The sequence below is a fragment of the Mesocricetus auratus genome, unplaced genomic scaffold (assembly GCF_017639785.1).
Source record: "Mesocricetus auratus isolate SY011 unplaced genomic scaffold, BCM_Maur_2.0 Super-Scaffold_6730, whole genome shotgun sequence".
Classification (NCBI taxonomy): domain Eukaryota; kingdom Metazoa; phylum Chordata; class Mammalia; order Rodentia; family Cricetidae; genus Mesocricetus; species Mesocricetus auratus.
Window position 1 is genome coordinate 35,440,717 of NW_024429184.1, and position 121,896 is coordinate 35,562,612.

Below are 121,896 nucleotides of genomic sequence, written 5' to 3' on the forward strand. Positions count from 1 at the left end.
ACATTATCTCTCTCTCTCTCACACACACACACACACACACACACACACACAACCCAAAATGTAATTTTTTAAAAGATGTACCCCACATCTGGGCAGGGTCCTTAGAAGGTGTAACATGATTCTACTGTCTTATCTCTTATGTCACTTCTATGAATGTCATGACCAGTTAACCTGGAACCCAGGGTAAAGATAGTGAGGCAGAGCTACAGGCAAACTGCACCAAAGGTGAAGCAGATGACGATGAACAGGGCTACAAAAGGCACCTGGACTGATGCAAGCCACCAGCATCTGGGGATCACACCACCTCACCTCCTCCCTTGCATCTGCTAAGGGAGTCTCCCCTAAGAACAACACTGCTGTGGCGCAGTCTGAATCCCTTTTGTCCCTGCCCTTGTTTGAGGCTCTGGGACTGATGTCATTAAGTTTTGAGACAGAAAGTTCCATTACAGGTTGAAGAGGATTCTAAAATGTTCACTCTGGAATCTGATGTTACATTTCAAATTATTTCATTTCAGCTCAGAGTGAAGGCAACCCTGAGGAGTTAGCTACATAATTGCTCTTTTAACAGTCCTGGACACCCTTTGCACATTTAATTATTCCATAATTACTCATACTTACTGCCCAGTGTAGAAATTGTATATGGATTACTAACTTTGTGATGAATATAGAAGAAAAGCAGCCATTGCTCTCTGTACCCAGATGGCCTCTTCCCTCTTGGAGTGAGGACAAACAGCTCTCTCTAGACACTGGGGATAGTTGAGGACAGGCCAAAGGCCAAAAGTACCACAAAGGTGAACTGAAGACCTCACAGAGGGAAAAGGCACAAAACTCTTCCCAGTTCTCAGTGACTGTTACTACAAGTCACAAGTGCCCCACGAGATGCTCAATCACTCACTTGGAAGAGTCTTGAGACCCAGGTTTTGAGTCAAGAGCACTCCAGCATGCTGTCCTGCTCCTGTCAGTCCCATTTCATGGCTTCCTGTCACATTCTAGAGGAAGCTTGAGCCTTAAATGTATTGACCATGTCATGACTACACCCGCAGTCAGAGCAGGCATCACATAACGTGGCCCTCAAGTCTCCATTCAGGCTTTTAGCTCCTTCTGAACCACAGCTCTGCAATTAATGGGAAAGGCAACCAAGAGTGATTAATAGGTAAGTCCACAATTAACACCCATGTATTATAGGCTTACCGATCATGAATCCTGCAACAGCCAGAGTTATGCCAGAAAGAGAAAAGCAAGACCTACTGATGGCTGTTGCTGCCATTCACAATGGTTGATTTTGTGTTCCTGGCTTCCCATAACTCTAAAGTTTTATTGTGTTTTACAGAATACTTTTGAGGGGAGGAGAATGTGTGTAGACCAGTAAGTCATAAGTAAAGGAGCCATCTGCTTACATGCAGTGTTAAATCACAGACATTGGCCATTCCAAAAGACACTATGAGCATCCCAATTGCCCATGAGGTACTACACTTATCTCTTTTGTGATCTTCTTATGAGTCAGAAACTATAAAATAAAGCCCTCGGCCCCTTATTTCTGTAGTGGCTCTGACTGAAGAACCACTGTGCTACACACAGGCTTGTCCCTCCTGAATTACCCAGTTATGGAGCCGAGAGAGAGAGGGTTTGTGAAGAAAAAACACAAAACTTGAGTGACAGCACAAAAACAACTTCGAGGTCATACAGGCAGAAACAACCAAGGGACAGTTAATCTTTCAGAGCATTCCTGGCTGTGACAGCATGTTTAATCTGTTCTCTGGGTTTTATACACTGGAATTGTCATAGCCATGTGGATGTCCAGGCAAAAGGTGGGATGTATTTTACTTTTTTTTTATTTTGTGATAAAATAGGAAGCCAACATTCTCAACATGCATATGCTCAAAGATGTACTGAATGAGATTAGGGTAAAAGTGCATGTTGGAGAAGACCAAGGAAGGTCTTGGGATGCTGTGCTGTGGGTTTGAGAGGCCTGCCTATGTGTGAGCAGCTGGTTTGTCTCTGTAACCGAAACCTGAACCTTGGATCCTCAGTTTTTAAAATGGGAGTTACCTGCCTCGCAGTACTGATCCTGGAATAAATATGACGGTCTCTATATACAACTTAAAGCAGGAGTTGCAAATAAATTCCAGGAATGAGTGAGTTGGGATTTTATTATTTTTGGTAAAATTCCATTATGCCTGCTATGGGGTTTCATGACCTTTGAACATGGCAATGAGAGCATGTTTAATTTATTCTCTGGATTTTATAGACTAAAGTAGGCATGATTCCCTTTAGTCCCAACAGCTAGAGACCTGGTTCTTGACTGTACTCCTAAGAAAAACAAGGCATGGGGCAGAATAAAATGCCCTGAATGGGAGTCTCTATGAATCTTCCCCAAGCACAAAGCCTGCTTCTTTCACAGCCTTCCCCTGGCACTTTCCCGAGCATCTTCTCCATGGAGCCCAGAAACCATGATTGAGATGGACATCATATGAAGCAAATCGGAAACTTTTTCTAAAAGGGAAGCAGACTGAACTTCCACCGTATAAATATTACTAGATGGCCTCAGGCTCAGATGCCATTCACAAACTCCTCTAGCTGTACGCTTGCAATTTATGACATTTAACAGAGCCCCTGGAGAGAGCTCCAGTCCTACCCGCACTCCAGAGCCAAATATTAGCCTCCTTGTGTTAATGAGGCCAGGGCAGGGAAGATGAAGGAGAAAGAGCACTGGAGATTCTTCTTGTTAACTCTCAAGCTTCGTCTCTCTCCTCCTCGTCTCCACCCTCCAAATGTGCCTCTTGCCCTCAAGTTCCAGATTCAAAAATAAAAACTAGAAGCTCTCAAAACAAGAATTCAGTGCGCCCCACCACCAAGCATCAGTGTCTGTCTCATCATCCCAAAATCCAGCGCTGCACACACACCCCAGCACCCAGGTAAGAAAGGGGGGGCAGAAAGGGAGGAGGCAGATACAATGCAGGTTGGGTGGGCACTCAGATCACCCAGTCTGCATCCATCAACCTTTCCCATGCCAGCCCCTGAGCAGGTGTGGCTCTCCTGGAAGCCATTCTTGGGTTGACATCAAGGGAGGACCTGGTTTTTAGTGCAAGACACTCCAGGCAAGGACCACTTGTGGACCGACTGCAGCTCATTAGACGGGGCTCTTTCCTCACACCCTTCTCTTGGACAGGACAGTTCATCTCGTCCCTATAGTAAAAAATGAGTGGGAAATTAACACAAGTATGTCACATGTAATATTTAAGACCAATTTATACCCAAAAATTATTCTTTGCTCATTTAAAATTCAATTTTGATTAGGCATCTACATTTTATCTGTCAGCCCAGTTAAGGCCTCAGGTTACAGCCTCCAAATGGGATCTTCAACTACTCCAGTGCTTTCCAAACTTCGTGCATCTCATGTTCAAGTGTGTGTACACAAGTGTGTGGGTATGTACACATACGTGTGTGCATTCATATAGAGGCCAGAGGTCAACACTGGGTTTCTTTCTTGAGGCAGAGTCTCTTCTCCCTAAACCTGGAGCACACCAATTCAGATAATCTAGCTGGCAATCAAGCCCCAGACTTCTTACCTCTAACTTCCCATACACACCCCTCTACTGGCTTTTATGTAAGTACTGGGGTCAAACTCAGTTCCACACGCTTATGCAGCGGGCACTTTACCAAACGAGCCATCTCTCCAGCCCCTCCACCACCACCACTCCTTTTTTGAGACAGGGTCCCAGGTAGCCTCTGCTGGCTTGGATTCTCTATGTAGCCAAGAGTGACCTTGAACTCCTGATCTTCCTGCCTCCACTCCCCAAGTTCTGGTATTACAGGGGTACACCACCACAACCAGCTCACTTCATTCTTTTCACAGCCTTTACTCTTATACATGCTAAGCAAATGCTCTACCAATGAGACACACTCCCAGCTCTCAAACATTTTCAACACAAAGAACTTGTGATGAAAGAATGCTCACCCTGATCCACAAAGTAACAAGTAGATCAAAACCAAGCTGTTCTGGCCAAGGCAGAGGTAAACCAAAAAAACCCTCCCATCCTTTTGAAAAGGATCTCTTCATTTGTCTTTGTATTACACATAGGAATTTTTTTTGCCTGCATGTACATATGTGCACCTTGTGCGTGCTCTGCGAAACACGCTGCACAGACCAGAAGACAGCACTGAATCTTCTGGGGCTGCAGTTACAGATAGTTATAACCCACCATGTTGGTGCTGGAACCCAAACCCAGGTCCCCTGCAAGAGCAGCAAGTGCTCTTAACCACTAAGCTGTCTCTCCATCACTCCACCTACCCACCTTCTGCTGAGCACATGGTTTGCTCAGAATTCTGAAGAGAAGCCAAGGAAGCCCCACACCACTTAACTCCACCTGTGCCTGTTTGGCCAGCCACTGGAATTCTTGACATGTATGCTATCAGCTGGTGCACCCCAAGTCATAATCCCAGTCCCCACACCCTTAAGACATAGGCTAAGCCCCTCCCTCTGTACTCATATCACAGAGATGTAGTGCCACAGACTGCACATCAAGATGGCACATAACAGTGGACATGAACTACTTAGTCAAGGACCTTAAAGTTGATTCTCTGAATACCAGTCTCCTGATATTGTCTCACTTAAAAAAGGTAATAGTCATGAGAGACTTTCTTAAATAAAAGAATCTAAACCTCTTTGCCTCACAAAAGAGTACAATATTTCACAATTCCATTTACACAAAATTCTACAAAGATGCAAACTAGTCCATGGCATCAAAACCCAGGTTAATGGCTGGAAAGGGATAGAGTAGACAGGAGAAGCCTCAGTCAGCTACAGGAGGCTAGGAAAGTGATGAATGGGCTCACAGTCTTCCTTGTGATGATCACATCATATATATATATATATATATATATATATATATATATGTGTGTGTGTGTGTGTGTGTGTGTGTATTTCATAAGTATGTAGGTCAAAGTAAAAATTGTTGTCTTCAGAATTACATTATATGCATGCTTTAAATGTACTTGTTTATTTTGTAGAAAAGGCATCACCTTGTAGTCCAGGAAGGACTCAAACTTGTGATCATTCTGCTTAAGTCTCAAACCATGGGCCTTTAGGTAGCAATACTCTCTGAAGGGTATACTTCTTTCTAAACTTGTATTTTTCTTTATATACTCATATATTATTTTTATTTGACTTTCCATAGCTCTATTGAGAAATAAAATTTACATAAATTTAAAAATAAATAAATAAATAATTGTTGTCTTTAAAATATGAGAGCTTGCTGAATATCATTTATATCCTAATAAATCTTTTGAGAAATAATCATCAGATATTAAAAAGTCATACACAAGCACAATTATCATTGTTTGTTAGGTTTATTTTTATTCAGGCAGAAAACAATGAAATTAGCTATAATCCTTGAGATTAAAGATTGTCTTTTTTTTCATTCCTTAGAGTAAAAAGAAATTGCCAAATTTGTTTAGTCCTAAATATGGTCAAGGCTCACACAGTGTTATTGTCTCAGACATACAAAGGATGTTTGAATCTTGTCTAGGCCAACTCTTATTTCAAAAGCACCCCTCACTCTTTTCCCATCTCTAAGTCCAAATCTTCCCCTATGTATCTCCCATTTTTACCTTTAGTTCTCTGCCTCCACTATCCTCAACTCATCTAAGCATCCTAGGTCTTGCCTGGACCACTGAAACACAGCCTCTTCTGGACTCCACGACTCTAAAGTCACTTGTTTCCAACCTATCATCCACAGAGAAGTGAAACTGGAGTTTTCTGTCCCTCCAGGACCCGCAACCCTTCAACCCCAAATAAACACATGGATGCTATATTAATTATAAAATTGTTAGCTGATGGCTAGGGCTTTTTACTGGCTAGCTGTCTCTTAATTACTAATCCATAACTACTAATCTATGTATTTCTACATGGCCTTATCCTACCAGAGAATATCTGGTGCATCCTGTCTTTCCAGTCTCTACATGGCATCCCTTCCTGATGGCCTCTCTCTCTTTCCTTTCTCTGGCCTTCTCCATGTCTGGCCGCCCTGCCTATGCTTCCTGCCTGGCTATTGGCCAAACAGCGTTTTATTCATCAACCAACAAGAGAAACATATATACAGAATGACAACCCCCATCAGGGAAGGGGGATTCATTTGATCTTACTTAGCTGGGGAGATGTTTCATTGGGTAAAGTGCACAAGTATGAGGACCTGAATTCCCAACCTCATTACCTACTTAAAATCTATGACAGTAGTACATAACTGTATCCCAGCTTTGGGGGAGGGAGGGTAAAAACAGGTAGGTCCCAGGAGCCTGATAGCCAGCCAATCTTTCTTAAACAGCAAGTTCCACACTTCCAGCTTCCACTCATAAGAACAAACTCAAGTGTATTTGCACATAAATATGAATGCACATAACAGAGAGGTTCCCATAGGGCTTAGAAAAATACTCCAAATCTCTTCCATGGTCTACAAGAAGCATGTGAACTGACCCCACCCATCTAGCTAGCTTTAGTCACTACCTGTAGGGAGACACTTACCTGCAGCTTTAGCCACACTCCAATGGGTATGGCTACATTACATGAAGGGAATAGAGAGAGGAACTCCCGACACTCTCTCGGATGATGGCCACGTTTTGGAAAGCTTCCCAGCTTCCCAGTTTCTCATGTAAGTTACTTCTATCTGAATAAATATTCTTGTTTCCCCATTGCATTTTTTCCTTTTCAGTCCCATTCTCCACCCACAGGACAAGTGAGGTAAGCATGGGCCTGTTTCAGGCCTGCCTTCTGGTGCCCTGAGAAGAACTACCAGATACCTGCACACTGAAAATCCCATCCTGAGAGGGTCCAACCTACCCAAAGACTGCCAAGGTCCTGGTATTAGGACTACCTCCATCCATCCAAGAGGAAAGCCACCAGAGTATTAGACCTTCTTGCACCTTCCAGAAGGCAACCATAGTTATGTACCCACCAGGAAAGGAAGAGAATCCTTCTGTACCCACTGGAAGGAGTGATGGGAAGGAGGCAATATAAAAACACATTCAACAACAGAAAAAACAATATGACACCACCAGAGACTAGACACACTACACCAGAAAGACCTGAACATCCCAAAGCAGATGAAGTAGAAGAGAATGACCTTAAAAACAACTTCACTAAAATGATATAGTCCCTCAAAGAGGATATGAGAAAATCCCTTAAAGAAATGGAAGAAAAAACAAACCAAAAAAATCCAACAAATGCAAGAAAGGGAGGAAAAGACAAAGAAAAAATGCAAGAAACAATTCAAGCAGTGCAAGGGTTGAAAGCTGAAATAGAGACAATAAAAAAACACAGTCTGAAGAAAGGCTGGAAATAGAAAACCTGGGCAAATGGTCAGGAACTACAGATGCAAGCATAACCAACAGAATACAAGAGATAGAAGAGAGAATCTCAGGTGTTGAAGATACACTAGGAGAAATAGATTCATCTACCAAAGAAAATCTTAAGTTCAACAAATTCCTACCACAAAATATCCAAGAAATATGGGACACCATGAAAAGGCCAAACCTAAGAATAATAGGTATAGAAGAAGGAGAAGAAAACCACCTCAAAGGGGCAGAAGACATATTCAACAAAATCATAGAAGAAAACTTTCCCAACCTTAAGAAAGACATGCCAATGAAGGTACAAGAAGCTTACAGAACACCAAATAAAGTGGACCACAAAAAAAATCCCCTCACCACATAATAATCAAGACCCCAAACATAGAGAATAAAGAAAGAATACTAAGAGCAGCTAAGGAAAAAAGTCAAGTAACATACAAAGGTAAACCTATCAGAATTACACCTGACATCTCCAGGGAAACTCTGAAAGCCAGAAGGTCCTGGATAGACTTTCTACCAACACTAAGAGACCACGGATGCCAGCCCAGACTACTATACCCAGAAAAGCTTTCAATCACTATATATGGAGAAAAGAAGATATTCCATAACAAAACCAGATTTCAACAATACATATCCACTACTCCAGTCCTACAGAAAGTTCTAGAAGGAAAACTCCAGTCCAAGGAAGTTAACTACAACCAGAAAAACATAGGCAATAGATAATCCCACTCCTGACACCAGCTGAAAAGGAAAAAACACAATGGGGAAACAAGAATATTTATTCAGATAGAGAGAAGTAACTTACATGAGAAACTGGGAAGCTGGGAATCTCTCCAAAATGTGGCCATCATCCAAGAGAGTGCCAGGAGTCCCTCTCTCCCTGTTTATTCCCTTCATGTAATGTAGCCACACCCATTGGAGCATGGCTAAAGCTGCAGGTACATCTCTCCCTACAACTACCACTCTGGTTTTCTATTTCAGCCAATCTGGATGTCTTCAAGGATCTCACCCTCCTCCTCATCTCTAGGCCTTGTGTTTCCCACAAGTCATCCCTCTATCTTGAATATCTACTGCCCTCCTCTCTAGCCAAGTATTTTGGAGTCTTAGTAGAAACATTGCCTTCTCTAAGTTTAGCTAGTTCAGGTAAGATCTAGCCTCCACATTTTAAATCCCTAGTGCATCCCATCTTCTCTTTTAGTAATCATATAATACCCATTTTCTTCCTTAAAAAGAGGGCTGGAGATATGGCTCAGTGGCTAAGAACACTAACTGATCTTCCAGAGGTCCTGAGTTCAATTCCCACCAACCACATGATGGCTCACAACCATCTATAATGAGATCTGGCACTTTCTTTTGTTGTGTAGGCATACATGCAGACAGAACACTATATACATAATAAATAAATAAATCCTTTAAAAATAAAAAGGCAAGAATGGCATATATAATTTACCTCTGTACATTAACCACCAGAGTCTTATATATAGTAAGTTTGTAAAAATTACTGCGGAATGAATTATTGCAGAACTTCCACTGTCATACACTGTTCTGTCATTGGCTCATGTAGAACCCTTCAACGTCCTTAAAATGTTAACATACTGCTCCAAATCGACATGGAATTTAGAAGTGATCCTTGACTACATGAAATAAGATTGCTGTGTATCAAGCTTTGAATGCTGTTTGTCATATCAGTTCCACACATGGGAAGTTATCTTTCAAACACATCCACCTCTGTGTATAAAAAACTGTATTGTTTGTTTACAATAATAAAATCCTAAAACACATCATATATCCATGCAAAAGAAAGTGGCTAAATAAAACATGATATAGCCCTGGGTTTGGTCCTATTGCAGTCTTAAAATAATAAGATAGATTTCTATATTACAGAAGATGGATGCCCAATATATTGTCAGTAATAAACCCAATGTTTAGAAAATTTTGCTTAAAAAGTTGGCTGTGTGGAGGGTGGGGCATAACTCAGAGAACAGACACTAAGTTGCTATATATGAGAAATATGAAAGTGTTCAAAGCTACTCAGGCGTATACTTTTGCCACCTGAAAAGTGAGCCAAAGAAAGAAAATTATGAAAACAGGATACTGACCTATTGACGCCAATAGAGATACTGTATCAGGGTGTGCTGTGAGCTTCTCCTCTTGTAACCCTTGTTTTTGCTAATGATCTTGCAGGTGTTGCTTTTACTGTCATTGTTATTTGGGTTTTTTTTTAGCTTGGTTTGGTTTGAGTTTGGATTTTATAGAAGATAGTGACCACCAACGATTGCTCACAACTGAGCTGAAGGAGCAGGGCTAGCATGAGCTCACTCCCCATCCTGCCACCATCTTCATCCTGCTGATGCTCCGTCAGCAAACCTACAGGGCAGCTGGTCTTCCAACACTACCTCTAGCACAGATGCATACTGGAATAAACTCTCTAAAAGGCATCCTTACAGGAAGTGTAATGAGCCTTCAAAATGTCTGTACTTTTCCACGACAAGCAGTGAATATGTTGAAGGATAGTCTTTTTGATGAATTGCATTTCTTGTCGTAAATGAATACAGTTCCTTTCTAACCTTAATCCTCATAGTCTTTGACACACCATCTCTATTTATAAGACAGATCCTAAAGAAAGTCTTACTTTCAGAACAAAGGTTTATAGAAAACAATGCTCAGATAAAATCAGAAAAAGTAGAATGCCCCAAGAGATAATGCTGATGAAATAAATTATGATGTGTCTGAAGAACCAATTTTTAAACAGTAATCTTAAAGGCAATTGCACATTTATGATTTTCAACTACTTAGGATTACATGAAAAGTTATGGTTTGTTTCTCTGATTCCACTTTAATTTATTTAGTATAGCTTAGGAATGATCCACTAAAACTAATTTGAATTTGGGAAGGAAACTGACACAGAGTTAGGTATGTATAAGAGAGCTACACTGACAGGTCATTCCTGTTATTTAGCAGAAATAATACCAGTACATACAATATACATCACTAAGCACATTTCCAGTCATATCAAATATCCCTCACATCCCAGCTCCCACAGTCCCCATGAATTGCTTACACAAAATCTTCGAACAAGTAGCCTCAGAACAATGCCCCTGAGGCAGACAAAAGACAGGGACACTTGCAGAATTATGTGAAGCTACCCTACAGGCAACTATGGCTTTTCCAGACCCATTACCAGAAATCAGGCTTGCTACAGTCCCACATAACTAACTGAAAATATTCCCTTTTTAAAATGAGTATTCAGTGTGTCCCCTGGGACTCACTCATAACCAAGGGGAAATATCTTCGTCTTGCTTCCTGCTTTCTGCATTTGTAACTGAAAAACAACTCTTCACTTCACTGGGCAGCTACCCCCAAGTGATCAGTTTCACCAAGTAACCACCCTTAATTCCATCTCTGATAATCAGATTCAAATATTTTATCAGTATGATGAAGACTTAGAAAGCATTGTTTATATGGTTCAATATAAAAATACCAAAAGCCATGCTACACTGAAAGGCAGTGTGTCATTTTGGGAAAGGTCCTATTTTGGAACAACAGGGACCAGAATTCAAATCCTGAATGACTCCATTTGGAAGTACTTGACCAGCACAGGCCCCCAGTTTCCTCTTAAAATAATACTGAAATACCACTTTGAAAGTAGCATGGTTTGATCCCTTGCTTGCATGGTGTACTGTGGTAACTTAATCGACAACTTATGAACGAATGGGTAAAAGGATTAGGAGAGAGTGTCCTTTAATGTTCATGTATGCTCCAACAACTTTACATATGGGAAGATCTTGGGTCTTGAGAAAATGCAAATTCTGACTCAGAAAAATGAAAAGGGGCTTGAGAGTTCCAACAAGCTACCAGAAGCTCCCCACACTGCTTGCAGGTCCACAGACCAAGCTCTCCATAGTGATGCTTTCCATCATGGTTTTCAAACTTCACTAGTTTGGAATAATTTAAGGAACTTAAAAAACTGTGATGCCAGGGTACCATCTGCTGGGAGTTTCATGCAGTCAATTTGGGGTGTGGAATTAAGACACCAAATTAAAGCTCCTTAGGTGACTCCACGATGTAGCATCTGAGTTTGAAAATCACCTTTCCATTAGTAAATAGAACTCGGTGTAAATTTTAAATTTGATGGAGATCAACAATTGTGACCATCATAGCATATGCATACTTCAGTGCTATTCCATAAGAAATAATATATACCATGCTATAATATAGAACACAGAAAACAACACCAGTCAGTAGACAGGTCTTGGGTAAACAATTACTTTTTAAAGCTAAAGAAACTAAATCAAAGTCTACACAGAATTTTGAGTTTCCTAAACATCATACATAACTACTTAAGTGAATGCACATGGGACATTTTTAAAAAGTATGCATTCGTCTGTCTATCTGTCTGCCTGCCTCTCTGTGTTCATATACTTAAGGGTGTCTCCTCAGGTGTGCCCTAATACATGGTATATATAAGAAGGAATTCATCTTACCTTGTTACCTGAAATAAATGCTTGGGGTTAACTCCACATTCTCATATCCTAGAGAGAGATGGAGCACAGGACACAATAGAAAAAATGTCAAGACAGCATTCTCAAATATAATCATTCAAATGTGAAGGGACATGCAGTTCAGATGCCACAACAAGGAGAGAGTGGCCAACACAGTCGATGTGAAGCTGGCCTGCAGATAGGTCAAAGACTGACTGAGAGAAAGATTTCATTTGGAAATCAAGTGAGTTGCTGCAGAGTTAAACAAGGAGGGCTGGAGATAATAGGACCGCCTTTCATCCATGGCATCTAAAGTCTGCCCAGAGGAACCATCCACATGCTCATTTAGAACACTCTGTCTAGACACTTAATGAAAAATGCCCACCATACCTGTGGGATTTGCTTGTCTTCAAATCGTCGCTGCATCCCAGGGACCTTGTCTAGAATGCTACCCTTATTGCCATCATCTTCCTCAAAATGTCCTAATTTCCCCTCCTTCCATGTTTCTCATTTGACCATTATACTCAATTTGGTGCTTCAGTTGCATTTGGACCAATGTATGATATATTCTGTATTTAAGGAAGAAAAAAATTTATTTCACCACATATTCATATCACCAGATGACTTTTTCTATTGCCATAAACCAAATAGTTTTATTAAGTTTCTTAACTTTTTCCACATTTTTCTTTCATTTTATTGTTTCAAGAATACCAATAGCTTCACAAGAAATAACTTTAAACAATGCTTATGCAAAGCACCAGCAGAATCATCTGTTGAGTTATCTGAAGACAGAGGACTGAGCAATCTCCTCTCTGGTGTTGTTATTCCCTTAAGTGAATTAGTAAGACAATTTTACCTCATTTTCCCACTCCTAAAGGTCTTGAAAATATAATATATTGTAAGAAAATGGTACAAAATTTCTTGAAAGACAATTTTAAAATTTATCAACACAAAAGTAGAGTGGGAATAATAAGAAATAAATGTACAGCTACTTGAATGTATAGTATGTATAGTAATTTTACTGAATGTACAGTAATTTGAGCATACTGGAATAATGGCATTGTGTTTGTATTAACCTGATCATACATCTTAATGAACAAAGTTAAAGGGATTCTATGGAATTATAATAATAGTCGAATTCATAGTAATGATCAAAGTGATAAATGAAAACTAAAATCATGGTTCTGCCACATGTGGGGAAACAAATCCCAGTAAATGTGGCAGGCAGATGGAAAGAATTGACATCTTGAAAGAAAAGGTATGCTGGGTCCTCTCAACAGAGCTTATGGGCAGACATTATTAGAATCACAGAAAGGAAACCCAGCTTGCTAGCATGATGCGATCTCTGAAGGTTAATGTCACAGAAGATAATAACCAGAATGTCATGGCTACTCATTCATTAACTCATGGATGAATAGAAGCATACATGGACAGACATATAGATTAATGCACGGAAATATGCGTGGATACATACATGAACATATGCATGGATGGATGCATGGACAGATACATGGATGAATGCAGGAGCAGGTGCATGCATGAATGCATGGACAGGTGTATGGTTGAATGCATGGAAAGATGCATGGATGAATGCATGGACAGGTATATGGTTGAATGCATGGAAAGATGAATGGATGGATGCATGAACAAAAGTATGGATGAATGCATGGAAAGATGCATGGATGAATGCATGGAAAGATGCATGGATGAATGCATAGGCAGATGCATGAATGAATGCATGGAAAGATTAATGGATGCATGCATGAGCAAGTGCATGAACGAATGCATGGAAAAATATATGGATGGATGCATGGAAAGATGCATGGATGAATGCATGGGCAAGTGCATGGATGAATGCATGGACAGATGGGTGAGTGAATACTCTGAATTGGATCGGAAATAAGAAATTGTGTTATCTACCAAGGCAGCAGATCAGAAGACATGGGAGAGTCTCAACCTCCACAGGCAGCAGAAGAGTGAAAGTTTTTTAGACGATCAACAAGTGAAAGTTTCACAGGGAGAAAACAAGCATAAGAGAGTCTAGTAAGAGCACAGCTCCCATGCTAGAAGAATCGAGCTAAATTTAAGATTCCTGAAAGAAAATTTTATGCATAGACAAATAATACAAAAATTAAACAGAAAATTGCTGCAAATGAGTTTTTCCCCTACAAGGTGAAATAGTAATGGGTCTATAGTTCCCGTTGTGTGACATTTCCTGAGGAGACAGGAAACATCTCTTCGGGCCAGATAGGACAACAACAGCACACCAAAGAAATTATTCAACCTAAGTTTGCCTTAGTGAACCACTGAGCTTATTAGGGCTATAGACAGGTTCATGAGTGACTTTAAGGCAGCTGCAACATACAAAACTCTACTCCAGCATGGGTAACATCTTGCAAAAACTATCTCCCTAAGGATCCTTGCACAATTTGGACCAGTTCAGCCAACTAAAAAAATCTCTCTTGCCATCAGTTGTTACTGCTCATACAGCCTTGGAGAAGGGACTGTGAAACTCAACTATCACCTGAGGCACAGTGGGAGATGTGCTAGGAATATCACCTAACTTCAGCTTTCAGAATTGGGACACGATGTAGGGTCAGGACTATAATCATGCCAAAGGCAATCTCCTACAAAACCTTAAAGTCCTTCAACCCCTCTTTTCTGGAGGTAGGAATAGACCAAGAACTGAAACTGGTGGTTTGTTCTGCAGAAAGGAAGATCACATGAGCGGCAAACCGGACAACCTGAGAAAGAAACAGGATCCTAATGATGCCACTTAAAAGGAAACTGAGCAAAAGCATCAGGTCCTACGGGCCATTACATCAGTCGTCTAAAACACAGGCACCCCACAGATACTTTATGATTGAGGAGCATGGATGCTGTGTAGTCCCACTTCATACTGGTCCTAGTAACCTAGTAACACAGGTGAGCTGGGCACCAGTCTTCCCTAACCTCTCTGTGTGTGATGAGGCCTATCCTAGGCCTCTATCAGAAAGAGAATTCCTAAGGAAACAGACAGGAATGTTAAGACCAATCAAGGATTGCATGGCAATTATCCAAGGATTTCCTTTTCCAAACCCCAAAGACAATTTTGCCCCAGAAATATGTAGGGTAAAATGCTGATGGTGGTTTATTTGTTTCTGGTTTGTTTTTTCTGAGGCGGAGTCTTGCTGTGTATACTAGGCTGGCCTCAAGATTGGGATCGATCCTTCTACCTCAGCCTCCTGAGTGCTGGGATTGCAGACAGATCACCCAGCAGCAAGGACTTACCATTAGGAAGGGAAATGACCCATTTGGGCACAGGAATACTGCCATCATGTGCATAGGGTACTTCCCTTCCTAGCTCAGATCCACACCTCTGACACCATTAGCCAGATCCCTAGCAGCTGAGCCTCTCCGCAGCAGGGCAATGAGGAGAGCTGAAGTCGTGAGTTGGTGCCCCCAAATGTGAGCAGTTCGCTCATATGGAAAGCAGCCCCTCTCCCGATCCATCAGCTGTCTGTCTGAAAAGCCTTCCCCACATCAGTATTCTGAAGGGTCCCTCTGACGCCTGGTGGCATCGAGGTTGAGCAGTTGTTTTGGTTTTAGTCCATTCTGTACTTTTAGCCCCCAGCATTGCCTGCAGCCACTTGCACTTGCTTAAGAGGATCATTTGCTACTGATGTTTGCTTCAAGCATCAGCGAGATGTAATGGTGCTGCCTTTGCTTAACAAATAAGCCCGCTCTCAAAGAAAGGAGGCCAGCTGCCTTGCAAGCCCAAGTTCCTACGGCAGATTGTAGGAGGAATCCTTGCTTTTCCAGAAGCAGAGTCTGTGTGACCTCAGCCCACAGCTTTGTGAGGCGTGCTGCAGGAGCATCTTTGCCCTTGAGGCAGAGCGTGGGACTAACAAAGGTGAAGATGTGCTTCCCCCAGAAGTCTGGCTCCTTGTAATTGAGGAAAACAAAAGACGAAATGCATATCAAGTTTGAATGTCATGACAGAAGACAAAGACCTCTCTTTGGAGACAAGTATATCACTTGTAACCTGTGTCATCCACACCACTGCAGTCTGTTGAAGCCCAGCCTCTCCTTCTCCTGCTTTTTTTATGCCACTTGAACAGGAAAGAAAGAACCTTAGTTCAGTTCCCAGAATCCATGTCAGGCAGCTTAAAATACCTACAACTCCAGCATGCACATACACACTCTAAAACTTTTTTTATTTTTAGGGGATAGAAAGGTGGCTCAATGATTCTACTAGGGGACCTAAATTTGGGTTCCAGAGTTCACACCAGACAGCTCACAAACACCTATAACTCTAGGTCCAGAGGGCCCAAGGCATTCTTCTGGTCTCTGGAGGCAATTGCATTCATGTTCACATAGCCCTAGACGAACACATAATTTTAATCTTTTTAAAAATGTTTACGAGGGGCTGAAAAAATGACTCTGTTTAAGAGATCTGGCTGCTCTTGCAACAGACCTGGATTTGATTCCCAGCACCCACAGGTTAGCTCACAACCATCTGTAACTCCAGCTTCAGAGATCTAAGGCCCCCTTGTTCATTGCATGCGATATGGTAGACTAAAATCCATGTAGGCAAAACACTCATACACATAATTTTTTTCATGTTTACATGGGTTAGAGCCTGGAAAACCATGACAAACAACTTTATTGCATTAGCCTGAATTTACACAGACCTTTTCTTTCTATTCTTTCTCCTCCTATCCCTATCACCATTTCTGGCTTGGAGAATAAGACAGAAGGGCAAAAGGGGACAGAGGAGGCTGGAGGCAGAGGCCGTCTAGGTAATGTTGGGTGCTGTTATAGTCAGCTGTACTGGCAACTCCTTCCAATGCCATTGTGGGAGAGATTAGAGACCTCTTGTGTTTGGGCCTTGTTCTTCCACTGGGCAGTGAGAATGAGGACGCCTACTTCCAGTTCAGCTGAGGGAAATACACGATCTATTGGTTACCCAAATCCAAGAATAAGGTGGACATAGAGTAACAGGAGCACTCCCCACTGTTTTATTCCCCTAGTGGTCAAGGCATCAGCAGAGTGCATGTCACTGCTGCTTTCTCTGTACCCAGCTACTGTTAAGTACCCCAAACCACTCTCCACCAAATAGGGCAGATGCAGAAGTTCACCAAACTCATCCAGCTGCCTTCAACTTTGTACCCTGTAGAACATGGGGAAGCAAAATTTTCCTAATGAAGGCTGAACAGAGGTATGCTTTGTCATCAGAGAAACTTCAATGGAAATGACACAGTAGTCATTTTTAAGCCTGGCACAGTGACAAAGCCCTGTATCCTGTCACTTAGAAAGCCAATGAAGGAGGATAACAAGTTCAAGGATATATAGTGAGACTCCATCTTAGACATCTTAAAGGCCTGGGACATAGCTCAGGTGTAGCATGCTTGCCTTACGTACATAAGTCCTGAAGTTCAATCCTCAGTACAGAAGTTCACAGTGTCTTGGAACCCCTCCTTTCTATTTCATAACACTTCTAATATTTGCAATTACCAGCTGGCTTCAAAAACCCATGTTGCAATTTTAAGGGCAGACTATCTCAATATTTCTTGACCCACCTGAAACTATGTAACTGCCCAAGAAAGTCCTGGACTCCATAAGATTTACAGACCAATTTTCTGAACCAGAGTGGTTTGCATAGGCTTTGGATAAGATCTGAAATCATGTTTCCTTATCTAAGCTAAACTACAATAGAGGAAGGAGATACTGTATTAGTTTTCCATAGCATGGTTCACGGCCAACATAGGACTGAAGAAAACAATTATCTGGCAAAGGAGTATTGTAAATTAACACTTTCTATAGAGCAGAGATGTCACACCACAGTTCATAGAGCTTGGAAACAGACATCTGGATTACTACTACGAAACAAAGACCACCAAGTGAGCTCGAAATGTATCATTCAAAGATCCCAATTGCCCTAGTCTCCGAATACTGGTGGAAATGTGGCAACAGGAAATAGCTGCTTTCTGAACAGTGGCTGGGGCTGGCGGTGGGGAGAGCCCAAAGGTCTGTAGACACTTTCTTCCTGTTACCGCCTGTCTACGCCTCTCACCAGGAAGGGGGTCCAGCAATCTTGGATGGAGACACAGAGCTCTGCTTAGCTACAGTAAAGGCCAGAGATCTGCAGCTCCTACACTGAGCCATTGGAGACCAAAGTCCTGTCCCAAGGAAGTGGACAAGTGGCTGTAATATCTATTGGCATAGCAAAGTGCTGCTGGGCTCACTCACTCGCTGTTTGTGGCTCCACCCTGAACTTCTCCACCACCCCCCAACTCTTCTAGTCTAGGGGGCTTCTGTTCCCTTCCCCCAGCTTCTCTTTATAACCCTGTCATTTCAGCTACACACCCTCTTGGTTCTCTTAGTTCATCTCTCTTGGTTTCTCTCACTTCTTGGCTCACTCTTGATCTCTTTGCCCTCTTGGCTCTCTCCTCTCTCTTCTCTAGCTGTTCCCCAACTCTCTCTCTCTCTCTCTCTCTTTCTCTCTCTCTCCTCAAGGCCCAGTTCAGTCTAGACATTTCCAGACATTTCTGGCAGTACTCTCTCTCTCTTATCTATAATAAAATCCTTCCCCTCAACCATACCTTGGAGAAGTAATGTGGGCGGTGTTGCGCAGGGAGGTCTAGGAGTGTATTCTAGGAATGGAAACAGCCACACAAAGCTCAGACTTCTAACTACATTTAGCTGGGGGAATGAAAGCCACAACATTTAAGGAAAGGGAGAATAAGCAACAGTCCTAAGCAAGGAATATTCTTTAGGGTGTTCAAGAACTTCTCATCTTTGTTGGCAATTTGGGGGTCCTCCAACATCATGTCAACCTTCAAACAAATGTTGGATGATAGAAATATCTGTTCATAATCTCAGACCAGTTTCAAAAATTAGAAAGTTCCCTACTTTCCTCTGAGACCATCTGAAGGGGTTTGCTAGTAACATGGAATCCTAACACACTAGGAGAATTTCAAGAAGCAGAACCAGGTTTACAGTGCCCATCATTATCACCTCTGAGTACCACGTACTATTCTCTTCCATAAAACACATCTCCTAACTCTCCTTTCTGCAAGATTACTCTAGAGAAGAGGTACCTACAACAGCTGGGACCCTGTTAAAAATGTAGATCTCCAGGCCTAGAATAGAATCTACATTTCATCAGAATCCTGTGTGCGCGGATCTCCTTGCACATAAATGTCTAAGTAATCAGTTCCAGACAACAGCTTCCCTATTCCTGAATCTCTCACCGTTTATTAACACCCTGAAAGCTTTTCTTAATGAGCTTGCCATAATTTCACTTCACAAGCTTTTCCTGTCAAAATCTATGTAGGGAGATCTTATTTTTTCTTTTATGTTTTATATTATATGGGCTTACCTAGGTTTATCCCATCTCCTTCATTGTTCTCATAATTCTGCTCTCACCACATTCATGGTCGGTGTACTCTGTAGCAGGTCCTCTGGCTAAGAAGTTAAGATGTGGAGTCTGTCCTGCTTTGATAGCTGCAATGCAGTGAGGCCAGTGTCTGTCTACCATTTGTCCCAACAGTGGGCTCACTGTCCCTTCTCCAGGCTCCAGGAGCACCAACAGCTGGGACAAGAGCTCTACCAGCCAAAAACAAAACAGAATGATGAGCTAAATGCAGCTACAATAGGAAAAATTATTAGGAAATGGCTAATTTCTCTTTCTCTACTTTAATTAGATGACCAGCGACCAGAGCAGTATGACTACTGTACACCTTGTCACTGATGTGTTCCAGCTTCCCCACAGAAACTTCTTTCCAATGCACTGGCATTTGTCATCTTTACCAAAACAGCAGAAAAGCGATCGCATATCCCCCAAATCCTTAGTTTGGATTTCTGTCTTAATCTAATTCACAAAAATGTTCATTTGGCACAGCAGCATGTGCTATAGGATAAAACGGCCACAAATTCTGCCATGCACCCAATGAATGCACTCTATCTCATTAGCTTTAAGAGAAGTGTTTTTTCACATTTTATATCCTGCAAAGTCATAGTTTAAGATGACTTATAGTTAGTTATTTTTTTCCTTTACCTCTCAGCATATATAAAGTATATTGTACCCTACAGCATACCATACCTTAGACTTGATGACAAGGTAAGTTCTAACACTAAGTTGTGGTAAGATAGACAATGAACCCATTTATATGATTAGCATATAATGGTACATTACTAAAAAAGGGTTAATGTAAGTGAGTGGACTAGGAACTGTGGTACATAAAGATAGACACTTAAAAACAGATGAGAGTACCATTGTAGGTAGGTGCCCACCCTAATAGCAATAGTCACCTACCCATAGAATAGACTGAACAACACTCACAAGCATTCCCAACACACGCAAACATACTTATCTCTGTCTTTTCATGTCTGAACTTCATATCCTACACCCTTTCCCGTCTATCAAAGCAGGGCTTTTTAACCCTGCTTCAAAAATCACCTGGAAGCCTTTACAAAATGCCAACGCCTAGAAATTCTAACACACACGCTTACCTTGTTGGGTAGGATGCTGACATTGGAATTTAAAAGCCCCCTGAATACTACTTATATTCACCCACATCAGAGAGCTATTGCATTACCTTAGAAGATATCCGGTACTAAATGCCTTTCTAGGAATACAATAGTGTGGTTAGGGATCTGGAGTCAGTGAGGCCTGCATTCAAGTCCCTGCTCCTCCTGCTGACAATCTAAGTGACAAACTGTTTGACATCCCACAGCCTCAATCTCTCCATTTGTATATTAGAAATAATACCTACTTTATAGGATTGTTTTGGGGGTAATGAAATGTCAGCAAATGAACTAAGCACACATATCCAATACGTAAGTTTTTGTGGGTATTATTTTCTGTCCCTTAAGGCATGTACCCAGTGATTTTCCTGTAGAAGTACCTAATAAATATTCATTGATTTGAATGCGGAGGCTATAGAGGGACCCTCCCACGAGACAGGAGGACATGGAGAAGGGAAATGAAAGGATGTCAGGGAAGGGCCAAACTCATAATTCATCCCGGGCCTGTCTGTGCCTTCCATGATGGAAACACAGGAGCGATGATATACATCCACTTGCAGGACAACTTCCAACCCTGTGATCAACAAGGAAAAGGCTCCTCCAAGATGTCTTCTTCATCCTCCTAGGTCAGTAAATTGTCAACTGATTGGCATCTAATAATTTGGTAACTGTGTGAAGGATCTTTAGGAACAAGGGGTGCTAAAACAATAAATGTATTTGACTCTGCCAAATGCAGTGTAAAAGCCTCCCTTTCCCTGGGAATAAACCCTGACCTCAGAAGCTGAGCATACAAAGCGGCATCATCTCCACCCATCTCTGGGCCTGGAGACCCACCAGCCCACACTTGCCATGCTCCGGTAATAAGCTGTGCTAACAGGAATGTGCGGGGGGGAATGAAAGCCAGGTCCCATTCCTCCCAGCAACAGCAAATTTTTATTTCTTGACTAAATAGAAGGTCTTGGAAAGCAAAGCCAAATGATTTTTTTAAGACATCAAAACAAGATTGGACATTTGCTGCCCTCTTGTGGGTGATTTGGGGTCCTATCCAGACTAGAGAGTCCAAACATGCTCCAAAGAATGTAGGAAACAGTGCTTCCTCGGTTCACCAGCATCCAAGTGGTGCCTAGTTCCGTCTAAATTAAAAGTATCCCCGAGGAAATTTGCCCTGTACCCTCAGCCTCAGGAAAATGAAAGGGAGGAGAAAACACAAAGTCTGGTTTGTCACAGTTTCTATCACTCTCCTAGGGCACGGACCTGGATTTAGGCTCCCAGCCTAGTGGAAGATAAGAATAAAGGGATTCCAGGCTGTACCGAGGGGTTATACCTTCTCTGGGGTGCTGCCATTATGAAATCCTGGATCAGATCAACTGTGAAACCAACATGGGCTCCAGGGAATAGCAAGCAGGGAGCAAGGCTAAGCCCGGGACAGATGCCGAGTCCCTTTCCACTGCAACCCAAGCCCTGTTCTCAAGAGTGCAGACAAGACTCCCGGCCCATGAACGGCTAAGAGAATTGGTTTTGTCTTTAGGAATGTTGAAAAATATCCTCCTGGACTTGGAATAAATCCAAAGTGCAAGCCACAGCCCCTCTGGAGAGAAGCCTGTGCTAATGAAAGATTTAAGATTCCTCCGTTGGCTCCTACATCATTTGCAACTTAACTAGCGACAGGCAAATAAAGCAGAACGGCTACTTTAAAATTATTACATTCTTAAAATGTAAATGAAATTTCAGAAATCTTGCAAGAAATGCAGCTGCACATGTGAGTAATCTGAGAGAAGAAGCTTCACAAAGTAGTGTCTTAGCACTATTGTCTTTGGTGGGTGTGTCACGACTGCTGGTCTGGTGACCCCTAAGGAACATCTGCTCTGATCCTACTAGTATATTCACAACAGAAAAGCTTGCTTTGGGAGCATGCTGCATCCCAAGACTATTTGATCCTAAATCTACTAAATGTAAAAAATGGCCGGTTCAATTTTTTCCTTACTCTGTTAACTACACTGGCATTGCATAGGAATAGCTTCATATTAATAATTCTTCAAATAGAGAAGTTGTGGAAGTCCTACCTGATAGTGTCTGTCCCTACCAGGACACAGATCTAGCCCCCATATGAGAGCATCACTGTCCAGTATGGAAGCCACTAGCTATGTTTACCGTTTTTCATTTATATTTCAAAATGCTCCCCTTGCAGTAGTTACATTTTTAAGTACTTGATGGGCAGGTATGGCTACTATATTAGACAACATATTTTGAAAGGGTATTGCCTACATATTAATGTTCCAGAAAAGTATCAAATTTCAAAATAAGCCTTCACCTGAATGTTTGTCACTTTCATACCATCACAAAGTTAAAAATGATAGACTGAACCTTGATAAGCCAAGGGTCATCTGTCTATGAGTAATACACGGTCTCTTATGAACAATTCCATAGATGTTTGCTTTATGCAAACTATTCAGTACTTTTCTGTGTGTTCTCCCCCAAACACAAGATTCATGAACTAGAAGCTTAGTCCCCAAGTAAGGTGGGTCCTAGTGAAAGGTGACCGGGTCATGGGGCATCACCCCCATGCTAGATTAGTGAGAGAATGAGTTTAAACTCAATGTGTTTACATCTGAACATACTTGGCTCGCCCTTTGGTACATGGCTGCTCCTCTCCCTGCCTTTTCTGCCATGTTGCTAGATAACTAGGAGCTCTTCCCTAGAGTTTCAGCATCAGTCTACTGATTTTTCCTCATAAACCCACCAACCACTAGAATAAAGAGATAAATATGCTTCCTTCTAAGTTACCTAGCGCTGGTTTTATTGAAAAATGTTTTTAGTTGTTAATATTGCTTTGTAAAAATGGAGAACTATTATTTGTAAAATAAAGGTGACCTTTGATTTCATAATCCTACCATAGCTGAAATAATGCTTCCAAAAATATAAGTCTCCTTTTCTTCTGCATTAGAGATCTAGAAGAAAGAAAATTTAACTGTGGAGCAGGAAAACTGAAGTCAAATCTTGACCCAAAAAAGGTTCACGGTCCTAGGCAAAATGATAATCTTTTGTTTTTTGAAAGTTAAATGGAAGATATTGGCAGTCATGTGTCCTTACAAAACAACATTCTTCCTATACATTTGTGAGATACAACAGAGTTCTTCCAAATGATTCTAGTGCTTTTAAGACAAAACCTAACCAGATGGGGTACACTCCATCCCACTCGGAAGCACACCACCCTGTCACAGGAACCACTATAGAATTAATTATCACAAAAATATTTTTTACTCACTGATCAGCATCCGCTGCTCACCTGTAGGAAGCGTTCGGTGCATATGAAGTATAGGAACAAGGGTAAAACTAGTTAGCTAGAAAGCACCCAGATTGCTGGGGAAATGATACAAAAACCAGGAATATCTAAAGGGGGTTTTCATTTTCTTGAGACTCAGCCTCATAGCGTCTGGCGCACCGGACGCAAACACCTGATGGTGCTACCTCCTGAGCTCCCCAAGTGATAGGATGACAGGCATGTGTCAAAGTGATTAGACTTTATAGAAATACCTGTAAGACCTAGATGGATGTTGTGATCAACACAATCAGACGAGAGAAGTTCACAGGATCTGGCTTCTTGGTAGGAGGAGACTTGGAGATTTCAGGTGGACCTGATCAGCGTGAACCAACAGGATGAATGGGCGTGACGAGAAGTTCATCAAACCCAGATGGGTGTAAACCAACACCGTGAACACACATGATGAGGGGTAACACGGGATCAAAACCCAGATCGGATAGATATTAGATATTTACAGTCTGCGTGGTCTAAATATTACTTGACGGAATGTGCCCTAATCTGCTGTCACTCTACAAGGATAGCAGTGGTTAAGGATCACCCAGATGAGGGCTCTAAGGTGATGAGAGACGATGTAAACCACAAGGCTTGAGGAACCAAGGTGATAGTGATGAGAGCAGGAAAACTATAAGAGAGCCTGACTGGTTTGTCACATATTAAAAGAAAAAACAAAAGAACAAAGCAAGGCAGGTGTGAAGGGCCATGCCTGAGAGCTCAATACTAGGGAAACAGAGGCAGGAGGATCTTCAACAGGGTCCAGATCAGCTTGGCCTACATAGTTAGTTTCAGAGCTATGTAGTTAAAACCTTGTCAAAAATGTTTTAAAAAGAAAAGGAAAGGAAAAAAGACTCACATGAAAGTCTTGATTGTAGCTCCACAGGATAGAAGCAGGGTCGATGAGAACAGCAGATCTCTTTGAAAATTCTCCAAATATAGTATATGTATATAGGAATACACACAAGCCAGAAGTGGACTATTTTCCTAGTACTCTTCTTTAACAGTCTGTGCTGGGATATTTGGATATCCCCTTGCATAGAGTAGATGGATGAGCAACAGAGATGTCACCCAGGCTCATTCCACACTAAGATGTGGTATGGTGGGTTCCTAGGGTTCTATCACTCATCATCAACATGGTTGCTTGGGCAAGTGCTCTAGCTTGTTTCTGTTGCTATGACAGACACCACGACCAAAAGCAGCCTGAGTTGGAGAAGCTCTATTTCATCTTATACTTTGCAGTCAATCCTAGAAGGAAGGCAACGCAGATAGTGGAGCAAGAGGCTAAACACGGGAACTGGAGAATGCTGCTACCAGCTTGTTCTCCATGACTTATTCAACCTGCTCAACTAGGCCAGGATCACCTACCCAAGGATGGACCACACACCCTCTCACATCAATCATCAATTAGGAAAATGGCATGCTAATGCAGAAGGGGAAAATCTCAAAGGCATCAACCCTACACAAATAAGTACAGGCAGCAGAGGAATTCTGTTCAAGAGTGTAAGAAATAGTCTTCCCCAATTTAGTGTCTAATATCAAATGGTCAGTCATGAAAACATACATAGAAGTAACATTATATAGACTAAGCATATTGGATTTATATATCTAGGAATATGTGTGTGTGTTTATGCAAACACACGTATATATGTGCTAAAAAATAAAGGAAAAAGAGGCCATGAATTTGAAAGAGAGCAAGAGGTAGGGTACATGGGAGGATTTGGAAGGAGGAAAGGGAAAGAGAAAATTATGTTAATCTCAAAAACATTTTAAAATTAGGAAAAACAAGCCTTTTAAATTTAAATATTTTGTGTGCATATATGTGTAATATATGTGTGTGTATTATATATTTTATATGTACATTATATATATACATATATATATACACACACATATATATATAAAGAAAAGAAACTGCTCTCCTGAATGCCCCAGGCCAGTCTGGTGGAGGCAATCCCTCAACTGAGGGTCTCTTCCCAGGTGACTCATTAATCAGCACAGCAGATTTTGTGTTGGGGTTTTCAGCCTCACCTCTAAAAAGAAAAGACTAGTGTAAGGGCTCCAAGTTCCCACACATTGCAGAATTCCATGCCTTACAATACAAAGGGACATCGGGCAAGGAGGAGTTATAGGCAGAGAGCAGGGAGGAGGACATAGAAAGAGAGAGGTCTGCACAGACTAAATGACCAGGGGAAGAGTAAGTTTCAAAAGAAAAGAAATGTACAAACAAGAGTCACCCAACAACAGGGAAATTAAAAGATAATGTTAGAAGTGGGGGAGTACACAGACACAGCAGTGGGGCTCAGCCTCTCCTGGGCCGGTCCTGGCCTACTTCATAGCACCATCCCAAGATCTTTAAGAAATCTCAAAGACACTAAAGCAAGTCATCAGGCTAGGACAGTAGTTTTAAGTTCTGATTCAATTTTATTAATAAAGGTTCTTTTTGGCCAAACAAAGATTACCCTGAGACTTGTTGCATTTTCCCCTTTATATCCATCACATATTAAAGATTTCCACCAGCACCTAAATTTCCCACTTATGCCAAGTCCCCCATTTGGTATGCGGAAGATTCAGCAGCACCACTCGTAATGAGTGAGCTACAACAGTATTGCAACGGCATTCAGCAAACAGCTCCTGGCTTTCAGGTGTCGTTACATGCAAGTTAAACTAAATGGATGAATTTCTAGCAGGAATAATGTAGTTCATGTTGACATTATTCACAGCTTTCCCAAGAAGACAAGCATTAATCAGACAACACTCGTGTAGATCTCTGTGTATAAATATTTGGGTGTCTGGCTAAACAGTGCCCTAACCTTTAAAAGGCATATAAACCTTATGCTTTAAATAGGATCATCAGCATAAAGGGCAATTTAGACAAATAAAAGGAAGAAGTTCTTTGCCTGGGAGTCTGGATGTATGTGGAACCCATCATTTCAAGAGTTTGAACAGCATAAAAATAAAAATAAGCACCACAATAACTTAAGATAAGTCACTAACTACAAGGTTCTCTGGGTGTTTCTTTCAAAATCACTCAAGCAGTGGGGGAGTGGTGGCTCAAGCTTTCTGGAAGTCTAAGAAAGGAGGGTCAGCTGAGAGAGAGATTTTGAGACAGGCTGGCAATATAGTGATACCGTATCACAGTCCTACCTCCCCGAAAATCAGTCATATGTCCTTCCCCTTATATTCTAACACACCCCCTTCCACAAAATAGTTGACAGTTCCCCCACTCATCCCCCCACACACACATCTAGCAAAGGAGTAGTTTGTTTTAATTCAGGAACTCAGTTACTTTTCTCTGAAAGTGTGTAATTCATGCAATGCAGAGTGGTACATCTACCACTGAAGTCGGATAGAAAGTGTGCAGACCTAGGTTAGGTGCCAACTGCAAACGGATGAACTATGTTTGTTTCAGATGCAAAGACAAGACTATTGCTTGGGAGAAGGATGGACTGGGTGGGCACAGAGACTGACAGAATGGAAATCCAGAGCTGAGACAGTAAGGCAACACGGAGGCTGATACAAATTTGAGTAGTCGGTTATCTGGATGGAGGACAAAGTTCATGTGAAGAAAGTTCCCACAGGATGTAAGAAGGATGACAACTAAAACTTTGGCATTAGATTCGATAAGAGGGCTATGGAGTTGAGCCTGCTGGTACATGGTGAGCAGCCAGCAAAGGAACCAACAGGAAAGGCTACGGATGTAGGTCAATGGGACACAAGTTGAGAGCAGCGCGGCAAACAGCACTGAAAGAGGGAATATTGGGACACATTGCCCTTCCCTCCTGGTGCACACTACTAAGTAATCTTCCTTTTCCTGTGGTACCAGGGCCTCATACGTGATGGCAAGCACACCGCCAGTCAACTTAGTTCCCAGCCTTTAACTTTTTTTTTTAATTCTTAGCTAGGGTCTTGCTAAGTTGCCCAAGCAAGCCCTGAACTGCAATCCTCCTGCCCCTGCTTCCAAGCAGTTGGGATCACACACCAGCACTACCAAGCCTAGCTGCACTTTTCAACTTCTCTTCTCAGAACTCCTCATTGCTTATGGTACAACCAAACTTATCTTACCCCCACACCTTCTAGTCTTACATCTATTTATAAGCTCACTTGCCAGTCACCTGCAGCAAGAGCTCCCAGTGCATGCAACCAGTCAGTTCACTAAACTCCACACACGAATAGTTCACTGTTGAAGCATTATTTGGATGTCACACACAATGCTAATCTCTGGAATGCATCAAACACGAAGCAAGAAAAAACAGAGTGCTACTTTTTGTTGTTGTTTTGAGAATCTCAAGCTCGCTAAGTAGCTGAGGTTGACTTTGGACTACTGGTTCTCCTGGCTCCACCTCCCAAGTGCTAGGATCACAGGCATGTTTCACCACTCCCAGCACAGAGTACTATTTCCTTCTTCCTTTTTCAGCATGTGCAAAGGTGTGTGTTGTACCTGTAGTTGTATAGGTATGTATCTGTATAGTTATGTATCTGTATAGGTATGTATCTGTGTTACACATGAGTGGCCACATGTATACATACACACTTGCATACAGAGGCCAGACAGCAATGTTGGGTGTCATGAATGTCAGGACTCTTCCTCAGTCACCGTCTACTTTATTTACTGAGGCAGGCTACCTTACTGAACCAGATTCAGCCGCCCTAGCTAGCAAACTTGCTAAAGAAATCATTCTTTGTATCCCACATCAGAGATAAACCTATGGCCACAGTAACCAGTTACTTAGACTAATGGGGGAACTTCCATTCTCTTACCTTGCAATGGTGAAGAGAGCCAAAGATGCTGTGAAGAGGGAGAGAGAAAAGGGACTCTCATAACAGAGGCCTCACTGCCTCCCACACTGAGCTTGGAAAGGACAGGCGCCAAAGTCCTGTCTGTGTAGACGAAACTGTCGGGCCCACCCAAAAGGCATTGGGTTGCCTTTCACATGCTCATTTTATAAGATGTAAAGTTGGTTGTGTGGCCTCACCTTTGGTTGAGAAGAGCAGACAGTAGGTACCAGTAGAGAGGTATCACTAAACCTCACTCTACTTCCTATAGGATGCAAGAGCCAAGAGCTAACAGGAATGAACTTACTTCTAAAACTGTTTTACACTACTTACTGTTAGTGTCTGTGTGGGTAAGTATGTTATGTGTGTCGGGGGGGGGGGGTGTTTACATATACCACTGATCCCAGAGCCCACATGTGGAGGTCAGCTCTTTCCTTCCACCTTGGGTTCTGAGTGGCTTGTACAGAAAATGCTTTTACCCACTGAGCAGCATTGCCAGCCCAGTAATGAACTTCTGAGACCTCAGAGAAATAAATCTATAACACTTTTATATGTGTAGCTTTATCAAGGTCATACAAAGAAAGCTCTGGGTGTGCCTGTGTTTTTGTTAATCTGAAATCAAGACACCTAACACTGAGAGACTTTATTGGACCGTGGAAGGGTTCAGCAGTAAAGACACACAGCGCCAGCCATGGCTGGGATTTGGAATTCATATCCATGCTATATGTGTTCAGGGAAGCAGGAGCTATTTGAATTGTGGGGCTATAATTCCATCAAGAGATGCTGAAGACGGCATAAACCACCTGAGCCTACAAAAATTGCTATCCTGTATTTCGGCCACCTGTGGTTTGTTTTATGAGTAATTTACTGACTCCCTTTGCACAGTATGTTGTGTCAAACTTCAAACTTTGGATATTTCTCTGCAATCTGATTTGTCTTTTACCGAAGAATCTGTCCACTTCTGTAGCAAATCTCCATTGAGCACTTACTATGTGTGTCATGCTGCGGGGAGAAGTGGATTGTGTGGTCCTGTTTGGACCTCCAGCTGCTGTGGGCTTTAAGTCCTTCATATTATCCAGCACAGAAATCAGACATCCCAGGGCCAGAGACGAAGCCCTGCCTAGAAAATAAGTACCTATTGACATCTGAAATGAAAGCAAATGTTTATTCAGGACAGAACTACAAATGTTTCAGGATGGGATTCTCAGGGCATTTCATCCTTGAGGAGCTAAATAGTTTCCCAGGACTCTACTTGGGAGAAAGAAGTCTAATGCACAGTGACTTGAGGATGCTCCTCTTAAGGAAGCCTATTGAAGAAAACATACATGAGGTTAAAATATAAGGTAGACACCAATCAGTCCATACCACTGACCTCCAAGCAACTAGAATGCTTTTGGGTAAAATCAGGTTCTATCCTACTGAAGACACTTCATATCTATTTTAAGATGCATTGTTACATCCTTCCTCCCTTCATTGCAAACATTATGTAGTGTCAGATGATGATTACAGAGAATCCTTGACAGTGTGAGTCACCCCGGCTGATGACAGAGCAGAATCTCACACTTAATATTTAGGATCAGTTCAACAGCTGCTGATTGGTAGAAGGAAGAGTGGGCTAAAGTTGTGGAAGATGCTTGGGTTTGTTTTATTCCTCCTTACCTTTGTGGATTCACGTTCCTTTCTCAGAGACCTTCCTGTCCACACTGTGAGGACCTTCACTGAGATGGCCAACCAGGGGCAGAATACAAAAATTAAACTTCCTTTTTTGTAAAGAAGAGACAGAACTAAGGGCAGAAGACAGCAAGGAGACCTTGAGATAAAGATATACAAGTTATGAGGACTTAAGGGATCCTGGCTTTTCCAGATTCCAGTTTCAGACTCTCCCAAATGCATGGAGACACCAGTTCTACACAGCAAGAGCAAGTAGTGGGTCCAAGGACAACCCCTCTACCCCCAAAGGTGCTGAGTCAACCAGAGATTTCTTCAACAAGGTCTCTGCCCAAAGTTCTACACACCTGAGATTTATGCCCACTTGCCTCATAGATAAGACCTCTGTGACTCACATCAATATCATTCCATTCACTCCAGAGTCTGATAGAACAATATTCCCTCAATCAAAGGGCAAGAGGAAATCTGGAGCTAGCTTGAGGAAATTGCAGAAGAAGGCAAATCAGAATGTGGCTACCTGCTAAGGAAAGTGTTCTACCAAAAGCTAATACAGCTCCCTGCTATGAAAAAGAATTCTTGGAAATAGAAGAAATTGAAGTCGAGGAATTTGGTGCAGTCTACAAGTGCATTATGAGTCTTAATAGATGGATGCATTTATTCAATGAAGTGTTCTACAAAAACCTTTCCCAGTTTTGATAATCAGAGTTTGGACTTGCACAAAGTTAATGTTCATGCAGTGATTAAACCATCACTCCCACATGGTATGTTACTATTCTTCCTCTGCAAAAGACTACCACGTGATTGTTCAAAATGAATAAACTAATGGTAGAATCTCACAAGCTGCTGCATTTTAAAATGCTAGTGCTGCAACTGGTAATCACTTCCAAGAGCCCAAACTCAAAGGCATCCTTTGACAGATTCCCTTAAGGCTTAAGTACATCCACACCTCCAGCATGGTACACCTGGGCATCAAACCCAGTAATGTCCTTATTTGCCATAAGATGCAAAGTGACTCTTCTGGAGACCCAGAAGTGTTAAAGAGAAGCTTTTTCCTTGAGAGAAGCCGTTCCGCCCGCCTGGTTCCAGAGCCGCTTTCCCGCCAGCCTGGTTCTAGAGCCGTATCAGTCCCAAATAAACACACAGGAGGCTATATTAATTATGAAGCTGTTGGCCTTGCTTGTTTCTTTCTAGCTAGCTCTGACTTAAGTAATTACCCCATAATTGTTAATCTAAGTATGTTTCTTACCGGAGAATAGTTCCAGGCTTCCTACCCCCATGGCGTTACATGTTGACTCTTTCTGTTTCTCCTTCCCAGAATCCTCCTGGACTCCTAGCCCCACCTATCTAGATTCCTATAGGCTCAACAGTACTTTATTGCCAAATAACAGGCAAATAACAGGACTTCCCCAACACAGAAGAGGTTAAAAATGAAGCTAGATAATTGGCTTCTCTCTGCTGGTGTGATGTATAAAATTGGTGACCTGGGTGTTGTGACATCAGTTAGCAAACCCAGAGTAGAAGAAAGGTACTTCCTTTGCTTTCCAGCTAATGAGATCTTGGGAAAGAATGGACAACACCTTCCCCAAGCTTGGGCTTAACAATGGCAACGACTTCAGGAGCAAAGTCATTACCCACCAGTGGTGACACGTGGCATCATATTCACAGAGTGACTTTCCCAATCTTGCTCAGAGGCTCACAGATGACTTTTAAAGTCTACTCAAAGGGATTGAGAAAAGTTCAGCAGGCCCAGTTCCCTCAAAGAGACATCCGTCACGGTGGCCCTGAAACCTCTGGAACCCATTCAGAGTCAAAAAGCACAAGACTTGTCCTCCTAGTAGGAAGACAGAGCAGGAATTCCTCAAGCTTTACTAGTAGGGTTTCTTCCTTAGAAGAACTCACTTCTCACTGGGCAGGCTTTTTATCGTACAGCCTTCAGAAATCTCTTACAGAAAGGAGAAATTAACCAGCTTGAATGTCCAAAGATTTTAAAAGCCATCGGGACTCAGCTGCTACAGGCAAAATCCAGAGCTTCTAGCAGCTGACTCATGGATGATAACTACTGGGCACTTCTCTTCCCTGTTGTCACATTTCTGGTGCCACCTACTGAGAACGTCCAGTGAATAATCAGAAAGCACGCCTCTTGAAGAAAAGGGAACACCCTTTTTCTTTCCCTACGGATTAAGAAGTTGTCATTACTGACTGTTCACTGTCGATCCAGGGAACTTCCCCTGTACAAAGAAAGGGATAAAACGTGGCTGTAAGTACCAGCTCACAAGAGAACATTGCCTGGACTTCGGTATTATTTCCCAAGTTATATCTTCTACAATTGCCAGCTCCACTGAGCAAGTAGTTTGCTTAATGTATATTATGGATATAAGCAATCTCTTATGTGATAGTGCATTAATAAATAAAAGGCTATATTATGTGAAATGATTATAAATAAGAATTTGGACAATCCTGAGATGCACATTAACTTGTGAAACAAAATCAGCAGTGCCGGAGGGCCCGAAGCACGTCTGGTGTGTCTGCTGTCCATGGGTCTACCCTCTGATGGCTGCTTCCATGGGTCTACCCTCTGGTGGCTGCTTCCATGGGTCTACCCTCTGATGGCTGCTTCCATGGGTCTACCCTCTGATGGCTGCTTCCATGGGTCTACCCTCTGGTGGCTGCTGTCCATGGGTCTACCCTCTGGTGATTGCTTCCATGGGTCTATCCTCTGGTGGCTGCTTCCATGGGTCTACCCTCTGATGGCTGCTTCCATGGGTCTACCCTCTGATGGCTGCTTCCATGGGTCTACCCTCTGGTGGCTGCTTCTGATTACTTTTCAGCTTTTGGACACTACCAGGTGCTGTTGATTTTAGCAGAAATTTTCTTTGTTTTTAATCAAACCTTTCCCTCTGTGTACATTTTAAAGGAACCAGAATGTGTATAAATAAAGTTTCTTATCTTGTCCAAAGACAAACAAAGAAGGGGGCATTCAGGTCATGTCAATCTATGAGCCATCCTTTTTCTGATATCTGGCTTTAAAAAGATGTTTTTCCAACCAAAGAAAGCTAAAGTTCCTTTCTTCTCTCCTAGACAGAGGGCACTTCTAGAATTGTTTTGACTTAGAAGAGCAAGTTAGCTGTCAGTGCTATGAAGGCAGATGAATAATGGAGGAAAAGAGACATCTGCAAGCATGTGCTTGCAGGCTTAAAGGACTCGCTCCATTGTGGGGCCCAGATCATCTTATTACCAGCATCTGTGTTTAATTGCATTTGAATGTTCATGCCTTACCTTCCGTCTGTTATTTCCAATCAGTGAAATTGACCTTTCCACTGAGCTTAGCTTTATGTATATCACTGAACCCGTCCTCTGTGGAAGGTGGGAAATTCTAACCTGAGTCCAGAAACTTGAAAACCGTGGGAGCTACTATGTAAATCCCACAGGCCACAAAAGATAGTTCCAGATGAAGTGGTAAGGCAGACAAGAGGTAGGATTAGCCGGGCGGTGGTGGCGTCCGCCTTTAATCCCAGCACTCGGGAGGCAGAGGCAGGCGGATGTCTGTGAGTTCGAGGCCGGGCTGGACCGATAGCCTCCAAAACAATACAGAGAAGCCCTGTCTCGTAAAAACCAAAAAAAGAAAAAAGAAAAAAAAGAGGTAGGATTGCCTCTTACCTCCCTCCACCTTTTGTCTTATTTGGGCCCTCTGTAGAATGAATGACACCCACCCTTGCCCACCCTCATAGATAAGGAAGCCTGCTTCTGCTGCGTCTGTGAATCCCTTTTCTCTGGAATATGTTGGGAACCACACTGACCCAAGGGAAATGTTAGTTCCAAGTCCTTGCCAAGGGTCAGAGTTAGCGAGGTCCAGTCCAGGGCTGGGACCTCAAAGGAATTAAGGTTTCCACTCCTGGGAAGCTGGTCTTCCCCCTAAAGAGGACTGCAGCTATCAGTCCCAAGGCTGCCGATTGCTTGGTCTGTGACACACTAGAGATACCTACCCTGTGTTCCCTGTGTGTGACATTGGGTGATTAGCTTCCCACTGACTTTGTCCATTGTATGATAGCTTTCTGCTGATTCTGTCCCTCTTTTCCCAGAAAACTGTATATAAAATGCTGTATAATACTTCTTATAAAACTTGTTAATACATTTGCTTGACATGCGCCATCAACTCATGCAAGTCCTCCTGGACCCAAGCTTTCGATCTTCTCCATTGCCTGTCCTCCCTCTCCACACCTTCCTGGTTGGCATCCTGACTCTTGGGGCTTTGGGTCAGGAATACATCAGGAAAGGAAAGAGAGTGTAGACGTCCTTAGCTTACCATGGTGTTGCAGAGTTACTGTGATAACTTTATCCTACAGTATATAAATTCCTATAATGCTAATCTCACCCAGAAACACCCTCAAGACACACTCAAAAGCAATGCTTCATCAAGGCACCTTGTGACCCTTTCAAGCTGACACATAAAATTAGCCATCGTAAAATGAAAGTAGCGGTTAATAAAATAAGCCATTATTAACCCACCGTTAAAGAAATGAATACTTACAATAATGGCTGTGATGGTGACAAGGACAAAACATATCTCCTAGCACTGTGGTGATGATTGAATGAGTTATATGTGTAGGCTGCTAAGAACACTGTATATGGTGCATAGTGATTTGTTAATGTTAGCTATAATTACTTGATTTGGTCAATTAACTCCACTTTCCAGTGCTGTAAAAACCATCAAAGCAGAAGGTAAAGTCAGTATTTACAGAGAAGGAGTCAGCTTCAGGAAAGGATGGGAGGAGTCTTGGGCTGGAAGATTTCAAAGATCAACATTTTCTGTAGAAGGGTCCAGGTGTGATTGATACCATCCTAAAGCCAATTAAACATCACACAAATGCAGTGATTGTTCTCTATCCTGCCTCTGGGCTTCAATTGTCTTGCCAGGGAGGTTTCGCTTTTCCACCTTGCAAAGTTTGAGAACTCTCAGGATATATAAGATAAATGAAAATTTTAATTAATTAAAAAATGCAAACAGAGAGAACTTTGAGAACTCAGCCTCCTATTGGATGGGTTCAGTGTGGGTAGCACAAAACTCTCTCTGCTCCTCCTTACCATTTCCCCCATCTGACATCAGTAATGTCAGGCCAGGATCCTCAGCATCACCTTCCTCTCTCTTCTCTCCCACTGCGGTCTCCCCCCTCCTCCACTCCCAGTAGTCCTGCCCTATTCCCTGCTCTTGCCTCACTAGACCATGGAAATGTGGTGCTACTCTTCCACATCATGACCTCTTCTCTGGTTCTTCCTTCACTAGGACTGCACTCATGTAAACCTCATTTAAATGCAGTGCCCCTCTTAGTGGCCCTCTTGCCTCTTTGTAGTCATGGAGACAGCTTCCAAATAGTCTGGTCCTACTTCCTCACATAGCCTATCAATGCTTAAGTCACCAGCAAATCTGAATTAGTTTACATCATCGAGTAAACGCATAAACTTTCCCGTCATCTTTCCTGAGTCCTCAAGTCCTGCGGGGGCTGAGAAGAAAACCAAGCATGACCCACTAGCACCGTGAGCCTCACAGGGCAGGGGGCTGAGACACCTGCTCCTTTCTCTAGACTGCCAAGGGTCTTGGTGTTAATTGGAATTCAGGACACATCTCGGAGTGAGAACTACAGAACACTTGCCCAAGCCAAACCAACCCCCACCCCGAGGTGGGAAAGCCTCGGTCTCAGACCTCAGGGTGCCTCCTCTACAGACAGCTCCCTGGAGTTTTAGCACCCACCAACCAAAAGCATCTACCGCATGCACACAGAGCAGTCTCAAGCTAACTCACTGAGGAAGGGACTGTCTCCCTTTCCTCTGTGTTTTCCAGAATTCCCTTTTGTCCACAGGAAGTCTCAAAGAGAAGGTTGCTGCAGAGAGGAAGCATCCCAGCTGGGAGACATTCATCCGGAGCTGCTAAAGCAGGCAGGTCCTCTTCTTCCATCGCTCCCCTTGTAGGAAAGGAAGACCGAATAGGCGAGGCAGCAAAGCAAAAACTTCATCTTCACCTTCTAACAGTACATACAACCCTAGTGAGTCCTAATGGCAAGCACAGCAATGCCACCCTAACAAGACAGGTGCAAAGTCTAAAGCATATGCACCCTCTACCCCATACAAGTTCTAGAAGGGTCCTGTGTGGTGACATGTTGTTTATGATCTAATAAAGCTTGCCTGGAGATCGTGCTGGTAGTGGCAGCACACACCATTCATCCCAGGACTCAGGAGACAGAGACGGATGGATCTCTGTGAGTTCAAGGTCACCCAGGGCTACAGGAGGTTGAATCTGTCTAAAAAAGAAGCAGAGCTCATGCCTTTAATCCCAGCACTAAAGAAGTATATAAGATGGAAGCAGGGTCTCATATTCAATTAGTCTCCAGTCATATTAAAGACCCAGATTTGGTAGGGTAAGAGCTCTCTGGTGGCTTGGCTGCTTTGCTTCTCTGATCTTCAGCTTGAACCCAATATCTGTCTCTTGGTTTTTATTATTTGTGCTATAGTATGGTTCCAACTTACATTTGGGTATATTTGTCACCAAATATATCTGATGAAGGTATATATCTTGTGGAGGTTGGGCATGGTGATGCATGCCTTTAATGCCAGAATTCAAAAGGCCGAGAAAAGGGAGCTCTGTGAGTTCGAGGCCAGCCTGGTCTACACAGCAAACCCCAGGAAATCCAAGTCTAGATAGTAATACCCTGTCTCAAAAAATATATATAAGGAAAATTAAAATAAGCATGGGTGAACAGTTAAGGATGGAGTTCTTAGGTCTGGTGTGGCAGTGGTACATGACTTTAGCCTCACACTAAGGAGGCAAAGGCAGGCAGATGTCTGAGTTCAAGGATAGTTACACAGAGAAACCTTGTCTTGAAAAAATAAACGAGAGAGGGTAGAGGGAGGAAGGGAGAGAGGGAGGGAGGGAGGGATCAGAGTTCTTAATTGTGTGCCTGGGGTGGGGGAGACTCTGGGGTGCTAGGCAAACTCTGTCACTGAGCTTCATCCCAACCCATGAGTTCTCAGGGGACAGAAATTCAAACCATTCTATCTAGAATGTAGGATCAGAGATTCCTGTCATTTTCTACTTAGTAGATATTCTGATTGTGGGGTAGATTTTGCATATTACTCTATTGTAATTTGTCCTAAATAATAAAAACTAATATTTTATAACTTAAGGATCAGATTGGAGTATTACATTTGAAAATTTCTGCATAGCTCCACAGAACCTGACATGCCTACAGGTTCAGCTACCCCACAGAGGTCACAGACTGTGGAACATGCAGTAACAAGATCTGTCCTTCCAAAACATCACCTGTGCATCTCTGACTCCATGCTAATATACACACTTTATCCATGTGCAAGTCCCACCGCCTTGGTCTGTAAATGCAAAGTATGGTTATTTTATTGAAGAAGTATAGAAACTAAGAGAGGCAATGTCATACAAGAAGTGGGTTCATTACAGGGTTTAGCCACAGCTAAATTAAGATGCTCTCCTAGCTATACCTCTGATTCCTTCTTGGCCAGGGTTATCACTCCTCAGTGTACTTGAAGGCCACATGGAGCATGGTGGAATTGCAGAAAAGGGAAGACTACATAATCCAGACATCAGTTCTTCTTCTTAAAGAAATACACTCATTTAAATCCAATCAGGAAGTCACATGCCTAACAAAGTCATTACCTTGTTCCAATTGTACAACTAAAATGTTCCCCTAATCTAAGAGGCAACCACTTAACAGCATATTTGATGCAAACTTTCACTATTTTCCCATAGGTATAAAGATTAAACATTCAGATTTTCAAGAAAAATTAATTGGAAATAAGACATCCACAGCAAGCTATTTCATATCCATTAGTTATCATTTACACATCAAATACATACAGCATAAGACCAAATATACAGAATTTCCACGTTTATATAGTGTAATCAACATAGTGCACAATTTAAATCTATCTTACAATCAAGTGTACAAGTGGAAATATGGCTTTATAAACTACTAACAGCAACTGTGCTAAAGTAACTCATGGCTCCAGAAATAAACACTGTATGATGCCTCCTTATTGGGGCCTTCAATCAATGAGATGCTATTTACCGTGTTTTCAAAATGGGTGACACAGGTAAATGTCTTCCATAAGCCCCAAGCAGCTGAAAGGTAGGTTGAAATCATGCCCGTAGAGACCCTTGCTATCTCAGCTTTCTTAGGGTGAGCCCGGACATCTTCCATACATTTGGATACACAGTGAAATAAGATGGTAATTACCAGGTATTAGTAAAGCTTACATTTCAGAAAGGTACCCAAATTTTCTGGCATTTTTAATGAATAATTGGGGTTCATCTCCCTTGATTTCTTTGTTTTTACCTTAGTATTAGTAACTGTCAGGACACTCTAGACCAAGTATTCCCAAAAACAGAATAAAAATGAGCTCTTGTAGGAATGAGATCCAGCTACATGAGATCCTACCTCAGAGGAAAACAAGTGGCATATAACTGTTGATTTTTCTTGTCACCTACTTTACACAAAAATTAGCAAATAACTTGACCCAAATCATGCATCCATATCTGTGCACTTACCACATGGGTTACAGACACATTCTCTAATCAGTTACAGCCTTCAAATTGCTAGTTAAGTAAGCATCTCCATTCCTTAAACTCTACTGAATATTCACTTTCTAATGTCTAGGCCTGAGATGCTTCAAAATGAACATTATAGATAAGCAGGGCCATGTACACATGTAGCAGTGTCTATACATACACATCTGCATTGATCATAAGTAAATACACACAGACAAGCACAGAAAGTTCTACAGATAAATACAATGGTTTGGACAGATGCCTAAATATAAATGACCTGTGCTCTCCAGACATTAAAAAAAACTTCTCAAATAAAATATAATTGCTTTGTATATTTTCTGTAAGTGCCATAACTTTTGATGCTAGAATGAAGTTGCAAAGTCAAAGGAGTAAACACACTAGGCCAGGACTTGTAAGTTGCTCTGTAAATTGCCGACCCAGCCCCCATGAGATCCAGATGAATAGCACTATGTGTCCAGAGACCGTGTCTATGGTCAGAAATTAAGATTAAACATTACTTCTGTGCTCCCACGCTGGCCACTTGTATATCCTTAGGCAATCAATCACTGCATTTGCTTTTCACTTGGAAGCCTGTATTTTTATTATTTTTATACCATTCCATCACCTATAAAGCTTTCCATGGCCAGCACATCTCCAGCACAGCCATACCACACCCGTGTCTGAGTCATGGTATTCGTTGCCATTTCTTTCTCTCCTGTCTCAGTGAAAGGCTAGAATCCCAGGAAAAGGACTTGATACCTCACATTCCCAACCACCATCATGAAGAAACCATCACCTGAATTAAAACTTGAGTTGTCACTTAATACAGTGCAGGTAAGTGGGCTTTTAAAAAACCTGTTTACAATCAACATGATGGGATTTAAGGGGGTTTATTACTGAGGCAAAACCTCTTTGACGGGAGTTACAGAAACATGTCACTCCTGTAGGCACAGAGATCTGCCAAGAAGTTAAAGGTTGTCTTCCATCGTATTACTGCAAAAAATATATAATTAAGAGTTAAAATATAGTCACTGGACTTGGTTAATAAACAAAAGTGATCCCTCAGAAGAAGTAGGATTGAAGAAAATATGGAAGACCCTTCCGTTCTGAACAATTATTATAAAGAAGAGACTCCTCAGACTAAAAAGCCTTCCTCTCTTTTAGCCCTGAAACAAACTGTCTTCTTTGTTACCTGTTTGGCCAGCCCTAGTAAACATGGCAATTTACAACTAAATCAATTTTTTTAAGATGAGAGGATAGTTCAGGTGCTAAATAAAGAAAAAGATTAAGATATTACTGACAGATGCAGTACCTGGAGCCACAGAATAAAAGCAAATAAAGGAAAACAAATGCTTGCTGATGGAGGGTGGGAGATTAATTACCCTCATTTGGCAATACTACTCCGCATTCAATGAACTGGCCATGATAAGTGTGTGTGTGTGTTACTCATCAGTCAGTAGGTAAGCTTAAAATAGCTAAAATGGTAATGAGGGACCATAGAGTTTTTAAACGCTTGGTGGCATTGCTGGAATTAACTGTGCACAGAATTCCAAAGCACTGGAACAGTACTTGGCCTCACTAGTGCAAAGACCCCTTCTTGTGCCCACAAACTAGATGTCTTAGAGAAATGATTCTCCTGAAGCCAGAGCTTCGTGGATGTCATGGTCTAGCAAGATGACTTTTGGAAATTCAGATCTGGAGAAGTTCTCTGCTTCTGCAAAAGCCAGAATGGCTGAAGTCACACTGCCTACTGGCTGTAAAACAGCTGAGCCCCTTAAGCCACTTTTCACCGCCTCCCATAACTGTACTCAAGGTATTGACTGGTTCCAGCAATCACTGATGCAGGATTTCAGAAAATTCTTCAAAGACCAGAAACCTAAGCTCCACATAAAGAATTGAAATAAAGAAAGCGTGTGTTTGTTACCTACCCATGGCATTAGTAAGAATTCTACAGGCACTCCAGTCCTCCCCACCCACCAAGGAGATCCTTGTGAACTCTGCAGATTCATGGAACTCACCAGAAGCACTGAGTAAAGAATGTCACAGCTGCACACCATTGGTCTCTGGGTCTGCTAGCGATGAACTAGCAGAGCTCAGCTTTCAAACTGGGAAAATTTGCCACTGAATATGCTTATACTTTCCTACTATATTCAATACATCAGTCCTAGGTCTTCTCAACAATACTGCACACCCAGAAAGGAACCCAGGTCAGTCAGGAGCAATAAAGATAACTTTGTTCTGCTTTTTGTTTTGTTATTTTAAAGGAAGAATAAACTGGGCTGTTCCCTACCTGGATCATGCATCACCATTTTATTGAAAATAGAATCAGCAACTGACTCACGAAAATAATGAACACAGGGAAATTTGTTGCATAGATCTTATTCCATAAGAAAAAAAATCCAGCCACTTCTTTCCAACCTTCAGCCCCAAGCCCACTGCTTACCGACTCAAGTGGTGGGTTTCAGGACAGAAACAATACTCACTTGGTCCTGAAGTCACTTTGCTACATCAACTTTTGAAGTGGTTAAAAATAAGTAACAATAACAACAACAACAAAAAACTATATTGCTTTCAAAATTGCAAATCCAGAGCTGGAGAGATGGCTCAGTCATACACAGTGATTGCTGCTCATTCATGAAGGCCAGAATTCTAATCCAGCACCCACTTCTGGCTAACACCTGTTTCTGCAGCTGGTCAGGATCCAATTCCCCATACTGACTTGTGTACCTCAAAAGTGTGAGCATCCCCCAAATACAAGTACACATACATAAAAATTAAAATCCTAAATCTGAATAAAGGTATTTTCTCAATGTGAGACAGCTGTTCTGTCTTCCCTCTCTGTCACTCGGCACGTATTCGGTGTGGTTAACAAAAGACACCATTTTTGCTTGCACATCTCATACCAAGTCTCTCCTCCCCAGATGTGTAAAAGACAAGAACAACACTAACAGTGATGTTTAGAGACTCTTTAGAACAAGACCTCCTCATCTGGGGTCTGTGGACCCCCTGAGGAAACAAAGAGCAATTCCACTTTCCAAATCTTTGAATTTACATGTTAAATTTTAGATATTTGCATATATGCACTTTTCTGGGAATAGAGCCTAGGACTCTCATTAGATTATCAATGGAGGGAGGCACTGACACACACAATAAAAACCCATTACTTTTTGCATGTAGCCCACTTTCTGAGCATGCTTTTCCCATCTGGCCTTCAGGGAAGAAAACGCTAAGTGTTTTTGTTTTTGGAGGAAAGGGGGATGATAATAGGTTGGGACTTCTTCATGCGGAACTGATGAAGTTGGGCCTTAAGAGATGGTGATCAGGGCCAGAGGGTAGGGCATTTCAGCAGAGGGGATGGCATGACCAGAAACACAAAGCTGGAATGCAGGATGCATGGATAGGTGGTGATAAATGGATCTGCTGCACTCAGGGTATATGGAAGAGCCATGGGAGACAAGAGAAGGAAGTGAGAATATCGGGCCTTAAGGAGGAAGCCTCAGCCTGAGGCAACCTATACCCCTACAGACCTCACATTTTTTCCAAAGTTTGCTCTAGCGGTAATGTATGAAATAGATCTGGGAAGAGTCTGGGTGTGTAAAGGTCATCACAGAAATCGAAGCAAAACGGGACACACTGAAGTCGGTGTCATGTCTGCCTTGTTAGCTACTCTACACCTAGTGTGTGTCCCAGGGTCCGACACAGGGTAGATGCTCAGGACATATTCAGTGAGTGACTAAGTGAGCACAAGTTATTTCCAAGATAAAAGTCAGAAAGGGGAGTACTTTATTTGAAAATCCAGCTTGTTGCTGGATTCACAGAACCTAGCAGCGCTACACATAGGATAGACACTGAGGGAAAGCCTCTTGAATTGGCCTGAAGCAGCCTGGCTGGATGGAAGGTGACAGAGAATCCAGCACTCACAGTGAGGTCAGGTGTGCTGGTACTAAAACACGGAGCAGTTACTCAGAACATGGCTTTGTAAGGAAACCAAAGCGAGATGGTGTGATGGCAAGAGCTCTCCAGGGCAAGGTGAAAGACTCCCGTGGTGGGTCTTTCTCCTCAAAATACACGGTGTGTGACGGAGACATTAATGACCCCTGTGGCTCTCCCTCAAGGGGCTCTCTAGAGCTGTGTCCTAGAGTTCCTTCAGTTTTCTGTGCTTGCAAACAAATCCAGTACTTCCTTCCCTCAACTCTTACTTCTGAACAGCATCTGTAACACTCTGTGCAATAGTTACATAAATCCAAAATATTCTCAATCTGTGATCAACAGTGCGGTAGCCATGGCCTTGGTAGTGTCACTGGTCACAACTGATTATAGGATAGCAAAGTGGTAAAATCTGACAGCATAGCCGATTTCTGCATAAATGTATATTATCCCGCTCACCACTCCTGATTACGGAGCGGGAAGCAGCCACATAAGAAGCTTCGTTTCTATGATAAAAGGTTAAAAGTAACACGTGGTCCTTGGATTTTCTGCCCAGTCAAAAGCATCTGTTTACATAAAAGATTGTGTGCTTTCTCACATTACTTTCTAGAAAAAAAACAAAAAACAAACAAACAAACAACAAAAACAAAACTAGAGCAAACAAGTAAAGCATCCCCTGTTTTCTTATTGTTGCCCTTACAAGTAGCACCGGTTCACTAAACTGGCCAGGGTTGCACATCTGGGAAGCACATTAAAGAGTAAAGCCCTTCTGTTAAGAACTTTCATGGCCATGATTTTTATCTTGGGTACTTTTCTTCAATAATCCACATGGAGGAGGGAAACAGAGGTGTACTCTCAGGTTCTACTCAAAATTGTATCTTCAAAGTACCCAATTGTGACTCCAATTGGTAATGCCCACTCATTACGCCCCTCTGGGGGTGCCTGTATGAAAGGAATTACCCTACAGCTTAACAACACTGCCTACACTTCCAAGTAAAGCATTAGAAAGCAGACATCAATCCACATACTCATACTCAAAGCATCCTTACAGGAGAAAACATCGAACAGGAAGATTAAGTTGGTTATATGCAAAATGGCAAGTGTTTCTTTCCAGCTGAGAGAGGGGAGCGGGCAAGGGAACTTGTGCTGAGTCTGATCCACAGTCCTCCTATCATCCATGCTCCATTCAATAGTTTCCCTAGTCCCCTGGAACTGCCACCAGGTGCTCAAAACACCAGGAGACGAACAGGACACCACATGACACCAACACACAAGCATGCTTAATCGTGCACACCTTCGACACCCTATTACTACTCATCAATCAGTTCCTCCATAGGAATGGCTTTAATACAAAACATTCATGGCTAAGTTTTCTATAGGTAAAACTGTGTAACATAAGAGTTCAACAGGCTTCCCATTTCCATATGCCCTACAGCTGCTTAAGCGGTAGACACCTTCAAAATGCTCCCTCTTTGCCTCTTTGGAAATGAACAACTCTTTAAAGATTTTTGTGGAAAAGGTATGTTAAAAATGGGTTACTTTTCAAGGAAAATACATTAATTTCTCAGAAACTTCTGTCTTTGAGGAGCCTCATCAACCCTATAAGGAGTAACCTTTACCCAGTTGGTCAGAAGCAAAGCCATTGGTTTGCAGTTAAGACTTACACCCCAAATCCACAGCCACCGCACAGAACCCTTGCCCCATCTTTGCCTGAAAAATGAGCTAAGCTATCCAAAGCTGTCTTCAGAGACAAATACTAATACAGGGACATCCCACCTGTTTGGGGACTTTGGGGGAAGGGAAAGAGAAGGGTGACGGGAAGGGATGAGAGATCGCGAACCCCTAGGATGTGTTGTCAGTGCTGTGCTGCTCTCACGCAACAACAGTGGGACACCTGACAGGATGCATTAAGGAAACTGCGGAGAACTCAGACACAAGGAACACCTCCATGCTTCTCTTTCCAATGCATCTTTGTCTTCAAAAAGTCATGACAGTTGACAAGCTTCTGCCTACAAAAGTCAAATACTTTTCATCACCTCTGTTAACCTGCCATGGTCCTAAGCTTTATCTTCTCCAAATCAATAGACATAGGCAAGTTAGCACTCGGGAGGCAGTCAAGCCACATGCCAAGGCACTCGGCAATGAAAGAAACGCTGTTCTGTAAACGATCAGAGCTGAGGACCACCCATAGCTGATGGTGATTTGCGAGGCTACTTCCAAAGTTCTTCCAGCAAAGTCACAAAAAGGAACAACATCGTCCTAATAGGTTTTGTATGTGTTTCATCTGCACAGCCTTTGCAAGTGACTGTGCAAGGAAGTCCTTGGCCCTCAAATCTTAACATTTATGAAGCCCAATGAAGAATAAAATTGGTTCGTGTTGCACCACTTCCAGGAGGTTTAAAGCGCCATGCTAATGCTGCCACATGAATCCCCACAACACCCCTGTGAGGTAGGTAGGTGGAGAGTATTGTCATATCCCCACTTTACAGGTGGGGTAAATGAGGCACACAATAGTTAAAGGACCGGCCCCAAATCACACAGCTAGTCACTGGCAGGGTTTAGAATGAAACTCCTGTTGCATAGCACCCCCACTCAGCGCCACACACCTAACGGCTGTCCACTGAATATCGGTGGACTTCATTTGACATCTGTCTCAACAAACAAGTACACACACACACACACACACACACACACACACACAGTACAACAGCAACCAAAGGACGTTATCTCCTACATTGTTTTTTCTGATGGTATCTCTCATTACTTGAAACCCTGGCAGATGAAAGATGTTCAAGAATCCACTTGACAACCAAGTCCTCATTTGAAAAGGCTCGATATAAACTCTCAAGTGACAATCCATTCGTGTACCTGCTCTCCCAGACAATATCGGTTTTCTAATGAAAACAAAAATGGATTTCAGGTACCATGCTGATATTTGTTTTGTCTGTTTTAAACGGAGCCATCTGAATGGTTCTGTGTTTTGTTTGTACAAAAAAAAAAGAAGGAAGAAATAAGGCGGCTTATAGTCCTGTTAGCATGTTAAAACTGGGCCAAGCTTGGAGATCTCCTCCCAGCTCAGGTGGATTTCTACCTGGGAAGTCAGACTGACCCCAGGGAGTGGCAACTCCAAAGGAAGAGGGTCAGTGGTGGGACATCACTTGCACTGTTCATGGTCTGTGTAGTCATCCATGTCCACGTCAGAATCAAAGAGAGAGTGTCCCGTGAAATCTGTGTCTGGCGTCCTGGAAAAACTGTTCTCCGCCCCTTCGTCTTCGAAGGTCTCTGTCCTTGAGTAGAAGCTAAAATCCAGCATGGGCGTGTGAGTCTTGCTGCCCTCGCTGCTCTCCTCGGACTCGTAGATGGTATTGTCGTCATCGTGGTGCCACTCAGGCCAGAATTTCCTCCTGATCCTCTCACAGTACATGGCGAGGTTGATCAGCTCCCCTGCAGTGTGGCAGAGAAGCAAGCATTAGTTCTCAAAGGCTGTGGCCTCACAGTGATGTGGTGTGAATGCCCCTGCCCCCCGGAATCCAAACTCCCAAGGAGATGCCGAGGGGTGGGGCACCAGGAGGTGATGAGCATGAGATGAGACCTCATGACCGGGATTAAAACCTCCAAAACAAGGCTCAGATAGCTACCCCTTCCATGATGTGAGGGCCTGGGGAGGACACACTGCACCTGTGAACTGGGAAGCAGGCCCTCCTCAGACACCAAGTCTTCCACACCATGATTGGACCTACCAATTTCAAGCATTGTGAGGGGGGACATGGCTTTCACTTACAAACCACCTAGTTTGTGATAGGAGACAGGAAGTAGTCACTGGATCTCCCAGGAGATGTGGAAGAATGAAGTGGGGTCGAGGATTAACACTGTTGTTTCCACAGAGATACTGTCAAAATATTTGGATTTTCATGTACACAGTAAACATTTTTAAAGTAAGGAAAGTTAAATTCAGCGAGCAGGCTAAGTGGAAAAAGACAGGTATGACCCGAAGCAGAAGAGCAGTTTTCCTAAACTGGCAGCTACACTCTGACCATCTGGCTTTAGTGAAACCTTTTATCACTTCATACCTGAATAGCAAAAGAACTAATGTGTCTATTCATTCATATTTAAGTAAATTTATAAACACCAACCCAGGCACAAAACCTTTGACCTCCAAGTTGTCCTGCTTGTAAGACACATCAGGGCAATGGTGGCCCAGACCTTATAGGAGTAGCCAACTAATGTCTGATTTGACATAAGGTGAACTCCACAAGATGGAATCCCTACCTGACATTCCTTGGGTGACCAAGAACCAGAGACTAGACAGCCCAGAGACCTGGGATAAAATCAAACACTATTGGCTTTTTTTTTTTGTAAAAAAAAAAAAAAGGATCACTAAAATGACTCCTAGTGGTATTCTGCAATACTCATGGATCATAGATCAGTCTCTTACTCATCGGTCACCACAGAAGCTTCCTCTGTCAGCAGATGGGAGCACATGCAGAGACCCACAGCCAGACAACACATGGGGAGTCTAAAGGGAATGTCCCCCACCAAATCCCTCCCCTCGGAGCTCAGGGAACCCTCTAAAAAGGAGGTGAAAGGAACGTAAGAGCCAGAGGGAGTAGAGGACACCAGGAGTAATCAACTAAGCAAGGCTCATATAAACCCACAGAAACTGAAGCAGCAAACACAGGGCCTCCAGGGCATCTGCACTAGGTCTTGTGTGAATATATTACAGCTTGTAGCTTGGCACTTTTATGGACTCCCAAGTGTGAGAATGAGTGGGTCTCTGATTCTTGCCCCTTCTCTTGGGACTCTTATCCTTCTGTTGGGTTGCCTTGTCCAGCCTTGATATGATGGTTTTTGTTTTATCTTACTATACTTTATTTATTCATGTTTGGTTGTTATCTCTTAGAAGCCTGTTCTTTGCTAATGAGAGACAAAAAGGGAATGGTTCCAGAGGTGGGACAGTGGGAAGGGACCAACTGGAAGGAGTAGAGGGGGGAACTATAATCAGGATATAGTATATGAGAAAATAAGCTATTTTCAATAAGAGGGGAAAATGAAAATAAAAATTTAAAAGATTAAAAGCTATGCCTTGTATTTTCCATGAAGCTGATTTCTAAGAATTATTTTTACACAAAACTCAAGCCCAGGAGGATCAAACGCCTCAACATAAATCCAGATACACTGAACCTGATAGAAAAGAAAGTGGGAAATAATCTCAAATGCATTGATACAGGAAACAACTTCCTGAACAGAACACCAATAGCACAGGAACTAAGACAATTAATAAATGGGATCTCATGAAACTGAAAAGTTTCTATAAGGCAAAGGACACAGTCAACAAGACAAAACATTAGCTTTAGCTTACAGGATGGGAAAAGATCTTCACCAATCCCACATCTGACAGAGGGTTGATTTCTAAATATACAAAGAATTCAAGAAACTAGATATCAACAAACCAAATAATCCAATATTAAAATTGGGTGCAGATCTAAACAGAGAATTCTCAAAAACAGAGTCTCAAATGGCCTTAAGGAGATGTTCAACATCCTTAGCCATCAGAGAAAAGCAAACCAAAATGACTCTGAGATCCCATCTTACACCTGTCAAAATGGCTTAGATCAAAAACATGACAGCTCATGCTGGAGAAAATATGAAGCAATGGGAATAATCCTCCATTGCTGGTGGTAGGGCAAACTTGTACAGCCATTTTGGAAGTCAGTGTAGTGGTTCCTTAGAAAACTGGGAATCAACCTACCACAAGGCCAGCAATACTGCTCTTGGGCATACCACAAGGACACTTGCTCAGCTATGTTCATAGCAGCTTCATTTGTAATAGCCAGAACCTGGAAACAACCTAGGTGTTCCCAAACTGAGGAATGGATAAAGAAAATGTGGCACATTTACACAATGGAGTACTACTCAGTTGTTAAAAGCAAAGACACCAGGAAATTTGATAGCAAAAGGATCCAACTAGAAAAAAAATCATTCTGAGTGAGGTAAGCCAGACCGATAAAAACAAACATGGTATATACTCACTCATAAGTGGATATTAACTGTAAAACAGAGGATAACTATGCTACACTCCAAAGACCCAGAGAGACCCAATGGAGAGTTCCTGGGGCCACATCCAGATCTCCCTGGGAAGGGGAAATAGAAGAGATTTTGTGAGTGGACTGAAGGCGGGTGGAGGGTGGAAACATGAGCGATCATGTTGGGGGGCATAGCGAATGAGAGTGCTAGAAGGGACCGCTGGGGGGAGGCATTTTGCAGTCAGGCTGAAGCTCAGTGCAGGGGAATCTCTCAGGAATCTATAGGGAGGACCCCAGTGTAGACTCCTAGCAATTGAGCATAAGTAGCCTGAACTGGCCATCTCCTGTGACCTAATTGGCGCCTGGTCCAATTGTCATCAGAGAGGCATCATCCAGTCACTGATGGAGGCAGATGTAGAGATCCACAGCTAAACATTAGGTGAAGCTCAGGTATCCTGCAGAGGAGGAGGGGAAGGGAGTGTGTGAGCCAGAGGGGCAAGGACACTACAGGAAGGCCCCCACAATCAACTTACCTGGGCTCATAGGAGCTGACAGAGACAGAACCAACAACCAGAGAAACTATATGAGACTGACCTAGGCACTCTGCATAGATGGTATAGTTGTGTAGCTTGGTCCTCTTATGGACTCCTAACAGTGGGAACGGAAGTTGTCTCTGACTTCTCTGACTCTTTGGGGTCCTACTACTCATACTGGGTCTCCTTGTCCAGCCTTAATACATGGGGAGGTACTTAATCCGACTGCAACTTGATATGCTGTATTTTATTGATAGTCACAGGAGACCTGCCCTTTTCTTGATAGAGACAGGAGAGGAGGGGGTTGGGGCCTGGGAGAAGGGATGGGGGAGAGGGACTGGGAGGGGAGGTTGGGGGTGGGGGGACTGTGGCAAGGATGCAAAATAAATAGATGAAAAAAAAAGAATTCTCCTTACAGATAAGTGTGCCTACAAACACATCTAATAAAAGTTGTGTTTTTACTCTTTTAAACATTTTAAGTTAAACAGCTGTACATCCATTATAAATAGTATCTGACTAGCATTTCCCAATTCCAAAAGAAAAATGAAATTGTATGAGTTTTGCCTTTGATCCACCAGATGGCAGTGTTGCTTATAAAGAGTAATTTGAACAACTCTTTTACTCTAAGACTGTCTTTCTAGCTATATAAACATTTCACTTATTATATGTGTAACCCACGATTAGTAAAAAAAAAAAAACTAGGAAACACTAATAAGAAAAAAAATAAAAGACTGTCCAGTAACTCCACTCTCAGTAACATTTTTAACATTCTTATAGACATGTGCTTTTAAGTGTTTATACAAACTTGCATTTACTACATAGTCTGTCCTCTGTGCCGCTTCTACTCAACAACACACCATGAGGATCTGAGTTTCACAGTATAGCACCATGGTTATTTCACAGCATGTTATTGTCATCATCATCATCATTATTATTTATTTCTTCCAGCCTCTTGTCAAAGCCATTTCACTTGTTTCTATACTTATGGCTGTTGGTTAGAGTCTAACCACCCTGGTTTATTTTTCTTTTAGAGGAAATAACATAATCTGGAAGATCACAAGTCTGTGGACACATATATAAACACATAAAAAAAACAGCACTGATCAATCCCAGACAATCACTATGAATATTTCAATAGTGATATTGATAAAGGGGAAATTCATACATTTTAACCTGTTCTCTTATGATTTAACTTGTAACCATTATGTATTACTATCTAATTTGAAAATCTAACTGAGCACTTGACAGCATGTGAAAAGCCCTATGATTCATGCCTAGTATCACACACACACACACACACACACACACACACACACACACATAAAACATAGAAAATGTCTTAATGAAAGTTGATGGGATTGCTCAGCAGGTAGAAATGCTTGCTACCAACCCTGAAAACCTGAGTTTAATCCCCCAAAACCCACATAATAGAAAGAGAATTAGCTCCTACAAGTTGTCCTCTGGCCTCTACACATGTTCATGTACGCATAGACACTACACCCACAAATAAAATATAAAAAGAATAAAGAACAGAAAATATTACATTCAGCACATGACTTTATAACATTAATATATGCCAACACATATTAATGTCAATAAGCAGGATGGGCAGTATGGAGATCGGTAACAAGCCTCATGGTAGAATGCAGATTAATAGAAGCAGATTCATTTAAGTTATAAGAGCTAGTTGGGGTGAGCCTAAGCTAAAGGACAAGCTTCCATCATGAATAATAAGTCTCTGTGTCATTATTTGTGGGTCCCAACAAGAAAGCTTACTACATAGATCTGCAGTGTTTATTGACCGGCCAGCCCTGCCAGTCAATGAGGTTCAGTGAGATGCCTGTCTCAAAAAGCAATAGAGTGGAAGATGAGAGGGGAAGATACTAATGTCACCTTCCAGCCTCCAACGCATGCATAGGCAACACACACACACACACACACACACACACACACACACACAATTTTAAAAACTGAAAAAATACTAGCAAAACTATATTTAGCAACCCATAAATACTAACCACATAAATTACAATACAGCAAAATGATAGTATATTATATAACTAGTAAAAATACATTCTTGAAGACTATTTACTGACAAGGGAAGAGTAAAACGCATTGCTTATTTTAAAACTTCAGGTTATAGTTCCAGCTTTTTAAAGGACATGCACACTTGATAAAAAATGAGAATACATCACTGACTCAGGTCTGACAAGTGGGTAACCTGCATAAGACTGAACTAGACTCCTTAATATAGGTGACAAAGGTGCAGCTGGGACACTATATGAGGCCACTGGCAGTGGGTCCAAGATCTAACTCTAATGTGCAAACTGACTTAGTGGAGTTCATTCTATATGGAGAGATATCTTGCTCAGCCTAGACACAGGGGTGTGGGGGTGGAGAGGTGCCTTGGTCCTGCCTCAACTAGATGATGGGACAGACTTAGCAGACTTCCTATGGGAGCCCTTAGCATATACATGGAGCTGATGGAAGGAGGGGGGAGTGGAGGATTTGGGAGGTAAGGAGGGAGGGGGAACTGGGATTAGAATGTAAAAAAGTTAACAAAAAATGAAAATACACAGCACAGTATCAGCAGTTCTATTCGATTGATGAAATCACAAATATGTGTGTCTGCTTGTTTGTCCATTGGCTCAGGCTGGGTCCATTAGCTCAGGCTGGGTCCATTAGCTCAGGCTGGGTTGGAACTCTATGTAAACAAGGCTGGCCTTGAGCCAACCACCCTCTTGTTTTTACCCCTCCCCCCATGTGCTGGGATTACAGGTGTGGACCACCATGCCTAGTTTACATTTCTCATTTTTTTTAATTTTCTATCTTCTGTATTTTTTTTTCAGTTAAATGTGCAGTGTTTGATAGTTATTTGTAGCGCTGTAGTGCGTGGTTTTATTTTTATTACACTTACCTATTCGGAGCGGCACGAGTAAGGTCAGAGGGCAACCTGCAAGGATTGATTGTCTCCCACTGCGTGGGTTCTGGAGATGGAACGCTGATTATCAGGCTGTGTAGCCGGCCCCTTCAGCTGCTGTGCCACCTCACTGACCCGCCACAAACATATTTTAAGTACTGGTGACTAGTCAGTCTATCTTCCTATTCATCTAAATTAAGGAGAATTCCTCACCGTGTCAAGCAGTTCCAGCAGCAGCTCGTGTGGCTCTGTCAACAGCAGGGACCCAAAGAGCCAACATTCATTCACTTTAACTTACACATGACAGGGTCAAGGGTGTCCCGGTTGTTGCAACGCTATAACAGAAAGCTTCCCTACCCAAGCCACTCACACTCCTGGGTTTGGAGCAGTTCTAAACTATCCTGGCTCTTTGTTGCTGCTTTCTCGTCCGTTTCTACCAGAAAGCAAAAGCAGCGAAAGGAGTGAATACAAAATTAGCTACATATTAGGGACACAGAACCGTGGATGTCACTGACCCGCACTGTGTCCATCTCCCCACGCCGCACCCCACCCACCCATCCCAGCAACCATGGATGTCACTGACCCGCACTGCCGCACCCCACCCACCCATTCCAGCAATTCTTACAACATGGAGGAGGTCAATACTTGCCTTTGATTAGCCGTTCAGGTCTTGTTCCTGGCAAAGTCCACATCGCCTGTGCCAAGTGTCCAAAGACAGTGGCATCGAGAGTGGAAAGCTTGGGCCCCATGATGTACTTCTTGTCACCTGAAGCAAATGGAATGGAAAGGTCACTATACTGGCCCCCACTGTCTAATATGATCACAAAGGCATTAAACACGTTCTCCTTATGCTATTGTTTAACTATGCACCAAAAATCTTTATAGGGTCAAAACACATGCATGTGCTTTTCATAGAAAGACAGACAGACAGACGAATAAATGAATGTTCTATGACACAACAACTCCCAAAGTAGCAAACAGGGAAGTGAGCTCACGTACACAAGTGGATAAGGATTCTCCCAGAAAAAGGAATAATTCAGCAACAACTGAATTCCAGACAGCCTCCATGTCTCAACTCTGGTAATAAAAAGATTCGATGCTTACCAATACCTGGAAGTTTGCTAGACCCATCTCAAAAGTAATTTATACCAAGCACCCAAGACCCAGTGTTTATGAGACTAAATCAATACATTTGCCTAGAAACAAACACAAGCCTAGGCTAAGGAGTTTGAAGCAAGATTGTTCATGATACTCCCACAGACAGGGTAACTGTTTTACACAGAATGCCAGCATCCCTGGGAAACCTCAACTACAGAGAAGACACAAAGTCAAAGGTTCATCCCCAGCAGCAGGTCCTAGCAAGGATATTTTACACACCTGCTCTCCAGTTTCTGCTTGACCAACACTGATGTTCAGTTCAGGCCTTAACACATGGACTATCACACTTGACTCAAAAATACTGCCCAAGTTGTGTTTTGGGCTGTTGTCAAGGACTGGGCAGCATAAATAGAAACTTCTTTTTGCAGCAGACTGAGAGCAACTGAAAGCCACAACTAGTCAAAATGTACCCAGCTCCAGTTGATATGATACATCTACACTATAACCACTATAACTACAGCTCAGGGAACATCACATAAGAAGGGACAAGAATATTTTAAGAGACAAAATACCAAGACTTCTCCAAAGCCACAGAGAAGCCCTATCTCAAAAAAAAACAAAACAAACAAACAAAATACACACACACACACACACACACACACACACAAGACTTCTGCTTCTAGACAGACATGAAATCTCCACAATACGGTTGGCTATACACTCACTATCTGAGCAATGATTACTATATCAACATGGATGGGGATGTCACAGGACCCCACCCCTAGATGAAGAGCTATAGGCAAATAACGGCTATTGAGAAAAGGAGAGCTAGTCTTTCCCAGGGCAGAGTCCCCTACTAGGTTATCCAACACCAAGTGGTCATCCCTAAAACCATGCATACATAACCAAAACTAAATGGACTCAGCAGGTTTCATGTATTTATTCGAAAATATTTATCACAATAATAATGAAAGGAAAAGAGGTCATGCGTATGAAAGGGAATGGCCTATGAACACATGAGAAAGGTCGGTAATTATCATTCACACATGTGAAAAATTTTTAATTCATGCAATGGAGAAGGAAAAAATGCCCCAATGGGGCTGGAGAGATGGCTCAGAGGTCAAGAGCACTGGCTGCTCTTCCAGAGGTCCTGAGTTCAATTCCCAGCAATCGCATGGTGGTTCACAATCATCTGTAATGATCTGGTGCCCTCTTCTGGCATATAGCCATACATGCAGGCAGAACACTATACATAAAAAATAAATATTTTTTTAAAGCTACCCCAAGTTGTCTTCTGGGATGTTGTGGGTACTGCATCATAAGGAGGCAATGGTAGAATTGTATTCATCCAGGTAACATCCTGGAATCTAGTTATCTGTCCTGATCATTACCTAACTTCTCAAAGGTTCCCTGTCTGCAATAGGAGATGACATTAGGAGAACTTGTTCCCAGGGCCTGGGATATATCTTACTCAATACAGTGTTTGCTTTGCAAGGATAGCAACTTAAGTTCAATCCCTACAACCCACATTTTAAAAATATGCGTTCATAACCTCCTTTCTGAGGAGGCAGAACCTGGCTCACTGGTCAGCAAGCTGAGACTATTATCAGGTGAGTGAGAGATCCTGTCTCAAAATAAAGGTGGACGGCACCTGAGGAATGACACCTGAGGTTGTTCCCTGACCTCTACATGCCAAGCACAAGTGAGCCTGTTCCTCAAGACTACTGTGGGGATGTAAAACTGTAAAACACTCTGCATCAGTTTTGAGTAACCTGGTGAACACTTGGTCTTGTGAGGACAGACTCTCCCTTTCTGAGTCCGTGCCCCATAACCACATGAATGTAATCTTATGAGGTCATTCTTTTTCACAAACACTTTCAATGGCTTATTAAAGCATCTAGCAAATAAAGTCCAAACTCAACCTGGAAGACGAGGACCGTGGTCCTCTGTTCCCAGCATAACCTGTTCTTCAGTGAGAACCCTCTCTTCCTTTACTCTTCGACCCCACTGTTCTCCTCCCCAGCACGCGCTGTCTCCATTGCTAACTTCACGGGCTACGTTCCACAACCTATATGGGTCCCCACTTCTATTTGTCAATCCCATTTATCTTTGAGGTTCATCATCAGCTTCCTTTGAAAGATTGCTCTCTTACTCTGCCCAGTGATAACGGGAGTTTTCAATTCACACAGCTGAGGCTCACTCACTTCTGTCCATGTAACCACACAGGACACAAAGCATTTAATGTCTATTAATGCCATATTCCTCAACTATAAAGTGGGAATATTTTCAAGTTATTGAGAAGACTGTGGTGACAAGCTAGGCATAAAGTAAATATATATATATATATATATTTCCCTGCTTCCTCTTCTCAGGCCTCATACATAGTATTTCTTCTCTGCTGCGTATGCCCAGGTTATCTTTTCTCAGTGGATTTTATCCTTCCAGTAGGTAGAAGCTCTCTAAAAGCCGGATCACTTCTTATTTTTACCTAACAAACTCTTGCAGTATGCTTTTGTTTTCCTGGTATGATCATATCCTAGAAGCATCCTGAGGAAGTTAGACCTTTGATATCAATTCATAGGCCAGGTAAGAGGGGAAACTTCTACAGGAGGCAACACAAGGAAACAAACCAGTAAAGACAAATGAAACTGGGAGATATTATTTTTTAAATTATGTCTACTGGCAGCCATGGGGGCGCGACTCTTCAAACCCCATATGCTGGAGGCACAGACAGGAAGATTTTTTTGTGAGTCTGGGGTATACACAGTAAGTTTCAGGCCAGCCAAGGATACATAATGAGACCCTATCTCAAGAGAGAGGGAGGGAGAAAGTTGGGGGGAGCTAGGGAGGCAGGGGGACAGGGGGTAGGGGGTCAGGGGGCAGGGAGGCAGGGAGGGAGAGAATGTCTACTATGCATTCCATAGGAACCAAGAAATACCCTGTGCTAGGACAATATCTGAACCTAGCCAAATTATCTTTTCTGATGAAGACAGTAGAGTTTTCCTTGTTAGAACACTAGATGTTTCTCACTGTCCACCAATCTCCACCATTCCCATCTTACCTCAGAATCTAAGCAAATTACTCAAATAACAGGAACTTTAAAAAAAAAACTCCGTGGTGTGTGTGTGTGCGTGTGTGTGTGTGTGTGCGCGCGCGCGCGCGCACGCACACGCTCGCGCATGCTTGATCTACAGCAACAATCTCAGATGCCAGTCCTCACCGTCTACCTTACCACGGCATACACCAGGCTATCTGACCTGTCTTTGCCTACCAGCTCACTGTATGAGCTCTGACACTACAAACACATACTAACATACTATAATGTCTGGTTTCATGTGAGTTCTGGGGGTCAGAACTCAGATTCTCGCTCTAGTGTGACAAGTGCTTACCCAATGAGCTATCTCCCCAGCCCCGTTATTTTTCTGATGGCAGATCTTGCTTTCTCCATGCCCTCGATCACTGCTCTATTGACATGGGAAATGTTGGTGGCTAAAAGACCCTTCTCAGCGCAATCATGCCATTCTGCTCGGGCAGGAGAAATCAGCGGATGACCCAGGAATCACTATTGGATTACATCAGGGCTTCAACCAGTCACAGCCCAACCCAAGCAAGCCCACATGGATGCCTGAAATGTATTAACAACAGAGCCACATATAACCTCCAGAGAAAGTAAAACTAAAATAAAAGGAGAAAGAAGAAGGAGGAAAGAAGATGAATAAGAAGAAACATAACAATGGATTCCTGGATTTTGCTCCCCCCCCAAAAAAAGAAAGAAGTATTCTAGAAGAACTAAAAAGATGGTTCATCAGTCAAGTGCTTTGGAATCCTTTTAAAAGGCTGAGCATGGTGACACATGTTTGTAATCCTAGAACCGGGGATGTAGAGGCAGGTGGACCTTAAGATTTGTGGGAAAGCTAGCTTATTTAGTAAGCTGTAGGCCACTAAGAGATCTGCATTAAGAAAGAAAAACAATGGTGGGCAGTATCTGAGGAATGACACCTGAAGTTGTCCTCTGGCTCTTCATGCACACACACACAACACACACACACACACACACACACACACAAGCACTCTAGGGGAAATGCTAGAGTGTATATTATGAAGTCTCTGAAAAAAATTAAAGACTTTGAGGACAAGATGTGAAAATGCATATAGATAAAACATTTAGAAAATCTAAACACAGAGCATGATAATACATGTGATATCTATATAATCATTTTAACCCATACACAAACTTGTGTACATGATAGTTAGCCAAAACTATTTGGTCTCAGAAAATTACAAGTGTAAAGAAACCAAATTAACAATAGAACCAGACTAAGATGCTGGCACCACAGCCTTTTGGGTTCTGGCCCAGTATTCTTTGTCTCCACAATACTATGCAGACATCATCATCTCAGAGACAAAGACCCCACAAACAACAAGGCCAGCAGATCCAAGAGAGGAAAAGCACACAGAACACACAAAGAAAATCAGGGCAGAAATCTGAGAGATTCTTAAGTTGTTCGTAAAATAAGTATAGACTGAATTTAGCAGCTGTGGGAAGCATTGAGAGGTAGACACAAAACTGCATGTGTGTGCTCACAATCATGGGACAGTTGCAAATTTAAATGATACAAAAATAACTTCTACCATTAAAAATCCCCCAGAGTTCCCGTTAAGCTTCTGTTTTGAGGGGCTGGAGAGATGCCTTGGTGGTTAAGAGAACACATTGCCCTTACAGAGGACCCAAGTTCAGTTCCCAGCACCTGCCATCAGGCAGCTCACACCCACCTGTAACTCCAGCTCCAGGGAACCCAACACCTGTAGCTTCTGTGGGCACCTGTACTTGTCTGCACATGCCCGTACACAGATATTACACATGCACACATCTAATTAAAATGAATCCTTTTAAAAAGAATTCAAGCTTATATTTTAAAATATGTTGAGACATGGACAAGCTGCAAAAATAATTAAGTTTCTTTATGCCTTCTGACTGATTTCTATTAATATCAATGCCTTACATAATCATTGTATGCTTATGAAAATCAAGAACCAGGAAATTAACCATGAATGCACTATAATTAAGACCACTGCAAGCTTATTTCTAATTTTATTGGTTTTGGGGTTAACATCCCTTTTTGTTCCAGTTTCCAATTCAGGATCCCACATTGCATTTAGCTGTCCTACACGAGTGTCCTTCAGTCTTTCCTTGTCTCTTACAGCCTTGACACTCTTAAATGACACTGGTCAGAACTGGGTGTGGTGGAATACACCTACAATCCTAACACTCAGGAAGCTGAAGCAGGCTGACCTCAGCCCTGAGATCATGCTCAAGAAAAAATGGGTCAGTTATTTTATCAAGTATCTATCAACTTGAATTTATCTGAGGCTTTCTTATGATTAGACAAGGTTCCCACATTTTTTGGCAAGAGTACCACAGAACTACTCATGTATTCTTAATGAGAAAAAATTATGCAATGTTATGATTTGGCCTTGGAGTGCCTGTTCGAATAGACAATATCCTGGGTGTGTCTGTAAAGGTACTCTGAATTAAATTAGCAATTGAGCTGGAGGACTGAATACAGCAAAGTGCCCTGCCTTGAGTGAGTAGCCCTCTCCCTGTCAGCTGAGCTAACAGAACAAGATGTTGACCATCTTCCCAGTAGGAGATCTCCTTCCTGACTGCCTTCAGACTTGCGGTTGCTTGCCTTTGGACTCACTCTGAAACTTTGGCTCTTCCAGGGTCTTAATTGCTGTCTCCAGATCTAAGCTTCAGCAACAGCTCTTCCTGGTTCTTAGGCATTTAGCATCACACTAGAACATACCATGATCTTCTTGTTAACTCTGCTGATTTGGGGACTTCTCAGCATCCATAACTGTGTGAGCCAGTTCTGTATGACAAATTTACTTACATCCTAATAGCTGTGTTTCTCTGGAGAGTGTTAACTAACCCCCTCCTAAGGATGTGTATCAAAGGGTACAGGATTATGTCTTATCACTGGCCATGGTAGCTCTGACCATGTGGAAAAAGTGAGTTGTGACAGGCTTCCTCATAAAATTACTGTATTTCCATTTGTAATTAATAATCTCTGGAAAGATTCATTGAAAGAAATAACTGGATTTTCCTTCTTATTCAGCACTTGCTACTGAGTTTCTATTTCTCTCATTCTTTCTGCACAAATTAATTAGAATCTTACAATCCCTCCATCCCATTTATTAATGCATTCAATTATGTATGTATGAAAATATATACTCATGGATAGTTTACTTGTTCTATGGGTTATAACCCAGTAGTTTCATTTACTTGTGTTTGTTTAGAGACAGGATCTCATGCAGCCCAGGCTGGCCTGGAACTCTCTATATAGCCAAGGATGATCTTCAATTTCTGATCCTCCTGCCCTACCTTCTCAATGCTGGGATACAGGTATGTGTTGGGTATCAAACCCGGGAACTCAGGCATGTTAAATAAGCACTCTACCCATTGATTTAAATCCCCAGAAAGGAAAGGAAAATTTAGTCAGTTACAGGCAAAGGACAAACTAAAGTATACAGCTCACCCAGGGACTACCAAGTGGTCCCAGATCCCATGGCGGAGGGATTTAGCAAAACAAAATGTTTTCTGAGAAGAGCAATGGAAGGGTAGGCATGGATGATGATACACCTTGAGCTTCCATGTGTCAAGTGAACCACATGACCACACTAAAGGGGGACAGAAGCTGCTGGGGGTATCTGAACACCTTCAACTCTCTCTAACTCCAGGTTGGGAATATGGACTCTGTCCATGGAAAGGACAAAAAACGAAAAGAAAAGGAAAGGGAAGGGAAGGGAAGGGAAGGGAAGGGAAGGGAAGGGAAGGGAAGGGAAGGAAAGGAAAGGAAAGGAAAGGAAAGGAAAGGAAAGGAAAGGAAAGGAAAGGAAAGGAAAGGAAAGGAAAGGAAAACTGGAAACACAAAAGTTTCAGGCAGTGAGACACTCAGGGCACATCAGACTCCCTGAAGGGCATGTCAAACAAGGCCAGCACACAAGCTCAGGGAATGCTTCTTCAGTGTCGCAAAGCCCTTTGGACTATGAGGTGAATACACACCCCAACAATTTCAGATGACTCTGGTGTTCAGGGTGATCCGACAGACCTCCATAATGGGTCTTAAAGGGTCTCCCGGAAGCAGAAACCAGGAGGAAATGCAAGTGCAATGACCAACCAGCCATGTGACTCTGGAGAGGCCCTGCAGGAGTGGAAAGACTGGCCCAGCTGAGGAGTCAGGAAATGACAGCTATTTCTAGAATGTGATATTATCTGCCCAGTATTGTGGGAACTAATCTAGCCAATAGCCTTTCAAGGGCGGGGTCTTGGATGATACATGCAGATTGGGAGGCAAGCTCTCTTTTGGTTGGTGGTTGGATGGGATTGTAGCATCTGATAAATCCAGGGGCAGAAGACCACAGTGGCTCTTTATCTTCATTGTGAATGTCCCCAAATAAATACTTGTTATTCTTTTATTCTTGGACTTCCTTAAGCCCCACTCAGTCCAGGATGACTTAGGCAGCTCCTCTCTATATGGAAGACCATATTGTAGATATAAATGCCACAGGGGCACCCAAGCATGACCAAAAACTAAACAGCAAATGCTGAACAATGAGTAATACAAATATTATGGGCCCTGATAATATTTTCCATTTGTACTCCAAACTTGAGCTCATAGCCCACTATATCTCTGAGTCCACCTCTCTCCTAAATCACAGAGAAGAATTGTAAAGCTATCAGAGAATCACCCAGCAGAGCTGACAGCATCATTCAAAACACAAATCAAGATGGGTGTGGTGATGTAAACTTATAATTCCACCATTTTGAAGTTGGAGGTAAAAGGATCAGGATCACAAAGGCCAGCTTCAGCTAAATGTCCCAGGACACGTCTCAAAACAATCACAAAAACCCACAAATAAATTCAACAGATGGCTATGTGGGGAACAAGAGAGTACGTGTTAAGTTTTCAGATGAGCAAGTCTCAAGAGGCATTAAATCACTAGAGAACCTCCTGTTGTTGCTTGTCACATGCTCAAATCTGAGAGGCACTGAGATAAGAAATTTGAGAAGCACTGAGATACACAGAGTGGGGCAGGGATGTTCAACTGAGAACACTTATCACAGGATAGGAACACAGCTCAGTGGGACACAGCTCAGCCTGCAGGAGGCCCTGGAGAGTCTCATCCCCTCCAGCACAACAATAAGAACCCCGATGATGAAGGTCTCTCTCCTGGAGCTTCTGTTCAGCAGGTACAGAGTGTGGCCTATTTGTTCTGATTGTTAACAAATTTATTAATTTGTTTGTTTGTTTGTTTGTTTGCTTTACATTCCCCTCCTCTCCTTCTAGCTCCTCCTCCCACCCCCTCTGTTCCCACCCTCAACCCACTCCTCCTCCATTTCTGTTTAGGAAAGGGCAGGTCTCCCATGAGTATCAACAAAACATGCCCTATCAAGTTGCAATAACATTAAGCACCTCCCCATGCATGAAGGCAGGGCAAGGCAACCCACTAAGAGGAGTAGGGTCCCAAAAGCCAGTAAGAGTAAAGAGTCAGAGACAGCCCCTGCTCCCACTATTAGGAGTCCACAAGAGGACCAAGTTACACAACTGTAACACATATGCAGAGTGCCTAGGTCAGTCCCATGGATGCTCCCTGGTTGTCAGTTCAGCTCTGTGAGCCCCTATGAGCCCAGGTGAGTTGATTGTGGGGCTCCCCGTGGTGTTCTTGACCCCTCCAGCTCCTACAATCCTTTCTCCCTCTCTTCTTCAGGATTTCCTGAGCTCACCTAAAGTTTGCCTGTGGGTCTGCACCTATTTCCATCCGTTGCTAGATGAAGCCTCTCTGATAACAATAGGGCTAGACACAAATCTATTAAGCATAGCAGAATATCATTAGGCACCATTATATTGATATTTTTCTCCTCCAGTTATGTTTGGTTTTATCCTGGGTCTCTGGGTCATCCAACCTCTGGATCCTGGAAATGTTAGGGGTATGCTTACTCTCCAGGCATGGTTTTTAGGCTAGATGAGTCATTGGTTAGCCACTCCCTCAATCTCCAGGCCACCCTACCCCAGTACATCCCATTGGCAAGACAGACTGTAGGTCGAAGGTTATGTGACTGGGTTGGTTTCCCACTCCCTCCATTTGAAGCCTTGCCTGGTCACAGTAGATGACCAGTTCGTGCTATGTATCCACTATTTCTAGGAGTCTTAGCTGGGGTCATTCCTGTAGACTCCTGGGAGATTCCTTTGTGCCAGTTTTTATCTGACCCTGAAATGTTCCTCATTTCCAGTAGTCTCTTTCCTATTCTCCCTGTCTACCCTCCCCAAACGGATTGCTCATGTTCCAATTCCCACCCCACCCACAGTTCACTCACACAATCTCTTCTATTTCCCTTCCCAGGGAGATCCCAGTGTCCCCCATTGAACCTTCCCTGTTACCTAGTCTCTCTGGGTCTGTAGACTGCAGCATGGTTATCCTTTATTTAACAGCTAATATCTACTTCTGAGTGAGTACACAGGATGTTTTTCTTTCTCTGTCTGGGCTACCTTGCTTAGGATGACTTTTTCTCACAATTGTTTAGCTCCTGGTACTTATATGTACCTACTGTTTGTAACAAGATTCCAAATTAATGAGGATAACTGTAGTTCTATGGACTGTATTTTGAAAACTGTTAGTCCAGCTAAGTGGTGGTGGCGCAAGCCTATGATCCCAGCACGTGGGAAGCAGAGGCAGGTGCATCTCTGTTAGTTCGAGGTCAGCCTGGTCTACAAAGCTACATAGAGAAAACCTATCTTGAAAAACAAAAGAAAAAAACACTAGTATGTAGAGAGATACCTAACTAGGTACCTGTGGCACTGACCATACCCAGTACTCATGTGTGTACTGGGTGTGTGGAATATAGGCCTGAGGAGAGGCAGGCACAGTCTCTCTCGGGATTCCAGTCAGATCTGGGAGGACAGCTGAGAGTGGAAGCTTGGATGGCTGATCCTGGGTTATCAGTTTTTCATGTAAGTGATTTCTCCCCAATAAATTTAGCCTACCTCATCCCTATCCCATATAGGGTAATCTTCTTCAAATACTAGTCCAATTACTCATTAAGTAAATTACATGGGCCATCTTGCAGTCTTATGTGTATGTCCCATCTGTTGAAATAGTTTTTAAGCCATTTGAGATTTAGGAAACCTCTTTTCCTTTTCTATTTGGTAACCATCCCAATAGAATCCATCAATTACGGTGATCCTCATTTATGTTTTATCTCTTTCCTTTCCGAGAATGGGGAGCTAGCATAGAGATTAAAACGTATAATGCAAAAGCACTTTAATAGGAGGTGCCACCCTAAAGAGGAATTATTTTAGACTCATCACTAATAATCAGTGCAAGGAATTGTTTCCCAAAAGAACCAGTTTGGTATACGTCCCAGTACAAAAATCCCTTTCCTAACTTCTCTACCAGATATGTCCAGACTCCACTAGAGACTTCTACTTTCACAGTGGGTACAGAAGAGTATTCCACAGCTGGTTATTAAATGCATCTCCTTATAACTCCCATTCTTTCCTCTGGGACCGCACAAAGAGTGTACCATGCATGGGGATGCAAGGCATCCCAGCATCCATTCCTATCCCCCACTACCATACTCCTAAGGGAGAACTGATCCCCTCTGATGGGGGAAGTCTTCTGTACATATGTTTCTCTTATTGGTTGATAAATAAAACACTATTGGCCAACAGGGAAGCAAAATAGGTGGGACTAGGAGACAAGGAAGATTCTGGGAAGTGTAGTAAGAGAGAGGTTGCCATGTGATCCCAGGAGGAGAGGATGCATGAGTCTGGCGTTCTAGGTAAGATAAGACCATGTAGAAATACATATACTAGTAGTTGTGGGCTAATACTTAAGACGTAGCTGGCCTATAAGAATCCTAGTCACTGGTCAACAGATTATAATTAATATAGTGTCTCATGTGTTATTTGGGGATCTGAGGCAGCTGTGGAACCAGGCAGGAAGACCGCAACACACCTCTACCCTCCTAGGCTCATTTCAGCACCACTGAACAGCAGCTCCTCAGCCTTCAAGTCTACATCTAGCATCTGGAACAGAGACCTAACTCACTACTAACCAAACTTGTTTCTCTGTTCTCACATTGCTTCAATATCATTGCTTCCGGGTCTGAAGATTCATCTGGCAGCAATGGTGAGATTTGAAAGTTATGAGGGGGCTGAAAAGATGACTTTCAGGGTAAAAACAATTGCTGCCAAGTCTGGCAACCTGATTTAATTCCAGTCACCTACATGGAGAAAAAAAGAGAACTAACCCCTACAAGTTGTCCCATATTTGTTCTCTCCTCTCTCTCTCTCTCTCTCTCTCTCTCTCTCTCTCTCTCTCTCTCTCTCTCTCTCTCTCTCTCTCTCTCCCTGTCTGTCTGATCCTTTCTCTCTATCTCTCTCTCTCACACACACACACACAATGAATGTAAGAGAAAATTAAGTCATATGAGTCAAATACCCCTCCCCAGTTCTGAATTCCAAAATACACGCCTGCAGCTAAAGAATATAAAACATGCAACTGAACTCATCAAGACAGGCTCCCTCATTTCTGCCTTGGCTGACTTGTTTGGGGCATCAAATGAGCCCACTTTTCTGTCTCTTCATTCAGACTGTCTCCTTACATGAGCCATTTGACAACCTCCAAATTTAGCTTAATGAGATAACCTATTACACAGAACTCAATGTCAGGCTGAAGTTTTGTTTCCAAACCTTCTACAAGGAGCATGCTTTTCTATTAAGAAAAAGGAATAGCAGTAGACCCTGGTAAATGGTTTTGTATCTGATCATCAGGGCCAGAAGAGCTCGGCTCACAAGCAGACTCCATACTTCTGGATGTTTCTTCAATTATGGGCCTCATGTGTCACCTTAGATGGAACCCAAGATAATTAATAACTTGTAACATCTGTGTATTCAGCAAACTGGTAAATATCTTTAACGATGAGCATCCTCAGACCTGTGTAGAGTGGTAAACTATATTCAAGTCCAATCTCTCAGTGCAGGTCCCTGAGGAGGAAGTTCAGTTGCTTTGTGCATAGGGTGGGAGTTCACATGTGCAGGTAGGTACGTGTGTGCATGTGCATGTTGACACCAAAGGCTAATCACAGGCATTGCTCCTTAGGAACCATCCTCCACTTTGGGGTCTATCATAGGGAATCAGGCTTCACTGATTAGAACAGCTTGGCTGACAACTCAACTTGAGGGGTCTCCCCGTTTCTATTTTCCCAGTGCTAGAATATAAGCATGTTCCTCTTCACCAAGCTTTTTGCATGAGTTTTGGGGTCAAACTCCAGTCCCCGTGCTTGCACGAGAAGCACTTAAGCAAGTTGAACTGTCTCCGCAGGTTCCTGCCTTGCCTTTAAACAAACACAGAAGTACTATGCCTTCTCAATTCTCTGGGCACCGTGCCAAAATGAGGCTTCTTGGCTAGTGCAGTACTGAACCTCTAACTCCTCCTTGATGGGTGACTTCATTATTGCCTATCCAGTGCTCTGTGTGTGACTTCATTATTGCGTAACCGATGCTCTTCTGCTTGTGTCTGGACCATTAAAAAGTTAAGAATGGTCAAAGCTCTTCCCCAGTGCACACTCCCTTCTCAAAGAACAGAATCCACACACAGAACCCTCCACATGTCATGCTCCGCAGTCCTGGAATTAGTGCCAGTTTCTTCACAGCCAAGATAAGAATGCTCCTGTTGGGCTCAGAATGGTGGCAATAATAGTCTCTCAGAGACTGAACAATAAGATGTTGCTTCTAAGAGATGCAAAGTCTTTTATCTAAACAACTTGAAATCTCTGACATCTGTGCCTGCTATCAACTGATTGAATAAATATTCTTAGGACTGATGACAAACTGACTTTACTCTCCACAGCTTAGCAGCCAAATAAAGGAGCCTACTATAATTAATGAGGCTATACTGGAGCATTAACAGCAAACTGCTAGAAAATTACCCCCAAATTTAGCAGGTTCCAGCAATAAACATTTTGTTGTTGTTAATGTTTTTTGAAACAAGTATCTGGAAACTTGCTGTGTAGACCAGATTGGCTTAAAACCTACAAATATCACTTGCATCAGGCTTTTACCTGACTCTATAAAGCCCCCCCTTTACACTCACCTCTCTCAACTCTCTCCCCCTCCACCCAGCCCCCAGTTTGTTTCCATACTCTTCTGCCCCCCCCCAAATCCATGGTAATTCACAACAACCAGGGATCCGGCATGGGACCAGTCTAGGCCCTCTGCATATGTGATAGTTGTGCAGTTTGGTCTATTTGTGGGACTCAAGGCAACGGGAGCAGGGGCTGTCCCCAATGCTTTGGCTGGCACTTGGGAACCCATTTCTCATGCTGGATTGTCCTACCCAGCCTGAATACAGGGGAGGTGCTTGGTCTTACAGCAGTTTGATATGCCATGCTTTGCAGATGCCCATGGGAGGCCTGCCCCTTTCTGTGAGACACACAGAGGAGTGGTGGAGTAAGAGGGAATGGAGTGAACAAGGGGGTGGAGTGGGAGGAGGACAGGGAGGGGAGTCTGTAGTTGGGGAGTAAAATAAATAAACTAATCAAATTGTAAAAAATAAGAAAAATGGAAAAAAACCTACAAATATCTACCTGCCTCTGCCTCCTGAGTACTGTGATTAAAGGTGTGTGCCACCATGCACAGCCCTATTTTTAATTACATTTGTGTTTGTGTGTGTGTGTGTGTGTGTGTGTGTGTGTATGAGAAAGAGAGAGAGAGTACTTGTGCCACTGAGTATCTATAGATAGCAATGGAGCAGTTGCAGAAGCTGCCTCTCTCCTTCCATCATGCTGATGCTGGTGACAGAACTTAGGGTCACCATGCTTAGTGGCAAGTGTCCTTACTCAATGAGCTAGAGTCTATGGCCCAGAACCTAGGAAACCTTATCTAGGTGCCACTGGCTCAGGGTCTCTCACAGTCTACAAATAGGATGCTGGCCGGGTGTGACAGTTTTGATCTTACATGTTCTCCAAGGGTCCATGTGTTAAAGGGTCACCACTAGAGGGGTTAAAGGACCCACCCCTAGAGGGGTTAAAGGGCCTGCCCTACCTTAGATGGTTCTACTGTGAGATAGCAAAACTCATAAGAGGCAGGCCTTTAGTGTGAGAACTTTAAAGTCAGGAAAGGCATGCCCTTGAAAGAAATATTAGATCTCTCTCTCCTTCTCTCTCTCTCTCTCTCTCTCTCTCTCTCTCTCTCTCTCTCTCTCTCTCTCTCTCTCTCTCTCTCTCTCTCTCTCTTCTCTCTCTCTTTCTCTCTGTCTCTCTCCCTCCCTCCCTTCTTCCCTGTTCTCTCTTTCTTCCCACCATGAAATAAGCAGTTTTCCTTTGACATGTTTATATATCATTGCCATCCAACAACACTGTCAAAGGGGTAAAAGCAATGAGTCTACCTGACCATGAATAGTATCTGTAAGCCAAAATAAAACGTTTCTATGTGTAAGCTGATTGTCTTCATTATTTATTATAGTATCAGAAAGCTGACCGATAGCCAGGGTTGCAGTTATCTAGAGAACTAACTTGGGGAATATCTACTAAACAAATTGTTTATGCAGCTGCTTATCTTGTTCCTTCACTGACTCTTGGGTAAGGACAATCTCCTTGGGTGCATGTTCCTTTATATAGCAAAGCCGGCTTGTCAGAGCAAGTGATGAAGAAAGTAACAGTGGGCAGGACAGGAGGCCTAGGACAGAACCACCATCTTATGTAATCAAAGCTGAGGGTGGTCACCCCATTGCTTCTTTCATAATTCAGGTTGTAGGCGCAAACAGGTAAGTCTTACCTATGCTCCCCCAGGAAGAATTCACAGGGCATCTATCCCAAGATCACTAGTGCCTTCTAGAGGGGCCTATGTCAGTAGGGAAACACCTTTATTCCCCTGAGCCCCATTCAAAAGGTTTAAAAGTAAATATGTCTGTCATTCATTTTAAAAAGTTTTCAACACACATACATGAACACATAAACACACACACAAGCACACACATGAACACACACATACATGAACATATAGACACCAATGACACAAGTGTGTCCAAATGTGAAAGGGATAGATATAAAGGTGTTTATTGTGGTGGTGTTCTATTTTTCTGTGTTTAAAATGTTTCATAATAAAAACAAACCACTTCTGTTGGGGGAAGTCCTGTGCATTTGTCAATAAAGTACTGTTGAGCCTATAGGAAACCTAGACAGGAGGGACTAGGAGTCCAGGAGAACTCTGGGAAGGGGAGCGAGACTTCCTGTGCGCTGTCTTTTATGCCTTCCCCCGTAACGCCCCTAGCCATGCCCAAAAGTGGGCTTGGCTAGTGACGTAGTTCCGCCTACGTACGTATACGTCTTTACGTCCAGCTGTATACGTCTTTAGTCCTGCCTAAAGTGGGTGTGGTTAGCGGTGTGGTAAACCGCCCTTTTATTACCTCATCTGTATGCGCCTCTAGTAAGTCACATGTTTAATGGCGGCATAGACTTAGTAAATCACATGTTTAATGGCGGCATCAGACTTCCTCCTACACACTTCACTAGGGGTTTGGGGAATGTATCAACTACAACTGACCTTAAATGATACCGTTCGGCAGATATTCTCTGATGTCAAAGCAGACTGTGGAAGTTTGAATAAGAATGGCCCTCATATACTCATAGATTTAAATGCTTGGTCATCAGAGAGTGGCACTATTAAGAGGTATGGCCTTGTTGGAGGAAGTGTGTCCCTGGGGGCAGGCTTTGAGGTTTCAAGTGCTCAAGCCAGACAAGTGTCTTTTTCCCTCCCTGCTGCCTGCTGACTCAGACGTAGAACTCTCAGCTGCTTCTCCATCACCATGTCTGCCTGCCACCATGCTCCCTGCCATATATGTGAAAAGGACTAAACCTCTGAACTGCAGGCCAGTTAATTAGTATTTTCCTATATTAGAGTTGCTGTGGTCATGGTATCTCTTCACAGCAGTAGGAACCCTAACTGAGACAGAAGTTTGTGCCAGGGACAGGGATACCATATTTCTATGATAGGCCTAACCATGCCTTTGTTTGCAGGAATGTAGACTTTGGGACTTTTGATTAGGAAATAGTATGAGCATGGAAAGCAATGATGCTGAGGGTTATTTCAACTGTGGGGGCCTGGCTCACAAGGTTTCAGAGGAGAAGAGTATTAGTACATGATCTAGAGACAATTCTTGTGATATTTTATTGAAGAATGTGGCTGCTTTCTGCCCTTGTCCAAAACAAACCTGAGGCTAAATTGAGGAGTTATGATCAACAGCTTTGGAGGAGACTTCAAGACAGCCCAGTATTGACTGTGTTGGTTAGTTACTAGTGGTCATGCTTCTGTAATTAGAAGGATTCAATCTGTAATTAGAAGGAGCAAGCTGAGCAAGGAAAAATACAAAGTGTCCAGTTGGAGGAGAAAAGAAGCATCAAGAAGTTTAATGGAGTCAAGTCCAGTGCTCAATGAGATTTAAAAAAAAAATTAAAGAAAAACCTGAGGCTAAATGAAATAAAGGGAGTCGTGACCTCATTTCAAGACCCCACACAGCTAATCTTCTAACTTGTAAAAAGGAATTAAAGACAAGTTTAAGGCCTGGTATGGTCATACAAGCCTGTGGTAACATATTTTTTATATTTTGTTAAAGCTTACCTGAGGATTCAGAAAGCAAAGTCAGCCACAGCTATAGAGCTCAGGTAGTGGTGGCACACACCTTTAATTCCAGGACTCAGGAGACAAAGAGATATGGATCTCTCTGATTTCCAAGCCACCCAGGCTTATACAAGATTGAATCAGTCTAAAAGAGGAACAGAACTCACACCTTTAATCCCAGGACTCATGAGAGGTATTTAAGACAGGAACACTGTCTCAGAGTTGGCATTCATTCTCCAGTTGCATTGAGGATAAGAAAACATTGAAGTCTTGAGGGTCTCTAGCCATGTTGAAGATAACATAGCAGTCTGAGGGAATCTGAGGAGCAGTGAAGTTTGGATCAGTTTAAGGATCACCCCGTTTGGTCTGAGCTGAGGTAGAGGTAAGAGCTAGAGGCTGACTGCTTTGCTTTTCTGATCTACGGCTTGAAGCTTAAACCCCCAAAATCTGTCTCTTGGTCTTTTATTTATCATGCTACACAAGCCTTTAATCCCAGCATTCCAGAGGCAGAGGCAGGCAGGCAGGCAGGCAGATCTCCAAGTTCGAGATCAACCAGGTCTACAGAGTGAGTTCCAGGACAGTCAACATTAGGTAATGAAGGAAACCATCAAAAATAAAAAGCTGGTGAAGATGTAATTGAATGAAGGGGTCATGTTGCAGTTGCAGTCCCAGCAAGCAGCAGAACTTGGACCCTCTAGCCACATAGTTCTGTCTTTAGAGTCAAGGATACAAGAAAGGGTAAAATGCATCTCCCTCCATGACTAAGGAAAGCCACTGAGACCAGGCATGTGTCAGGAGTGTCCCTGCATGAAGGTCCTGAGAAGTTACTGAATAAAGCTGTGAAGGTGAAGCTTGGATTGCCTTGGAGACTCCAAGATATTGGAGATGACAGAGTCATGGGATCCCTGCCAAGGATAACTGCTAACAGGAAGTAGAACCAGCCAAAGAGAAAAAAGTGTGTTTCAGTCAACAAAGCTGAAAGGAATTGGAGATCTGAAGAGAGCTTTGACATCAGACATGGGAATGCCAAGTTTAGACTTTGTCCTGTTAGTTTTTGGCCTTGCTTTGGTTCAGTATTTCCTCACTGTGCTCCCTTTCCTCCATTTTGGAGTGGTAATGAATGTCCTGTGCCATTGTATGTTGGAAGTATGTGATCTGCTTTTCGCTTTGATCTTACAGGGGATTACAGCTAAGAGATTTCAAAGAGAATATGGGGATTTTAGAAGTTGGATGCATTTCTTCATTATGATAAGGCTACAAGCCTATGGAGGCCAGAAGGGGCATGTGGTGGTTTGAATAGGCATGGTCCTTATAGACTCATAGATTTGAATATTTGATTACCAGGGAGTGGCACTTTTAGGAGGTGTGGCCTTGATAGAGTAGGTGTGGCCTTGTTGGAGGACTTGTGTCACTAGGGGTAGGCTTTCACATTTCAAATGCTCAAACCAGGCAAAGTGTTTCTTTCACTTCCTTTTGCCTGCTGACCCAGATGTAGAATTCTTGGCTCCTATTCCAGAACCAATAGAACGCGGACTAAGACACAAACAGTGCTTTCACATGCTCTCACAACATTTTTTAATGGACAGAGAGACTAAGCATAGCACTGTAATCCCAGCACTCACAAGCCTGAAGGGAGGCACTCTCAACTACATGGGAAAAGTCTGTCTCAAAACAAGCAGACACACACAATGCTAACAGGCAAATAAAGTCAACCATTGAGGGGCTTGTTTAGTACCAAAATGCCCTGACAGTCCCATCAGAATAGTTCTCTGGTAGCTTTGTTTAAAGAATAAATTCAGGTAAGACAGAAACCACCATAGACAATGAGATCTGACTCAGTTCCAAACTCCGTCTCACAGTCAGTGCCCAGCATAAAGAAACTCAGAGAATACAATTGTTCTTACATGAGTGGAAACTAGTTTACAAGACTTTTTCCTTAAATCTCATATATTAAAAATCATTCCTTTCAATATATAATGTCACATAACTATAAGATCTACATCTTAGGAGCTGAGTGAGGACCTTCATAGGTATTCAATCCAACCTGATGGGGGAAGTCCTTCTGTGTATATGTTGCTCTTATGTTGATGAATAAAACACTGTGACCAATATAGGCAGGGAGATAGGTGGGACTAGGAGATGAGGAGAATTCTGGGAAGTATAGGCAGAGAGCAGACACCGGGACTCACCAGACTCTTTTCCGGTAAGATAGACCACGTGGAAATATTTAGATTAATAGAAATGGGTTAATAATTAAAACAGAGCTAGTCAAATAAGAAGCCCTAGTCGTCGGCCAGCAGTTCATAATTAATATGGTGCCCATGTGTTCATTTGGGGCTCAAGCAGCTGTGGGCTAGGCCACAACACCAACCATTGGTTTATTTGGTCCTACCCCATACTATCAGGGCTTACTATCCCCACTGTTGCTTAGCACATCCTACTATTTAGTAGGCCTTTTAGTGGGTACTAGGATCACAGAAAAGCTGGTCAGCAAGTTTTTTCCCAACATGATGATGTGCACAGTCAAGGCTGGGAGAAAGGGGAGGAGAGGGGCACAAGAGAGATGGAATACCCCTTAGTATCAGCAGGTATGGATGGTGGTGCTTCCACAGTGGGCTGATATATAAAATGAAACTGCTCAGAGGAGAAACAACCTAAGTAGTTCCATGAGGTTGGAAGAAAAGAAAATGACTAAGGAGAAATAAGTATCAAACAGGGCAGGGGAGACAGCTCATGCGGCAAACTTGAGCAAGAAAGGGTTCTACAGTGTGGTAGATGCCTCTGGGTACAAATGGGAAAGAGGATACAATGAGAGCATGGTTAGAGTTGCAAAGAAAGGAGCTTAAATTTTAACAAAGAATAGCAAAGGTCTTTGGCTCTGGTTTTAAAATTTAGACGAACAGCTCTAGACTGAAAAGATAAAGATAAAGTTTGGGACAGCAGCCATGAAGCTAGAGAAAAGCCAGGCAAGCCACCAGGTGCTTCTATGGTAGCTTGAGGGCAGATGGCATGCAGGAGACTACAGAATTTGGGGAGCACTCTGGAAGTGGAGTCTAGCAGTCTTCCCGGTGAGCAACCAGCTACCAAGCAACTGTACTGCCAGGGTCTTTCCCCTCTACAAGCCAGACATAATTATACCACTTCTGCTAATAATTAGAATAATGTCTACTGTCTGGTGCTTTGGTGAGGATTAACGAAAACAGTCTCTAATTAATTCTCACCAAACCTACATAAAACATTGTCATTACATCACTACTATGGCATATATCTAACTTGAATATCAAGTATTTTTGTACGTATTGCAGTATATATAATACATTCACAATACACAAATTATTTTGAACTGTGCTTCCATGAAGAAACTTCATAGTTCCACTGAACTATGAAGGCCTGTATTATACCCCATATTTCTGCTTGCCTATGTACATTGCGTGTGCTGCGTGAACGACAGCTCTTATCAGTGTTATCTTTATGCTATACAAGGCACAATTCTGGGGACTTAAGATACAGAGATAAATAGAGTAAACAAATTCTCGTGGAATTTCCATCACAGGGAGTAACTATAAATAGTCACCAAATTAAAAATAGTAGCTAGTGACAAGTAGCTTACCTTACAGAGAAGTAAGGTAAGGTGCTATGATGAGGGGTGACTGTCAACTGTATTTAACAAATGGTCAGGTATGGCCTCTCTAGGGAGATGATACTTACACAGAAATATTAAGAAGGGTCTAGACACGCAAAATTTTAAAGGAAGGTCATTGAAGGCTGTATAACCGCTAAGACTTAGGCTTGAAGGTTAAGCTGGGTATGGTTTTGAAACATGGAGACAGATGCTGTCGGGATACAGCAAGGAAGAACTGGATTTTAAAAAATGAGATTGTAAAGAAGGCAGGAGTAGATAGAAAAGGGCTTGAAGCCGGGGCAGACAATAGAGAGAAAGTGATCTCTGGTCATCTTAAGCAGATGATTGGGTGAGGCTCCCATTCACCATGGGAGGTCACCGAGGGCGCTGGTTTGGTAGGAAAGTGATGAGTCCTGACTGAAGATCTACTCCATTGGAGGAGGCTACAGACATCTAAGTGAAGGGCTAGAAAACACCTGAGAGTCAAGAGAGAGAACACTGTGGAAGGTAAATGTGTGGGAGCATGCAGTGAGAGATAAGCAGGGGTGGGGGCGGGGACAAAATCCAAATCTATCAATATGTAATGAAGCTGTAAAGAAAAGACAGAGAGCATGCATGAGTAAGATAAAGCTGAAAACGTGCTCAGCAATGGGTGCTGGCTTCTCCAAAACTCGCCGAGTTCAAACCCAAGCCTTGCTGTTTACCCAGCTCATGGAGAGCACCACTGTGAGAAGCTAATATTCCTGAGGGGCATTTGGCACAGTGCTGGTATGCAGGAGAGTGCCCAGGGGCTTAGTGGCCATTAAACCTAAAAACCCGGGATCAACCAAAACAGTCAGAGACCTGGGGGCGGCAGAGCTGAAATGAAGCCTCCAGAAAACTACAGAATAATGGAAGCTACAGGCATTGTTTCTATGTCTTTATATTAGTGTCTTGTCTTTTTAGTACAAATTAAGTAATTTAAATAAATGTAGATGAAACTGGGTTGAACAAGAACCAAAAATGTTCACAAATGTATTAGGACAAAATGGGTAATCACCTATCTAAAAATCAGTTCCTCCTCAAATTTTATCCAAATCAATCAACCCCCAAAAATACAGGCAGGGAGTGCCAACTTGGAGGAGCAAACTGTGGTGGCCTAAACAACAATCACTCCCATAGGCACAATTGGTGGCAATGTTTGGGAAGGGTGAGGAGACATGGACTTGGAGGAGGCGTGTCACTGAGCAGGCTTAGAGGTTCCCAAAGACAAGGTGTGTCACTGGGCCAGGCTTAGAGGTTCCCAAAGACAAGGTGTGTCACTGGGCCAGGCTTAGAGGTTTCCAAAGACAAGGTGTGTCACTGGGCCAGGCTTAGAGGTTCTCAAAGACAAGGTGTGTCACTAGGCAGGCTTAGAGGATCCCAAAGACAAGTACCGCTGCTGGTGTGCCTCCTGCCTCCTTCTTCTGTTTTAATATGTGAGCTCTCTCAGCTGCTCCTACACCACGCGTTTGTTCCACCCTTACGGACTCCAACCCTCATACAAACTGTATGCCCAATTCAATGTTTTCTTTTATGAGTTACCTTAGTTGCAGTGTTTCATCGCAGAAAAGCAACTAAGACAGGCACTAAGTGTTTCATTCTATGTTCAAAACTAAAATATAAACACCTAAAGTATGTACACCAATAACATTTTTGGGTATTGGTTTTTTATGTGTTTTTTTTTTTTCAGAGCACTATGTAGCCCTGGTTGGCCTGGAGCTCCCTGTGCAGATCAGACTGGCCTCAAATTCACAGAGATCTATCTGGCTCTGCCTCCAGCAGTAGGGTTAAAGGTGTGTGCTATCATGCCTGTCCCAATAAAGGTTTTTAAAGCTGATTGTTTACAAGGTCCTACAAGTGGACTCATTTAGGAATTGAACCCTGAAATGTAAACACCAAGTTAAGCCTGCTCTCTAAGAAAGAAACTAGAATACTCCAGAATAAAATAAAGTCTATCATAATTATATCAAGTAATCTGTATTACTAATACATTGCAAAGATTTCTAGGGACTCAGTATTTATTCATATTTAGTTTTATTCTTCTAAAACCAAATATTGGTGTGCATACTATCAACTTATTTTTCACACCAACATATTTTTACTAACTGAAATACAAACAAGAAAAGTGGACAAGAGGGGAACGGTTGAAGAAGTCTGTTATCTCAGTATTCAAGAGGCTGAGGCAGATTGGTGGCTATGGGTTCAAGGACATCCTGGAAGCATTATGGGTTCAAGGACACCCTGGAAGCATTATGGGTTCAAGGACATCCTGGAAGCATTATGGGTTCAAGGACATCCTAGAAGCATTATGGGTTCAAGGACATCCTGGAAACATTATGGGTTCAAGGACACCCTGGAAGCATTATGGGTTCAAGGACATCCTGGAAGCATTATGGGTTCAAGGACACCCTGGAAGCATTATGGGTTCAAGGACACCCTGGAAGCATTATGGGTTCAAGGACACCCTGGAAGCATTATGGGTTCAAGGACATCCTGGAAGCATTATGGGTTCAAGGACATCCTAGAAGCATTATGGGTTCAAGGACATCCTGGAAACATTATGGGTTCAAGGACACCCTGGAAGCATTATGGGTTCAAGGACATCCTGGAAGCATTATGGGTTCAAGGACACCCTGGAAGCATTATGGGTTCAAGGACACCCTGGAAGCATTATGGGTTCAAGGACATCCTGGAAACATTATGGGTTCAAGGACACCCTGGAAGCATTATGGGTTCAAGGACACCCTGGAAGCATTATGGGTTCAAGGACACCCTGGAAGCATTATGGGTTCAAGGACATCCTGGAAGCATTATGGGTTCAAGGACATCCTAGAAGCATTATGGGTTCAAGGACATCCTGGAAGCATTATGGGTTCAAGGACACCCTGGAAGCATTATGGGTTCAAGGACATCCTGGAAGCATTATGGGTTCAAGGACACCCTGGAAGCATTATGGGTTCAAGGACACCCTGGAAGCATTATGGGTTCAAGGACATCCTGGAAACATTATGGGTTCAAGGACACCCTGGAAGCATTATGGGTTCAAGGACATCCTGGAAGCATTATGGGTTCAAGGACATCCTGGAAGCATTACAAGTTCAAGGTGAGCCTACGCTAGAAAGCAAGACCCGTCTGAAAAACAGCAAAAGGAAAAGGAAGAGGAAAAGAGAAGGAGGCAGGGGAGGAGAATATAAACCCAACGAGGTTCCAACTGTGTGGCTCCCTCTCGCACAAATGCGACCTGATCTCACAACCCAGGACTGTATCAGGGTCACTAATCCTCGGCTATCTACACTCCCCTCCCCCGCCCCAAGTCTGGAATGAGAAGTTAGGGCTTTGTGATGTAGCAGCCTCTCCACTATAGGGCAGCAGCTCAATTTAGAGTCAGTGATCAATATGTAAAAGCTTTTCTGAGCAAATCCCTTCAGCACAGATTTCCAGTGCAGTCCTTTGACAAGTTAAGCTCTCACTAGAGTTCAATTAGCAAGGAGAAACTAGGGCCTACAGGTCTAACCAACGCTTTTCTTATCTTATGTGGGATTTTAACAACCCGCCAGGACAAACACAGAGGTACCTAAAGCAGATGGCACTGCCGATAGCTAAATGGCCCACACCCATTTCTCAGCCCCCTTGAACCTTACATGCTGCCTCAGCTGAACAAGATGTAGTGAAGATTGAGAAGTAATTACTCATAACCATCTGACTGAAAGAGACAGGTAAAGGAAGAAACACTAAAGGGAACGTTCTGGAATCTCAAAGCAATGTTTCATAAAGCAGGTTACAAATGCTCTCCAAACCAGGGGGCCCATGGAGAACAGCACCTCGCAGCTGGGAAGATGTGTGTGTAGCCAGAATGCTGTAAAACTAGAATATCTGCAAAGTGCTTCTAAAAATACTGTCTAAAATTTACCCATACTGAAAAGGTCCGCAGTTAGGGGCCGGAGAAATGGCTCAGCCGGTTAAGGCACTTGTCTCCACATCTGATGACTCCAGTTCTGTCTCTGAGATCCACATGGTAGAAGGAAAGAGCCGAGTATCACAAGTTGTCCTCTGACCTTCACATACGGATGTCATTGAGCTCACTCTCTCTCACACACACACACACCCCAAATAAATAAATTAGTATTAAAACTCCCAGAGGTGAGCCTACTCATTATTTTTCTAAATGGGCACAGTATCAAAGAACCTCTAAATTCATAGGTCACTACCCGTATACTAGTGCGTCTCTCAGACCTCATGGGAAAAGTCCCTTCATGCAGTGGAGGTGGTTATTGCAGAAACACACAACTGGCCATGGAGTGCTCAGCCACAGATGAGAAACCTGTATCACACACCCTCCCCAAAGTTCAGAGACCATCATGGAAGAGGCGTGGAAAGACCCATAAGAGCCAGACCGGGTTCAGGAAGGGTTGGAGCAAAACAGTGCCTTCTGGACAGCAAAGAAAGAACCCCCACACTCAGGAGCTCACAGCAGCTGTAGGCTCCCACAACATTCTAGCATGGACGGGAAAGGAATTCATGAGCCTCCATCCATAACTGAGGAGCTAGGGGCAGTTCACCTCCTGGGGAGGAGTTTGTTTTCTCTAAGGGTGTGGCTCCTGGTAAGTCATCCATGCTAAGGTGGTCCCACGCTGAGAGAAGCACATGTACAACATGATTTGGAATCAATAGGTTATTAATGTTTTAAGGGCAAAGAATTATTACAAATATTTGTTCATTTTTAAATCTACAGTTAATGTTAACAGTTTTTTTTAATATGGAAGCAAAGAAAAAACCAGGCGAATAGATCCAATCAAAGGTCACTTGCTCAACAGCACTGAAGTAAGCCTGATTTGTTCTAATCTGATCCCCTCCCTAATAAAAGACTCTCTTACTCTCTATTATAGTGGGCACAAAGCACAGATTCTCATGTCCCCTTGCATTTGTCCCCCTCCCGGGCTTCCAAGTCCCCACTCCAAACCTCTATCAGATTTCAGACCTGTTTATATCCGCAAGTCAGCAAACAAACAGAGCACACAGATTGACCAATGGGGTGTAGAGTTCACACAGATGATAGAAAGCAAAGCTTTTGACTTACAAGTTACCTCTTCATGGGCACTGCTGGGAATGCCGACTTACCCAGCAGTGCCTCCCGGGTCAGGCTACAGGCCACTGTTGTAGACAGACCCCCACAGTGTGGAGAGCTCTCAAAGCCTGTTTTATGACGCATGGCTTTGAGGTTCCAGAATATTCTTTTAATCTCTATTATTTTCTTCTTTTCTGTGTGGATCTTCTCCTTCTGGCTAGATTGATGGGGACAAATATTTCTACATCTTTATTCTCCCTGCTGGCCTGAGTTCACAGCATACACTGGTTGTTAAAGTGTGTATAGATACAAACTATTGCTGTCATCCTGCCTCACTGCCCAGCGGTAAAGCTTTCTGCGTCATGTTCAGCAGGAACAATGTGTTCCAAGCAGTGGCCAGCCAAGGCCTCAAGGCCTAATGTGAAGGTAGCAAAGGCCATTCTTTCTATGAAGTACTATTTGTTTGACATGCAGAATCGGGGGCTGAAGAGGTGGCTGAGCAGTTAGGAAAACTTCCTGCTCTTGCAAAGATCCAGAGTTTGGTTGCCAGCACCGATACATTCTGCTGTTCCAGGGGACTGGACACCCTCTACTGGCCTCTACAGGCACCCACATTCACAGTTGCATATGAGTTCATGCGGGGTTACACACACACATAAAATAAAAATTAAATATTTTTTAAAAATAGAATAGGAAAAACAAGTACAATATACACTATGTCTAAAAGTGTACCCATGGGTCCAGCAGTGCAAGCCGTAAATTTGGCCACTAAGGAAGCAAGGGCAGGAGCAACACAGGTTCAAAAACCATGTGAGGCTCATTAAAAAAAAATCACACTGTACCTCATAAGTTTGCACAATCAGTATATACAGATCAAAACTTTTATTTAAAAGATGAAATTTTTCAATTGTCCAAATTAAAATCCCTTGAGGAAATAAGAAAGCCAAAAGAAGGAAATTTGGGTGCCGGGAGACGGCTCGGAGAGTGCAGCACTTGTCACAGGAACCTGACAACCTGCACTGCACCCTTGGAGAATCGGCTGGAGGCCCCGTGTCCAGCTAGCCTGAAGTTGACTGCAAGGTAGTGGCAGAAACATGGGTGACCTGCCTCAGCCAGGAGGAAGATGAGAACCACCTCCCAAAAGCTGTCCCCTAACTTTCATGGAAAACAACTTCTTCCTCAAAGGATGAACATAGAACCATGGAGCCCTCAGAACCAGAAAGATCACCTAGGGACATCCCAGCACCTGTGGCAAGATCCTTCCTCGGCTGCCAAGATGCTTTCAAACCACCACTTTCCTCACTGAGCCGGCTCATCTCTAAGTCGTTAGTGCTCCCTCAACGCTGGGGGCATACTGATACTGGAATCAACCGAAGTCTTCCAGGACTCCTCTTTTATATGGGTCTCCCCACTCTGAATACGTGCAAGGTAATTCCTGACACAACTACAAAATTGAACGTTTGTCCCTACTAGGTTTAGTCTTGTTACGGTTGAAACTTTTGATTCTTAACGTTTCCATCCAATATCATTGGAAAACTAATTTCTCCAAAGTTGTGAGCAAGTCATTGAGAAAAGTACTGAAAAGACAGGCTTTGCCCCTAGAGAGCTGTCTTTGGATGGTGTCACGCTATCAGGTGACTAACATTGTGAAGATACAGTTGCTCAATCTGCCATGATCTAAAGCAGATGCTTTCTGTGGAGGAGGAGGTCGCCCACCAGAACATCACAGCATCTAGCAGTACGAAGCAATCTATTAATTTACTTTTTATTGTATGTGCATTGGTGTTTTGCCATGGGTGTCTGGTCCCCTGGAATTGGAGTTACAGACAGTTGCAAGCTGTCATGTGGGTGCTGGAAATTGATCTTGGAGTTACAGACAGTTGCTAGCTGACATGTGGGTGCTAGGAATTGAACCCAGGTCCTCTGGAAGAGCACTCAGTGCTCTTAACCACTAAGCCATCTCTGCAGTCCCATGAAGAAATCTAGAAATACTGTTCTGTTTCCCATAGATATACAACTTTGATTTGCTTAACAAAAAGCTGAACAGCCAATATCTACGTGGGATTTGGGGACAAAGGGGATGCTGGGAAGAAAAAGGCAGAGTCACCAGCCAGACATGGAGGAAGCAGGGAAGCAACATGGGCAGAGTGAAGGAAATGAAGCCACAAGGCAGAAAGTGAATCCATAGAAACAGGTTAATGTAAGTTATAAGACCTAGTTTAAAAAAACAAGCCTAAGCTATAGGCCAAGCTTTCATAATTGATAATAAGTTTCCATGTGTTTATTTGGGAGCTGTCTAGTAGACAGAAAAATCTGCCTACATTGCTCTCCTCCAACACTGGCTCTGTGAACAACTGTGTTTTCCTTTACATTCATGTCTGTATGTTGGTTATTCCTTATCACCCTGTATCACTACCACTCCCCTCCACAAATAACTCGCTTTCCCAGTTCTGTCTCTAAACTCAGCCCTAATCCATGACTGACTGCCCAACTCTTCCACCTTGTTTGCAGTCCTAACACCCTCTTACCTTTCCTGAACAGTAACAACCCTCTTACACACACACACACACACACACACACACACACACAGTCCACCACCACACTAAACACATACAGGGTATGCACCATTCCTACTTTATTTTTATCGTATTTTTTATTATTTTCTCTCTTCTTGTGAATACGTGTGGGTACATGTGTCAACATACTTGTATAGAGGTCAGGGAATATTTCAAGAGTTGGCTTTCTCCTTCCACCATGGGGATCCTGCAGCTCATAGTCATCTCCTCAGGCTTGGGAACAGCTGCCTTTTTCTGCTGAGCCATCCCCTCAGTCCCCACATCTCTACTTTACGTCTCTCATGATCTGCTTTGCTCTCAGACAAGGAGCACAAAGGTTACCTGTGTGACATAACACCTGCATATTCCCAGCCCCGCCTACCTCTGCCCACTAACACCCTCCGCTCGTGTAAAGCTTCTAGCACACTGCCACCTTTTCAGTCTTTGCATGCTCACAGCTGTATTTGACTTCTAGATCTTTCTACACGATGTCACGACATTCCTTTCTCTTTTTTCTTTTTTTAACATAAATTTTTATTTAAATTTAAAACAACCTTATTTTACATACCAATCCCAGTTCCCTCTCCCTCCCATCCTCCCATGTCCCCCACCATCCCCCCATCCCACACCCCATCCACTCCTCAGGGAGGGTGAGGCCTCTCATGGGGGATCATCAAAGTCTGTCACATCATTTGGGGGAGGGTCTGAGAGAGTGTCACACCATAAGGAATGGGCTCCCAAAGTCCGTGCACTAGGGATAAATACTGGTTCCACTGCCTGAGGCCCCATAGACTGCCCAAACCACCCAACTGACACCCACATTCAGGGGGCCTGGTTCGATCCTATGCTGGTTCTTCAACTGTCAGATTGGGGTCCATGAGCTCCCACTTGCTCAGGTCAGCTGTTTCTGCGGGTTTCCCCAGCATGGTCTTGACCCCTTCGTTCATCCCTCCTCCCTCTCTAAAACTGGAATCCAGGAGTATGGCTCAGAGCTTAGCTGTGGGTGTCTGCTTCTGTTTCCAACAGCTAGTGGATGAAGACTCTGGGATGGCATGATGCTCCTTTCTTATTCCTTGCTATTCAATTCACCATCATGGCCCTGCCCTCCTTCCATACACACATGTTTGCCTAACTCTCGCTTATGTTTCAGCATTCAGCTTAAATGTCACCCCTCCCCCAAGAAGTCTCCAGGAATGACCATACCCTGCCCACAGTCACTTCACTAAACACTGCCCTCTTTGCATCCTGTTCTTCATTGAGGCACCCCTCACAAATGTGTTAACACTTACCAACAATACTTATTTCTCATGGAAGCCCTGGTAACTCAGAGCTCTGCCAGACTTGTTCATCACAGACTCTCAAGCCCTTCACAAAGATCTCAGCATCCTGGTCACTGCGTGTCTCTTTGATAAAAGAAACAGCTCTGAGTTCTGTTTACAAGCACATGCTCCTACTGTGCTTCTAGCCATGGACATGTGTCTTCTAGGGGCATTAGAGGCTGTTACTGTTTTTGTCCCCATCCTTTAAATGTATCCATAATTTAAGCTATCTGTGATGGCACATGCCAGTAATCCCAACACTCAGCACTATGAGGCTAGGATGTGAGAGGTCCAAGGCCAGACTCTGCATCATAGTGAGTTTGAGAACAAACTATGCTACATGAGACCCTAACTAGAAAAAAAAGCCGACTCACAAATTTAATATTTTGCCTAGAATTAATTCTTAGATCCAGAAATCCTGAGATTATTCTTGGCTGCCTGCTAACTGTGTGCAGACAGTCACTATTAACCACCACCTATGCAGTGCTGGTCCCAATATCTGACACTGAATTTCATTATTCTCCCCATATGTGATTCCACCTTACAAACTAGCTCCATTTTTCAATTACTTATCTATGGTTAAATGAAATCATGGGATTTCCCCACACAGGACCTATAGATGTCCAATTAACAGAAAAGAAGCACTAGAATAGAATAGTCTAAACTGCTTCATCATGATCAGAGACGCACACTGTGGTCAGATGGAAACCAAATCCAATTCCCAGCCACCTATTACTCAATCATGAGCCATAGAAGCCAGTAGAAATTCTAGAGAAGAAACGAAGGCCTATTTCAACCCGCCTCCTTTGCCTCTTACACACACACACACATACACACACACACACACACACACACACACACACACACACGGTGACCACCTCCACATTTCATAGTAATACCTAGCTGTGATCAACACCATGAAATCTATTTTCAAAAGCATCAAAATGCAGTCTTGCAACTGGGAAGGTCTGAGAACCACAAGGTAAGGTGGTGGTTAGCCCACAAGAGCTAGGGTTTTACTATTTCTCATCATACATGCTTTTCTATGTTGTTCTTTAGAATATTTAATATTTAATCTTCTATATATGATTTAATCCAGAACTAAGTGACCAGCCAAGTGTCTGTTTACTTGAAATACAGAATTAAACGATTCCTTTTATCCACAACACCACCTAACCATTTGTAAAACTGTGCCACATTGTAACTACATATGCTTAAGAAGGTGGCAGGAAACTGCCTCCAGCAGAACTCACTACTTTAAATCATTTACCCTTCATTAAATAATCAGGATCACAGATGCTTACTAAAATAGCCAATATATGTAGTTCTTACAAATGTGCCAACCTGGTGTCAACAAGGACTGAAGACCAAAGAAACCCTGAGCTATTTTCGTATTCAAAAGAAATACTTCACACTAGAAACTGCACAATAAATTTTTTATTAAGCAAGCGAGGCTTTCTGGAAATCAGCTTTTCTCACTTCCATTTATAAGTCACATTTATCATTTGGCTCTCATCTGAGCAGGCTCTTAAAAGCATGCCCTCAAAGAAAGGATACAGCCTCAGTTTTCAGACATATCCATATTTGTTTTCGTCGTTTTGTTTGCAGCCCTGGGGGTGGAGCCCAGGGTGTTACACTGGACAAGGGCTCTGCAACAGAGCTGCATTTCCAGACAACCAGAAACCATTCCATAGTCCACTTCTAGGAGTGGGCAAATAGAACATTCTTAAACATGACTTTGGAGACCACTTCTTAATTTGGTAGTTCAAGCTCTGTCTGCTTCAGAAATTTTTCTAAAGATGCCAGCCTGACATAATAAAAACTCACTTTAACACAATTCATGGGGAAATGTGGGGTTGTAGGTGTATAGTAGGGAGCCAGTGAAGTCCTGAGGGAATGTGTGTTATCAATGTGGGCACGGCTAAGACTTCCCTCCTGGTTTGTGTGTGGATATTGACAGTGTGTGTAGAAAATGTCTACTGTAGTCTTGTCCCCTCACCCCATATCTACAGCCTGAGGCTGCTTCCTCACAGAGACTGGTCCTACCATGATTTCCTGACTCTGTGTCTTGACTCCGCTGTATGCCATAACTCTGACTCCGTATTCAACTCTATATAATAAACACACTGAGCTTGTGGGCGCTGCAGCTACTGCACCAGAGAGGCTACACAACCCAACCTCAGCTTTCCTGTATGTGTCTGACCTTTCTTTATTCCCTCGTCACCTCAGTCAAAGTTCTGGAACACAAGCCATGAAAGAACTTAACCATTTGAAAATAATGTCTTAAGCCTGACACTCCAGATTTGACCCCCAGCTCATTTCTACCTGAATGTGTGGCTTTTGGAAAGTTACTCAATCACTGCAGTAGGCTTCAATTTCCTCATCTATCAAGTGGGTTGTGCTATATGGCTTTGTCCTGGGTTCTGTGGTCTTTTCTTACTTTAATTGCATACCTAATGCCCACAGCTAGGGATCTCAAATCTGATTCTCATGCTCTCTCATTTTCTGTTTGTTTTTCGAATGTATCTGTAGACTTGGAACTAGCAGAACAAAAGTGTAAGACAAGCAGTAGGCAAATCAAAATCTGTGTGGTAAGTTTTCCCTGAATCAAGTGTGGTACCAGACACGTAGTCATATTGTACAGAAAATGTAATGATGGATGTGCACATATACAGGATCCAGAATTATGTATAAAAGAATTTAAAAGTATTAAAATGGCAACTTAGGTTAGCAACAGGTTTTACAAAACTATTTTGAATTTTTTCCTTCTCTGTCCTTTTCTGAACCTTTCCAAATTTATATAATTGATAAATTTAAAAGTCAGAACAAAGATTTCTGTTTCAAACACATTTTTCCTAGAAAACAATGTTTCTAATGAAGTTAAGAGCAAACTCTGCAATGACATAAAAGGATTACTGCAACTCAAGCACTACAACACTTGCCAGAAGTGGATCTGTTGCTACGGGTGGCAGGAAGTGGAAGCTGCATTGTGGACTTGCTAGACAGAGAGATTCATACATGTCCTGGGCTAGACAGAGCAGGACCAAGAGAATCCATCACGGTACACAGAACAGCACTCCACTGATGGGAGATGCTATTCTGTAAATCTGTCTCTCTTATTGGTTGTTGAATAAAGCACTGCTGGCCAATAGGGAAGCAAGATAGGTGGGATTAGGAGTCGAGGAGGATTCTGGGAAAGAGAATCAGGGAGAGTCACAATGTAGGATGCAGGAGAAGCAACATGTGGACCCTTCCTCCGGTAAGCGAAGGCCATATGGAAATACTCAGATTAGCAACTGTGGGTTAAATATTAAGTCAGAGATAGCCAGTAAGAAATAAAGCAAATGGCCAACAGCTTATAATTGATATAGCATCCTGTGTGTTATTTGGGGGCTCAAACAGCTCAGCAGGGCCCAGGCGGATGGCAGGGAAAACTACACGTTACACTAGACTTAAAATTTACAAATATTAAGTTAGGTGGTAGCGGCACGCACACCTTTAATCCCAGCACTCGGGAGGCAGAGACAGGTGGATCTCTGTAAGTTCGAGGCCAGTCTGGTCTACAGACTGAGTTCTAGGACAGGCTCCAAAGCTGCAGAGAAACCCTCTCGGAAAAACAAAAAAAAAAAAGATAATAAATAAATAAATAACAAGTTGTCCAAAGTTTTCTTGTCCTACCAGGTCCCTCCACCCTTCTCAGCTCCAAATAAGCACATGGACGCTATATTAATTATAAAACTGTTGGCTGATTGTTTAGGCTTCTAACTAGCTAGCTTTGTCTTAATTATTAACCCATTTCTATTAATCTAAGTATTTCCACGTGGCCTTATCTTACCAGAGAAGGGTACGGACCTGTTACTCCTTTGCTGGCTACATGGCATCTGTTTCTGGCAGAATCTCTCTGTCTACCTCTCCCAGAATTCTCATCTCTTAGTCTGGTAGCCCCGCCTATCCTTCCTGCCTGGCCAGTAGCCAAACAGTGTTTTATTCATTAACCAATAAGAGAAACATATACAGAAGGACATCCCCCATCAAGAAGTCAATGCTTTCAACTGTTGAGAGGCTTTTACTGGCACAATCTTTGCCATAATAACTCTGGGACCCAACTCCTTACTTGCTGAGGCTTCCAATAGCATAAACTAAAGAGGAAGAGGAGTGATTCAGAAACATACACAGCCACTGTTAAAGAAGAAGTACACAACCTGAGGTCAATAGCTCATAGACCACAATTCCCAGAACAAGGTACCAAATGGAGTTCAAGGGAGGACTCTTGGCCCAGCAAGTATCTGGAATGTGGAACAAAAAAAAGTGGTCAATGTAGATGATTCTGCCAAAGAGGGTATGCCCATAGAGACCCCACGTCTAAGGCACCAGATAGGTTTCAACAAAACAAATGTCATCCCCCACTTCCTCATGGAGGCAAGGAATCTAGCATGCCCTAAGATGAGGATGGTGACAGACATGGAAATGACTGTGCCTCCATGGGAGGGCTGGTGAACAAAATCAACTTCTGAAAATAAAACCAGAAGTCCCATTGAGGACTTGGTCCCTTTAGTTGCTCCATATTAGAGGACACTGGTTCACATCTAGGCCCTTACTTTGAACAGTCTGGATGTGAACTGTCATAGCCAAGAATCACGCTCACCCAGTGCAGAACCACAGCAGCCCAGGGCTATCTGTGACCAGCTGGTTAATGGAATAAGTCCATCCTCACTAGCCCATGGGCATTTAAGATACTATGTCTCTCTAAAGAGCTCCCCAGACACAATTTAGCCTACAGTGTGCAATAAATGCAAAATCTGGGATAAAACACACTAGAAAAAAGTAAACTATGGATGCATGCCAAAATGAAAGGTTTAGGATGATCACATACACACACACACACACACACACACACACACACACACACACACACTACAAACAGGTCAGAAGCTGGGCTGTAACCAAGTCTGTCTAACTATACTGGCAGATGTGCTCACAATTTGTAAATTGTGAGCCTAAGCAATTTATAAATAGAAGAGGTTCCTGGCTCAGAAATACCCTATCCTCACAGCACACTGGGAAATGCCAGCCTCCCCTGCAGCCAGGTCCTGATGCTGAAGTGTGCTCCACGTGTTCTGTAACTACACTAAAACCTAGTACCAGATGTTGCTCCTGGAAACTGAGGGACTTGGTTAAATGGTGAAAATGTAACCCTACATGATGGGGGAATGTCCTCCTGTATATATGTATCTCTTATTGGTTGATGAATAAAACACTGTGGTCAATAGAGGCAGGGCGATAGGCAGGACTAGCAGATGAGGAGAATTCTGGGAAAGGTAGGCAGAGAGGGTCCACCAGAAGAGTTACCGTGTAGGCCTCCAAAGGCGTAACAGGTCTGTATCCTTCTCTGGTAAGATAAGGCCACATGGAAGTACTTAGATTAATAGAAATGGGTAGTAATTTAGACAAAGCTAGCCAATAAGAAGCCCTAATCATCGGCCAATAGTTTTATAATTAATATAGTGTCTCTGTGTGTTTACTTAGAGCCCAAGGGCAGCAGGACCAGCCAGGACAGAAAACCAACAGCAACACCCTACATGTGGGAGCAAAACCCCCAACCAACCAAGTTAGGTTTGCAAACCAGCAGCACTCTACTCGTCATGCAACAGTAAGAACAGAAAATATAGAAGGTGTGATACATTACCCAAAAGCCCTGCTAAGGACCGCATGTCCTTCTCCATCAGCATGTAAATCTCTTCCTCCGAGAAGCGGCCAATGCCGTGGCCGTGCATCTCCCGCTTCACAATTCCTTTTGTTACGTGGCATATGACCCACCTGAGCAGGTTACTGAAGGGACCACCACTAAGAGACAGCATCTTCCGGGTCTCATTGACATTGTCCACCCACTGGCAATAAGCTAACGTCCTGGAATTGTGTGGAAACAAGTTACTACTGTGCATCAGAGACGGGGAGCATCGTTCAGAACTGAAAAATAATTGGGGTGTTTAGCCTGAGCAGCGGGTGTTACCGCAATGACTCTGGTGGGTGTCTAGACTTACAAGCTTTGAGAGAATGATGGAATCCCGTGTTCCTGTTTAACCAAGTCTTCCCAGTCACCCGCCCTCAGTCTCCTCTGCTCTTTCTCTTATTCTGTCTTACAGAAACAAACTGTAGCTTTTCAGCTGAGCTGGCAATCGCTCTGGGGTGCACAGCAGTGGCTGTAGCAAATGGGGAGAGAGCATCTTCTGGAAATTAAGGATGGCTCCACGGGCAGGTGCCGTGCTAAGTCCCGTGTTTCTGTTTTGCATGGTGCATGTATTTCACATTTCATGATGAAAAGGATTAGGTTATTTTTTAAGACACTTTTTTGTCTTTTGGACAAAGGTTAGGGGGAGGGTACATCTGTCTTATGTCTATACGTCATAAATTATATGCTGTGAATATGTAAGTTATTTGCTCTCCAGAAAGCCAACTCTCTCCCTCAGGCTATTTCCAAGGATTTTAAGTATTCACCCAAGGAACTGTGGAATCACTTTTCCCACCAGGAAGCACTTGTGGCAAACACACCCTTCAGTGTTCCCACAGGGCACATGCAGACAGTCAAGCATCCTATTGGCTGCAATGCCTATACTTTTCCTTACTTGCTTTTAGAAACATGTACAATCTCAAAAGTGTTTTTTATAACTAACCAAGTTAGTAAATATAAAATAAAGGATTCCCTCTGAGAAGAATATAGCTGTGAGAGTATACACATGAAATATTTTAATTTTTCTTCATGCTGAAAAAACGTATTGATCATCATCTCTATCCCTGATGTGGATTGATATGTAGCAATGGTACTTAAAAGTCAGAAATGTAAAAACAATTAGGAAAAACCCAAAGGATGATAGTAAACTGTAGTTACAAACAAACGGTATTTTTTATATTAGGAAGAAAATGAGACCTGGGGTGCATTTTGTAGTATACAGTTTACCAGCATATGTGGCCCTGGCATCCATCTCTAGAACTACCAAAAAAACGCCCTGAAATTTTTAGCATTTTTATGAAGCTATGCTCTATTGGTCCTCTCCACTAAAAAATGAAAATACACAAGAAACAGATTTACCTAAAGTTTTTAATCATTTCTGAATTTCTCTTTTTAAAAGTCCTCATTATAATGCATTTTCCATACTACAACCATATTGAACTCTTCCCTGTTATCTTTTTAAAAGACTAGCTACAATTCTTGTAGAAAGCTCTGTGTGTGTATGTGTGTGTGTGTGTTCATAAATCTCTCAAAATAAAGGACTTCAAAGTGAAGAAATGAATTTTGCTGAAAACAGGAAAAAGAACTTCACAGCAGTACTTGTGCACAGACGGTGCAGGCGATGGGTCTTTTGATGTAAAATATCTCACACTGATTCCACTGAATTCTACATAAGTGTGAATGTGCTGTCTTTTTTAGACCTGCAATAATTAGTCCATCAGAATAATGATCACTGAGATTCTAGCTGTACATCATCTAAATTCACAACAACTGTGTTACACGACCTTTGATACTCTGAAAAGTCAATGACTTTAGGGAAAAAAAAGTCATCCTACACTGAGACTACAACAGGTCACAACAGAACAGAGGGGCACCTAAAGCATAAAAATGAGAGATGTCCAACTCTACGCTAAAAAGTCCACATAGCAAGAGAGAAGATGTGTATCAGCCAGACACACAAGTCAGGCATAACTGGAGGGGGGAAGGGGAGCAGCTCAAGCTGTACCTGCCTGACGACACTGGCCTTCTAGACCTACAAGTAGTCCAGGAGTGTAGTGGCGGGCTCCAGGATGTACGTGAGAGAGCTTGTAGGACCCGAGCACTATGGAGCGGATCACTGCAGGCCTGGAGCCAGGCTGAATCATTCCAGAAGAAATCGTCAGGCACTGGGAAATTTCAACCAGACAAACATAGTCAGGCTTGTGGCAATGCTGGCAGAAAGGCTGGCTAGGAGACAGGCTGAGTGAGACAGACAAGAAATGATGTGTTGACTAGACCATGACAGAGAGGTGTCACGCAGTGCATGGAGAAATACTGAGGTAGAAGAGTCCAGGAACCAGTGGATATGAGGGGGGAAAGTGGGTGTTTCTCCCTGGCTAATCATTTGAGCAGGTTTCACTAATCAGGGCTAGATCGCACACGGCAGAATGGATATAGGGGATGAGAGGTAGGTTAACCAGTTGCGTTTGAAGGTTCCAAGGAGCCAGGCAACTGAAGATATTCAGAAAGTAGAAGGAACTCACGAAATGAGTTTAGACTTTCCATGGAGAACTGGTGGGCAGGGACATGTCTGCAAGTTTTAAAGCTGCGAGGGGAAATGAAATCATCTAAGGAAAGTTCTAGAATGAGAGCACAATGTCAGGGAAACCACAGTTCGAAGACAGAAGATAAGAAAGTAAGGCTGGAAGAAGATATGAAGAGGAGAGACATCTCATTTTCCATGATGGAGGGAACGCGTGTCTTATAAAGGAAAGACGGGAACAGAGAGGTTAAGATTCCTGGCTCGTGATAACTTCTCGTTCCTCTCCATAGCAGGAAATACCCATGTGGGCATGTGCAGAAAGTGAGGACATGAAGTGAGTACAGAGCAGCAGGAGGTAGGAGAGGCGGCTGTCTGCACCACACAGTTTGGCGACGATACCCAAGAGTATGAGGCATCGCACGAGCAGCTTGAATGAAGGGCGCAGAAGAAGAAACACCGCGCTTATTCAGAACTCTTCGGCTAAAAGCAGCCTTGCAAACTTGTCTTTCTCCTGCTTCCTGCTCTATGCGTGCGTGCGTGTGTGTGTGTGTGTGTGTGTGTGCGTGTGTGCATGAGTGTTTATGTATGCATGTGTGTCTGTGTGTGTTTATGCATGTGAGTGTGTATGTATTCATATGTGGATACATGTGTGTTCAAGTGAGTGTGGATGTGTGTGTGCAAGTGTGTGGATGTGTGCATGCAAGTATGTGTGTGCAAATTTGTATGTGTGTATGTGTGTGCGCAAGTATGTGTGGATGTGTGTGCTAGTGTGTGTATTTGTGTGTGTGCATGTGAGTCTGTGTGTGAGTGTGTGTGTGTATGCATGTGTGTGCAAGTATGTATGTGGATGTGTGTGTGCACAAGTATTGCATGTGCCTGTCCATAGTGTATGTTCACTATGTACACACGCGAACATCTTATGAGGACACATGAGCATGACAGAGTGTGGAGGCTAGAGGTTCCTCAGGCTCCGTCCAGAGTGTTTTTCAGTCAGGGTCTCTACTGACCTAGAACTTACCAAGGGTAGCTAGACTAGCTGGCCAGTAAACCCCAGAGCCATGCCTGCCCCTGCATTCCCAGCACTGAGATTACAAGTGTGTACCACCACCACACCTGGCTTTTTGGGGGGTAAGGGGTGGGGGCAGTAAACTCCATGTGTGTATATGTCCCAAAGGCCAGAAGAGGGTGTCAGATGTCAGATCCCCTGGAGCTGGAGTTACAGGTGGTTGTTAGTTGCTTGTGATGCGTGCTAGGAACAGAACTCAGGTCCTCTGGAAGAACAGCAAGCTGTCTTAGCCACTAAACCATCTCTCCAAACTCATCATTTTTAAAAACATAGGTTATGTAAATCAGACTCAGGTCCTCACACCTTGTAAGCACTGTGGTGACTAAATATCTCCCCAGCCCCTCTCTGCATTCGATTTCTTTGCTTTTCTACTTCTCCAATATTACAGACCAATGTCAAATAAGGACCACCCAGGTTCTTTTGGGATCAACTCCAGCAAAGTGTCAAAAGAAAAAGTAATGCATGGATCACATACTCTCATCTCAGCTAGGGAGGCAGGGGACATCTGTCCTGAGACCCATGAGTCCCACATGGAGGAACTTCAGGAAATGCAAACTACATTTCCAAAATTGAACTCATCATTGCTTGTCTCGCCTCACCCTTGCAAGCATCCCGGGAGTCACTCTTCCGGAGTTCCAAGACATTTTCTTCATGGCTCCCACCCAGGTGCATCCAACCTATGCTCACAGACCAACACATTTGTAGATTACATCATTTTGCAATGTCAGAAACCCCTGGGCCCTCACCATGGCTGGTCCTTCCCATCTCTCAGTTTGGCCTCCTGTAAACCCTTCATATTAGCTGTACAGAAGTACATGAACCTCCTGTCCCCACTACAGAATGAACGTTCATGTTCCCCAATTTCTTAATTAAAACCATTTTATGGTGGTATTAGGAAGCAGGACCTTTGGTGTACTTAAGTCATGAGCAGAGCCCTCGAGTGAGATTACTGCCCTTATAAACATGACCCTGTAGTTTCTGTCATGTGACCTTACACTAAGATGATAGTCATCTGTGGGTCACAAAGCAGATCCTCGCTAAACACTAAAACCTTGGCCTCAGGCTTACTGGTCTCCGTGACTAGTGAGATATAAGCTTCTAAACTACCCAGATTGCTTTTCAGTGACAGGAGCCGGGATGGACTGCGACACCCCCCCAATACCTGTTTCTTGGCTCCAAGTATTTACAGACACTGCCACCTCTACCTGAACATTTCAATCACCCTTAGCTCCTTCACCTGCCACTCCAGTTGTCCTTGGCTCTGTCGTGCTACCGCTTCCTCTGGGACCCTTGCCTCCATCTCACCAGTAGGTGCCTACTGCCTGCCCTCGGTTCCTCAAACTCTCCCCCAGCCAGGACAATCATAAGGGTCTTAAGAAAGACTTTCTCCATAAAGACTCTCTCCAGCCTGAGAGCCATCTGTACACCAGCTGCCATTCACTTCGTTTGCTAAAGAATGAATTGCTGACTGAAGGAAAAACAACTTTACACTCAACCAATGCTATGTGATGTTTCTAAGGGATGACATGTACTCAGAAAAACGGAGAGAAGGATCCATGGAGGAGGATGAAGTGGCCGCCACTGGTGTCTTCAGGAGTTCATGGCACCTTTATCTTCACCGGGAAGAAGCCCAGTGCACAAAGTGTCATGAATTATTAACTGGAATCAGCAGGAGGGGCTAGTTGGGAAAGTAGACGAGCATAAGCAATTAACGTAATTTATCATGTGAAAATCTATTTCAGAAAGTTAAGATACTCATTTCCCTAATTATAACTAATGTGTGTAATCTTGCCTACAAAAATGGGGTCAAAGATTTAAAGATTTAAAACTTGCTCAAATGTTTCTAAAGGAAACCAAGAAAATAGGGGAAAAGCCAAGCATCATTGCTCATGCCCATAATCCCAGCAACCAGGAAGCTGAGGCAGAAGGATTGTGAGTTTACATAACTCACTAGACTATATAACAGATCTTGTGTCAAGGAGACCAAAAAGTCAGGGTGGAGGGAAGGAATAGGGGCAAAAACGGGTGATCCCTGGTTGGTTTTGTTTTGTTTTGATTTTTAGTACTGAATCAAACCCAATATCTTACGCCTGCTATATCCCCACCATAACCTAACATGAAGTCAAGCCCAAGGCATAAATGAACACCATCATACAGAAAGATACAAAGTGTTGAGTCTGAGAGAATGGCCTTCCAAGTCATAAGAATCCCTTTCATGGAGATACAGCTTTTAATTCCAGCACTCAGAAGGCAGAGGTGGGTGGATCTCTATGAGTTCCCAGCTGGCCAAGATAACACAGTGAGACCCTATCTCAAAAGAAACATCTCTCTCCATGGGTTTATAGAATTACTGTCTTTTATTTATATTCTACTTTAAAGGGGTAGGAACTTATGATGTATTTCTCCACCACCATCAAAATTCACCAACCTCCCAAACAGGAGCTCTGCATACATCTAACATTAGATAAGGAAGGGAAAACATGGGAGGAATCTGTGCCATTGCAATCACATTCGGGCTTTCACACACCTTCCTGTAAACCATCTCATGAAAGTTCCCCATCTCCCTGGGATACTAAAATTACATCAAAAGCCAAACTCAGGCTGGAAATGGCCTTCAGTACTGGAGTGCTTGTCCAGCATGCACATGGCCCTGGTTTCAATACCAGTGCCCAAAAAATGAAACTTAAAATTTACAAATTATGGGGAATCTAGAAGCACATTTGTATCATTGAGAATGTTGAGTGTGTTGCACTTATGATATAGGGTTAAAAGATACTTAAAGGTCTTCACTGATGGCCACAAGAGGGCAGCATGCATCACTGAAGAAGCATGGGTATTACAAAAATCAATTTCATTCTTGTAATTTGATTCCCTGACTCAGAAAACCTTTCCAAGCATTGGATCTAACTTAAGCACTCAGTATAAAACAAAGGAGAAAGGAAAAAAAACAGCCTTTTTCATCTTCAATAATAGCTTTTATAATGCAAGTGGGATGTAATTATATAGATTTCAAGTGCAAGAAAAACAACTTTACAGCTGACTGTGCGTATCTGAATAGACCCAAAACAGAGTTGCGAAATTATGTCGTGTTACATAATAATACCAACTTTCCATCACCTCTACCTTGTAGAAAATTGTGTCCAAGCATTTTTAAAGTTTCAGGCCAAAATAAAATTAAAAATTTTTAAAAACCTCAGATCATCAAATACCTAAGCCAAGCACTGAGGGTTTACTGACTCTCTCCTCCCGCCATTGTAAGCACAGTCATAACCTAGGAGCTCAATGCTTATTAACATGTAAGAGAAGCTCACAGAAAACTACGTACACTGAGGTCAGGTCCTATACTGAGGCCAGTTTCCATTCTGCTCTCTGGGATGGGAAGAGCAGGACAGGAGAAGAGTCCAAGGTAAGAGTCAGAGTCGGTCCAGGGAGTCATTGCTTTAGAATTCTTGTTAAGAGTGGAGATATGAAGCTCCCTAGCAGATGGGTGGGGGTGGGGGAGCGGGGAGATGTCTCTGCAGGAGGGGAGAGGGGAAGAGAAAAAACAGGACAAAGATTTGTTTTCCTTTTGCTACTAGAATGAATATATATTGTAGATCAAAGTGCCCCCAGATTTTCCTAATGGAAAGTGAGTTAGAGAGACAATACTAGCCCTTAAGGAGACGATGTACCTCCCAAGTAAAGTAAGCTCTTGGAAGCAACCGGCTTCCTCCTGTCTCCTCTCATTCACATCCACAGCCTGCCCTACCTCCCATGTTATCAGAGGGATACTGAAGAGAAGGACAGAAACGCACTGTCTGAGAGCTTCTCCCAGGGAATAAAGTAGCAATAAAAAGAGTAGAACTCTGTCAAATAGCAGAATGGTCAGTGGCCCAGGACAGGTTCTTCATTTCCCTCTGCCACTGCAGAGCTGAGTCTGAAACCTAGCAAACAAATGAGATGGGATCCTTTCCATGAGCCTTTCCCAGAAGCCAAGGGAGCCAGACAGTCATGCATCATAATGCTGTGACAAAGCAGAGACCTGGCATCTCCAGCAGCGTGGTATGGAAAGCACCCGGGTCCCTGCAAACACTCAATGTGCTCTATTCCACACTGATGTGTCTATACTCTCCCACACGGCACTTCCTTGGTCAGCCCCTTCATTTTTATAGTGAGGTAGGGAGAGGATGTGGAATACTGGTCAACCCCAGAATAAGCAGTTAAAAAAATCAAACATAGGAAGAGAAAAAAATAGAGGGCCACTTAAAAATCTCGGAGATGGGAACATCCAGTTTTCCGTTTATAAATAGGGCAAATGGATGAAACAGTGAGCCAATGAGGAAGAAGCCCACACTCAGTCCTACAAGTAGATGGCCCCCGTGGGAGGAAGTGGTTAGAAAAAGCTCCCGGGCCAGCATCTAACCAAGAAATAGCAATGCTAATAAAGAGGGATTAATGATGTCTAATTAAATATTGGAGACAAAGTAAAGTCTGAAAATATTTGGAAGAGACTCCCTGTCATCTCTAGTATAGAGAAGGGAGTAGAAACACCAGAAAATAGATGTAAGAGGGAAAAGCCCACAAGACAAATAGGTTTGCAGTAAGACTAGCCAAATATGACTAACACGCATGGTGCTGAAGCAGCTTTGGGCCTAGCAAAGCAAAACAGAGCAACTGGTCAACCCAGCTGTGTGATGCTTCAAACTTACATGATACGTCAAATTTGGGGACTATGAACTATGAATGCAGCAATCAGGGCAGACTGCTATCTGAGGAAGGGTGACAGAATCTCACAAATGTGTAAGTGATTACACTGAGGAATCCAATCTCTACTTAGCCTTCCACGCCTTCCTCCAGTGTCTTCTGCACGTCCTCCCTTCCTTCCTTCCTTCCTTCCTTCCTTCCTTCCTTCCTTCCTTCCTTCCTTTATTTCTTGCTTTTTCCTCCTCTCCTTCCCTTTTCCCTTTAGACAGTTTCTCTGTGTAGCCCTGGCTGTTCTAGGACTTACACTGTAGACCAGGCTGGTCTCAAACTCAGAGATCCACCTGCCTCTGCCTTCTGAGTGCTGGGATTAAAGGCCTGCACCACCACTGTCATTCAGAAGTTTATACTAATGAGCCCCACAAATTGAAATATCCCCATCACCTAAAATCCAGCAAATTGCAGCATGTGAGCTATGAAGTTTTTTGTTTTGTGTGTGTGTGTGTGTGTGTGTGTGTGTGTGTGTGTGTGTGTGTGTGTGTTTGGGAAAACATCAAAGGAAGATTGTGCTATTATAAATGAAATCCAAGTTTCAGTTTGCAAGACAGTTTTGCTGTAATGCAGTCTGCTTATAAATTTCCAGGCTCTTTGGCAGAGTTGACTGTGAAAGATGGACTCTTGAGAAGGCCTGTGGGGTCCTCTGGTCTAGAGTACTTGGAGACAACAGAACTTTGACCCTAAGTCAAAGTTGTTTCCAATAAAATCTTTGAGAAAGGTTGAATAAAATTTAACAAAAAAGCTTGAGGAGGCGTGTGTCAGAACACTCAAGAGAATTTGGACTGACTAAGAGAGCACAAGAACACACAGCAAGGACTCACCAGTAGAAGTGGTCTTCCACCATCTTGGTCACGGCTCTTGAGACAGCTCTTTCATGAGGGCCAAGGTTTTTGTTTAAGTTCACTCCAAGTTTCTCTTCCAGAAAGTCAATTATGAATTCTGTGCCAGACACTTTCTCATTATTATATTCAATCCAAGGCATTTTCCCTTGAGCAGAGAGCTTTCCACCAAAATAGTTCTAAATAGTATTTTTTAAAAAGAAAAAAAGCAATGTGTATATAAATTTCACTGATTAGCAGAAATGGACATTTCAATACATGAGCACTTGTGTCCATACTGTTTACTCAAATGAACTCAGCATATTAACTCTTTAAGGCCATTACTCTAGAAGGGGAGAAGACGAGCCTTTTACTGAATATCGAAGTGTTGATGTATTCCCATAAGTTCTATCATGAACTCAAATTCTATCTGGACTAGGGGAGATAAGGGACACTGAAGCAAGGAGTGGGAGAGGGAAGGGGAGGGTTCAAAATGGGCAAACCTAGATATAATATATAAACTATCCACAAATAGCAAAAGAGTGAAAATAAACCACAAAGAAACTTGTACCAATTCAGTATCCAAAGAACTCACTTGAAATCCAATGTGTTGCATCTGAATGATGCTTATTGTCACTACACTGCAAGCAAGTAGTCCCCTAAATTATAATCCCAAGGTTAAAAAAGAAGAGCATACAATAGACTCAACTGTAGTGTCTTCTAAGGGAAATTCAGCAGGTTCCTGGTTTTGATTTGTAGACCTAGGGGTGGTACCCGGAATCTGTTCAGACAAGTTCTATTTTGATCTATAAGCATATTAGAATCATACAGTATCTCAAAATATCGTGATCCAGGAAGGAGGTGGACAAATCAAGTCACATGATTTATAGTTAAGATTACAGTAACATGTGTTCTCCAATGTATATACAGTCCTAGACCACATGAAAGGAGGGGATTCTGGAAAATTTCATGTCTTCAATCACATTTCTCAATAAGTATCGTCACTTAAACCTCGAAGTTGATTGTTAGAACTGTATCCACCATCTTGCAGACTACACAACCTAAACTAATCTGATTGTCACAAACTCTTCCTCATACTTTGTACAAATAGATAGTGCAAACACTATTAGATAATGGCAAATGTTAGCCCCTCTGAGAAAACTGGTGGGGATGTTAAATGACCAACCACTTCAATCGTTCTGACAGTGTCTTAAGATAAACACACACCTCTCTTCTTTAAAAGGAAAAAGTACTTATTTTATTTTATAAATGTTTGCCTGGTGCCAATAGATCCCTGGAATTGGAATTACAGACAGTTGTGAGCCTTCATGTGGGTGCTGGGAACTAAACCAGGATCCTCTGGAAGGGAGGTATTCTCTTAACTAAAAAACCACCTCTCCAGCCCCTACAACTTTCTTCTAATCAGGCCATTTCATCCCTAAGAGGAGTGAGAGTCAGAAAGCATGTAGCCATGCAAAGACATGTACACAAAAGTCAGAGCTGGAGAGACGCTCTGTGGTTAAGAAAATGCAGTGTTCTTCCAGAGGACCTGAGTTTGGTACTCACTGACTATAGCAGGTGGCTCACAGCCACCTGTAACTCAATGCACATATACATAAATAAAAATAAAATAAATATTTTAAAATTCATACACTTTTTTAAATTATCAAAATGGGGAAAATGTTATGCAGAGGTAAATTAACAAACAAGTCTACAAATATACAATGGATTATCACTCCAGGAAAAAGAAAAGAGGAGAATCAGCCATTAATATACAAATAATGTGGATAAACTGGAAAGTGATTGTGTGAGTAGAATTAGCCAGACTTAAAAAGACTATACAGGGCTGGGAGGACAGCTCAGGCAGTAAAGTAGCTCCTTTGCAAGCAGGAGGACCTGCGTTTAAACCACAAAATCCACATGAAAAGCCACAAGTGGAACAGGCATCTGTGAGCACGGGGGAGGCAGAGACAAGCAGGACACCGGGACTTGCTTGCGATGGTTTTAATGGAGCTCACGTGTTTGAATGTTTGGTCCTCAGTGGAACTCTTTGAGAAAGACGAGGAGGTGTGGCCTTGCTGGAGGGCGTGTGCCATTGGGGGTGGTCTTGAGGTTTCAAAAGCCTGCTAGGTCCTGTCTTTCTCTGTCTCTCTCTCTCTCTGTCTCTGTCTCTGTCTCTCTCTGTCTCTCTCTCTCTCTCCTCTCTCTCTTTGTGTCTCTCTCTCCTTGCTGCCTGAGGATCAGGATGTAACGTTCACAGCTACTGCTCCAACACCATGTCTGCCTGCTTCCTACCATGATGATCATGAACGAAACTTCTAACACCATATCCAATTAAACACTTTCTTTTGTAAGAGTTGCCATGGTCATGGTGTCTCTTCACAGCAGTAGAACAGTAACGAAGACTGTTCTTGAAGGTCAATAAGAAACGATATCTTGAAAATTAAGATAGCAATAGAGGAAAAAAACAACATCAGTCTATGACTTCTACATGCCACACACATGCTGGGCATGGAGGTGCACACCTTTAACTCTAGCCCTAGAGAGGCAGAAGGGTGGACCAATTTCTGTGAGTATGAGGCCAGCCTGCTCTACAATAGCAAGTTCCAGCCCAAAGAAGTACACTGTAAATTTTTTTTAACTCTAGAAAATAAAAACTAATTTCTGGTGACATAAGGACTATCCATGGTTGTTAAGGACAATGAAGGATGGTAGAAAGCGAATTTCAAAGAGGCACATGAAATTTTTAGAAGAAAATGGGTCTTTCACTGTGTTTTGTTTTGAGAAAGTCTTTTGCCACCCAGGCTAGCCTGGGATTTACCACATAGTTAAGACTGGCCTCCAACTCCTGATCTTTCTGCTTCTAGTCCTAAGTGCTAGGATTACAGGTGTGTACCACCACCCGGCGGACACTTTCACTTTTGATTGCGACAATGCTAGCATAAGTACTCACATGGTTAAAAGAGAAATTAGTTATCAAAATTTACACTTGAACATGTGCAATATTTTGACTATCTAAAGTTGTGAATTTTTTTAAGGGAAGACAATATTAGATAAAATTTGGAATATACCAATCCTGAATATCTTTAAATGTATCTCTAGAGGCCAGGAAAATCTTCCTACAAAAAGCCATGTAGTATATACTTAAGGCCATAAAGTCTCTACTAATAGCTCAATGCTGCAGCAGAGGCAGAAGAGCCAGCATGGGTCACCACAAGTGAACGAATTTGGCTGCTTCAAAAAAAAAAGTCAGGACATTGAAATCTAAACTTCATGAGTGACAAATATTATTTTTTACTCCCCACCAACTACTTAAAAAATTATAAATGATTCTTCCTTTTCAGGTCTGATAATGACAACCCTGCTGCAAAGGCTAGCAGCTACCCACCTTCTCTGCTAGAGAAACCAAATTAAAACTGAGGCAGCATTCAGACCCAACCCTAGGCAAGAAGACACCTTTTTACAAAGGTGTATTATAGCACAAAACTCCAGAAGAGTTTTCTAGAATAGTCAACTCTCCCTAGCAATCCCAAAACTTTGAAAATTTTCAGAAAAAAAATACTGGGTTTTTGTTATTTGTGCAGGGGTGAACATTGGAATTAGACCCAAATATTGAAGAATACCAGAGTAAAACAGAGTCTTCTAGACACCATTGGACCACCTCACTCACTAATGCACTCCAGACATGGTTGTCTGCGCAGGACCTATACAAAACAAGCCAGTCAATAACATCGTGGTTAGAGAAGAGGACATGAGGAGCCACAGGGAATGGCTGCTAAGAGAGGAAGAGTATTTTCTTTAAGCATGTGGTCCCTGGGAAATTGACCATGTTCCAAAGGGTGACCCCACACCCATGAGTGAATGAGGCCCAACAAATTGGATTCAGTGTGTTGTTTTTTTAAAGACATAAAGATTGAAGGGGATGGAAAGGTAGATCTGGGAGAAGTGAGCGGGGAAGAGCTAAAGGTGAATATGATTCAACTACATTGTAAGCATGTGTGAGAAAGTCTTAAAGAAGTAATAAAAACTATTATATTAAAATCAAAATCCAAACACAATTCTTCACAGACCTTGAAAGAACAATACACAACTTTGTATGGAAAAACAAAAAAACCAGGATAGCCAAACCAACCCTGTACAATAAAGCTACTTCTGAAGGCATCACTATCCCTGACTTCAAGTTCTAGTATAGAGCTATAGTCCTGAAAACAGCTTGGTATTGGCACAAAAATAGACAGGTAGACCAATGGAATCAAACTGAAATCCCTGATATTAACCCACACACCTACAAACACCTGATTTTTGACAAAGAAACTAAAGTTATACAATGGAAAAAAGAAAGCATCTTCAACAAATGGTGCTGGCATAGCTGGATACGGACATCTAGAAGATTGCAGATAAATCCATATCTATTGCCATGCACAAAACTTAAGTCCAAATGAATCAAAGACCTCAGCATAAATCCAGCCACACTGAACCTCTTAGAAGAGAAAGTCAGAGATACCCTGGAACAAATCGGTACAGGAGAATGCTTTCTGAACATAACACAAGTAGCAGATTCATTGAGATCAACAATTAATAAATGGTACCTCCAGAAACTGAAAAGCTTCTGTAAGGCAAAGGACACAGTCAACAAGACAAAATGGCAGCTCACAAAATGGGAAAAGATATTCACCAACCCCACATCTGACAGAGGGCTGATTTCCAATATATACAATGAACTCAAGAAGAAGCTAGCCACCAAAATACCAAACAATCCAATTAAAAAGTGTGGTGCAGAATTAAATAAAGAATTCTTAATAGAGGAATCTAAACTGTCTGAAAGACACTTAAGAAAGTGCTCAACATCCTTGGTCATTAGGGAGATGAAACTCAAAACAACTCTGAGATATCATCTTACACCAGCCAGAATGGCTAAAATCAAAAACACCAATGGCAGTCTATGCTGGAGTGGATGTGGAGAAAGAGGAACACTCCTCCATTGCTTGTGAGAATGCAAACTTGTACGACCACTTTGGAAATCAGTATGGCAGTTCCTCAGGAAAATGGGAATCAGTCTACCACAAGATCCAGCAATTCCTCTCTTGGGCATATACCCAAAGAATGCACATTCATACAACAAGGACATCTGTTCAACTATGTTCATAGGAGGATTATTTGTAGTAGCCAGAACCTGAAAGCAATCTAGATGCCCCTCAACTGAAGAATGGATAGAGAAAATGTGGTACATTTACACAATGGAGTACTACTCAGGGGAAAAAAAATGGAATCTTGAAATTCGCAGGTAAATGGATGGCACTAGAAGAAACCATCCTGAGTGAGATAACCCAGTCACAAAAAGACAAACATGGTATGTACTCACTCATATATGAATTTTAGACATAGAGCAAAGGAATACCAGCCTACAATCCACACCACCAGAGAAGCTAGGAAACAAAGAGGGCCCCAAGAGAAGAGCACATGGTCCCCCGAAGAAGGGGAGGGAGACAAGAACCCCAGAGCAAATTGGGAGCAGGGCGGGGAGGAGGGAGGTATGAATGGGAGAGGGGGAGAAGTGGAGGGGGAGGAGAACAGGAGAGATCAGAAGGACTGAGACAGGGGAGGAATAGAGGAGAGCAGGAAAGGAGATGCCTTGATAGAGGGAACCAGTATAGGTTTGGAGAGAGGTTTGGCACAGCGGAAATATTAGGGGATCCACAAGGATGACCTCAACTAAGAATCTAGGCAGTGGTGGAGAGGCTGCCTTTGATGCCCTTCCCCTATAATGAGATTGATGATTACCTTGGTTACCATTCCTAGAGCCTTCATCCAGTAGCTGATCAAAGCAGAAACAGACACATACAGCTAAACACTGAGCCATACTCCGGGAATCCAGTTGTGGAGAGGGAGGAGGGATGAGCAAAGGGGCCAAGATGGTGCTGGAGAAACTCACAGAAACAGTTGGCCTGACCTAGTGAGAGCACAGAGACCCTAGTTCAGTCCAAAGCTGAGGAACCAGCATTGGACTGAACCAAGCCCTCTGAATGTGGGTGTCAGCCAGGAGGCCTGGGCAGTCTATGGGACCTTTAACAGTGGAGCCGGTGTTTATCCCTAGAGTACAAATGAACTTTGGGAGCCCATTCCCTATGGAGGGATACTATTGCAGCCCAGATACAGGAAAGAGGGCCTGGGCCCTACCCCAAATAATGTGATGAAATTTGATAGTCCTCCATGGAGGTCCTTCCTATCCCTGGGGAGCGGGTGGGGGATGGGTTGGCAGGGTTGATGGGGAGCATAGGAGGATGGGAGGGCAAGGGAATGGGAGATGGATATGTAAATAAGAGTGCTTCTAACATAAATTTTTTAAATGTTAAAATGTAAAAAAATTATGTATATGATCTAACTACATTGTAAGCATGTGTGAAATTCTCAAAGAGTTAATAACAATTATTGCATTAAAAAGTCATCATGTTGTAACTGGAGACATGGCTCAGGGGTTAAAATACAGACTGCTCTTCCAGAAGACTTGTGTTCAAGTCCCAGAACTCATATGACATTCCACAACCATCTGTAACTCCAGTCCCAGGGGATCTAATGCCCTTTTCTGACCTCTATAAGCACCAGGCACACACATACATGGTCCACAGACATAAATACAGACAAAACACCCATACGCTAAATAAATAGGTAAGTATGTATTTTTAAATCATTCAAATTGCTTTTGCCTAAAACACACCAAGATTTATATGTACCTTTCCCAGAATCCAGTGGGGCATGCTGCCTTAATGGCTAACAACAGAAAATGTCAGCTCTCTAAGGCAAGAATCTGTCCAGGCATTGCCTTCTTGCAAATTGTGTATGGTATACACTAGAGTATGCCCTGCTTCTGAGGTCTCAGTAAGATCACAGGATTATGGTGACAGGGCAGGCATCCTCTTGTGCCCACAAGCTTCAACTGAGTTTAGGTTTCTGGACGTCTCAAATTGGCAGGTGATCTCACCTTCTCAGAAGTTTCAAAAGCAGAGTGTGAAGTAGCTAAGCGCCACTCACTAATATCTTGGGTAAATGGGTCTCTGTTCATAGAGTCTTGATACTCCATCTCATTGTTTATTATCAAATGACAATACCCAGTTTACATTTAATTTAATTATCAACTAATTTCAGGTCTAGCCTGAAAAAGAGAGATAACTAAATCCAGATTGTCTACGCATAATTTAGAAAATGGAACCTCCTCTAGTAGCATACTCTATGCCAAGAACCTTTGGCCATATACTACTATACAGTAAACAACTTGTACAATCATACATGGCCACTGCCTAGACATTACCCTTAATGCTAACTAAAAGAAATGTCACACATCTGTTGCAGAATATTAGTTTACACTGTGAAGGTAGTCTTTGCCACGGCATCTTATGATTGGTTTAATAAAGAGCTAAATGGCCAATAGCTAGACAAGAAGAGGTTAGGTAGGACTTCCAAGGACAGAGAATACTCTGGGAAAAAGAAAGGCAGAGTCACCAGCCAGGCCCAGAGGAAGCAGAAGATACAAGATGGAAACGAGGTAACGTCACATGGCAGAACATAGGTTAATATAAGAGCTACTTGAGACAAGTCTAAGCTAAAGACTGAGCTTTCATAATTAATATAAGTTTCTGTGTCATTATTTGGGAGTTGGCCAGTGGGACAGAAAAAGACTCGTTACACACATCTCTGAAAGTCACACCTGACATCCATGTAACTTGTATTCTAGAGCTACAACTCACCACAAACAAAGCCTCTGCTTCTGATTTCTCTTGTTACACTGGTATCATCCTAGCATATCCCTTCTAGATTTATTGCTTCGGATGTAATCTAGCTTCAACAACACCATCAGAAGGAACTCTTTACAATGCAAATGAGGGCAAATATGCTTCCTCAAAGTCATCAAGTGGTAATTAGTTGTGGTAGCATATGCTTGTATCCCTGCACTCAGGAGGCTGAGGCAAGAGGACCACTTTAAATCTAGGGTCAGCATGGACAACATAGTTGAGTCCAACGCTAGTCTCGGCTACATAATAAGACCTTGTCTCAAGAACTAAAACAATTTAAAGTGCTTACCATGCAATCAAGATCAGAATTCACATCCAGAGCCCATGTAAATGCTGGGTGGACATTGTAGCTCACCTGTAATACCAGCCTTGGAGATGGAGACAGGATCCCAAAATCAAGCTGGTGAGTGAGCCTAGCCAAATCAGCAAGTTCTGGGTTTGATTGAGAGACCCTGCCACTGAATAAGGTGGAAGAGCATTGAAGGAAGATTCTCATTTTCAACCTTGGGCCTCCAAATACACACCCTTGCACTGACACACACACATCCCAACACACGTACACATGCACAGGCACAGCACACCTGCACACACGAAAACAAAACAAAATTTAAAAGCTGAGGCTGTAACTCAGTGGTAGATCACTTGCCTCACATGCATAGGCCCTTGGCTGACCCCAGCACCCTCCTCTCTAGAAGCAAATTCCAATGGCAATCTTCACTCACACCATTCAGCAGCTGCCATCTGCCAGCATCACTGGTTATCTTTCTGGCTCCTGTTTCAACTTCCACACCCAACCTGATCACTCTGCACAGTCACCAGTTTTTATAAGAATCCCCTGCCCCATCCTCTGTGACAGCCTGGCAGTTCATTAATAAGGTTGCTATTCACTACATAAGGAAGTAAATACTCACCACACTCCAGAACTACCACCAGACACCTCCCACTGGCTACATTCAAAATAATTTGACTACCTTTCCAAAACTATAACACATTGAGAAAAGTCCATGTCTCTAATGTATATTGTAGTTTTGTAGAAAACTGTCTTTATTTGGAAAATATGTATATTAAAGCATTTTAAGTGAAGTATCATGATTTCTGCACAGTACTTTCAAATGATGTATGAAAAACATGTTTCTAAAAGAATGTAAAAAAGAGAGCTAATGCAAAGGAGGCCAAATAATAGCCATAAGTGAACCCGTGGGAAAGGACAGGCGTGCTCATTATACTATTCATTTAAGTTGTCCATAGATGAGAGAAAATCGAGCCAAAGCGATGGAAAGACAGGACGAGCAAATAAGTAGAACACCAGAAGTGAAGTCTGAGGACCATGGAGAGGACTTTGGCCCTTGCACGGTACAAACTCCTGGGCAGGGAAGCATAGGAGATCTAAATACACAACACGTAACCTCTGAGAAGAACGGCCACTACAAGGGAAAGGAAACATGCTGAATACAGGTAGCATTAAACAAAAATGCTGGGACAGACCAAATGCTTGTAGATCACACAATAAATATCCTCCCACATACAAAGGGAGAAATTAAGAACACTGGCTGAGGAGACACACTTTTTAAGAAACAATTAAAGCCAACTTTAGTCAACAGTTGGCCAGGGATGATGACACACACCTGTACTTGGGAGGCAGAGGCAAGAGGAAAGGCCAACCAAGGCAACACAGGGAAACCATCTTAGAAAGAACACAACAGAGGAAAACCACAAGGAGGAGCTGGAGAGATGGCTCACCAGTTAAGGGAATACTGCTCTTTCAGGGAACCCAAGTGTGATTCCCATCACCCACACTGGACAGATCATAACTACCTCTAACTCCAACGTCAAAGGATCACCAGTTGCCTCCATGAACACCTGCAAGCACACATGCCTACTCCCAGACACACAGGCCTGCATAATTAAAAATTGAAAACAATAAAACTCTTTTTAAAAATGATTGCAAAAACAGAATGCTCCATTGCAATGGAAGTTCAGCAAGAGGAAAGCTCTGCACAGAAGCAGAGAATTACAGGACAGCACAGAGACAAGGAAAATAAAAGCAGGGATCCAGGCAATGGGAAACAAGCAAGGAAGACTACTAAAGGAAATATTTTTAGAATATTGATCATTATTTTCCCCAGAATTTAAAAAAAGCACATCATCCATCTCTCCAAGAAAACAAATGGTAACAAATGCCGGTTTAAAAAAATGCAGAGAGGCCGGGCAGTGGTGGCGCATGCCTTTAATCCCAGCACTCAGGAGGCAGAGGTGGGCGGATCTCTGTGAGTTCGAGGCCAGGCTGGACCGACAGCCTCGAAAACAATACAGAGAAACCCTGTCTCGGAAAACAAAAAAAATAAAAATAAGTAAAAAATAAAAAATGCAGAGAAAGAACAACACGTAGGCACTGTTGGTGTGAATATAAATTGGTGCAGCCAATATTCAGAATAAAAGTTCCTCAAAAAAGCTACCAGATGAGCCAGCTATACCACTTCTGGAGATACAGCTGAGGGAATCCAAATCAACACTTGTATGTTTTGTTTAATGCAGCACTTTTTTCAACAGCCAAATAAGAAACCAGCCTAAGTGTCTGACAATATGAGAATGAATAAAGAAAGTGTGTCCTAAAAAAAAAATAAAAAATAAAAATAAAAAAAGAAAGTGTGTCCTGTGTACACAGTGGGGTTTTACTCAGCCATAAAGAAGAATAAAATTATGACAGTTACTGGAAAATGGGTTGAACTGGAGATCCCTGTGGTAAGTGAAACACACCAGACTCAAAAACACCAAGTTCACATTTTCTTTCATATGCAAAAACCTAGATTTAAGTTTATACATATACATGCACCTGCTGTGCCATGAAACTAGAAAGAGGACCTGATGGGGGATATCCTTCCATGTGCTGTGAATACACGTTTCTCTTATTGGCTGTTGAATAAAGCTGTTTCAGCCAATGGACAGACAGGATTTAGCCATGTGGGAAATCCAAAAAGGGATAGAGAAAGGTAGTAGAAAGAGTCAGGAGACTCCGTGTAGCTGCTGAGGAAGCAAGAGGCCCGGGCATCACTGGTAAGCCAAGACTATGTGGAGATAGAAATGGATTAATAATTAAGAAAGGGTTAGCCAATAAGAAGCCTAAGCCAATAGACCAAGCAGTTTAGAATTAATATAAGCCTCTGTGTGTTTATTTGGAACTAAACAGCTGTGGGACTGGGCAGGACAGAAACTTCCATCCACAAGGACCACAAGAGGAGCAGAGATCTGAAGCAAATCGCTGGAGAAAGAAAGGATAATGGAATTCACGTGACTTGAGGACAAGATTATTTGGGGTGAAGAATTGAACCATCAAGAGAATACAGGAACAGTGGAGGACAGGGTCAAATTAGACAAATTATAATGACACATGTGTAAGAAAATGTTATACTCACAGCCAAACAAACTACTAACTAAAATAACAGCAAAACCCAAACAAGCCTCTCTGTTTCTACACTATGCATCTTCGTGGTGTCTGATTTCTTCATCAATTTCCCACATCGACCAAAATAAAATATTGGTAAAATAAGGTATGAGAATATATCATTTACCTAATAAGCTAGAAATAAAATAGATTTATAAAAATGCAAAAAGTTACTTTCTTCAGTAAATATTTTATGTTCGAAAATTATTCTAAGAAATGTCATTTATGCTTATGTGTGTTGGTCTTGTTATCTCTCAAAACTTAAAAGGTACAATTATTTTAATGAAAAAATGCTATAATGAAACCACTGCTTTTTATGTTAGTTTTAAGAATTCTTAAAAAGACAAAAGACACATAAAAACTCATATTGAAAGAGACTAAAAAGAACCAGAGGGCACTGTACTTTGAAAACTAAAACATTTTTAAATGTGACTCTTTGTAGTATATGTACCTAATAGTATAACTTCAAACATATAAATAGTATTAAAGTGCTAATATAACACAAAAAGAGACCAATCAGCAAAGAAATGAACACTTTACCCCTTTCAGAAACTAACAGGCAAGCCATTTTAAAAAAGCAAAATTGCAGTACTAAATAACATTAAATATCTTCAAGCAAGTAAACACATAGACAGCTCCATACGGACAAGATTTAATTAATTATTTTCAACCATTTAAAAATAATAACCATACACTTGAATAAAATCTCAGTAAACTGAAGGACTTGGTGTCACAGAGACTATTTTCCATGGTCATAATATCAAAACCAATTATAGAAACAAATATTTGGTAAATTTCTATAAAGCTAGAACTTGTCAAAAAGGAAAACATAAGGGAAAAAATTAAAGCTACACAAAGAAATGAAAATGGATACTTTCAAGAACATACTTCTGATTATTCTTTTTATGGAATGTTTATTTTTTATATTGGGGAAAATTTTAAGTTCATATATATTCTAAATTTTAGTAATTAATTATAATTAAATATTTGCTTATTTGCCTTTTTCATGGGGTGAAAATACTTGCAAATCACTTTTTACATATGAGTGTCCATGTATGTGTATGCATGTATATATGGGTATGTGTGTTTCTTTTTTCTTCTTTTGTATTGAATTGTTTCTTACAGTTGTTTAGATTTATTTAGTTTGTCAGTCATTTGCCTTTATGTATATCTGTGTGCCACATGCTTCCCTTGATTCCTGAGGTCACAGAGGGCACGGGATCCCCTGCAACTGGAGTTACACATGATCATAAACCATCGTGTGGGTGTTGGGAACCCAACCAGGATCCTCTACAGGAGTCACAGGGATCTTAACCACTGAGCATTGCTCCAACATCCTTTGCTTTGTTAATGCTGAAATCAACAGCTACTTCCTTGAAAGCCACTTGAGCAAAACATGGAAAAATTCAAAAATATATTCAAAGGCCAGAGCTATAGTTAAGTGGTAGAACCCTTGTGTAGTACAGTGAGGTACTAACTTCAATCCTTAGTACTGTCAATCTATTTTTTTTCAAATATCCACCCAATTCCTATTGTGCCCCCTAACCCCACATTCATGGAGGACAAAATGAAAACCTAACAGAAAAGTCCCAGGCTGGCCTCAAACTCGTGATCCTCCTGCCTCTGCCTCCTTCAGCAAATCCTACCAGCATGCACTACCACAAGTGGCTCAAGGACCCCAGTCTGACAGCTGGAGAACCAGAATAGGATTGAACCAAGCCCCCTGAATGTGGGTGTCAGTTTGGAGGCCTGGGCAGTCTATGGGGCCTCAGGCAGTGGAATCAGTATTTATCCCTAGTGTACAAATGGATTTTGGGAGCCCATTCCCTATGGTGGGACACTCTCTCAGCCCAGATACATGGGGGAGGGCCTAGACCCTCCCCCAAATGATGTGACAGACTTTGATGATCCCCCATGGAAGGCCTCACCCTCCCTGGGAGTGGATGGGGGGTAGGACGGGAGATTGATGTGGGGCATGGGAGGACAGGAGGGAGAGGGAACTGAGATTGGTATGTAAAATAAGACTGATTTTAATTTAAATAAAAATTAATTAAAAAAAGAAACATCTCAGCAGGAAGTAGCATGCTCATATTTCTCACCAGCTGCCCAATAACCCTGCCCGAACCTCCAATCAGAGGACACATTAAAAGAAATACCTCATTAAAACTGGTGTAAAAAAGAAACTCTTAGACCCTGGAATCAAGTATCTCTCTCTTACTAAACACTAGGCACTGCCTTCTACTCTGACATCCATTTGTGTGACATTAACTACACCCACTTCTATGTGATATTGAGACCATAAGAATAAAATGTATTTGCAAACAAGTACCTGATAGGGTAGGTCAGCCATTCTTAAGTAGGTTTCCATTTTCAAACAGAAGGGAGATAAGCTGGGGACACCATTGTTAGGTCTTGCAAACTGATGTAAAATAATAGCATCCTTGGAGTCAAGCTCTTGCTGTTTCCTGTCAAAACCAAAACAGAAGTAAAGGACAGCTTGCATGTTAGCTTTCTGATGCCTTGGGGCCTCTAGAGGACCCTGTAGGGTTGTGGTCCTCTATGAACAATTAGAAGTGTGTGTGGCAGGTCTTACCTCATGCAGCATTTAGAGAACAGAAGCAGGAGGACATTACAAACTCTGGAATGACTATAATCCAGTGGCTCTAGGAAGTAACTACAAATCAACTTGCTTCCTGTGGGTAAGAGGGGTATTTTTGGAACTGGCATTTTGTGCTTACTGTGTGTTCCACCTGGTTCTGCACCATTCTGATTCCATGGGTATCTCATTTAATCTTCAAAACAACCTTATGCAATATATATATGATGCAAATACTAAAAGGTGAGCATGGTACTTCAGGCCTTGAATCCTAGCTCTCAGGAGGCTGAAACAGAAAGACCGCACTTTTATGACCTGCCTGAGCTACAGAGACTCCTGGGTGCATAGAAAGTCACATTTCTAGAACCCTGAAGAACCTGGGCAGTGCTTCTATGCCTGCCTTATACAACACTTTGAACAGACCCTTCTCAAATCAGTCTGCTGTGGCATGATGCCCACCTACAGGGAATCTGAAACTAAACATTCACAAGGATTAAATAAAACAATATCTGTCAACATTTAGCAAGTTACTTAGCATTGAATGTGTAGAGGAATTTATTCTTACACAACAAGATATGGTCTTGTTCACTTGCAAATTCTTCCCAATCTGGCTCATAAACTCCTCAGAGACCTACTACAATTTCCATCCTCTTGTCTGCCTAGCCTAGTCATATAAACTCCATTCTCAAGGCTTGGCCCTCCCTAAGTTTCTAATTCCCTCTCCAAATTTCAGCTTAATTCTACATCTCCTTCTGGCTAAGCAGGAATGGTCCATCACCTTCACCACACAATGTTCACCAGCTTCTACATCTCTGCTTCATAAAACAAGTTCTCTTGAGGTTTATCAACTAAGGGCCTAGTCACGTTAAAGAACTCAGAATGACTTGTTCTGAAATTACAAGCCCCCCCAAATTAAAATATTTACAATGTAACAAAGGTTTTCCTTGATAGAAAATGTATAGGAGGTCAGATATTAAAATCCAGGACTCATGTTGACTGTGAGTAGACAGCACAAACTCCACAACTCGCAACTGACTTTGCCCCGCAAAATAATTCACGTCACAAAGTGGTATTTTTGTGTAAATTGGCAAGGCAAAAGTTTAAGAACTGAAAGGAGATAAATATGAAGTCCGCTGCTCTACTGGCCAGAAGAATCGAATTCTAAAGGTTCACTTAGGTCCCTCATAGCCAACTGGATGCTGGTGAGGTGCCAACATGTGCCAATGACTATAGACACAGCTTATATCAACCCACTTAATTCTGACAATCCCACTCTAAAGTGGGCGTTGTTAAAGTTTAAATTTGGGACACCACACTAACATTTTATAGCAGACAGGAAACTTGAAGGTCAGAATGTAGCTGCCCAAGGAACACCAATTTCAAATTAAGTCTGTCAGGTAAAGCCTGGCCACAAATCCCAGCTATTCAGAAGGCATAGGCAAGAAAACTGCAAGTTCAAGGCCAGCATAGGCAACTCAGCTAGACCATGCCTCAAAAAAAGAATGCCCAAAGTGGAGTGAGGTGAGGATGGAGCTCTGTGATAGGCCACTTGGCTTCCTCGGGTGAAGCACTAGATCCAATCCCTAGTACACATTTTCAAAAAGTGTTATATACCAAGTTTGAAATAACTCCAGATCCCAGGAGTCCAAAGAAAAGAAATTTGGCAATTCCTTGGTTAATTTTGTTAATACAACCAGTTTGACTCAGCTAGCTGGTGTACTGAATGCCCATATGACAAACTGTCCTAAGTAGTTCACATGCGTTACCCTCAAGTCTACTGGATAAGGAAGGCTACTATTATTATTTCCACTCCATAGATGATACTAATTAAGAACTTGCTGGCATCAAAGGTACATGGTTGGCTAAACAGAGAATCAAATTTGAACCCAGATAATCTCTGACTCCAGAGGCCTCCTTCTATGCGTCAGGACCCTTCCCCTAGATTAGGGTCTGGATCACATGAGTTGCTTCCTGTGCAATTTATTTCACAAAATGACCTTAGAATGAGATTTGAAAAAACACCTGCAGAGGCCAGCTGGCTAACCTAACAGGACACTAACTTCATCCTGCCCCTGTTCTATACAGATAACCATGTCTCATAATAGGCAATGAATCAGCCATGGAGATCAGATAGGGATCCTTCGTCTGGAATACCCAAAGCCCAAATGAGCTCCAGGGAATGAAGTCATTCACTTTACAAGCAAATTTCCAGATACTTGAGTGAATTTAATATAGATGCCAGGCCATCAAGGCAGTAATTATTTAAAAATATAACAGTAGAGAAAAATACAAGCACCCAAAATAATATCCCAGGCAAGCACCCATACTTCCCCTTAAAAATACCTTCATTGGTTATACTCATCCGTTACACTTCTTAAGTAGCCTGATAGCTTCATTTTCTCATGAAATAAAGTCATAGATAAAGGTTAACCTGGGCTGCAGAAAGTCCAGGAAGGGCAGGGAAGAGCTGACAGTCGCCAAGGAACTCAGACAGTGCAGGCATTTTGCGCTATATTTTCCTCCCACACATTTCAGATTTTGATTTATTTTTCTGCCTAAACTGTAGACACTTGAAGCTTAAACTTCACAGCAAGTGGAAGATTTCTTATTCTTTACCCTCTGAAGCCTGTCTTTGGTACTCCTGTCTGCTCCTCAGCTCTCTGCTCTTGGAAGCTGGCAGAAAGTTGTATCTTGACCACAGGCCTGTCTTCATAGAAAATGTCCCTGTCCTCCTCCTTTCTCCCCCAACAACACCTCAAAGTGAGCACTTTCTCCCAAACAGGCTCCACTTTGGAACCTCAGTCTTACTCCTGTTTCCACATGAGCTTGGGCAGGCTACTTAACTTCCTACTCTTTAGTGGTAGTTGTTAGATATACTTGGAAACACACAAACACATACACACACACACACACACACACACACACACACACAAAGTCTAAGTTCTTAAAACTTGATCGGCCTTCTTTCAGATTGTAATAAGGTTTATCAATTCATTTGTCAAGAAACAAAAGTAAATGAACATGGGTCTTAAAATATCTTTATCCAGTATCCAGAGCTCAGGCTTCTGGTAGCCATGATGGAGAGGGACCTAGCCTGGGTAGAAGAGTGTCCAGGATCCAGAGCTTCCAGGGTGTGGTCTATTCCAAAATGATCTCCCAAGGCCCCATTATCTCTGCAAGGTCATCTAAGTCACATTTTCAATTCAGCCACATGAATCCTTCACTCTATGTAAATCGGAAAAATGCTGGGAAGCCACATGGTACAGGGACAGTCCTCACAGGCTTTGTATTGAAATACAAGCCAGAAACAACTAGCTGCTGTTTTAAAATGCTGCAGAGGCGTGTGGGAGTTCTTCATATGGACCGAAACCTCTAAGACTGGCACAAATGGGGAGTAATCTTAGAGATATTTCACTTTAAAACTCTGATATTTGGTTCAAGTAGATCCCAGGAAATGAGCTAAATGAGATGAAGCTAACTTAAAACAAACTTCTCAGTCTTCCATTGCGGCTAAATAATATGAAAGCCAACACACTTTCTTTGCCCTAGCTGATTCCTTACCCTCTCAGAACTATCAAACAGTGTGAATACTGTAGGGCTATCACAGTGTCCTCCTGGAGTTCCTGCACGGCCTTTGGAGGTCACCAGCCACTTCATAGCCTCTAGAACTAGGACCTGTCTTCACTATATTCTGCTCACCATATCCCTGGAAAACGTGGTGTTAACACATCCTCGCCCCTTCAGAAAATACTGGGCAGAAGGGAAGTGCTGAACTGCTGAAAACTGTTCTGCCTCCAATAATCTCCAGTGACTACAGCCCCAAATGCATGGAAATTATAACCACAAACGGCCATAACAGTTAACCAAAGGCTGTCTCAGTACCCTGTGGTATCACCTACTCCACTGAAGACCTAGGGGACTAGCAGTACCAACAGCAGGGGTCTCCGTTTGTTGTAAGTCTCAAGTCTGCCCTGTACACATTCTGCTGCAGCAGGCAGCCATGAAAGTGTTTACAGCTCAGGGAGACTCCCTGTTATGTCAAGTACCCCATGTGCTACGGCTGCCCTCAGATCTCACAACAATGCTCACACAACAATGGCATTTAAACCAGAAAGCGCTTGCAGTCCCATACCAGATAAGCAGGTAAACAGGTAAAGGCTGCATCAAAACTGAACAGGGCTACACTTTCACGGCGACTGGAGGTTCCAAGCTTCTGCAAATGCAGCCTCTCAATGATGCTGACATTTAGAGAGGAGCAAGGGAGAACTAACCTCTTAAGTAAAGATGAGGCTAATACTTAATATCCCAGCATTGTTACCCATAAACCAATTAGGCGTTTATAAAAAGTGTGCCTTCGTGTTCCTACACACCTTCATTCTATTGTTGCAAATGCACTGATTGCAGTTAGAATCTTCCTATGGGCTCTAACAGATTGTTTTGATCCACCACACTAGTGACTCACAGCACTTTGCTTTCAGCATCGAAATGCTAGATTCCCCCTCCCAATTTAATTCTCCCGTCAACTCTAAATGGCCCCTCACAAGTGGCCAGGTGACCATGAAACCCTTAGAGGGAAGAAGATGAAACAGAACGTTTGGATCTTTGGGCGGCAGGGCTGGTCCCGGGCCCCCCTTCGCACTAGCCCTGCCGGGGCCAGGTGCCCCTGTGGGCGTCCCCGTGCGGGGACCCTCTCTGCGGCTCACCTAATGACCAGGAGTTCGTGGAGCAGATACGCAGCCGCGGCCAGCAAAGCTCCCCCGGTCAAATAAAGGGTTTTCTTCCACCAGGGATCGGAGCCCAGCCCTGCCATGATCCCACCGTAATCCTGCAAAGGGAAAGCGATGATGTCCCCATAAAACGAAAAGGGCTCCTCGGACCCGGCCCACCAGCCGAAGAAGGAGATGCTCTGGTTCCAGCTCAGGTCCACCACGCACGGCCTGGACGAGGCAAAGCCAACCCCCCAGTGCATACTGCGCGGCTGGCTCCGGGCGCCCCTCCCAGGGCCCTCGCAGCCCGCATGGGAAGGGGCCGGCGCCCGGGCGGGCTCAGCGGTGCGTGGGGGGAGCGGGCGACGGTGGCGGCAGAAGGGCGCGGACAGCGGGCGGAGGGCCGGGCTGGCGGGATCCCGGAGCACTGAGAGGCAGCGGCGGCCGCCGGCCTCCCTGGCCGAGGCCTCTCGCAGCAGCTCTTTGTGTCGGCGCGTGGAAAGAGCCACGTGATGTCATTGCTCCCCTGGGCCGGGCAAGAGAGGCGGGATAAAGTCACCTACCCCGCGCCCTGCCCCCAGCCCCGCATCTCGGCGGTGCGCTGCCTCCGCTCGCTCCGGTACAGCTGCGGGGCTGGCCGCCGAGGCTCGGGAGGCGGGTGGCCTGGGAGGCTGCGGGGACTGCGGCTAGGCCGAGCCCCGCAGCCGCCGCCCTCGGTTCCGCCCGTTCCCGCAGGCGCCGTACGGGGAGGGCGCGGGACTCACCTGCCCTGAGTCTCCGGAAGCGTCAGGCGAGGGCAGGTTAAGGTCGGGAGTGTCTGACCATCAGGAAAGGTCTGTTGTCATTGCTTAAAGCATTCAGGATGGCAGGCACCCGGGTCTGGGCAGGGTGCCGACCAAGAGATATCTGCCTGGACAAATAACAACGGAGAGTACACTAGGTGAGGAGTCTTCCCTCTGACCACTTGCCTTTGGAAATCATTATCAAGGTTGTCACTGATGATGCATGTTTTGTGGTTCTCTTCCTTTCTGGTGCAGAAAACTTGTAAAATAAACAACTGTGCATTCGCTAGTTTCCCCCACCCTGAAGAGATTATTAGGGATTGAATGTAGGGCCTTATAAATACACGGTAGGCAAGTTCGCAGCCCTTTAGATCCTTAAGGTCAGAAAACAAGACCGTGTTTTATAGAAGTTTGAGATCAGTGCATGAATTCTAGCCAAAGCATGGGCAGTTTCAGTTTACAGGAAACAAAATTGAAACATTTAAAGACATAAGATTCTTTACGACTAAAATGTAAGTGTGAATATAAGAACACATTTGTGCCATAAGACAGTAGAGACTGGGGTAGTGATGAAAGCTACTCCCATGTCCTGGACATCCATCACCCCTTTAGAATAAACAGGTAATCCAGCCGTGCTAGAAATAATCACTGGTTGCCCCCCAAAGACAGGGAAGAAGAGCCTAGCCAGGTTGAAACGAATTTCAGTGGTCCCTGTCTCCATCTTTTTTTTTTTTTTTTTTTTTTTTTTTTTTGGTTTTTCGAGACAGGGTTTCTCTGTGTTGCTTTGGAGGCTGTCCTGGAACTCACTCTGTAGACCAGGCTGGCCTCGAACTCACAGAGATCCGCCTGCCTCTGCCTCCCGAGTGCTGGGATTAAAGGCATGCGCCACCAACGGCCGGTGTCCCTGTCTCCATCTTGCAGAGACACTCACTGCAGTTCTCTTCCACAACTCCTCTGCTGCCCACTAGGGCATCTGGAAAGTTTGAGAAAATTGTTGAGTATTACCTGATCTTGGACTCAAATATGGCTTAAATGTCCACGATACTCTACAGTGAGCATCTTCAAGAAGCAAGCAGAGTCAAGTAAAATCCCACGAGAGAAATGGAAAGAGCATCTTGATCTGTTAAATCTTAGCACAACAAAAAAGACAAAAGATTATTATTGCTATCCCAATATGATGAAAGGAGACAGTCGACTCCAGGAAACCAATACACCTAAGACTCAAGTAAACTCTCAGGGAACAAGGAAATCAGATATAACCATTTAAGGCAACAGTTATGCAAGCCTTTAGCCAGCCTTTCATCCGAGGTCAACCTAAGTCTCAATAAGAAAAGCATCCGCACAGAGGAGCACAACCCAGCTACAGTGAGACAGCAACCTAAGGCTCAGGGCGGGAAACGCAGCAGCTAAACAGGCCAGAGAGGTGAGGCACACCTTTGACCCCAGCACTCCTGAGACAGAGGCAGGAAGATCTGTCTCAGTTCGAGGCCAGCCTAGTTCACAGAGCAAGTTCCGGATCAGCCAGGGCTACACAGAGAAGCCCTGTCTGGAAAAAACAAAAAGTAAATAAGTAAACAAATAAATAGCTAAACAGAATCGGGTTAACCAAAGAACTGGGGAGACTGGCTCTTTAAAGAAAGGCTTCTTGAAGCCCAATGGACACTCAGGTCCCAGATTTGACTGGCAGTACCTGTGTGGTCCCATCCCATCTGAAGACGGAAGGGTTGGAGCTAAGCATGAACTGTAGCACCCCTCCTAGGTTCTACCAGCCCCTGGAATGGTGTGATGATTCCGGGCTCAGAGCCTGCAGTTATTCCATTCCTTGGGGTCAAAAGAATGGAATACACCTCTTGAAATTCCTGGGTGAAAACATGGCACTCTAATGTTGTTCGAAGAATAGAAAATTTCATACTATTGTCTCCTCCCTTAAGAGTTCATTCATTTGTGCCTGTCAGTCACTTGGCCAAGAGACCACCCCCTCAGGAAGGCTGATGCTAACTAACACTGGTAAAAAATTTTTGGAGTTCCTACTGACTACTTTTACTTTTTTGTGAACAAAACTAAGAGCCCAAAGAGGGAATAATTTTAATCTCCCCTATAATAGTATTAAAATCACACTTCATTCAGAACTAATGAAGTATTTTGTTTTCTAAGCTTTTTTTTTTAAACTGACTTTCATCAAGGTGTTGAAAGGGGAAGGAACTAATTAGCTGAACACCTGCCTATGTGGTATTATACTACATAATTTTCCAAAACAAACTTTCATAGACACGTGATTTCACCCCTCTTACAAAGAAACTAAGGTCCCAGGAGAACAATTAACTACCTAATGCCAAAGGCTTTGTAGAATAGAGGCAGTATCAAAACCCCAGGAAGTCTAAAGTCCCACACAGTGGCTCTCTGAACCAACCATCCCTTACACTGTCTCCACACCACACGTGGGAGCTGGAGTACTGTGGGCAGTACTGAAGACCTTCCGCTACAATTTGAATTGTCTACATTTAATGACTACAAAACCTCAGTGACCTAGAGTTGCATTGTCACCTCTTCCATGAAAACAGGCCAAGAGAAAACTAAACAAGTTTCTCAAACCTCCAAGTGTGTGTGTAGAGCCAGGTGTGGTGAGACATATACATATCCTGCACTCAGGACGAGGCAGGAGGATTTCTATTTCAAGGCTGCTCTGAACTACCGGCTTCTACAAAGCTAGTTCATGTATCACCTGTGAGTCAGCCATGCTGAGTAAATCAATGACAATTAGACCACACCAGTGCTTCTCAAACACCTTTGTGCAGATGAATTATGGGAAAGCGTAAACTCAGACTGTGTTTTTGAGGAACCCAGGGATTCTGCATTTCTAGCACGTTTCCAGGTGATACCAGATGATGGTATGAATGGCAGTTCTCTATACCACTAGCTCCAAAGGAATTAAGAACTCTGAAGACTAAAGACGTTCCTTGGCAGGTGGTTCCTCATCAAACCCACCAGGCCATGCTGTTTTTTTTTTTTTTAAGTTTGGTCATTGCATACAGATAAAGGGACCAAACAGGAAACAAATCGGAAATTTTTAAATGTACCAAGACTCTAGAAGAACAATTAGGGCAGAGCTTGCTGCCTATCTGACCTGACAAGTACTGGGGGCTGAGGAGGAAGCCTTAAGGTAGGAGAGAAACTTAAGGAAGGGAGTAGGAGTAAAGGGGGCCGATAAGAGGTACACTGTCTTGCCTCTACTTCCCCGACTGAGCAGTTAAAGAGCTAACAGATATCTCAGGCATAATCAAGTGTGCAAGATGGGCATTTCATTTATGCTGGAGACTTTCTCATGATGTTTTTAACACTTGTTTTAAAATACAACTTGTGCCTGGTGATGGTGGCACATGCTTTTAGTGCCAGCACTGGGAAGGCAGAGGCAGGTGATCTCCGTGGAGTTCCAGGTCAGCCTGCTGTGTAGAGTGAGTTCCAGGACAGGCTCCAAAGCAATACAGAGAAACCCTGTCTGAAAAATAAAACCAAAAAAACAAAAACAAAAAATAAACAGCTTGAGGTATTTAAGGCCTTGCTCTACTGTAGCAAGTAGATATGAAATGATGTTTTTGCTCATTTTAAATAATTAAATGTGTTATGCTGTTTTATTAAAATGCCTATGTAGTATTCGGCAATAAATAATTTATTTGGCAACGTTCTGCTGAGTTTTATTGTGAGGATTCAGTGTTCTTGATTTGTTTACTGGCTAGTTTTATGTCAACTTGACACACTGCTGACGTCTACAAGCTGGCCTCTAATTTAGAGATCCACCTGTCTCTGCCTCCCAAGGGCTGGAACTAAAGGTGTGCGCCACCACATCTGCCTTGGGCAAGTGGAATTCTCTGTGGTTCTGAAAGTGTCTGCTTCATGATCTATAGCCTTACCCCCAGGATGTTCTTTTATTTGTTTTTGTTTTGTTTTGTTTTTCTGTTTAAACATGTTTAAAACAGAGTTGGTCACAACAGTCAGAACAGCGCAACAATGGAGAGGAGGGGAACATAGCTACTGCGGACCTGTTAGCTGAGGCTCCAGCAAGAGCTTTAGCTTTGGGGTGCAAGGGGCCCCCAGATCCCAAGGCTGTGGGGTGTCCTGCCCCTTCCCCAGCCCCCTCCTCCGCCAGTGCGGTGGTGTATATGAGGCCCAGCAGGTGGCACTCTTCCTCTTCTTCCAGTCTCTGTGGCTCAGAACCAGGCTAAGGGCAGAGGTAGACCGGGAGACATATGGGGGTGCACAAAGCCCAGGTGCCAGTGTGCGAGCTAGGGCCCCTGAGGAGGGCATGCTGACTCCTTGCTGGAGACAGGGCACCTAAAAGGGGAAGCTGGGCTTGTGGGTCTCCCAGGGAGCCATGAGGTGGGTCTGAAGGAAGCCGTATGGTGAAAATCACAATTCTGGTTCCCAAATCTCCACATCCTACAGAAAAAGTTATGGAATCCTGGAGCAGAGCTGTGTACCTGAAACCTATCTGAGGGAGCCTCATCCCTACCCACCCTACTCCCCTCACAAGCCCAGATCAACCTCCTTGCCACTGGCCAGCCGTAGGCCGTGTGCGGGGAGGGAACAGATGTTAGATGGGACTTCCGGCTGTCTTGGCGCCTGAGTCCACCTCCTTGTGGGCCCAGAGAGCTCCTTGTGCTGTTTACGGCCAAAACCCTTTGCTCTTGAACAACTGCTGAAAGTGAGGTTTGCAGTAAAATCCATCGCACAGTGCAGCGTAACTGCCCAAGCTGAATTTGGTGTGGCAGTGTTTGCAACAGAAGCAAGAGTTGTGGAAAATGAGCTTGTCTGCCACCAGCCGCTCCAGAGGATACAGTCTTCCAGCAGGCTGCGCAGGCCTCCTTCGCCTGAGCCCGCAAACTAAAGGACTTGGAGCCCTGCACCGCTGCGCCGCTGCGCCGCTGCGCCGCTGCACCGCTGCACCGCGCTGCTGCCTTTGGCTTCACGATCGGGGGCGGCCTGGGCGGCTCCCGCAGCCTGGTACATGGCTCTTCGGGCGTGGTTGGCGGCCTGGGTCGAGATGCGGGGCGGGGGTCCGTCGCTGGGGGACCGCCTCGGGTGCGAGGCCCCAGGATGTTCTTACATAGCTTGGTGGTTCCTAGTAGGCAGGGTCTCATTGTAGTTTCCTACCCGTGCTTCCCTAAACACCCGAAATCTCAACACCATGGGCCCCAAGCAAGACTGGAGCAATGACGAAGCAGCCGCTGATCTGCCAAGGTGCATGGGAGGAATTTCTCAGGGCCCCACCCCTAGATGAAGAGCGACGAG

The 121,896-nt window shown here is 43.0% G+C and overlaps 1 protein-coding gene and 1 pseudogene across 2 annotated transcripts; both read right to left on the reverse strand.

Moving 5' to 3' along the window:
* Nucleotides 1–37,471: 37,471 nt before the first annotated feature.
* On the reverse strand, nucleotides 37,472–116,748 carry Faxc (failed axon connections homolog, metaxin like GST domain containing). 2 transcript variants are annotated; one of them, XM_040740739.1, is made up of 6 exons: nucleotides 116,593–116,748; nucleotides 110,856–110,991; nucleotides 97,301–97,497; nucleotides 88,114–88,334; nucleotides 52,715–52,831; nucleotides 37,472–46,033 (listed from the first exon to the last, which is right to left on the reverse strand). In XM_040740739.1, exons 2-6 carry the CDS (start codon nucleotides 110,892–110,894, stop codon nucleotides 45,744–45,746), a joined length of 864 nt encoding a protein of 287 aa, XP_040596673.1. In that variant the 5' UTR covers nucleotides 110,895–110,991; nucleotides 116,593–116,748; the 3' UTR covers nucleotides 37,472–45,743. The 2 variants fall into 2 exon arrangements, with proteins under 2 accessions (XP_040596673.1, XP_005066290.1); XM_005066233.4 differs by lacking the exon at nucleotides 116,593–116,748 and adding an exon at nucleotides 115,826–116,505.
* Nucleotides 116,749–121,144: 4,396 nt separating this feature from the next.
* On the reverse strand, nucleotides 121,145–121,614 carry LOC101836774 (annotated as a pseudogene).
* Nucleotides 121,615–121,896: the final 282 nt, after the last annotated feature.

Coding starts and splice junctions, on each gene's coding strand:
- Faxc (XM_005066233.4), bottom strand. CDS start 116,091: ATGCACTGGGGGGTTGGCTTTGCCTCGTCCAGGCCGTGCGTGGTGGAC. Junction 110,992..115,825: donor CACGAACTCCTGGTCATTAG/GTGAGCCGCAGA, acceptor TGGTTTTGACAG/GAAACAGCAAGAGCTTGACT. Junction 97,498..110,855: donor TGGCTGACCTACCCTATCAG/GTACTTGTTTGC, acceptor AATACTATTTAG/AACTATTTTGGTGGAAAGCT.